At 44.5% G+C, this 144179-nt stretch overlaps 1 long non-coding RNA gene across 1 annotated transcript; it reads right to left on the minus strand.

Moving 5' to 3' along the window:
- Positions 1–45304: 45304 nt before the first annotated feature.
- On the minus strand, positions 45305–106585 carry LOC134739995 (uncharacterized). Its single transcript, XR_010127171.1, has 5 exons — positions 106292–106585; positions 59940–60093; positions 58805–58978; positions 56027–56159; positions 45305–48451 (listed from the first exon to the last, which is right to left on the minus strand). It is a non-coding gene; the product is annotated as an uncharacterized LOC134739995 (long non-coding RNA).
- Between the last annotated feature and the right edge of the window lie 37594 nt (positions 106586–144179).

A 144179-nucleotide genomic window follows, 5' to 3' on the forward strand; every position in this document is an offset into this window, starting at 1 on the left:
AGCAGAAGCTGCGGGGAGGGTGAGCACAGGCCTGGAGGAGGGAACACTCTGGGCATGGCCTTGAGGGAACCAACCTGGCTACAGCAAGATCTCCCTGCAGAGGCACAGGAGATGGGCTGGAAAGGTAACCTGGAGTCAGAACATGAAGAGCTCTGAGTGCCAGACCGGGTCATGGAGGGACATGGAATAATCTCGAATGACAAGGAGGCCTTCGTGGAAGTGGTGTCATCCACTGGTCAGCCTGGGGCACGTGGCAGGTGGGTTAGACAAGGAAGAGGCCTAGGCCAGGAAGGCAGGAAACCATGGCAACCGTGGACAGCAATGAGGGCTCAACGTGTGTGGGAGAAGAGGACTAAAAAAAAGAAATAACTAAAAGAGAGTCCATGGTACTTACTAAGGGAAAGGAAAGAGAGAACAGAGGATGGAATGCCTGGTAACTCACATTATTTAACAGAAATGATCACTGTAGGTGCTCTGCAGTACAGAGCACTCAAAACATAACACTAGGTGCCTAACACAAAGTTAGCACTCATGACTACTGGCTCCTGCTACCTATTAGTATTAGTATTAGTATTAATAGTAATTAGTATTAATTTGCATTATAATAATTCAAATACTATACTATTTTGTCCTTCCAGTGTCTCTGTACAATTGTCCAGGATACTGTCTTACATATATTATATAGTTGGGTAAAGGAAATTCACCAAGAAATTAAGGAATTATCAAAATGTGATTTATTTTTCAGTGGCCAAGCAACAACCATGGGTCTTCAGATTCTTTCCTCAACAACGTCACTTAAAAAATTAGATGATAATAATAAGCAGTGCCCAGCCCAGGCCCCCCACATCAGTCACAAAGCGAAGAGAGTTCTCCCACACGGAAATCACATCACTCAAGGGCCCTTTGTTCACAACCCTCTCTCCCTCTTCTAGGGGGTGAAAGGAGGAGTTAAAATATTTATCATTTTTCAAGCACGCTGGACCCTGAGGAGCTGAAAGCTACTGTTGAAGATCCTTTACCATGATATTGGCCCCATTTTTCTGGTCAATCTAGCCTCCAGCAGCTTGGATAATGTATTGCTTGAAGAGAGGTTTTGCTGTAGCAAAGACCCTTCTATGAAATCCAGTCTCATCAATGACCCAGAAACTGTAAATAGGGAATAAATTTTCATTAGAAGATGAACTCGACAAACTGGGTTCTTGGTCCAAAATAGACCAAATGAAATTTAGTGATACAATCAGTATAAAGTTTTAACCCATGAGGAAGGGAGATATGATGCCATTAAGTAAATGGATAAGAATAAAAAGTAGAAAAACATGAAAGAATAAAATCTAACAGGAAGACACCCACAAAGGCAGAGTGAATCACAAGGTAAACATGAAGGAGCAGGAAGAGCTGAATGCTTTGCAGTGTGGTGGGACTGTGCCTGCTAGAGTGAATCACAAGGTAAACATGAAGGAGCAGGAAGAGCCGAATGCTTTGCAGTGTGGTGGGACTGTGCCTGGTATGTGTTGTGTCTTTTGAGAACAGTCAGCAGGAGGATAGAATGAGAAACTATGGGCAACACAACAAAGACCCAGCAAGGAACCATCCCATGAGACTCGAGAGTTGGCCCCAACTCGGCACTGCATCATTTTTGGAGCTAAACAGTTAACTTGGAAATGTGAATGGAGAAGTGATACAAAGAGTTGGAGAGGAGGGCCTATGAAACAACTGCAGGGCCCAGAATTATTTAGTCCAGAGTGGGAAAGTCTAGGAGAGAGGTTGAGTTGATTTAACTGTAGGCTTCAAGACAATGGTAGGCTGTCTTGACCTCCAAGAATGGTGCCAACTGTCCTCTCCAAGTCACTTGAGGATAAAAGAGCAAGGAATGGACATGCCAACCCCAGATTTATCTCCTTGTAATCCTTGGCTTTAAAACCTATGATGGTGGATGATGGGAGGTTGCCTGGTGGGTACAATGTGCGTTGCTCCAGTGATGGAGGCACTGAAGGCCCTGACTTTACCACAATGCAACATACCTGTTATGGTTTGGATGTGTGTCCCCTCCAAATCTCATGTTGAAATGTGACCTCCAATGTTGCATTGAAGAAGAGTGGGCTTAGCAGGAGGTGGGCCTAGTGGGAGGTGTTTGGTTCTCGGGGGCAGATTCCTCATGAATGGCTTGGTGTCCTCCCCATGGTAATGAGTGGTAATGGATGATTAATGAGTTCACAGGAGTGCTGGTTGTTTAAGAGAGGCTGGGACCTCCCTCCCCTCTCTCTTGCTCCCTGACTCACCATGTGATACATCTACACCCCCTTCACCTTCTGCCATGAGTAAAAGCATCCTGAGGCTTCCCTGGAAGTCAAGCAGATGCTGGTGCCCTGCTTCCTGTACAGCCTGCAGAATTGTGAGCCAAATAAACCTCTTTTCTGTATAAATTACCCAGACTCAGGTATTTCTTTATAGCAGCACAAGAGCAGACTAACACAATATCAATGTAGCAAAGTTGCAGTTGTACCCCATAAATATATACTAATTTTAAAAAAGAAAAAACAAAATAAAATAAAACCTATGAAGAGCAGCTTCTTTGCTCCTGTTTCCTTAGCCTTCCTGCCTCTGTCTCTCACACCCAGGAGTAGCCCATTTCTAGATGGTAATTTGGCTAGCCACATTCTTCTGACACCTGACATCCAAAACATCCCAGAGTACAGAGAATGGAAGTGACCTTCAGTGGCCCTTTAGCTCATCCTCTGGGTACCTCTGGGTACCTCAAGTGTATAAGCAGGTTTCTAAACTTACTTGATATTCCCAGGTAGGCATCACAGCCCATCTAAAGTATAATCTGGTCCAAAAACATCATTGTGAAAGACACCCTACAATGGCCTCTTGTAACAACCTCTTAAAGAAAAATTTAAAACTAAAAGGTGTATAAAGAAACATTTTAAAAAAAGAAAAAAGAAGATGTTCTGGAAAAAGATACAGAATTCCTCACCAGAGTCCACAGAAACAGCTAGAGAAGCAAGGCTACCTCTTGGGCCCTTGGTGGCCAGAAGTGGGACTCATACCCCCTCCTCCTCTAGTCTGCACTGTCTTTACCTTCTCTCCTACTGGAGGATATAGCCAGAAGACATGAGGGGCCTGTGTGGTTCCAGCTTACCAACCCCAGAGGAAAGGGCTCTGTCACTCTCACAGGCAAGAGTGGTTTGGGATCTAGGTTAAATCAGCAGCTGTGAAATCCTGCCTGCTGATGTGGTGGAATCACTGGCTCCCTAAGTAGGAGGCAGCACTGGGTACTCATCAGAATCTGGTCTCTAGAGATGGAGGACTTGGAACTCAGCATGTCACCTAATCTCTCTGTGGCTAAGTTTACTGATCTGTAAAATGATGGTGATCATACTACCTACCTACCTCATGCAGTTGCTGAGAGGATTAAATAAGTTAATGGGTATAAAGTGATCTGAATAGTGCCTGGCACACCTGTAACTATTAGTTGTTTACTAGTTCTTAAAAGACTCTTTCTTTTTGGTTGTCATGAAGTAGGCTGTTCCCAAGTCCAAATTCACACTCTGAAACTGTCATCATGGTAGAATAAATACTATATTATTTATTACATAGTATTAACAGGCCATCAGACTCTTATCAAATATCCTACTGGATTATATGGATATTTTATCCATTAGGCAGAAAGCACAAATTCTGAAACTTACATGTTATAAACTGCATAAAAATACAAACTTATTTAGACCAAGACCTTTATAAAATTATTTAATAAAATAATTTATGCATATCAAATAATTTCTGGCAGATGCATGAAAAAAGAAAGATTTATTAAATAATCTTTTTACGTCATTGCTACCCATGGTCTCTACTTGAATTTTGTTATTTTTTTCTTCCAGCTATTTCTCTATATTCTAGTGGAATTTTAACCTAATTATAACCATTCTATGTGTCATCATTTTCCAAAACTTTCTCCCACAGAACACCAATGTTCAAAGATGGTAATAGATGTTGGTTGGATAAAGGACTCCAGAGTGAAATAAGTTCAAGAAGCAATAGATTAAGCCACAGCACTTCTCAGAACCTTCAGTGCTGATAAGCATCATGAAGTCTTGAGAGGGGTGTGTGATATCAAGTATTTCCAAATATATTTGACATGGGAATAGTGTTCCAAAAAACATGCTTGGAAAAATGCTACTCTACAATTTTGTATTCTTATCACAAACGTTTCTATATTTTTTCATAAACTTCCTTCACTTCTATATTAGTCCGGTCTCATGCTGCTAATAAAGACATATTCGAGACTGGGTACTTTATAAAGGAAAGAGGTTTAATTGACTCACAATTCAGCATGGCTGGGGAGGCCTCAGGAAACTTACAATCATGGTGGAAGGGGAGGCAAACACATCCTTCTTCATATGGCAGCAAGAAGGAGACGTGCCAAACAAAGAGGGAAAAGCCCCTTATAAAATCATTAGACCTTGTGAGAACTCACTCGTTATCTGGAGAACAGCAGCATGGGGGTAACCACTTGTATGATTTAATTACCTCCCACCGAGTCCCTCCCACTACAAGTGGGGATTATGGGAACTACAATCCAAGATGAGATTTGGATGGGGATACAGCCAAACTGTATCAACATCCTTTTAAATCACTGCATAATAATCTACTAAGAAGATATGCCATTAGTTATTTAACCATTCCGCTATACTTAGACATTTCAATTAATTTCAACTTTTGGCTAATATAAATAAAACTGCAGCTAACATCTTTTGGCATTGTAGGTTTAAAAAAAAATAGACATGTGTTTAGGTTTGATTTCTTAAGACAGACTCCCAGAAGGAGAATTACTGGGTCAAAGGGTACAAATGTTTTAAGTTCACGGGACATGATGCCAATTTGTTTTTTAGCAGGTCCATATCCATTTTCACTACCCGGCAGCATGTGACAGAGCCAACACGACACACCCAGAGCGAGGCAAGTGGCCAGAAGGCTAAGAGTGGGGCTGCTGATGGCTACTTTCAGCAGCCTGTGCAGCTGTCAGAGCAAGTGCCAACCGTGTCCTCTCTTTCACCTGCATCTCTCTCCCTCAGTTCTTAAAACACAGACTCATCAGGGGCTCCAGTTTGTGCAATTTCTGAGCTAATCCCACAGAGTAAAGCACACACCAGTGTCCCTTGTCACTAAATCTACAGGTCACAAAACGAGGTCCTGCTCCCAGTGGAGCACTGGTAAATGTTTAACACCCAGCAACTCAACGGGAAAAACACACTGATTTGTAGCATTTGCCACTTCCTGTGGTGTAAATATTCTCATCACAGCTGGTTTCTAGCTAACGACTTACCAGCATAATGTCACAGAACTTGGAACTGGACAGACATGTGCATAACAGGCTCTTGTAAGCTAGTGGGGCCAGCCTCAGACATCACTGCCTGTTTGTCACTGGCCCATTGAATTTTTCTCTCTTCTCCTCCATATCTGACTCCTTCCCCACAATATGGATTCTCCTCCACATCTGACCACACACAAGATCCAGAATAGCAGAGGCCTGCTCTGGGTGCTCCCACATCCCTGAGCCACAATACTGTCACACTCATACGACACTTGCGCTTCAGCTCGATTCACTAGAGAGGTCAATGGGATTGAAATGCCAAGTACCCTCACCCACAGACAACTTAACCCTGTGGCATCAACTCAGACTGCCCTGCTGTGCAGCTGTTCCCCCTCCTGCAGCCTCTCTGTTCTCACTACAGAGTCTTAGACTGTCTTTCCTCACACCCCTGCTTGCTGGCTCCTCACCTTCCACTCCACTTTGAGATTTACCAAGCTCCTGATCTTTCCTTTGCCTCCAGTTTCCCAGCCAGCATTTACCCCATGGATCTGATGACAAATTCCATTTTCACATGAGTGAACAAAATTGGGTGAGATTTTAAAATTACTCTTTTTCTCTCTGGCTATTCCAGAAACTCCCTTTGCCAATCCCCTGAACCCCCATGAACATGTATTCACCCACAGAGGATTGAACAGACCCTCCACTCTGTGAGTGAGTGGACCCTGGTACCCTGCCAGCCCCCCAACCCCAATACCAGATACTATTCACTGCATCCTCCACTGAGTATGGTCAGAGATTCTTCACTTCCAGACTTGAGATTATCAGATGCCCAAACTGAACTCTTGGTTGGAACATCTTGCTGTGTGTTCCATCCATCTGACTCGATCACCCATGCCGCCTATTCCAAAATCACAGCTGGGAATGACTCTGGCCCCTTGAGAAATCCCAGCTGTCACCCAAGCCATGTCCTGCGGGACAAGTGGAGCCTGCCATTCCTAGTGTCAGGAATCTCCATGAGAAAGCACCCTCCCCACTGCATACACACGATGTTTTCCTGAGTGCAGCTTATCTGTCCCTACTGCTTCCTTTCCCTCTCACAGTCAGTAGTGACAGCCTTATTGTTCTCTTGTGTCGGTCTCAGCTGGGAAGAGGAAGCTGGGATTGCAGAAGAGGACAGAAGTGAAAAATGCAAAAGGAAAAAGAAAAGGAGAAACTGCTATGGCCAAATGGAAAGGAACCATCGAAGGTACTGGGATGATGGAATGTGCTATGGTCTCCAACATTCCATTGGGAGTTGCGGACCCTAAAGAACATAAATGATGTCTTTTACCTAAAAACAGAGAAATCAACGGATCCCTTTTAAGATCCCTACAAGGATCTTAAGATTCCATTCCAGCTAAAAGCGTTGTTGCCCCATCCAAACACGTGTATGAAATAGTTAACAGCAATATTCTCGAGTTAAATCAGGGAGGATGCCTCACAGTGTTACAGGGAAGCATATGGATCCCCATATTTTTTACCCAAGGCATTCTATTCTAAGCTTGGGCTCAATCTGGAAGTTACTCTTCCCCCAAAATGAGTCTAGCTCAAACACCTTCACCCTATCAGAGTGTAGGACACTGTGGTGAATATGGGGCAGCTGTCAGGGAGTAGGCATCAAGAAACAGAAAGCCAGGATCATTCAAGTCCAAATCCCATGGAAAGTAAAACTGGCAGTCGGGATTTGGCTGATCAGATCAGAAGAAGCCCTTTCCTACGTATCCCAGGTAAAGATTCTTTACTTCAAGAAACCTAGAGGATTTACTTAAACACAGACAGATAACTTTCTGTGGTTAGTAAGGAGGACCTTGATGCAAGGAATGCCATATCTCAACAAGAACCACTGGAGGAACAAGTACATCTTGTTCATCCTGTGCACAAAGCACAGGAGAAAAAAATAGCATAATGTGGAAGAAGAAAAATACAGAGTAAATCATAATAAAAACGACCCCCTCCTCCTCCTCACCCCAGCACACATGGATTGGTTAATTCCTTAATGAGGATGGAGAGTAATTAATATCAGAACTCCACAGTATAATTACTGCATATAATTATGCTTGAGTTAACTGTAAAGCAGATCATATATAGTTTGCATTCTATAAGTTTTCAATTCATCTTTTTGGGGGGAAGCTGGGGGAGATTTTATAATATTCTTCAATAAAGAACACCTCTATGAATAGATATATCAGATGAATCCCTTTGGACATTTCATTCTAGACTGTGATGCCCAGAATTGCCTAATCTAGCAGCTGCACAACCTACAGAATTCTGCCTTTAAAGGCTTATTCCTGCCTGGTAGACCGGCCCAGGGAATGAGCAGCTCACAGGGACACATAAGCGACGACGGGCTAATCCGAACCTGCCTCAGAATTAAGGTCCCCTCATGGTGGCCCGGCTGCTGAGTTCTTGTGTGGCCTCTGCAGGCTGTGTCTGTGTATCCCTGGCCCTTCACCTCAAAACAGCACATGTCCTCAACCTGTGTGTTTCTCTGTTGTCCCAGGCTCTCCACCCATCCCCAAGGACCTGAATGCTCTTTCCACTCCCTTCCTGGTTCTCAGAGTATAATCTATTACATTCAATAGAGGAAGGAATACAGCCCTCCAACTGCTCTAAAATGCAAACCACATGTGGTTAATGAAACTAGGCCTCTGTATGATGCACTTTTCATTCTGTGCAAGCGAGTGAGAGAGACAGAAAGAGACGAAGAGATCTGGATGGTGGTCTATAGAAGAATCCTAGAGAATTTGGGTTGGAGAGAGTTAGCCAAATTGCAGGAGACATTTTCCCCGGCTCCCACTTTCTTCCCACTAACCGCCCCCGCCACACAGGTGCCTCTTACGTGGGCCCTTTCCACAGTCTTGGAATATCTGCTCACTCCACCAGGTGCTGCTCTCACTCCCAGCACCACCCTCCCCTCACCCCCACATTCCATTCCCTGGAGTGGCTGCAAGAATCTTTTCCAGGAGCATAAGCCTTTATCTCAGGTGAGAAGACTGCTTGAAAGCTAAACTAATTAATTAATGTTGAAGAAACCTCTAATTCTCCCTTATGAACTCAACTCAATGTCTAAGGGCCCTTCCTTTCTTTGCCCTCGGAAATGCCTCTCCCCTGTCCATCACTGGATTCTTCATCCATGAGCTTTCTTGCCGCAAACCCCTCCCTCCACTCCTGGGCTTCCTACAGCACTGGGTCTGAATGGCTGAGCCTTTAAGCTCAGATGTCTAGGCCTGCGTCTTCTGCTGCTGATCAGGAACCCAAGCAGTGAACTCCTGACACCTTCCCTCTAGCCTCCTCACCTCTAGAACAGGGTCTAAAGATTTGACCTCCTTCAAGAATCTCTCAGGCAAGCGGTGCCCCCTCCCACACCTCAAATCTGCAGGGAGTCAAGAGGGCTTAGAGGGCAGCCAGGTGCACTGCTCATCTGTGCAGCCACCACTCCCTCCCCTCCAGCAGCCCCTAGCACCTCCACGAAGACTTACTAGATCCGGAGAAAGGGACAGAACCATCCCCACATGCCCTGCATTCCCCCCGCCTCCTGTCCCCGCAGTCAGCCTTCAAAGGCCACCCTTAGCCAGAGTAAGTGACACTAAAAACAATGATCCCCCAGCTTCCACACGCCCCCCTCCCCCGCCTGCCCACTGATAATAATGGGCCAAGACACTTTTATTATCATTATTAATTAGCACTTTCAAGCAATGGAATTAAATCAATATGGTGGACTGAAACTAATTTTAACAAGCCATTGAGATCAATCATTGGGACTTTTATCTACATAAATGCCACTAAACTCAGCTCGTTAGTGTAACATTAGCTGGGAAGAAAAAGAAGGGAGACTGGCGGGGTTTTAATTAGGAAGACATAAACTGAGCCACAATTTTTCTTCTTTGATTTGCTTTTAATCTCGTCTGCAAAGCTCTTCTGGTGCTGCCCAGGCTGATTTTCAGTCCCAGGCCACTTGGGCAGAAAGAGGAGGGGATGAAGCTATGAGAGTTGAGGGGTGAGTGGCTGGGAACACTGAAGATGCCTCCTTCCCCAGGGGCACCCCAACATGAGTGGGGCTATCACCCTGCTGACCCTGAGCCCTCAGATCCTCACAGTCAGCTGACCACTGCTTCCTTTATATTCACCTTTGTTTAGCATTTATTCATTTATGCATTACATGAAATTTATTTATGTTTATTGATTCATTCAATGAACAACAGACGAGCACTTAATATGTGCCAGCCACCCGCTCACTGTTCTGAGAATTAAAGTTAAAATGAGCAAGACATGGTTCTACTCCCACAAAAAACCTGCAGTTTAGTCTTAATTGCTCCTAGATTGACAGGCTGGAGAGCAAGGACAATGATTCATCTATCTGTGTGCCCCTCCCCATCTGGCTCTGCAGAAGCCCAGAAATGTTTGGGGTGTGTGGTTAAGAAACCCCCTTCCCTCCCCACCCTTCATTTCTCTCTGTGCCCAGCACCCTGCTCCCTGCTGCCACACCTTCCCTGTTTTGCGGGTACCCAAGCCTACCTACCTCTGGTCTTACTCAGTCTCATAACATTTTTCCAGCCTGATTCCCTGACAAGCTGTGGCTTCTTATTCTTCAAGACTCCGTTCTAGGGCCACGATGTGGAGGGAGCTGGGTGGCTGGCTGCCCAGGCTTCCTCCCTGCTGCTCATTTCTGCCTGTGGGACAGCCATCCCCATGTGTCGCTGTGGTCTTCTGTCTGGTCCTGCTGGCCTCCTGGACCAAGCTGCAAGCACCTGGAAGGCAGGGACTGAATGTGAGCCACATTTCTGTCCTCAACATCTCCTAGGATGCCTGGTGCAGAGCTGTCACTCAATTCAGACCTGTAGACAAGCATGGCACCATCAATGTTTACCAAAGACTGGGATAAAACCCCAACTCAGCATCTGAGATCCACCCTGAGCACTGGAGGTTCTCCAAGTACTTCCTCCCTCTGCCTCTCAGTACAGATCGCCTCTTCTAGGTGTGCTGTGCACATTCCATCACCCACCTTCTGGCTCATCGCACTTGCTCTGCTTCCAGTGAGTCTCATCTTCTCGAATCCTACTCATGCTTCCAGGCCTATCTCAAGCCTTCCTCATCCACTAATGCAGACTTCTCTGATTCCGTGAGCCTTTCCTGTCCTCTTCTTGCTTGGCCACCCATAGGGGCCTTATCACAAACTACTTTCTGCTGCTAGCTATATGCTGCACCCTGACTTTTCCCTCTGAATTTGGAATCGAAATCTTCCCATGTGGTGCTGCCTATGGGAAGCAAGTCAACCCTCAGCGGAGCAAAGTGCCTGGGGGCAAATTCCAGCTCTACGCTTATTATATTCACTGCCTTGGGTAAGTTGCTTAACCTTGCTATATCTCCGTTTCCTCACTCATAACATGGGGACAAAACAGTACCTGCTAGGATTACTGTAGAAATTAGATGCAATAGTTCACATAAATCATTATGCCTGGCACTTAGTAGTTGGTCAGTGTCTTGGTCATTACTACTGTCATGGCTGTAATTGTTACTACTATTACCAATTCGTGTGCTCTGATTTCATCTCCATCAAGGAAGCTATTGATTCTAATTTGGCTTCCCTACAAGAAAAGACCCTGCTGATCTGTTAAAAGGAGGTTCAATCTACTTATTAGATGTTTCTCATTATAAATTCATAAATTGACATCCTAGATTGCATCTATCAGTCTCTTATAAGTTAGGTTTAGATTAAATTAACCCATAAGTCCAGTTCACACTTCTGTATACTAGCAATCAAATTTCTGAGGCTGAGGTCCTAGATCTTGGCAACCAAACCAAGGTACTGCCAACTTGGGGCTTTGTCTGTGCAGCCAGTGTGGCTTCAGGGGCCATATGTCCTTTAGTCTCATTGTTTCACCTCTGTAAGCAAGTTATTGAAAACCTCCAAGCTTCAGTTTCCTCATCTGTAAAACATAGAAAATAGGAAAACATCTGCATCCAATGGGTGCAGGTAACGGTTAGATGAACCAATGAATGGAAAGCACTTGACCATTGCCTTCACAGCTAGGTGCTCAATAAGCATGAACTCTAGGTGCAATTAATTATTCTGCTACCTCACCATAGATTTTTTATGCTTACAGTTTAAACAGTACTTTCTATTTACAAAGCCCTTTCATAGGTGTTATCTTACTTCTCACGACAACCACTCCCACCTAATAATAGAGAAGGAACTAGGAACAAACTAAGTCACTTTCTTGAACGGTGGCTGCCAGGGACTGGGGGCAGGGGATGGGGAGATGTTGGTCAAAAGGTACAGAATTTCAGTTAGACAGGGTGAATAAGTTCTGGAGATCTATTGTACAGCATTGTGACTATAGTTAATAATAATATAGTGTATACTTGAAAATCCCTAAGAGAGTAGATCTTAAATATTCACACCAAAAAACAAAAATAACCACATGAAGTGTTAGGTATGTAAATTAGCTTGCTTGCAGTAATCATTTTACTATGTACACATATATTAAAGCAACATGTTATACATTATAAATATATAAAATTTTTATTTGTCAATTATACCACAATAAAGCCAGAAAACATTAAATAAAGTCACTTTGTTAAGATCACAGTTTGTAAGTTACGAGACCAGGACTCACACCCAGCTCTTCCAGGTCTTCTTCCCCTGTCTAGTGTCCTGTCTTTATAAAGTATCTGCCTATTCAATAAATGAACAACAACAAAACCTCTCTGTTTTGTTTAATTACACTTTAAAACTAGTTTGAAATTTTGGCATTACTCTAAAGTCCCTTCCATGTCCTGGCATCTGTGGCCTTATTAGTCATACTAACAAGCTACCCTAGTTCTAGAGGCCCTGGACAAAAAAAAAAAAAAAAAACTAACTGATTCACTTGCACTGTGGTGACTGTGAAATGTGGGCTATGAATCTGAGAACAGACCAGATTTTCTACAACCTTTGGGCATTTTGCTGGGTGCCTCGCCATGGGGTCATCCATCACTACAGCATCTCCTGATGAACAGCGACACAGGTTGTGGGAGGACGGAGGAGCCCCAGGCCCCAAAGGGAGCATCTGGGATGCCTCCCTTTGTCTTTGTGGCTGCTTGTCTGTCTCGTGTAGTTAGACAAGTTCTCCAGCCACAGAAGCTTGGGGGAAAGCAAGTTTACTTCATATTTCATACTCACAGATCTGGTAGCCTATGTACTGTGAAGTAGCTTAAACTAGAGAATTTCCTTTCTGGAGAGTCCCTACAGCCCCCGAAAACACATGGTGGATCGTGCCGACCTTGATGGTAGAATCCTTGAGACAGGTAGGACTGCAGCCCCCTGGTGCTCCAGCAAGCTGTCCAGGCACATAGATCCATGGGAAGTCCCATCATTGCCTTGCAGTTCCAGCTTTCATCCCAGCACTGTATTTTTACTTAGAAACTAGACGTTTCAATTGCCCTTAAGACTCAAGACTTCTTCTTGAACCAAATTTCTCACCATCCCAATCCCTCATCATCTCCCGGCCCCAAACAAAAATGTCCTGACTTTTAGTGTCTAACAATGAAACCACCATTCTCAGGGTCTCTCAGACTCGAGACCCTGCCATTGTTTTTTTAAATTCCTTCACCATAATTCTCTAAACTCAAAAAAATAGCTGTAGATGTAGACTAGGTACTAGGTATAGACCTCAGTCACGCCTCTTCTCATCTCAGATTTGGAAATCTACAGCAGTTCCCAAATTTGTCTGCTCAATAATAGGGTCCTCCCTGATCAGTTCTACTAAATCAGGGGACGGCAAACTTCTGGAAAGGGAAAGATAGTAAATATTTTAGGCTTTGTGTCTGTACTACAAGTATTACAGTCTCTGTTGCAACTACTCGGTCAGGTGTTGCAGTATAATAGCAGCCATAGACATAAATGAATGTGTGTGGCTGTAGTATAATAAAGCTTTATTTACAAAAACAGGTGGCAGGCTGGATTTAGCCCAGGGGTTATTATATGCCAACTTCTGTTCTATATTATTCTCATATTAATCTTAAACACCATAGTCCCTATCATTTTGTAGTGTTTGCATAAGTGTAATTAGGTCAAGAAATAAGACACAAACTCCAGTCTATAGCAGACATTGTTGACACCTTGCCTCATAGTCCTTAGTCCACTGCTGAGTTTACCTGTAGCCTCAGGGTGCAGCTCCCAGGAGCACTGAGAGCTTCTGAGCTATACCCACACTCTCTGTTTCACTGCCTGAGGGCTTTCTCTAATACCTTGGAAAGTGCTCAGCTCCTGTGCAAGGCAGGCCAGAAATAACCAGGGATTCAACACCATCAAGAACATCCCTCACCAATAGGAAATGTGAACTGGTGTATACATGTTATACTTCCCCATCCCTTAGGAAGACAATTCTACTTTAAAATTTTTTTTTAGTTTATTTATTTATTTATTTATTTATTTTTGAGATGGATCGAGTCAGTGGCGCAATCTCGGCTCACTGCAAGCTCTGCCTCCCGGGTTCAAGCAATTCTCCTGCCTCAGCCTCCTGAGTAGCTGGGACTACAGGCACGTGCCACCATGCCCTGCTAATTTTTTTGTATTTTTAGTAGAGACAGTGTTTCATCATATTGGACAGGCTGGTCTCAAGCTCCTGACCTCGTGATCCACCCCCCTTGGCCTCCCAAAGTGCTGGGATTATAGGTATGAGCCACCGTGCCCGGCCCAAGGAAGACAATTCTGAGGCACATTCTAGATGGATCCACAGAGAGTCCCAGCAGGGTTGAGAATCAGTCCCAAAGCAGAAACCTGTTGGTTTGGGTATCCTCCTCAGCTTCTCTTCCACAGCTGGTACATTTTCTCACCCCCTCACATGCTTCCTAACAATGAAACCATCATTCTCAGGGTCTCTAGGAGATTTGTCTCTGGGTCTGAATTCAGGGTAACTAAAATAAGACCTCTTCTGACTCTTAATCCAGGACTTCTTTTTTCCCTGTTAACTTCCTTCAAAGAGTCTACAAGGGCACTTTTACTTCTGATAATACAGCAGGCTGAGCATTCTGAAAATATCTTCTGATCCTAACATTCAGGTACTGCATAAATCATGCAAACACTTTTAAATACATTTCTGTGTTTTCAAGGAAGTAAGGAAAGTCGACAAGGGCCACATACTTACATACACAAGCAAAGAGTGAGTGGAAACAGGAGTGGTAAGTGATACCCTGGAAGCAAATGTCAAAAACCTAGAGTTTTGGAGATTCATGTGTGTGATGGTTAGTACAACTTGATTGGATTGAAGGCTGCAAAGTATTGTTCCTGGGTAGGTCTGTGAGGATGTTACCAAAGGAGATTAACATTTGAGTCAGTAGACTGGGAAAGGCAGACCCACTCTCAATCTGGGTGGGCACAATCTACTCAGCTGCCACCACGGCCAGAATAAAAGCAGGCAGAAGAACGTGGAAAGACTAGACTGGCTAACTCTTCTGGCCTCTGTCTTTCTTTTGTGCTGGATGCTTCCTGACCTCAAACATCAGACTTCAAGCTCTTCAGCTTTTGAACTCTTGGATCTACACCAGTGGTTTGCCAGGGGCTTTCAGGCCTTTGGCCACAGACTGAAGGCTGCACTGTCAGCTTCCCTACTTTCGAGGTTTTGGGACTTGGACTGACTTCCTTGCTCCTCAGCCTGCAGACAACCTATTGGGGACTTAACCTTGTGATCATGTAAGTCAATACTCCTTAATAAACTCCCTTTCATATACACATCTATCCTATTAGTCCTGTCCCTCTAGAGAACCCTAATACAATGTGGTTTTGATGTGAATGGGAAATGGGAGGCCAGGCTTTGGCCTCATGCAAGGTCAAGGAGCTAAACTTACTAAGGCCTCCACATAAATATATATCCTCATTGAAAGGGCTAACTGAAAAAAAGAAGCCTTCTAACAAAGGAAAACTGTCTCTGTGGTAGCTCTAGATGGAAATATATATAGTCTTCGCTTATAATGTGTAACCTAGATCTGTTCTCACTGGGACATCAGAAGTTTGAATTTGTACTGCTCATATGGAAAAAAATGCCAGTCAGAGAAACTGAAGTCTACCTGGTTTAATAGTGCTGCCAATTTCAAACAGAAGCAGATTTTTTGAGGGGGAAAATAAAAACCACAAATTCCTCAAATCAGATCCCACAAATTATGTTCAATCAAACAAAAGCCCAAGTAAAAATTTAAGAAATGCAAAAAGTAACAAGCTAACAGAAGCCGGCATCAGTAGAAATGGCAAACATCAAAGTTATGCCCACCAACAGATTTGAATACTGGGTTATCAGAGAGTGAATATAACTAATTACAAAATTATTTAAAGAAAAGAGATAAAATTGGGAAAATGAACAAAGTGCCAGGGAGTATCAAAACATGGCAAGACAAATTTTTTAATTAAAATGAAAGATACAATCATTGAAATTAAAAACTCCAAGAAAGGTTTTAACATCATTTTAGACACCCTTGAGAAATAAATTTATGAAATGGAAGAGAGCTGACAAGTTATATAGAACTCAGCATAGAAAGGTAGTGGGTAGAAAATAGGAAGGAAGGTGAAGTCAAGAAACATGAAGGATAGAATTAGAATTTATATAACACATATGTAACTGAAGTTACAGAAATAGTCAATGGGATAGAAGCAATATTCAAAGGAATAATTCAAAGAAAAATAATAAGAAATTTCCAAAATTTGTGAAAGATATACATTCATATAAAAAACAAAATTATATGAAGTAGTATAAATAAAATATAATGCACTACTATAAACTTTGTAGTTAAACTGCAGAAGAGCAAAGAAAATAAAAATATTTTTAAACACACAAAAGACTGATTGCCAAAAATAAAAATGCAAAAAAGAAATCAATAACTAGACTAACAACAGACTTCTTACTTGTGACAATGGAAGTCAGAATATAATGGAATAATATCTTCAATGTGCCAGGAAAAAGTAACTGTCAACTATGGACAGTCTATCCAGAAAACCCACATTTCAAGTTCTTATCAGATTAAAAAATAAAATAGTTTACCGCAAAGATATCCTCCCTAAGGAATTTAGCAGAAGGTTAGCAAAGCAGGAAGAAACTATGATCAATGAAAATGTAACATGTATATAAATCTAACAAATATTGACAAAGTAAAACAAAAGTAATAATATCTATTTTGTGTATTTAAAAACAAAATAACTGGACAATGCTGAAGAGGACAGGGGTAATACAAAACAAAGCATTCCAAGATCCTTGTACTTGAGAAAATTGTAGTTAAGATTCTAATAGATTTTAGACTGTTAAAGTGCACATAATAAAATGTAAATGTTTATCTTTAAATAAATATTAATGGAGTGAACAATTTCCAAGCCAGTAAAAGGAAACCAAAATGAACAACAAACAACCCCAAAGAAGGCAAGAAGGTTGGGGGAGAAATAAAACATAGAAAAAGTAAGGTTAATAGCCTGAAACAACAGGGGAAAATTAATCTATATATAATTTAAAATTATATGAAACTTAATATATACATAGTAAAATTAAACCCAAAGGCAAGAGAATAATGAATATATAATTCAGAATAATGATTTCTCTTGGGGAATAGGAAACACAGAATTGGAAACATATGGAAGAGGAACACAAAAGGAATTCAAAAGTATTGGCTATGTTCTAATTCTTAAGTGGAATAGGGAGCGCACAGGTGTTTGTTTTATTCTTCATTTGTTATAGTCACATATATATGTATGTTTGCATAAATGAAATATTTCATTAGAAGGTTTTACATTTTAAACAATATCTGTAGTAGTTCCATGTTGCCCTATGAAGCTTAAACTCATGGGCCTGGCATTTTAAGTCCTCTGCCAGCTGGGCACACCTTCTTGCTCACTTCTGCCCAGCATGGAACGTTCCCTCTCAAGGGAATTCTTTGTTGTCATTTCTTTGCTCTGCATCTCCACTACTAGACTCACTCACATTTCCAATATTTTATTCATTCTGTTCCCCTCATCTTTCCTTCAATCTACAAAGCAAACGCTATAGTTCCTAGAAGGAAAAAATAATAAAACATTATTCTCTCTTAGATGAAGACTACCTGAGTTTACCTCAGGGCACAGTTATGTCACAATGATGTGAAATAGTCCCAGGACTAGTGAACTCAGTCAGCTACTGGTGTTCACTGTAGGTGGTGTTCATCGTAGGGGAAGAGGGAGAGTCTTGTCCCTCAACTAGCCAATAAGCTCTTTGAGAACAAAGACAGTATCTAAGCTTCTCTTTATCTCTCACTACCTCTTACCTAGCACTGAAGTCATAAAATGCACTCAAACAACAGCCACTGAAGAAAGGATGGCATGAGAAGAATTCTAAATTCTCATGAACAAACCTTGAGAACCTGGATCTTGAGTCTATCAGTTGTATCCAGCCATGCATACCTTTCCTACTTAAGCCATTTTTCTTCTTAAGCCTGTTCAAATTGGTTCCTGCTACTTTTTAGCCATACAGTTCTCATCAAGAAATGTGTATCCAAGACTCAAGGCAGCTCAAATTCAAACCTCAACAAAAATGACAAATTATATCACACACCATGCACCTTCAAAGTTGTTCACAAACAATAAATCTGTGAATGGCAAAGAGGTACTGGGTTGAATTAGGTACTCAAGGCCCACAATTAGATCTCTGCATGGTCAAAACTGGGATCTAAGTCTCTTGGCACTCCAGGGTTCTTCTCACTCCCCAACATGCTCAGTGGTGTTGCTTTATAGAGGTTATAAGGTTATCTTCTCTGCTGGAACCTCATAAAGGGGTTCCTGATCAGATAGCAAGAGTTTACACAGAACATGGTGGGAAGAGGCTGTTGTCCTAAAACACCAAATTGGTGGGAACTGAAAAGAAGGTGAGTGTGAACTTGAGGTGGAGGAAGATCTAAAAATTCTTACCATGGCCCACTCCAAGGAGAAAGTGGGAATTATTCTCTGCTAACTCTAGATGTCCATGTGGTCCTAATGACCAGATTATCCATTTACCAATACCTTTTGCCAATAGATAGCTGGAAACCATGGCATTCGATGAAAATTTATTGAGTGTCTACTATGTGTCAGGCATTGTCCTAGGCACTAGGGTCATATCAGTAAACAAAACAGACAAAATCTGCCCTTATAGGGTTTACATTCTAGTAAAGAGATACTTGACAATGAAGTAAATAGGTCAAATGTGTGGTTTTTTTTGTTTGTTTGTCCATTTTTTATTTTCTTGTTTTTTTTGAGACAGTCTCATTCTGTCACCCATGCTGGAGTGCAGTGGCATGATCTTGGCTCACTGCAACCTCCGCCTCCTGGGTTCCAGTGATTCTCCTGCCTCAGACTCCCAGGTAGCTGGGATTACAGGTGTGCACCACTTCGCCTGGCTAATTTTTGTGTTTTTAGTAGAGACAAGGTTTCACCATGTTGGCCAGGCTGGTCTTGAACTCCTGACCTCAGGTGATTCACCCGCCTCAGCCTCCCAAAGTGCTGGGATTATAGGCGTGAACCACCGCACCCAGCCCAAATGTGTTTTATATCAAAAGTTGATACATGCTATGGAGAAGAATATGGAAGAAAGGACATTAGGAGTGTTAGGAGGTCAGGGTAGACAAAAAAGCCTTCCTTAATAAGGCAACACTTGAGCACAGGCTCAAATAAAAGAAACAATAAAGAACAAATGCAAAGCAAGTTTCCAGTAGCTCCTAGACAGCCCTCCAGGCCTGATTTGTTGAGCTTTTCCTTAAACCAAGAAGAATAAAAATGAAGAGCTGGCAAGGCTCTCTACCAAAGCAAAGTCACAGGACTGGCAGAACCTGGCATTAGCAGGCTAAAACGGGAGCTAACAAATCCTGCCTCTCAGGAAGTAAACATCTGGGATAAAGGCCTCCAGGACCAGAACTCCCCACTTTTATAGCAGAACTTTAAATTCCTTTGATTCTTTCTCTCTCATATAGATATCACACACTACATAACATACACACACGCACACCAGTTTTTAATGGAATAAATGACAACAAAACACTCCCTCGCTCCTTTCGGAAGCTTGGAGGCAAACTCTTAGGATGTCTATGATTTCACCAAGTTACTCATGCGATAAATCTATCAAAGCCAAAGAAATTGGTTGGAAAGTGAAAGGAAGAGCTATTTGAACATAAGCAGTGTAACACTCTGTTCTACTGAAATAAAAGGTTAAAAAAAAAGTCCCATCAAATTAGCTGTCCATTCTCAGAGATAAGTCTGTTTCTGGAAGTAAGCCAGATCCCTGTGATGCCCTTAGGATGTTCCAGACACTAATGTGACTGTGATATCTCACCTCTCATTCATCCTCTGAATCAACATGGGCCTCCTCTTGTATGTTCTATGGAAAAAGCAAGGGGTTTTGGGGTTCAATATGGGTTCTGGGTTCAAATTATCCCAGCTCTGTGTTTTACAGAAACTTGCTTTTTGGCTTAATTTTCTTATTTTTTCTTTCTTCACTCACAATCTCCCCCACCTAGCGCATATCCCCAAGAAAAGATCTATTTTTCTTGAATATATTATTCTATTAACCTCCTCATGAGACCTCCAAGGGACATTCTGGAGTAACAGTGGATGGGCCCACACTGTTTTATAAGAGCTTTCTGTTCCTCTGTCTACCCTTCCTTTACACAGCTTTTAAAACCCTGTCCTCCCACGAAATTCAGCTCTGCCTCAACTTGTATGGCATGTTCAGCAAAACAGAAGACTCAATAATTCTACTTCCATATCCTAGCTAATGAGGTCCACTCTCCAGACCATCTCAGGATCTAAGACAGCTGTGGAGCTCAAGCCATCACATCTGTATTCTAGGCCAGGAGAAGAAGAGGCAGCAAGACAAGAAGAGTGCCTCCAAGCTGACCCACCTCCCTTCAAGAAGCTTGCCCAGAAGCCCCACACAATATTTCCACTTACATCTCACTGGCTAACATTTAGTAACAAGATCACACATGGCTGCAAGAGAGACAACAAACGTGCCTTGTAAAACATGAGGACCTGTTATTACAGAGGAAGGCAAGAACAGATGTTTGGGTGGGCCACAAATGATCTCTAGCAAAAGAGTATAACAAAGAGAACAGGCATGGACATGGGAGGTCATCCAGATGTGGATCCCACACAGAACGAGGATCTCACCCCCTCCTACTCTCATGGCTTTTCACCTTTGCCCATGCCCACCACCAGCCTAGAGGCTCTTCTGCCCTTCTTTATACTTTTTTTTAAGATGCAACTAATATGACAACCCCAGGAAATCATCCTTCGGCATCACCCAGTGCCCTACGCCTCAAACCTCTGTGTTTTTGCCTATTATTGTGCTTTTCTCACTTCTTATAATTAGGTCTTTACTGATTTATCAGAATAAGATCCAGAATAAGAATACATCCTTGCACTTTATTAAGTGCTACTCATTTATTCCTATTATTTCTCTTTTTTTCTTTGTCTTTCTTACTGTCACTTTTCCATATTTTTCTTTCCCTCATTCCCTCGCCTGTTCATTGGACCTAACAGGAACATTCAAGGTAGGTCAGCACTGAGTTCCACTGATCATCTGTAAAGTCAAAGAGGATTCTGATCTTGAATATATTATATTAACGGTTCAAAGTTAAATGAGCCGTTTAGGTCTATTAGACCTAAAAAGTCAATACAGCTCCAAGCTATCTTAACATACTCTTAGGAAATAGTTAATGCTCTAGGAGAATCTGGTCCAAATTAAGGCATTTCAGTGTCCTTGACCCTAAGAAATGACAGAGCTATCCTTATAGAATACTATGACAAAGAGTGTGGCAAGGCACAAAAACATCTTTTGCAGGGTGTGTGTAGATTTATGCGAGTTGTGTGAGTTCTCGAGTTACATTAAGATAGCTTCTCCTAACCGGGTCTTCGAGATCACATCCCCATGGTTGGGGAAGACTGAGGAACTGGTAAGACCCTAGTCAGGAGGGAGCAGGTGGGATGCAGGCTTCCCTTCCATAAGTCCTTTGTATCCAAAGGTCCCTGCTTGTCTCTCAGCTTCATATCTTGGAGGTGGGCTACAGCAGGGATTGTGGCAGAGGTGGTAAGTGAATGGATGAGCTTTCTAGGAGATGGGAGCTAGCTTCAGGCATTCCACGAAAGGGGCCAAGAAGCATGAGGGAGAAATTCCCTAAGAGCAAGGTCTAAAGCCACGGAGTGCAAGCCATTTCTTACAAAGCAATTTATCAAATTTCTTATAAACTTTTAGATTGATCTCCTTTTTACAATCTTCTGTTTTTTAGTAAAGACATGTTTAAATGTTCCATATGTACCTTTGTGGGCTACACAGTATAAAGAGAGACATCGCAGGTCAACACTTGCCCCAGGGGTTACAAAGAAAAGAATTTCTTCTTCCTCCTTCTCATCCTTCCTGCTCGCAGTAGTAGCTGAAATTATAATTGCCAAAGAGACAAAAATAATTTACTTTTTCTATGAAAAGGTAATATTTAAAGTATAAAAAAAAATTTTAAATTTCCTGCCAAAAAAAAAAAAAACTAACCAAGGCAAAATGGGAAACATCTAAAATTTCGGGCTTGGACTCCTGTTCTGCCAAGTATTGAGTGACCCCAAACCAGCCACTTAACGTTCCCAAATCTCAGTTTCCTCAGCTATAAAAGAGAGATCTTAAAATCTACTTCACAATAATGTCATGAAGATTGAAGATTTTAGACTATAAATATAAATTGCATGTCTTGCATTAAGAGTAGATATCAATAAATGCTTTTCTGAATTTGGCAGACCCTAGAAGGCAAATATCAGAGATTTATGTTTATTTCCCTTTCCCTCTATCTAAAAGAGCAGTCTGTCTTCCACTCACCCCACAAGTTAGTTACTTCTCCTAAATGCTTCAAGAAATTGGCATGGTTCACAAAATTACTACCAATAAATTTGTATTGAATAACTAATACTATAGCACTTCCCCAAGGGTTAGGGAAAAATGGAGTCAGCTAAGTGAGGTTTACCATTCTCTGGAGCTTCCAGTTTATTTCAGGAGACAAGACTAAACCACAGAGATGGTTGTCAAACAATAGCCTTTGTTCCAAGTCACTGGATATATCTATGCCATTTATATATTCTGGAGCTGGATGGGGGAGGACTACAGGGAGGGTCTATGGATCCACTGAGTCCTGTAGGAGATGAATTTGTTCCAACACTTCATTTATCACCTGATCACCAGAAGTTCCCACTTTGATTAGTAGGTCACAGTAGCATTTGGGGTCCCTAACGTCAATTCAGAGCCAATTCAGTATCTAGTAAATCCCTGAAAAGTCTGAAGATTTCCTTTCCCCCAGTGCACAGTAACCCTAGTAAATAGCTAAAGGCACCTTTGGGGAAGACTCGAAGGAATATTTACAGAATATAGTTACAGCAGTGTTGCATGTTCTTACTCAAGGGAGCTAGCCTCCCCTTCAATCAAGGGCCTCGGGTCTATGATCTCGCTTATGCCTGGACATTAATTAGGAAGCTAAGACACTCCACTGTGTCCACTCAAATTAAGATCCTAGACATCAGACCTAGAGTATTTCTGTCATGCAAAAGAAGTAATATTGTAATAGGTTGCATATTTATTTCATTCCCAAGAATACAGCAATCAATTAGGCACTGCCAAAGATCCCAGCAGGTCATTCCGCTTACCTCTTCGCCCTTGCTGTCCATTACAGTAATTGTGTTGACCTTGCCTCTAGTGGTTAAGAACTACTCTTAGCCACTAACTTTCCAGGATCCCCATGGAAATCAGGAAGCACAACTAGTAGCTGCATCTCCCTGTGTGTACAAAGGAAGTCACCATAATGCTTTTCAAAGATGTTGATGCTCCCTAATATGGTTTGACTCTATGTCCCCACCCAAATCTCATCCTGAATGTACTCCCATAATTCCCACATGTTGTGGGAAGGACCCAGTGAAAGATAATTTGAATCATGGGGATGGTTTCCCCCATACTGTTCTCATTGTAGTGAACAAGTTTCACGACATCTGATGGGTTTATCAGGGGATTCCACTTTTGCTTCTTTCTCATTTTCTCTTGCTGCCACCATGAAAGAAGTGCTTTTCACCTTCTGCCATGAATCTGAGGCCTCCCCAGCCATGTGGAACTGTAAGTCCAATTAAACCTCTTTTTCTTCCCAGTCTTGGGTATATCTTTATCAACAGCAGGAAATGGACTAATATACTCCCATCACTAATACATACTATTTCCCAATTTTTCCTCTTAAAAAAGATACTATGTTCTAGGGCTTTTTTGTGTATATAAAGGGGATGGGGAAGAAGGGTATACAATTTGCATATGATAATTCCATCCCAATAGTCCTATCTTGTCAAGTCTTGGAGTTAATCTTGAACATTGTGCCTCAACCTCACTGAATTCATGAATTCAGGCCATTGTGGAGTCCAAGTTTCAATCAAGCAATCAGGCAAACTAATTTTCAGAACCACTTCTAGCATTAGATCCACCATCCCTGGTAAGTACACATACAAAATCAGCTTGGCTTGATCCAGTTTTATATTCTGTCCTTTTTGTTCTAACAGCCTTAGAATCCAATCCCACACGTTTCCCCCATATTTGTGCTGAAAAAAATTAGCAACATCTTGCATTTATTTTGAATTATAAGCTTTTTTTTTATTCAGGTCAGACAGAGACAACCAAGGATGGGGACTTAGAAGCTTGAGAAAAATAGGCATCCCTTCGCAAGGCAGCTGGTCTAGGTGGGGTTGTTACTGGGAAATAACAGAAAGGGAAAACTAATATCATCAGTTAGAGGGGTTGCTTCCTCTAGCAACGGAGGCTTTAGGCTTTGGAGTTCAAGATGCTCAGTTTCAAACAAGTCAAGATGAAGATGTGGTATGTCTGTGACTTTAAATTGTCATTCTGCAACCCACACACTTAATTCCAGGTTTAATTTTCTTTTTTAATTTTTTACTTTTAATTTCTATGGGTACATAGTAGGTGTATATATTTATGGGGTACATGAGATTTTTTGAAACAGATATGCAATGCATAATAATCACATTATGAAAATGGGGTATCCATCCCCTCAAGCATTTATCCCTTATGTTACAAACAATCTAATTATACTCTTTTAGTTATTTTTTAAATGTACAATTAAATTATTATTGACTATGGTCACCCTGTTGTGCTATCATATACTAGATCTTATTCATTCTTTGTAACTTTTTTGGTACCCGTTAAGCATCCCCACCTCTTCCCCATCCCCACCCCCACCACCCTTCCCAGCATTTGGTAACAATTCTTCTGCTCTCTAGTTCCATGAGTTCAATTGTTTCTGATTTTTAGATCCCACAAATAAGTGAGAACACATATTTTTCTTTCTATGCCTGACTTATTTCACTTAGCATAATGACCTCCAGTTCCATCCATGTTGTTGCAAATGACAGGATCTTATTCTTTTTTATGGCCAAATAGTCCTCCATTGTGTATAAGTACCATATTTTCTTTATCCATTTGTCTGTTGATAGACAGTTAGGTTGCTTCCAGACCTTGGTTATTGTGAACAATGCTGCAAAAAACATGAGGGTGGCAGATATCTCTTCAATATACTGATTTCCTTTCTCTTGGGTACTACCCAGCAGTGGGATTGCTGGATCATATGGTAGCTTATTTTTAGTTTTTTGAGGAACCTCCAAACTGTTCTCCATAGTGGTTGTACTAATTTATATTCCCACCAACAGTGTGCAAGGGTTCCCTTTTCTCCACATTCTTACTAGTATTTGCTATTGCCTGTCTTTTGAATATAAGCCATTTTAACTGGAATGAGACATCTCAATCTCATTGTAGTTTGGTTTGCATTTCTCTGATGATCAGTGATGTTGAGCACCTGTTCATATGCCTGTCTGCCATTTGTATGTCTTCTTTTGAGAAATGTTTATGCATATCTTTTGCCCATTTTTTAATTGGATTATTAGATTTTTCCTATAGAGTTGCTTGAGCTCCTTATGTATTCTTGTTATTAATCTCTTGTTGGATGGGTAGTTTGCAAATATTTTCTCCAACAACTAATTTTGTTGATTGTTTTCTTTGCTGTGAAGAAGCTTTTTAACTTGTTATGATCCCATTTGTTCATATTTGCTTTGATTGCTAGTGCTTATGGGGTATTACTCAAGAAAATTTTGCCCAGACCACAAGAAATTTGTGTCCTGGAGAGTTTCCTTAAAGTTTTTTTTTGTAGTGGTTTCATAGTTTGAGGTCTTAGATTTAAGTCTTTAATCCATTTTAGTTTGATTTTTTTATATGGTGAGAGGTAGGGGTCTGCTTTCATTCTTCTACACATGGATATTCAATTTTCCCAGAACCAGTCTCTTTGTTAAAGAGACTGTCTTTTCCCCAGTGTATGTTCTTAGCACCTTTGTTGAAAATGAATTTACTATAGGTGTGTGAATTTCTTTCTGCATTCTCTATTCTATACCATTGGCCTATGTGTCTGTTTTTATGACAGTACTATGCTGTTTTGGTTATTATAGCTCTGTAGTATAATTTGAAATCAGGTAGTGTGATTCCTCCAGTTTTGTTCTTTTTGCTTAGAATGGCTTTGGCTATTCTGGGTCTTTTGTGGTTCCATGTCAATTTTGGGATTGTTTTTTCTATTTCTGTGAAGAATGTCATTAGTATTTTGATAGGAATTGCATTGAATCTGTATATTACTTTGGGTAGTATGGATATTATAATGATATTGATTCTTCCAGTCAATGAACATGGAATATATTTCCATTTTTTGGTGTCCTCTTCAATTTCCTTCATCAGTGTTTTCAAGTTTTCATTATAGAGATCCTTCACTTTTTTGGTTAATTCCTAAGCATTTTATTTTTTATGTGGCTATTGTTAATAGGATTATATTTTTTATTTCTTTTTCAGGCTGTTCACTGTTGGCAATATAGAAATGCTACCAACTTTTGTGTGTTGTTTTTGTATCCTGCAGTTTACTGAATTTGTTTATCAGTTACAATAGTTTTTGGTAGAATCTTTAGGTTTTTCCAAATATAGGATCATATCATCTTATATTAGGAGGTTGAATTTTATCATGCTTTTTCAGCATCAATTTAAGTGATCATATGGTTTTTGTCCTTCATTCTGTTGATATGATGTATCACATTGATTGATTTGTGTATGTTAAACCATCCTTGCATCCCAGGGATAAATCCCACTTGGTCATGATGAATGATCTTTTATATGTATCATTGAATTTGGTTTGCTATTAATAGTATTTTGTCAAGAATTTTTGCACCAATATTCATCAAGGATATTGACTTTTAGTTCTCTTTTTTTTAATGTGCCCTTGTCTCTTTTTGGTTTCAAGGTAATGCAGGCCTCATAGAATAAGTTTGGAATATTCCCACTTCCTCTATTTTTCAGAATGATTTGAGTAGAATTGGTATTAGTTCTTCTTTAAATGTTTGGTAGAATGCAGCAGTGCATCTACCATCAAGTCCTGGGCTTTTCTCTCCAGGGAGACTTTTATCATGGCTTTCATCTTTTTACTTGTTATTGGTCTGTTCATGTTTTGGATTTCTTCATGGTCAATCTTGGTAGGTTGTATGTGTCCAGGAATTTGTCCATTTCTTCTAGATTTTCCAATTCATTGGCATATAGTTGTTCATGGCAGCCACTAATGAGCCTTTGAATTTCTGCAGTATCAGGTGTCATGTCTCCTTTTTCATCTCTGATTTTATTTATCTGGATCTTTTCTCTTTTTTTCTTAGTCTGCCTAAAGGTGTGTCAATCTTTTTAACTTTTCAAAAAACCAACTTTGTATTTCATTAATCTTTTGCATTGTTTTCTTCTTTTCAATTTATTTATTCTCTAATCTCTATTATTTCTTTTCTTCCACTAATTTTGACTTTGGCTTGCTCTTGCTTTTCTAGTCTTTAAGGTGCGTTATTAGGTTATTTATTTGAAGTTTTTTATCTTTTTTTGATATAGGCACTTACAGCTATAAGCTTTTCTCTTAGTACTGCTTTTACTGTATCACATAGGTTTTGGCATGTTGCATTTTCTATTATTATTTGTTTCAAGAAATTTTTCAATTTCCTTCTTAATTTCTTCATTGACCCACTGGTCATGCAGGAGTATATTGTTTAATTTCCATGTGTTTGTATAGTTTCCAAAATTCTTCTTATTATTGATTTCTAGTTTTATTCCATTGTGGTCAGAGAAGATGCTGGATATTATTGCAAATTTTTAAAATGTTTTAAGACTTGTTTTGTGACCTAACATATGGTCTATCCTTGAGCATGATCTCTATGTGCTGAGAAAAAGAATGTGTATTCTGCAGCTGTTGAATGAAATGTTCTGTATGATGTCTATTAGGTTTACTTTGTATATAATGCAAATTAAATCTTATTATTTCTTTGTTGATTTTCTGTCTAGAAGATCTGTCCAATGCTGAAAGTGGAGTGTGAAAGTCTCCGGCTATTATTGTATTAGAGTCTGTCTCTCTCTTTAGCTCTAATAACATTTTATTTATATATCTAAGTGCTCCAGTGTTGGGTGCATATATATTTTAAATTATTATATCCTCTTACTCAATTGACCCCTTTATCATTATATAGTTACCTTCTTTGTCTCTTCTTATAGTTTCCATCTTGAAACCTATTTTGTCTGATATAAGTATAGCAACTCATGCTCTTTTTGGTTGCCATTGGCATGGAATATTTTTTCCATCCCTTTATTTTCAGTCTGTGTGTCTTTATAGGTGAAGTATGTTTCTTGCAGGCAACAGATCAATGGGTCTTGGGTTTTTTGTTGGCGGTGGTTGGTTTTTTTGTTTTGTTTTTTGGTTTTGTTTTTTTTTTTTTGTCAATTCAGCCACTCTATATATTTTGACTGGAGTATTTCGACTATTTACATTCAATGTTATTATTGATAAGTAAGGACTTAGTCCTGCCATCTTGTTATTTGTTTTCTGGTTATTTTGTGGTCTTCTCTTCCTTCTTTCTGTCATTCCTGGCTTCCTTTCAGTGAAGGTAATTTTCTCTGATGATATGATTTAGTTTCTTGCTTTTTTATTTTTATTTTTTTATCTGTTGTATGTTTTTTTGTTTGAGGGTAACTTGAGGCTTGTAAATACTATCTTATAGCCCATTATTTTGGGTTGATAACAATTTAACACTGTTTGCATAAACAAACAAACTAACTAATAAAGATGCTATGCCTTAATTTTGTCTTACCCCTCACTTTTTTAACTTGTTATTGTTTCTATTTATGTATTATTGTACTTGTCTATGTCTTGAAAAGTCATTGTAGTTAATATCTTTAATTGGTTCATCACTTAGCCTTTCTACTTAAGATGAGAACAGTTTACACATCACAGTTACAATGTTATAATATTGTGTTTTTCTATGTACTTACTATTACCAGTGAGTTTTATACCTTCAGATGATTTCTTACTGTTCATTAATGTCCTTTTCTTTCTGATTGAAGTACTCCCCTTAGCATTTCTTGTAGCACAGTTCTGGTGTTGCTGAAATCTCTCAGCTTTTGTTTGTCTGGGAAAGCATTTCTCCTTCATATTTGAAGGATATTTCATTGAATATACTGTTCTAGGGTGAAATGTTTTTGCCTTCAGCACTTTAAATATGTCATACCGCTCTCTCCTGGCCTGTAAGGTTTCCACTGAAAACTCTGCTGCCAGACATATTGGATCTTCATTGTATGTTATTTGTTTCTTTTCTCTTGCTGATTTTAGGATATTTTCTTTATCCTTGACCTTTAGGAGTTTGATTATTAAATGCTTTGAGGTAGTCTCCTTTGGGTTAAATCTGCTTGGTGTTCTATAACCTTCTTGTACCTGGATATTGATAACTTCCTCTAGGTTTGGGAAGTTCTCTGTTATTATCTCTTTGAATAAATTTTCTACCCCCATGTCTTTCTCTACCTCTTCTTTAAGGCCAATAACTCTTAGATTTGTCCTTTTAAGAATATTTTCTATATCCTGTAGGCATGCTTCATTGTTTTTTATGATTTGTTCTTTTGTCTCCTCTGACTATGTATTTTCAAATAACCTGTCTTCAAGCTCACTAATTCTTCCTTATGCTTGATCAATTCTGATATTTAAAAAACTCTGATGCATTCTTTGGTGTTCCAATTCCATTTTTCAGCTAGAGAATTTCTGCTTGATTCCTTTCAATTATTTTAATCTCTTTGTTAAGTGTATCTGATAGAATTCTGAATTCCTTCTCTGTGTTATCTCAAATTTCTTTGAGTTTCCTCAAAGCAGCTGTTTTACTTTTTTTCTGTCTGAAAAGTCTGTTATCTCTGCTTTCCTAGGATTGATCCCTGGGGCCTTATTTAGTTCATTTTGTGAGCTCATGTTTTCCTGGATGATCTTGATACCTGTAGCTGTTCATCTTTGTCTGGGCATTGAAGATTTAGGTATTTATTGTAGTTTTTGCAGCCTGGGTTTATTTGTACCCATCCTTCTTGGGAAAGTTTAGATACTTGGAAGGACTTGGGTGTTGTCACCTGAGCTGTGTCTGCTTTAGGGGACACCCTAAGCCCAGTAATACTGTGATTCTTTCAGCCTCATAGAGATACTGCCATGATGGTCTTAGACTAGATCTGGAAGAGTTCTAGTTTGAACCAGTTTTGCTTTCTGCTACAGTAGGGCAGGACTGAGTTCAATGCCTCATAATTGCTGCACTCTCCCTCTCCTGAGCACACAGAAATGCTCTCTCTACACCACACCACTGCTGCCTGGGGATGAGGGAGGGGTGGCATCTGTGATTCAAGCCTGTTTTTCCTACCTGTTTAGTGCCTCTTTCAGTGAATGAAGTTAAAACCATGTACTGTGAATGCTTACCTGATTTTTCGTTTTTATGAAGATGCTTTTTTTGTGTAGATAGCTGTTAAATTGGTGTCCTTCTGGGACAGACAATTGGTTGAGACTTCTGTTCTACCATCTTGCTCTGCCTCCTCCTTCCAGATTTAATCTTTATCAAGATTGTTCCTGTGTATTGAAAGAGATTCTTCTAGGGTCTCTGTAGAAGTAGTCTGAATATTGAGATGAAAGTTTAAAGACTTGATCTCATTGTCATCTGTTTCAAGTTCTCCAGTGTATTTTGAAGCAGCCATTGCATACCAGGATTCTTATAGACATTACTATTATTGCCACATTCATCAACTACAGTAGCTATTTGGTTCCCAAAGCATTGGTACAATAAGTAGTTACCACAAGCAATCATAGGTGACAATTTTTCATGTTACCACTGCATGTTATGAATTAGCAGTAGCTCATTTGCCATTGGCAAGGAGTTCAGCATTGTGTTCAAGGGTCCAAAGAAAACTAAACTAAGTCCATACAGTTTTGAGGGTCTTTTTCCTGTGACTACTTCCATTCACAAGTATTGTACCAGTCAATGTCCAATCATGAAAATAGACCATGGTAGGTATATCAGCAGAAAAAAGTATAGACCATTGGTTATACAAGTATTGAAGGGCTGATGAAGAAAAAAAACAGTGAACTATCATAGAGATAATAACTAGAGAAAAACAGCTACTACAGCAAGAGCTGAAGGAAAAAGAGAAGAGGTTAAAGTTATCAGAACTAAAAGCTTAAAGTATAAATCTGAAGATGCAGGGCTTATACTACGGAGGACAGGGCATACTTGAATGCTGCTAGTTCCTTAGGAGTTCATAAGAGGAAGCCCAGAGAGCTGAGACTTATGCCTCAGAAGAGGGGTCATTGCCTAGCTGCTGGTGGTACCTCTGATGGGTCATAATGAGCTGGTTTAGGAGTGCTGAAAGAAGCTGAAGGATAGAACTAATTGCTGCATCCAGGATGAAATATTCTCAATGAGCATTATGGATAAGTACAGAAGCAAATAAGAAAGCAGAAGTACCTTCTTTCCTCCTGTCTTTCATCTCCTTCTAGAGTCCCCAACTGCAGAACCCACCAGGAGGCCAGACAATAAAGGAGAAACATTGTTTGCAGACTCCCAGCACTGGCAGCACACAGCAGAAGCTACAAGGATGTACTTGAAAATAAAAGGCAACAGCCTAATAACCAGTACAAATATGTCTTACAAAAACTGAAACAAGAAAGGTAGAAAATGTATGTTCTGATCATTAAATTTTTCATGAAAGAGGACTCAAAAATCTTTCTCCAGGCCAGGCACGGTGGATCACACCTGTAATCCCAGCACTTTGGGAGGCTGAGGAGGACAGATTGCTTGAGCCCAGGAGTTTCAGACCACCCTGAAAATACAGTGAAACCCTGTCTCTATAATAAGTACAAAAAATTAGGCAGGTGTGGTGGTGTGCCTGTGGTCCCAGCTACCTGGGAGACTAAAATGGGAGGATGATCTGAGCCCGGGAAGTTGAGGCTACAGTGAGCTGTGGTTGTGCCACTGCACTCCAGCCTGGGTGACAATGCAAGAGCCTTTAAAAAAAAAAAAAAAAAAAAACAGTGCCTTACGCCTGTAATCCCAGCACTTTGGAAGCCTGAGGAGGGCAGATCAAGAGGTCAGGAGTTCAAGACCAGCCTGACCAATATGGTGAAACCCCATCTTTACTAAAAATACAAAAATTAGCCTGGCATGGTGGTGCGCGCCTGTAGCCCCAGCTACTCTGGAGGTTGAGGCAGAAGAATTGCTCAAACCTGGGAGGCAGAGGTTGCAGTGAGCCAAGATTGCACCACTGCACTCCAGCCTGGGCGACAGAGCAAGACTCCGTTTCAAGAAAAAAAAATCTTTCACCAGCGCAGCCTATCAAAGACAAATGGCTTCACCAAGAGGTTCTACCAATTATTCAAGAGGGAGAAAATAATTTCAATCATACACAACCTCTACCTAACACACAACATGAGGTTAGCATTACCTTTATATCAAACTCAACAAGGATAGATATTCTACTCTCACTCATAAACATAGATGCAAAAATCCTAAACAAAATACTAGCAAAATGAATCCAGCAATATGTAAAAAAGGATAATAAATCTTACCAAATTGGATTTATTGCAAGAATGTAAAGTTGATTAAATGTTAGTAAATAAATTGTTGTAATCTTACATACTAAGATATTAAAGAAAACAACATTTGAACATTTCAATACATGAGAAAAAAATGCTTGATATAATTTAATATCCATTCATATATTTAAAAAAAATACTTTTAGTGCTAAGAAATAGAAGTAATTTACCTAGCATGATAAATTTTATCTATTTAAAAAATTACAGAAAATATAATATTCAATAAACTTTGAAAGCTTTCCTTCTGAGACATGAAACAAATCTATCACCATTTCTTCTCACCCCTTTACTAGAGATGCCAGTTCATGCAGTAAGACAAAACACAGAAATAAAAGGGATATTGAATGAAAAAGGAGAAATAATACTGTCATTATACACCAATAATATAATTGTGCACATTAAAAAGCTAGAAGAATCTACAAGTGAATTATTTGAATTTATAAAAACATTTCAAGATAGATAGATAGACAGATATACTAAGTACCACTCTATGATAAAACAGAGTAATTTGTATTGAACTAACACTCTCACAGATAATATGTATAATATGTATATTTTTTAAACAACTATTTGGAAGTACTGAAGGTCAACAAAAAGCAGTCAGAAACTGGTGAAGAGTCAAATATGAAAGACAGAAACTGTCCTGGATATGTTTTTGCCCAAGAATATGCTATGGTCCACATGGCATGAGTCAGCTAGAACTCAAACAGAAAGGTTCTGGCTTACTAGCTTAAGGAGCCAAAAAGATGGGCAGTCAAAAATAACCAGAGCAGCTGCGTAATAAGAGGTGAAATCCTGGAGAAGAGTAAGTAATGAAGAGGGCCCCCGAATCAATGTATAATTTCACCCAAAACTCTGACCAACTCCTGAACTGCACATATGTCAGGGAGATCCTAAGGAGAACAATGGGAAACAACAACCATAAAACTAGGCTGAAAGAACAAGCAAAGATTTAAACTATTGCTTATTTCAGGAAGATGGTTTAAAGCTGAGCCCAGCCAAGCTAACATACTTGCTGAAATAAAAATTAACATTCTTCAGAAAAAGATAACAAAATCCAGAATCTCTACATCTTATCAGCAATGTCTGGTGTACGTAAAATATTATTATATATGGGAGATAATTTAAAAAATGCAACCTAGAGTCAAGAAAAAAAAACTTAATATTGTCTATAGAAACCAACCACCAGATGACCCAGATGTTGGCATTAGCAGACAAGAACTTAAAGAAACCATTATAAATATGTTCAAGGACTCTAAGAAATGAATGTCATAATGAACAAATAGATAGGAATCTCAACAGAGAAATGAAAACTATAGAAAAGGTCCAAATGAGAATTTTAGAATTGAAAATTGCAATATCTGAAATGAAAAGATGATTAGATAGACTTAACAGCACATTGGAGACAATGAAAGATGAGGCCAACAAGCTTGTTGATAACTCATTAGAAAGTATCCAATCTGGACAAAAAGAAGGAAAAGTCTTCTAAGGAAGGAACAGAATCTCAATCACCTGCAGGACAATATTAAGATATCTAACTTATGTATAATTAGAGTTCCAGAAGGCAAGGAGAGAAAGAATGGGGAAACATAAATATTCAAAGACATATGGTAAAATTTTTCCAAATTTATGTGAAAAACATAAGGATCTAAGGAGTTCAGCAAACCCTAGGAAGGTTAGCTACAATGAAAACCACATGTTGACAAGTTATAATAAAATTGTTGAAAACTAATGATAAATGGATAATATTGAAAGCAGTCAGAGGAAAATGATATATTACATACAGAGAACCAACAATAGAAATTGTGGCTGAGTGTCATGTAAAAAAAAAAAAAAAACAGTGAAAGCCAGAAGACAGTGGAAAGATATATTTAAAGCGCTGAAAGGAAAAGAAAAACTATCATCCCAGAATTCTATATCAAATGAAAATATATTTCAAAAATGATGGTTTAGATCAAAGAAAACTTCCACATATGTGCACATTTAATATATGATAGAGGTGTCATTGCAGATTAATGAGAAAGCGATATACTTGTCAATAAATGATCTGAAGTAACTACATATACATTTGGTGGAAAAAAAGAAATTGGATCCCTAACTCACACCATACACAAAAACCAATTCAGGATGGATTAAAGACCTAAGTATAAAAAGCAAAGCAATACAGAGTTTCACACAGGATATAAAACCATCAGTCCCAAACTACTCACTGAGGTTTCCCCAGGACACCGCGTTGAACTCACAGCAGTGCCATGGGTTATTTTAAATTTTTGAAGAAAACACAGGGATCCTTGACCCCTGTCAGACACTGAATAAATGATTAGCTCTAGACAGTTTCAATACTAAATCAAGCAACGGTCCCCTCAATGGCATTAAGTCTTTGCAAAGTTGGCTTTCAGCAGTTGCTATAATAACAAACAAACATCCCATAAAAATCAATATGAAATAGGAAATCAGAATGGTAGTATCCAGTCATATTCTAAAACTTGAGAAGTTGTACATCCCCTTAGTAAGTAAATGCAATCATTCAAGGATGAAAAAAATCATTGTTTTTCTTTCAATTAATTTGTATTATTTTTTCAAATGACTACCAAGTTGTTAGAAGATAAATGCTTATTAAGTTGCTTGGAACTAACTAACTAATAAGTGGAAATTTTGGGTATTTCTTTTGGCCTAGGCATTCCATGAAAAAATAACTGACACATAAGGGTATCATGAACTGAGAAAGTTGAGAAGCTCTGATATCAGAGAATATATATGTGACCTCAGGGTGGGAAAGAATTTCTTAAACAGGAGACAGAAAGTACTAATCATAAAAGAACTAAAACATAAATTCAAATTCCTTAAAATTAAGAACTTCTATTCACTAAATGACATCATAAAGATATTAAAAAGGAAAGTCACAGAGTGGGAAAAAATATAAATCATGAATAAAACTGACAAAAGACTCTCTCCAGAATACATAACAATTCCTAAAAATCAGCAAGGGAAAGAAAACTTCACAGAAAATGGGCAAAAGGCTTAGACACATCATAAAATAGGAAATCCATATGACAAATAAACATGAAAAGTGCTCCTTTTCATCAGAAATCAGTAAAATACAAATTCAAACCACAATACAAAACATAAAACTATAAAATTTCTAGAAGAAAACATAAGAAAAAGTCTTCATGATTTGGGGTAAGTGAATAATTTTTAGGTAAGGCACAAAAAACTCAAAGCATAAAAAAATGATAAATTGGTCTTTATCAAAATTTAAAACTTTTTTCTTTTTTTTTTTTTTTGGTAGAGACGGGGCCTCACCATGTTGCCCAGGTTGGTCTCAAACTCCTGGCCTCAAGAAATTCTCCTGCCTCAGTTTTCCAAAATGCTGGGATTACAGACATGAGCCATCATGTCAGGGAAAAACTTCTCTTCAAAAGACACTCTTAAGAAAATAAAAATAAAAATACAAGCCACGGACTGGAAGAAACTATTTGCAAAATACATATCTGATAAAGAATTTGTATCCAGAATATATAAAGAACTTTTATCAATTCTAAGTAAACAATTCAATTTAAAAATGGGTAAAAGATATAAACAGATACTTTACCAAAGAAGAGATACAAATGGCCAATAAGCAAATGAAAAGATGCTCGACATCATTAGCCACCATTTTGCATTATTTAAATGTAAATTAAAATATGAGCTACCACTGCACAAAGGCACACACACACAAGAATAACTAAAAATTTAAAAGACTGACTATACCAAGCTTTGGAAAGAATGTGAAGCAACCAGAACCCTCACAGACTGCTGATATGTAAAATTTTAAATGATAAAAAAAAAACACTTTGGAAAACCACTGGTGATTTCCTATGAAGTTAAAATTACACCCGCCCTATGACCCAGCAATGCCACACCTACACATTTATTAAAGACTAATGAAAACATATATCAACAAAAAGACTCATTGTATGTTTAGAAGCTTTGTTCATCATTACCCAAAACTGGAAACATTCCAAAAGCCCAACAACAAGAGAATGGATAAACTGATTTGTGTATGCAATGGAATACTACTCTGCAATGAAAAGGAACAAACTGCCAATCCATGCAGCAATATGGATGCATCTCAAAAGCAGTCCACTAAGTGAAAGAAACCAGACACAAAAGAGTGTGTTCTAGTTGGTTCCACTGGAAAAGGCAAAGCTATAGTGACCGAAAGCAGATCAGTGACAGGAGCAGGGGACTGACTGCAAAGAGGCATGAAGGAATTTCTTGGGCTGATATAAATGCATCTGATTATGGTGGTGACTGTATGACAGCATACAGTTGTCAAAACTCATCCAACCGTGCACTTCAAAAGGGGGATTATTTTACTGTTTTTCAACTATACCTCAATAATTGTAAAGGTTTAAAATATTTAATTAAAGATTTAATTTTTAAATTTTTAATTAAGGAAAAAAACACAATGAGCTACCCTTAAATACCCACCAGATTAGCGATACATTTTTAAAGTCTGTTGATATCAAACACTGGCAAGGATAGAGTCCAGCAACCATTGCAGTTTGAGTTCCCAGGAAGCAAGCTCTGAGACAGAGTTTGGTGTAGGAAGTGTTTATTAGGGATCAGCTCCTATGAAAGGAGGGGAGGTGCAGGAAGAGGTGGAAGAGCCCAGATGGACCACTCCTGAGCCAGTGCTGCCCATCAGAATCACCCCACAGTGGTACACAGTGGCCAAGCCTTCCCACCTCCACCCCACACAGCCATGACAATGACAATTCGAATATGTATGTCTTAGAAGTTTTGTTCATCATTACCAAAAACTGGAAACATTCCAAAAGCCCATCAACAAGAGAATGGATAAACTGTGATTTGTGTATGCAATGGAATACTACTTCAATGAAAAGGAACAAACTGTCAGGCTGTCCCAGGCAGAGCAAGGCCCTGGGAAAGGCTGCTCTGCAGTAGAGGTAGGCTCTGCAGGAGCTGAGGTGGGCAGCAAGTCTTTCTGGAAAGGAAATCTGCACAGCACACCTTTGGGTGTACCACAGAAACATGCCTACTCTGTTGAAGGCATTGTAATGTAACACAAGCATTTTGGACCCCAGTTTGGTAAAGGTGAGGATGCATGTGACCTGTTACTCAGCATTCTGCTCCTAGGTATGCATCCTAGTGAAATGCAAGCCCATGTACACCGAGATAAATATTCATCACAGTACTGTCCATAAGGGCACCAAACCGGAAACAGCTCAAAAGTTCAACAGTGATAGAACACATTACATAAATTATAGTACATTTATATCGTGGAATAATCAATAAAGAATCACAGATCAATAAAAGTACATCTATCTATACATATAAAATGTATAAAACTTTATGGATCAGTAAAAAATGAACTAGCTATACCAGTAAGAAAAACATGGATAAATCACATTAACATAACATTGAGCAAAAAAAAAAAAGGCACAAAATTGTACATATAGGATGATGTCACCCATGTACAGATTTAAAATGGGCAAACCACATGGTTTGGAAATGAATATGTAAATTAGAAATCTATGAGGAAGAGCAATGGAATGATTTGCACAGAAATCAGAAGAGTGGTTACTTTGGAGGGAGTGGGTGTTCTGCTTCGGGTCATAGCTCCAGGTAAAACCACCCATTTTAGCCATCCCTGGGTGTTCACTTTCTGAATATGAATCAAGCCACCTATATAGGTTTGGAGTATTTTTATTTGCATTTATTTCCCAAAAAGAAGGAAATATGTCACATATGTAATTGTTAGAGGAACTGGGCATGTTTAGCCTGAAAAAAAGAGAAGCCTTAGGGGCCATATAACGGTTGTCAATTACCTAGAGAAAAGAAAGTAAATTTACCAAGTGCTTCTCCACAGGGCACAGCTCAGACCTTGAAGAGAGAATTTTTTGTTGTTGTTTTGGTTTTATGTTTGTAGAGATGGGGTCTCGCTATGTTGCCCAGGCTTGTCTCAAATTCCTGGCCTCAAGCTATCCTCCCACCTCAGCCTCCCAAAGTGCCGGGATTACAGGTGTGAGCCATCGCACTCACTCATTTTTTTAAAAAGTGTCTAATGATCCAAATACAGGAAATGGTACTCCAAGCTCAGCAGTCCATCCACTGGCCTGTTTCATCTGAGGCTGAAGTTAAGTTTAGTGGCTTCAACCTCTCTTCCAGTTCTGCGGCCTCAAGGTACAAAGAACTAGCTTGGAAGAGGATGGGGTGATGGGAGTCAGGAAGCCGTTCCACATATAAGAGCAAAGAATGAAGGAGGACATGTTTTTGCTTTTGGATTTTGGAGGTTTTTTTAGACAGAGTCTTGTTTTGTCACCCAGGCTGGAGTGCAGTGGCTTGATCTCGGCTCACTGCAACCTCTGCCTTCCAGGTTCAAGCGATTCTTCTGCCTCAGCCTCCCGAGTAGCTGAGACAGATGCATGTCACCATGCCTGGCTAACTTTTGTATTTTTTGTAGAAGTGGGGTTTCACCATGTTGCCCAGGCTGGTCTTGTACTCCTGACCTCAAGTGATCCACCCACCTCAGCCTCCCAAATTGCTGGGATTACAGGCATGTTTATTTTCTAAAATAAATGTCAGTTAATGGACCCTTACTGTGTGAGCTCCACCTACCTGGCCATTTCTACCTGGGAAACTCCTGTTGCTTTTAGGCAGGCAGTGTGCAGCTCCCAGTTGAACATGTTCTGCTACAGCCCTTCAGGCCAGGCCCTCAGGAGGCCCAGCATCTCCCTCAGAATAAGAACAGTCCTGGGGCTGCTGACTGTGGTTCCCAGCCACCCTGAAGTCCACCAGAGATAGTGCAGGGTCTTGTCTTCCAAGAACTGCCCAGGTGGATGCCCTCCCGGAAAGATGAAGAGCATTGACGCAAGGCAGGGGGTGCCAGTGCCACCGCTCCCGATGGTCATGAGGACAGGCCGTGGGTTCATGGGCGTTGTCTCTTTTTTGGTTGTTTCATGTGCCAGTGCTTTATTAGGGAATGCCGTCTCAGGAAAGCAGGAGTGGGGGAAAAGGAGTGGGCTGGGAAGAAGGGAGAGTCAGGAGAAGAGGGGCCCCTGGCTGAGTGGGGCACGGCTTTATGGAAACTGATTGCTTGGTGTCAAAGGATATCTTCAAAGAGGCCGAGAGAAGCCACTCCATCTTCAAAGAGTCCACGCAGGGGAGAAAAGGAGAACAATTTACCCACTGGTGGCCATCTCCTATTGGTCAAAGTATGTCCCCCACCCAGGGTGTTAACCCCAGTGTGCTTCAAGGATGCACGTGCCCGAGTGCTAAGTGGGAGCCGCAGTTTTCACTTCATGCCTAAACAGCAACAGAAAACTCTAGGGTAAGAGGCAAAGGACAAGAGGCATGGGCAAGAGCAAGGCATGTGTGCATCTGTTATACTCAGAGACCCTGTGAGGAACTAGAAGACGCCACCACAACAGGCTCCTCGGGCAGCCATGGCTCCAGCAGCAGCAGAAGCAGCAATGCAACCCAGCTCCAGGCTTCAAAGATCAGCACAGGCATTTTGCAGGGCCCCTCTGTCAGGACAAGTGTTCCCTCCCACTGTGATGCAGAGACAGCAGTAACTGCATGCAGCCCACAGCCCAAGCCAGGAACCTGGGAGTCCCCCTTGACTTTCTCCTTTCCGGGCTCCACATCCTTTAGCGTCTACATTATCTCATTTAAACAATCAAGCTCTATTTAAGCCTTCAACCCACATTGCTACAGTCACCATGACTCAGAAGATTAATCCACCCACGTTTACCATTAGCAATGAGAGCCTGTTCTGGCAGAAGGTGAGCTCACCTCAGTTTGGACAGGCTGCAGGGTGTGGGTACAAGTGATCAGGTTCTTATTCCAGACTAAGTGGAGGAGCCTGCTGTCTCCCACTGCCAGTCCCCTTTCATTTCCTTGTCTGCCATCTCCCCTGCTTATAAATGATAACCTTTCCCACTGACCCTCAGGTAATAAGTAGCATTAAATTTGCCTCTCCTGTGGATGAGACATGGAACTGGAAGTTTTGCAGACTTATTTAATTTATTCATCTCAACACCGTTTTACTGATAAGCAAAGCAAAGCTCGGAGTATTGAGGTAACCTACATAAGGTCACACAGCTATTTAGTAAAAAAGAGCAAGAAAGAACTCAAACCACTTCAGATAACCAACTGAGTTCTCCTCCAACCTTCCACTTTTATGCAAGCCCTTCCTCCATGGAGAAGCTGACTTGCTACTTCCTCAAGAAAAGGCCCACTTGACCGTCCAGGTCTAACTTCTTGCCTGTTAAGACCCATTACCCTCCCCAAGTTCCTCAATAAAACCAAGAGGTTTTCTCCATTATACCCCAAAACAAATACTTCTTATATGTTGAAAAATGTAATTCACTCCGTCCCTCCCTACTCGTTTTTCTGCTTAATTTTTGTGACGCCCTCACTGGTAACAGAGTATGAGGCTCAATCCGTTCTTATTTATGTATTTGCCAAGGAAGCACTGGATGGAGCTTGGTGGCTGAAGGTTTTGCTGGTGAAATCCATAAAAACTCAGCAAGTCTGATGACTTGGGAAAAGACTATTTTCGAGAGGGCATGATGTTCCGGACTTTTCAGCTCCAAGGAACAGGGTCAGCGTGCAAGCAAAGGACACAGGTCAGCTGCACGCACTCGGGGTGTAGCCCACCAGGCACTCTCAGGCTGGGGACATAATCCCACCAGGGCCCACTGAGCATGCCCCATCCCCAGGCCCCCTCCAGAAGCACAAGTTCATATTCACCGAGATTGCCGCCGCACCAGTCAAGCCCTGAATCACGCGTGTGACTCACTTGTCAGCCGATTTCTCTGCAGAAAGCTCTTAGCAGTTAATTTCTGGCTAATTTATTATCCTTCAGCTTAGCCCTACAGCGCCATTAGCTAGGCGCCTGCCACGACTGAGTGAAATATTGTCTAATTTATTATCTTATTACTCCTCTGGAACAGGATCAATTAATTACCCATTAAAGTATTTCAACTGCGGAGATTTATTAGGGGCCCTCTGCATTTTAACAGATGATTAGTTATACATGTTTGTTTGGTTGAAGAGCAGAGACTAGCAAATGAATAGAAGCAATGGAGAGAAAGAGAGAGGGAGCGAGGGAGAGAGGGAGACGGTGCGGCAGGGGGCGGCTAATGGATCTCCTCTAACTCCGTGAAAATGGAGCAGTCAATGACAAGAATTATCGACTCATTCACTTGCGGTTTTGAGATAACCATATGTACAGGGGAAGGGGAGGAGGGGGAGAAAAACCCTCACTCAACTGCTTTTTCCATTCAATAAATTCGCTTCAGAATATATTGGATTGGGGTTTGACGGCTATTTCGTGTTTTGCAGAGTGCTGACACTGGTATGATTCAGTAATTATTGTTTCTTTTAAGTTATTGCTGTAATTTTGCTCTCTAAGATCCCAATCAATTTCTGCCTCTCAAGGGCACGCTTGAAAAGCGATATTTGAAAACAGCCCTCTGATAGATTGTGCTGCTAGACAGTGGCTGAGACAAATAGCCTAATCTGGCACAAATTAGCTTGGCTTCCAGAGATAGTTTTATACAGCAATGTAAATTATATTGTCAGGCCGAGTCACTTTCCTGCTTAGAGAGCAGCTAACAAGAAACCATGGAGACATTATTGGTGCTGCCGTGCACTCCCAGGGCCGCTGCAAAGCCATTTGTAAGGAGAGGGGGAGAGGAGAAGAGAGAGAGAGAGACTTTGAGTAACAAAAGCCAGGTAGTCAAGCAGAAGTGAGTTAGAACAAGGAGGCGTGGATCAGATTCTCCAATTCTTTTGGTTGGACTGAACTAAGCCCTGGGAAGGGGAGGCTGCTGAGTGTGCGACGGACTAGTCCATGCCATAGGGGACCGCGTGCTCCGCTTGGAGGGCTGGAAGCAGGAGAGGCAGTGCTCTGAAAGCAGCCGTGGAGAGATGATCTGAACCCAAAACTCCTCTCTGCCTGGAAAATTGGTTTGCACTGGACAGAGCCGGGGGAGGGATGAGGAGATGTGCTAAGCTCAGCAGAAGTTAACAGCGCGATGAGCAGAGCTGGAGGAAAACCGGCTGAACAGAATGTGCTGGCTGGGCTGCACTGCCCATCCTTGGAAGGGCCTGGCAGGATGCTCTGACCAACCCGGAGCAGGCTCCTTGTGCGTGGGCGAGGCCCCAAAACCCAGGCGGGCACTCGGCAGCGCCTGCATCCTCCACTGCTGGCTCCTCCTTCCCTTGGCTCTGGAGAGATCTCCCCTTCTCTGTGCTTCTCTACAACCGCTCTCTCCTCAAACTCTGCCTCAGCCCCTGCTCCTGGGCCGATCCCTTGAGGAACACTGCCTTGGGGCTATGTGACAGCCGCCTAATCAGATTCCAAGTTCTCAGAGGCCTGCCCTGAGCACCATTGCGCTGGCAGGCCCAGCCCCCAGGGCAGAAAACATTGCTAACCTACCCAGGGGCCACAGAACCTGCTCTGGGTATCTGCCTAGGCTGGCCTGATGACACAAACCCAAGGAAGAGTCAGTGTTAGGTGGCAACAAGGTACCAGAGGTGAGCAAATAGATGTCCCATCCACCCATCCCAAGGCCTCACCTGATGGGCTACGGGGAAGTTGCTTTCTTACTGCCCTGAGCCCTTGGACCTACGTGATTGCTGGGTTTGGTTTTTTGGAGATGGTCACACAGTCCTTCATCCTCTCAGTTCCAAGCCTGCCCTGAAGCTGTAATTGATAGTCAAAGACCCATCTTTGTCAATGACTGAATATACACTTCTAACTGAATGTGTCACATGCGTTTTAAGTAAGGACATTCAACAGAAAGATTTCTTAAGGGAAAACAGCTTCTCCTCAAACTCCTTGTCTGATAATGGTCCAACAACATTTGCTCCTTTCAAGAAAGATTTTGTTTCGAGTTTCATTTAGTCTCACCTGCCCCATCCAGTTATCATCTGATGTTTCCGGAATACTCTCAGCCACAGCTTTCACATTCCTGCTGAGTAGTCACTTATTTCTCAATGACTCTAGGAGGGCAGTTGGTAATACTACCTCTGCTTGGCTTATTTGGGAAATGGGAGTCGCATGTGTAGATGACAAAAATACAGCATAAGCAAGAATGATGTCAACTCCTCATCCAATCTGATAAAAATATCCTTGTCAGGCAGAAGGGCACTTTTATTTATTTAACCCTGCCATGTGACAGATAACACGCCAGATGCTTTACGTAACTCGTGCTTTCTAAATGAACAAGGTAACGCTGTAAAAAGAAACCCCAAAATGTATGACAGCTCTAGCACAATAGAAATGCATTTGTCACTCATGTTCATTCTAAAACGGCATCTGTAGGAGTGGGGTAGCTCTGCTCCAGGTAGTAACTAAGGGCCCCAGCAGCCTTGAACCTTGTGGCTCTTCCATCTCCAACACATGGCTTCCAAGCTTGCTGTGCTCTTGCTGTGTGCCAGGTCTGAAGGGGAAAGAACATGGAAGTTTGTCCAGGAAAGTGCTTTGTGGGGAGGGGGCTGCCCTGTAAGTGGACTGCATCAGCTTCTGCTCACGTTGGATTGATGAGAATTAATCATAGACACACTCCCAGATGCAATTCCTTGGCACTAGCTGGCACTATAGAAGAGAAGCAAGACTCTTTGGTGGACAGCTGGTCCTCTGTGCCATACAATCTAAGCATTATTATCCCTGTGAGATAGAGGAGAAAACTGAAGTATACTATCCAAGGTCACATACCTAGTGAGTGCAGAGCTAGAATTTAAACCAAAGCCTATGCGTATTCCACTCCATCAAATTAAATCCTACAGGAAAACAAAATTGAATCAAGAACATAAACTTCAAAGTAAATTTCTTCAGTCATTCTGCCCAAGACTGAAGTTGGAGAATTGGTTTCAGAACACCTACTTCTATGTGATTTTAAAGTATTGCATGTGGACCCCTAAGCCAAACTGACCTTGGAACCCAGGAAACAGAGCTAGATTTATCTCTTTTAAGAGCAATGGCAGAGATTACTAGCTGGTTTTGCAGTTGATGAAACTGAGGCTTAGAGAGTCTGAGTCAATTGTGTAAAGTCACACAGCTGAGCGAGCAGTAGGCAGGACTGGAACCTCGTCTTCTCACTCTGAGTCAAGGGCATAAACCTCAGCCTTCCAAACCTCCCATCTCATTGAGACCTTTCCCACTATTGCTAGAAAAGAAATTAGAGAACATCACTCTCTCCATGTAGAAAGTCTGCTTAGAGCACCTATTACCTGAAGCTAGAAAGATGGGTGTTTTTGAGGCTCCCACTAACTCTTTCCCTAAATGGCCCCCAAAATGACAAGATTGAAGACTCCACCAGTGCAGAAGTCAGAAGAGTCTTCATGGGGGAGAAGGACAAAGTTCCTTGAAGGCAAGGATTATGTGCTATTTTATTTATATCCTCAAAGCCTAGTACAGTGTCTGAAAATCTCATGGCTGTGCAATAAATATCTGTTGGATGGATACACATCTGAGTGAATAGATGAAGGCATTCTTCAGTTTCCACTGACAACTAGTAATCAAGATGACTTTCAGAGAGGGACAGGGAAAAATAAATCTCTTCTACGTATCTGTTGGCTTTTCTATAACTCATTGCATTATTTTTGTTTGTTTTCTCTAGTGATTATCATATACATTCTTAACTTTTCACAATCGACTAGAATTACTATTTTGCCTTTTCATGCAAAATATAAAAAGACCATGACTGTATAGGTCTGTTTCCCATCTCTGCCATCCTTTCTGCTGTTGCTGTCACTTGTGTAACATCTACTGTTATAAACCCCACAAGTTAATGCAATATTTTGTGCTTTAAATGTGTCACATGCATTTTAAAGAAATAGAAAAATAAAAAAGGAGTATTTTATATTTACCTTTCTTTTTTTCTTTTTTTCTTTTTTTTTTTTTTTTTTTTTTTTTTGAGACAGTATCTCCCTCTGTCACCCAGGCTGGAGTGCAGTGGCACAATCACAGCTCACTGCAGCCTCGACCTCCCTAGCCTCAAGTAATCCTCCCACTTCAGTCTCAGAGTAGCTGGGACTACAGGTGTGCATCATCACACCCAGCTAAATTTTTTTGTATTTTTTGTAGAGATGGAGTTTCACCATGTTGCCCAGGCTGGTCTCAAACTCCTGGGCTCAAGTGATCCACCCACCTTGGCCTCCCAAAATGCTGGGATTACAGGTGTGAGCCACCATGCCCAGCTGTATTTAGCAATTTTGATGCTCTTCATCCTTCCTGAAGATCCACTTTTCCATCTGATATCACTTCCTTTGAGCCTGAAGAACTTTCTTTAGCATTTGTTGTAGTGTGGGTCTGATGAACTCAGCTAGTTTTCTTTTATCTAAAAATGTCTCTTTTTTACTTTTATTCTTAAATAATATTTTCACTTAGATATAAATTCTGGGTGAATGAGTCTTTTTCTTCTTTTATAATTTCGAAGGTGGTCCTTTATTATTTTCTGTCCTCCACTGACTCATTGTCCTCCTGTATATATTGTGTCCTTTCTCTTGAGATTTTTTTTTCATCTTTTAGATTTTCAGCAGTTTGACTATGATGTGCCAAAGACTGATTTTCTTCATATTTATCCTGCTTGAGGCTTGCTAAGATTCTTGAATGTGTAAATTTATGTCTTTCATCACCTTTGGGAAATCAGTGAAGACTAATTTCTACTTGGTCAATATATTTCATATTTTTTTATATTTTATATTTTCATATTTTTCAGTATACTTTTGCTGATTATTTCTTCAAATTTTTTTTCCTACTCCATTCTCTCTCCTGTTTTGGAATTCTGTTAAACATATGTTAGATATTTCTATTTTGTCTCAAGGTATCTGAGGTTCTATTCATTTGTTATTTGTTTGGGATTTTTTTGTTGTTGTTGTTCTATTCTTAGGATTGGATACTTTTTATTGCTCTATCTTCAAGTTTACTGAATCTTTCTCCTTCATCTCCATTCTGCTTTTAAATCCATTAAGTGAATCTTCACTTCAGATATTCTATTTATCATCTCTATTTGTTTTTTTTAATAGTGTCTCTACTGAGATTTTTTAAAATTTATTTCAATCATATTTTCTCTGATATTAATGAGTACGTATAATAACTACTTTGAAATCTTATCTGTGTATTCCAACATTCAGACCAAGTAGGGATCAGTCTTCAGTGACAGTGTTTTCTGTTGAAAATAGCTCACATTTTCCTGGATCTTTCTGTGTTGAATATTTTTGGATTATATTCTGGACATTGTGAATGTTGTGTTGTAGTTACTCTGAATTCTGTTATATTTCACAGAAGAGTGTTGAGTTGTTGTTGTTGTTGTTGTTGTTGTTGCTGTTGTTGCTATAGTGAGTAATTAACTTCATTAGACTCGGATTGCAAACTGTCTCTTGGGTGTCAACCCAAATCTTAGTTCAATTCTTCTATCTTTAGCTGAGCTTCTTGGATTCTACTCCATACATGGTTGATTCAGGGTCACCAGAGATTTGAGTGAAGTTTATATTTAGCAGCTGTGGTTGCCCGAATCTCTCATCTGGTTCTTCTGGCCAGAAAGACTGCAGATTTTCTATAGAAGTTTTCAACTTCCCTATGTGGTGCTGACTGCAGCTAAAGGCCTCAGTAAGGGGAAAACTTATCCCATACTCTTCTTTCTTCCAAATATCAATATCCCTGGAGAATCTGCTCACCTTTGTTCACTCTCCAGTGCCTTTGGGTAGCTGATATTTTAAACTTTTTTCCTGGAGTTTAAAGTTGTTGCCTGTTTGTAGAGGGTTGGTCTGATAAGAGTCTGCTTAGCCATACAGAAATTGAATTATCTCAATATATTTTGAGATGGTGCCAAAAAAGCCAGCTATTTCAACAAGACCTCTTCTCATAATTCCTTGTCCTACTGCATTTCACAAAACTTTCACAGGTGAAAGAGCTGTATGTGGTAGGGGTGCAAAAGGACAGAATCCAACTATAAATTCAGACATTACTTGACCTTTAACATGGATCATTGCAACATCTTTAACACATTAAGAAGCACTTATTGAGTGTCCACTATATGCCAACCAGCGGTCCTAATGGATATTACATGTCAAAGCTCTTCCAACTCTGGTTAATATGAATATATGGATTGTCCTGTACCACCTAAGGCACAATTAATAGTGATAGCTACTATTTTGAATGCCAAATGTGTGCCATGTGCTGACTCTAATCATCACAACAATTCAGCATTTTTGTCATCTCTATTTCACATAAGCAGTGTTATGAAGTGGAAAATAACCAGGTGTTGGAATCAGACAGACCTGGATTTAGCTCTAGCTTTGACATTAGCTAAATGACCACATCCTAAGGCAAATCACTAATGTTTCTGAGCCTCAGTTACCTTACCTATAAACTTCAGCATTCAAAGTTGCTATAATGCTAAGAAATAACAGGACTACAAGACCTAATAGAGAACCTCACTCAAAATGGCTACTGTTATTTTCATGGCTGGAAATAAGATTAGAATGTTTAAATAACTTGCTCATGATCAGGAAGCTGTGTTGCCACCTAATAAGTGTCAAAACTGGGTTTCAACTCATGTCCATGCACTTTCTTTATAGTTGGCTACATTATCTTTATAATTATAACCAATTATTGAGCACCTATTCATGTTATGTTCAACAAATATATTAGGTGCTTTACATACCTGTAGCTGACCAAGAAAATTAAAAATGCAAGACCCTCAGATCAGGCAAATTTTCCCCTCTTAGAATCACCAGAATGATAGGTCTTTAAGATAATTCTTACCATCCCAGAGTTAAGGTCTCCCCTTGGGGGAAGCAATGTTATTGATGGAGGTGCTATCTACCCCAAAATACCCCACCTAGAGAAGGATATGCTATCTACCCCAAAATGCCCCACCCAGAGAAGGATATGCTATCTACCCCCAAATACCCCACCCAGAGAAGGATACACTGGCTGTTCTGGAGAAGCTCTGTAGATGGCCACCTGGTACCCACTTTAGTCAGGAACACATTCCAATGCTCAGATGAGGTTAGAGAGAGAATGAAGTTTCGACAGAAGAATATTTAAGCCTTCCCAAGCCAGTGACAGAGACAGCAGCCTTCTGTTTCTTCCTGTGCATAGGGGAAAGTCAAACTGGGTATTATTCACACATTTTACACCTTGCATTTCAATCAAGTCCCAAGTTATAATAAAAGCTCCTTTGTCAATCCCATCATCAGTGGTTTCAAGATTCTTGAGACGCAGATATAGACCTCCCACACCCACATAGTTATTTAAAGTGATCTTTGAACTCACTTAAGAACAATTACCTAGTCTCTTGGCCAGATTCCATCTCTTTCCTGTATAGTATAATGTATTTTATTATTTCTGTTTATTACTCCATAATTGTTGACTTACATGTTGGTGTAACATCTCAGTAATATTGTCAGATCTACTGGTATATCTATTTGTACATATATTTGTTCAACAAGTAATTATCAAATGCCTGCCTGTATCAGACACAGAAGCTAGAGATATGCATAGTTGTATTTCATGTTCCCTGTCAGGCCTGACACAGTAGACAGGACTCTGGCTCTGAAATCAAGAGATCTGGACTCATGCTCTGGCTTCTTTATTGATTAAGTCAAGGACTTTAGTTAAATCTCTTAACTTCACCGAGCCTCAGTTTTTACACCTGTAAAGTGGAAATAATTCACCTGATATTTCCGACAGAGTCTCATGAGGATCAATAAAGTTATATAAGTAAAAGCATCACAATTATAAAATAGTATATATAAATGTGAGCTATTATTACAATTAAGTATTATGTATCATTTGTGTTTATTACTAATTGTTTCTTTCACTGTACATTTGTAATAATTTTATGAACAGAAGCTGCTATTGTTATAATTGTAATACGTAAGCCATACGTCATTATACAAAGACTTTGCTTAACGTAACAGTGGGTAAATAAATAAAGGAATTATTTGAAGGTAGCATGTTTTTTCCAAATATTTTTACATATCTTATTCATCAAATAAGGAAAGTAACCCAGCCTTCTTGGAGCTTACGATACAGTCACAAATACAGATCCTCATCATTGAATTATTGGCTAGATCGGTGTTAGTAAAGATGAATGACAAGGGGCGATAGGAGCACAGACCAAGGAGACGGCCCCAGCAGGAAGGAGGAAGGCCTCATTGAGAAAATCATCCCTAAACTGAGCTTTTAAATTAAATAGTATTTAACGAGCAAGAGAGGGAGACAAGAAGAGTGCTCCAAAAGAGAGAGTAGTATGTTTGACAGACCAGAATCAAGTGCTAACATTACTGACTATAGGAAATGCAATCAACCCAGAGTGTTAGGACTGGAGAGAACCAAGGTCAGGGAGGCATGAGATAACTCTGGAGAGACTGGCAGAGGCCAGATCATGTGAGGTCCTCTAGAGCACATGAAGAATTTGGGGTTAAGGAAAAGCCACTGAAGGACATGAAGCAGGAGGAATATGATCGCATTTCCATTTTTATAATGGAACTTCGACAATGAAATGGAAAATAGATCTAAAGGGTCAAGACTAAGTGTAGGAAGGTCAGTTAAGAAACTTTGCAATGATCCAAAAAAGAGGAATGATGTCTTGGACTAAGCTGGTAACAACAAGGTAGAGAGAAGTGTGTGAATCTACAAATATTTAAGACCAGGTGCAGTGGCGAACATCTGTAATCCCAGGACTTTGAGAGGCCGAGGCTGGAGGATCACTTCAGCCCAGAAGTTTGAGGCTGCAGTAAGCCATGATCACACCACTGCACTCCAACCTGGGTGACAGAGTGAGACCCTGTCTCAAAAAATAAATAAATAAAATAGAATAAAAAAATTTCAGAGGTATGAGTGACTAGGGTTGGAGAAAGATTGGATATGCAGCAGTGAGGGAAAGAGAGAACTCAAGAATGATTCCAAGTTTCTGGTTTGAGCGACGGGGTATATGATAAGGATACTTACTGAGAGTATGATCGAACCATAGAAGCAGCAGGTTTGAGGGGGAAAATAATGAGGTGAGTCTTGGAGATGTTAAGTGTGAGGTGCCTGTGGCAGAGGGAGCTAACTGTCCTCCCAATAATCATTCTGAGGAGCTGTGGGTTATATGTACTGTAGACACTCAGCTCACCTGAGTCTCTCTCTCCAACTTTCTATTAGGCAGCGCCACATGGTTGCTTTGCAATACCAAAGACAATACACAATATAATGGCTCAAATAAGACTGAAGTGTATTTCTCTTGCACGGCATAGTCCTGAGTTTCTGGCCACTCCAGGCAGAGCAGGTGAGAAGGTCCAAAGAACCTTGGCCTTACAAGCTAGTTGGGCAAACTTCATCCCTGTCATTTTCCTTGGGTCATTTTAATAGATATACTTAATTTCTTATTATTCTATCACTGGGTTGATAACACCTAGGGCCTTCTATTTTTCATTTTCACAATAGAACATCCCAGGTTTTAACTGACTACTCAGTCACCCAGGTAATACCACATTGCCTAACTTAGCTTGCAACTAGGTATGGCCGCATAGGTCAAGTATACAAGGGCCAGGAATGACTACTGGGTCACTTTCTTTGTTTTTGTTTTTGTGTTTGTTTTTTGTTTTTTCTTTTTTGAGATGGAGTCTTGCTCTGTCACCCAGGCTGGAGTGCAAAGGCGCGATCTCGGCTCACTGCAACCTCCGCCTCCCAGGCTCAAGTGATTCTCCCACCTCAGCCTCCTGAGTGGCTGGGACTACAGGCACCTGCCATCATGCCTGGCTAATTTTTGTATTTGTTTAGTTGAGACGGGGTTTCACCATGTTGGCCAGGCTGGTCTCGAACTCCTGACCTCAGGTGATCCACCTGCCTCAGCCTCCCAAAGTGCTGGGATTACAGGTGTGAGCCACTGCGCCCAGCCTACTGGGTCACTTTCTTAAGAGGAAGCAGATTGCCTTCAGCTTCCTCTCCCACTTTGAATATGCTGGAAACAGTGCATTCAAGACACCTTTCTCTATGTGGAAAAAGATAATACTTTAAATGGTGAAGTCACAAGATAGAAAAAAAACTAAATTTCTGGGCAACTTCATGGACCCACTTGGCCTCCCGGAAAGCCCAGGAATTCTGGACTATGGTGTGAAAGAAAAATAAACTAGTCTTAATTTGAACCATTGTACTTTGTATTCTCTTTGGTACGGCAAAGGAATCAAGAAGAGCTTCCTAGTAGAAAGTTGGAGGAGAGGCTCATGAGAGTTGGAGAGTCTGAAGCCTTCAAAAGGCCATTGAAGTTGTGGCATGTAGACAGATTGTCTAGACAAGAGGAAAAATAGAGAAAGGAGAGACTTGGTCAAAACCTTAAGGACTCCAACAAGGTGTCAGGGACCAAACCCCAAGCTAACGAAGTAAACTGACAAGGGAACCAAAAGGCGAGCAGACCCCAGGAGAAGGTGATGTTCCAGAAGAGAGTGATCACATGCTACCGAGGGGGCCCACAAGATGAGCACCTGTAAGATTTAGTGTCTTGCAGCTCTTTGGTGACCCTGGGGAACAATTTCAGAGGCATTGGTAAAGGACAGAAGCCACATCCAAGTGCAAAGTACCTGCAGGGATGACTATGACACGGTCATTCAGAAAGTGTGGCTGGAAACAGACAGAAAGAGGTAGTAAATCTAGAGATTATGGCAGAAACATCGTTTTTAAGATGGGAGCAGTTTGGCCATGTTTAAGTGCTAATGAGAAAGGAGAGCATGCATGCAATCTGTAGTTCCAGATCACAAGGTGGTGAGAAAGAATGGGATGATCTAGTGATCCAAAGTGGAGGAACTGGCCACAGAGAGGGTAAAAAAGATCACTTCTATCTTAACAGAGGGGAAGGAGTTTATCCGACTACATATCCACTCCTCTAATCTGAGTGCAGATTAACAACTTCTTTTTTTAACTTTTATTTTAGGTTTAGGAGTACACATGCAGATTGATTATATAGGTAAATTACGTGTCACAGCAGTTTGGTGTACAATTATTTCATCACCTAGGTAATAAGAATAGTACCCAATAGGGCTTTTTCAAACCATACCCTCCTTCCGCCTTCCACCCTACAGCAGCCCCCAGTGTCTGTCATTCTCTTATTTGTGTCCATGTGTGTACTCAATGTTTAGCCCCCACTTATGAGTGAGAACATGCAGGATTTGGTTTTCTGCTCTTGCATTAGTTCTCTTAGGATAATGGTCTCCAGCCCCATCAATGTTGCTGCAAAGGACATGATCTCATTATTTATTATGGCTGCATAGTATTTCATAGTGTATATATACCACATTTTCTTTATCCAGGCTACCATGGACAGACATTTAGGTTGATTCCATGTCTTTGCTATTATGAATAGTGCTGCGATAAACATACACATGCATGTGTCTTTATGGTAGAACTATTTATATTCCTTTGAGTATATATCCAGTAATGGGATTGCTGAGTTGAATGGTAATTCTGTTTTAAGTTATTTGAGAAATTGCCATACTGCTTTTCACAATGGCTGAAGTAATGTACATTCCTAACAGCAGTGTATAAGCAACAACCTTTCTTTTAATCATCAGTTTAGACAAACTAGTTACCACATCAGTCAAGTGGGACTAATAAGAGTTTTTGAACAAATATTTATAATAGTAAACTCTCTCTTATAGAATTTTGAAAACACCCTAATCAGTGGATGCTGAATGCTGAAACTGTCCACATTTTATTATCTATAGTAATGTGTATATGCAAAATGAATGCCATTACCAATTCGACATTTAGATTAAGAGCCTCTTGAAGGCAAGAATTTGATAGTTTTTATTTGACTCCCGAGTACTTCATAGGTGCTCAATAAATATTTCAGGATTCAGTTAAAAACTAGAGACTTTACAAAGCTTTTTTTTTTTTTTTTTTTTTTTTTTTTTTTTTTTTTTTTTTGAGATGTAGTTTCACTGTTGTCACCCAGGCTGGAGTGCAATGGCACGATCTCAGCTCAATGCAACCTCTGCCTCCCAGGTTCAAGTGATTCTCCTGCCTCAGCCTCCCGAGTAGCTGAGACTACAGGCACGTGCCACCATGACCAGCTAATTTTTATATTTTTGGTAGAGACAGGGTTTCACCATGTTGGCCAGGCTGGTCTCGAACTCCTGATCACAAGTGATCTACCCACCTCAGCCTCCCAAAGTGCTGGGATTACAGGTATGAGCCACCGAGACCAGCCAATTATTTTTCTTTACCAAAGAATTCATCACTGGGTACCTTCAAATAGTCAGCAACTCTGGTGCATTTAAAATTTAATATAAACTGACATTCAAATTTGGGATATAAATTTGGCATTTTGAATTGTTAGCATTTGAATTATATGAATTATTACCATAGAATCTAGCCACTCTGATGTTTTAGGGGCATATATATTAAGTAAAATCAAGAACCCAGAGCCTTTCTAGTCAGTGATAAGAGGTAAGGATTGAAAAAGATAGCAGTCAAAGAAATATTTCTGAAATTTCCAAAGCTAGGGATGGAGGGAAGATGCAAAGAACCCCAACCTGACCAGCCAGTTGGATAAGCCTTATCCCTATGCCTCGAGTCATTTTAACAGATTCTCTTAATTTCTTATCATTCTATCGTGGGTTGACAAAGTCCAGGGCCCAGCTATTTGTCTTGCCCCTGGAGTGAGTTTCTTTTTGAGGCCAAGAAGTGATTATGGGAAGGAAATATGCAGCTATGCATGCTCTGGTGCCAGTTTTTACTTAAGCTCTAAAAATCACCCTGCCATGCCTTTGGTTTCTGAATTATTACTCTATTCACACTCTTTGCCCCCTGTCAGGAGATGGAACTAAGACACACTGACAGTTCCTGGAGAGCCGTGTTTCTCTCTTCTGGGTCACTGCAAGTCACCCTCAAGAACACAGCTCGGACGATGTGGTTGATGGGAACCCCAGCCTTCTGTCTTTATCCGCCTTCAGGAACAGAATAAGCAAGTGGCTGGGAGCATTAAAACATCACTTCTAGAGAATCACCATCCAGTCCAGTCCCATCATTTTGTAAACAAGGACACTGTGCCCCAAGATGGGGAAGCAATTTGCCCAAGGTCATGCAGCCATGTCAGCAGCAGGCTAAGGCTGGGATCCGAACTCCTGACTCCTGGGACAAGGTTTCCCCTGGAGATCTCCAAATTAACACATTAACCCCTTTTCAAGTATTTGGTTCCAGCCATTTCTACCTTTCCTACATGTCTCTAAGAGGAGAAGAATGTACACATTCCTATCCACAGGCTCTATGTTTTTCTAAGATAAGTATTCATTTGGGACAGAATCTGTCCCTGAGTGACAGGTACTTTCCATTTTTCCATCTTACTGTTTTCTACAAAAGCCCCCAGGAAGTCACAGAGACTGGAGAACTCGCCTTAGTGCTCTGCCTTCCTTATTAGCATCTTCACAGCACCCCTACTCTCTCTCCTAAAAACATCATTCCCAAATATCTAACCTGCCTGGCTCCTTTCCCATTTTGCAATTTCATCCTCTCAAAACAAGGCATCTAGGCCTGTGAGGTCTGCACAGTCCAAAGGCACACGTTGGCCAGGGAGTCAAGACAGTCCTTGAAAGTGGCCTCTGAACTTGGAAGCAGGAGTCACACCTTTAGGGCCCTTTTGTGTCTTTCAGGCTCTTTCAAACATGCATTCACAGATAAATATGCATGTACATACATAAACAAGCATGCATGTATGCAAACTCACAGTTGAAAATGTGTATATACACAAAAGCATGCACACACGTATGCAACACACATGCACACACACACACACACACGGGACAGCCAAAAAGCCAAACCAAAACAAAACAAAAAAAGGCCCATGCAGGAGAGGAGAAAATGTCCCCTTTCTATCTGCAGGCTGCCTCCAGCGAAAGCATTCCTAAATACGATAGGTTAAATATATTGCTGCCATTACACTCTACAAGAAACACATTCCATAAAAACGAAGGTGCTGTAAATTATACAAATATGATGCTAACAAGCCAGGAAACGCGCTGCTAATGAGGTCAGCTACAGAACTCCCGCAGCGCTGCAAATCATATGCCAATCCTGCATATGAGGTACAAGAAAACGGTATTGGGTCAGCATTTTCTGAGTGTGTTTGTAACCTGCTGTTTGGTGTATGGTTACACAGGTAGATAAAAAGCCTCCACTTCTCCCCCCAGTGGCACCCCCACAACTTTGTTTATGTGTCAAATATCCAAGTCACCAGACGAGAACACTCTGCATTAATGTACCTGACTATTATGCCTATTGTTCTTCTGCTCAGAGTAGAGAATTAGTCACTCAGATGTGTAAATATTGGTTACAGTTTTGAAGCGTGCAAGCTTTGTGTTCCTATCAGCTCCATTCCTGGAGGAATTATGCATGCTGTTGGCACCGGGTTTTGTACACACTGTATTTGCTAAAGCTCTAAAAATCAAATAAACATGTTCTCGGCTCCTGAATTATTAGTCCATTCACCATCTTTCCCCGTTAGGGGGGGAAACAATAAACACACCAAAATATGGCGTTTAGGAACTGCAACAAGATTTCTGCTTGGCATTTACAAGTTGGAGAACAATCGAAACACCCTTCCTCTGCCTTTGTCATGCAGCCTTCAGCACAGAGAGCCGAGACGGCTTTGAAGTCCCTCCTGACCTCTTAGCAAATGAGATCTTTACCTAGGGTCAATGTGCAGGCTCTATTTCCGGACAGGTGTCAGACATGGGGTTCGGTGCTGCTCCCAGGGATGAGCCAGGGAGGGACTCAGGCATCTAGGCATTACCAGCTGGGCCGTATAGCAAGAATGCATCTCTACAAAAAGAATTTAAAAACAGTATTAGCCAGGAGTGGTGGTACACACCCACAGTCCCCGCTATTCAAGAGGCTAAGGCAGGATTGTTTGAGCCAAGGAGTTCAAGGCTGCAGTGAATTATGATCGTGCCACTGCAATCCAGCCTGGGTGACAGAGCAAGACTCTGTCTCTTAAAAAAAAATAATAATAATAAAAAGGAAAAATAAAAGAATCTAGGCATCAAAGAAACCCACTCCACCCAAATTCAGAGGCTACAGCCACATCTACCAATAGCAGCCTGACTCCCCACCCACTCTTAGAGTTCTCTAACTCTGTACTCCCTGCCCGAGATTGGGATTAGCAAAGTCACATGATACAGTTTAAAAGGCATTGTTCAAAATGGTTAGATTCACCCCATAAACCAAAGAACCCCCAGACTGGCAACTATTTGGAAGAAAAGAGGGCTGCCGGTTTCACAGGCCAATCCCATTGTTTCTTGGCACATTTTTTTCCAATACTAAGATCCAGGGCAGTTAAGGTTTAAAGCCACTGAGAGTGAGTGAATAGAAATATTGAGAAGTTTATAGTGAGATGCTCAAAAGGATACAAGCGAACATTTAGCAGATAAATACGATCACAAAAATATCTCCTACCTCCCCCAACGCTAAGCAAGGTATTTATAGTAGAGCTTAAGTTTAGAGCCAACATCAGGGGTGGGGGGTATTTTTCTGAACCGCCTGGCCTAGCCCTAGTCTCAGACACCTGTTTATACTCCATCTCAAAGGTTTTATTGAGTCTGTGTTCTCCCCAGTCTAAGGGCCCTGCCGTGGATCTATTTGTATACACACATCACAGGTTTTGGAAATAACTTCAGCACATAAATGCCATTATTTCCAACACAGTTGGTGTAAACCATATTTACTACCCAAACACTCAGCTAAAAATTGAGCTGCAAGGAAACAGTCGCGGCCGCAGCAACAACAACAACAACAAAGAAATCAGTGACAGCTACAAACCACAACCACAAATCAAACACATTTGTACAGTGGCCTTGAGGTGGGAAGCACAAAACAAAAGCGTAGCAAGATGGCAGGCAGTGGCGGCGGCGCTCCACACACTGGAAGGAAAATTCGATTCATAATTCCTTACTCTAAATTAAATACAGACGGTGTGTGGGGAGCACACAGGGATGTAAAAAGGAGTGGGATAGGTGTAGAGGGAGGGGGACACAGTAAGAGAAGCACTCGTTTTTTCTCACTACCATAAAATCTCAACAGTCTACGTGGTTACTACAGGGAAATCTCAGGGTCCATACAGAAAGTGCTGGGACTGTCACTGACATTCAACAGCCAACTAATATCCAGCATCATCCAAACAAGAGGGGACATCCAACAGGCAGCATCTCTGCAAGTCAAGGCTCTCCCTATGCCCTGGAAGTAGGAATTGTCTTGCTTGTTACTCCAATGAAGAGAAGGCCACAACATCAAAGCCACACCCACACCCCAAGTGGGAATTTTCATTCATTCCTTTTTTTTTTTTTTTTTGACAAGCACTCACTAAGCACCTGTTTGGTAAACAGTAAAAACGATGTGTTTGGCACTGTAAAGGACAGAAATATAGGTAAGACCTTATAGTCTAATAGAGAAATAAGAAACATTCATAAGCTCAGCACAGTGACTCACACCTGTAGCCCCAGCACTTTGGAAGGCCAAGATGGGAGGATGGTTTGAGCCCAAGAGTTCAAGACCAGCCTGGGCAACACAGCAAGACCCATCTCTACAAAAATACAAAATAATCAGCTGGGTGTAGTGGCATGCACCTGTAGTCCCGGCTACTTGGGAGGCTGAGGTGGGAAGATCACTTGAGCCCAGGAGGTCGAGGCTACAGTGAGCAGGGATCACGCCACTGTACTCCAGCCTGATCAACAGAGTGAGACCCCATCTCAAAAAATACATTAATTAAATTAAATTAAAATAAAGGAAAATTATTTTAAGCAAAAAAGAAAATGACAGTTAAGTAGAAAAAAATGATAATAGCTTTTTTTAAACTGTCAAAAAAGCAGTATATGATTGACAACCCAGGAAGAGAATGATGTGAGCTGTAACTCCTGACTGAGTCCCAGGTAAAGAGAGAGTACTATAGGCTGGGGGCTATCCAGGAAGGTTTCAGGAGGAAGTGGACCTTGAAAGTAGACTGAACTGAGCTGGACAGAATAGAGTCAGGAGGAGCAGACTCAATGCAGGAAAATTATAGGTGTGAACAGCTAGGAGATGGGAGCAAACATAGGCTGTTTGGGAAGTCTAAAGCGACCGTTTTGAAGGATGTGCAGATTTGTAAAGGGGAAGGGAGGCAGATAAAGTTGGAAAGGTTGTTTGTTTCTGCTGAACATTAACCAGGCTAATAACGTTGGAGATTTGATCATAGTTGAAAATTACCTGTAATAAACACTAGGCAGGCTTCAGTAGAAGATAACCCTTATTCCTATGTTCCTCATGTGTTTTCACAGAGGGAGAGGGAGTCACTGCAGAAGCAGGCACAGGACTGTGTGCAGGAGGATGGAGGCATCTGTCTCCAGCCTGTGTGAGTCCGTCGTGAAGACTTGAGCTCTGGGGTCTTTCATGCCACCTCCCTCCTGGAAAGCACTAAGCCAGCGTAGTATACTTACCAACCGCCTCTGCCTCTGCCTGAACAGGCAAAATGCGTGTTCAGGGAAGGCAGGTGAGGGCCGGTGGAAGAGGGAGACAGAGAGATATTGTTCTTCCAGGCCAGGCAGAAGGTACTTGAACTCGGTAGGAAGGTCGGCTGTTTATAACGGGAATGAGTTGAAAATCGCCATCACCTAGAACAGACAAAGTGTGAAATATGCATTTTTCTCTTTCGTTTTACACCATTTTTATGAGACCTCTGTGTAGATGCAGCAAGCAAGGCCTTGGCTCAGGCCCTGCAGGGTTGGCAGATTTATTACTGAAGAAGAAAAAAAAATGCAAACAGTTCAGCTGTCCGGCCAGGTAGAAGGGATTATCTCCACTTGAAAGAAATAGACAAAAAAAGACTTGCTGGGGTGGTGAGAAGGACCCTTGCCCTGCCCAAAGCTGTGCACCCTCCACTGCAGCTAAAATCTGCCACTAATTCTTCAAATGGTTCTTATTTCCACCTCCAACCTGGCTACGAGAACCAAACTGCCTCTCCTGCAAGTCCCCTCACTGGCTCTCTTTGAACCAAACCCTCTTGGTGACTGTCCCAGCATGGTGGAGTTGCCAGCCTGATGCGGATGTTGATTCTTCTACCACCACCAAGGGGGTGGGCCCAGACCCGGAAAGTGCTCCCCAGCTGGGGCACCTGGTGGGACCTGGGTCTAGAGCAGCAAATCACCACAAATTCCAGCTCCTGGAGAGGCCTCCAGTCAGGAACTTGGAGCACCTCCTCTACCTCCTCTGGCCTTTTCCGGGGCCTTACCCTACCCAGGGCTCAGCCCAGAATCAGTTCAGCCTTGGGTCAAATACCCCATCTTATTTTCAGAAATAGTAAGACTGTCAGAGTACCAAAAATGGCTGTTACAATTTACAAAATGCCCTTTCACTCACATTATCACATTCAACCAACTTTTCATTTTAACAAACTTCATTCTTACCATGTGCCAGGTACCATGCTAGGTACCAGGCATAGAAAGCGGTCATGACGACTCAGCTCCAGCCCTCAGGACTCTCACAGACCAGTGGGCTGACGTCTTAGTCCTCAGGCTGCTATAACAAAATACCTTAGACTGGGTGCCTTATAAATAACAGAAATTTACTGCTCACAGTTTGGAGCCTGGGAAGTCCAAGATCAAGGTGTCGGCAGATTCAGTGTCTCCCGAGGTTTTCCACTGCTTCATAGATGGTGCCTTCTTTCTATCTTCATGCAGCGGAAGGGGCAGAAGGGCTCCTTCAAGCCTCTTCTGTAAGGACATTGATCCTAGGAATGAGAGCTCTGTCACCTTCCAAAAAGTCCTCACCTCCTAATACTATTGTACCAGGATTAGGTGTCAACATACAAATTTGGGGATGGGAGGGGGGACACAAACATTCAGACCCTAGCAGCTGGCTTATCCCAGCCCCTACTCAGGTAGGTGTGATTTTCGTGCCTACTGCTTCCTGCTTCCTGTCCTCCCTTCCCCTCTCCAGCCCCTGCTTCTTGTCCTCCCTTCCCCTCTCCAGCCATCTTTGGAAGACACTTTTCCATCAGTTCTCTTCTCCCAGGAGCTCTATTGCTGCTCACCTTTATCAAAGGCCACACTCATCCAGAGGAGAAGAGGTAGATAAGAGAAAAGACACTTCCTACATCCCAGGACCTGAGACTGGTACCTTGTCCCTGGCTTCTTACTACTAGCCTTGCCTGGTCATGGAGAACTGGTTGGCTCTCCCCACTTCTGACTATACCTCCCAGTCCCCCAACCCTTGTCTGACCCCTAGAAACTGAGATCTTGAAGTCCCAGCTGGGGTTCCTTTTCGAGACCATTGCAGACAAGGGAGGCTCAAGCCCTCACCCTCCCTCTTATCCATCAGCCTCACCCCCAGCACCGGCCTCTCCTGCACCACTGTCCTGCCAGACTCCACCTCCTTGTCCCACACCCCTACCCTCTCTCCAGCCCCCAAATAAGCGAGGGATGAGTGTTTGCAAAGTGCTGTGAGGAGGAAAGAAGCCAAGTACTTCCCATCCACAAGAAGAAAGCAATTTTAATTGAAAAACGGAATCACAGATTACATGCAAATCTTTGTTGGCAAATTTCAATTACCGCCAAATTAAATGCATAGCTAAGCTAAGCATCTTCGGGACACTCCATTTAATGTTTTCCCGGGATGTGTCCACAGCAATCAGAGGGAGCATGATAGGTGTCCTCCTAAAGAATGAGCCCCCAGGGAAGAACTCCAGGATGCTCAAGCTCTAGCTGCATGGCGCCCGCATTTGGACCTTCAACAAGGTTATCTCAGCTGGGAAGTGACCCAGGAGGGAAGAAAAGAGAAGAGCTCTTCCTGGCTTTACCCCTCCAGCCTCCTGTCCTTCAAACAAAAGCAGGCACCAGCAAGGGAAAAAAGAGAAAGTATTCTAATAGCAATAATACTAAAAATTACCCTCCAAAAAATTGCTTTGTCTTTGCCTATTGTTTTACAAATGAGAAAACAGAGGCTAGAGCATGCCTTGAGCAAGCTCAGGCAGCTCACCGCAGGGCCAGGACAGGAGCACAGGTTATCCATGCCCAGAAAAGGATTTCGTTCCTAGATCACCCAGTTAACCCTAAAGAACAGGGCGCACACTCTGCTGGGGCCTGGGGATGATGATGCTGTTTTTATTCGGCTCTTTTTCATTTCACTCTCATACTCTACTTTGTATTGGCAACTGTGTCAGGCACTTTGCTCCCTGCCACATGTCCCTCAATACAGTTCAACACACATACACTGGGTGCTTCGACACACCAGGCACTGTGCTAGGTACTGGGACTAGAAGACCAGAAACCCAACCACTCGTGCATCCCTCACAGCTGTAGGTCATATCCTGCAAGCACTGTGTCTTGCTGTGAGAGTGAACACTACAATCACCACACCTGAGACTTTGGTTTTAAACTAGTCTCTCCAAGCAGATTGTAAATGCCTTAAGGAAAGAACTGTGATCGTTGATCTAAGCAACTCTACCCTCTAGGTCCAGCACCCTTTAGAACCTCCCATACTGTGCACTCACAGAAAGTAATACATATTGGAAAGAAATCTGTAAGATCATGGTAGTTGTTGCTCAAAAAACATGGGGACAGACATGTGAAGTATTGCCCTGCATTAAGAGGTGCTCCTTGATGCCTTCCATCCAAACAGGAAGTTACTTATCACTACGAGATTGCTTTGATGCTGACCAATACTCATGCCTCTAGAACACACCAAGGAGCATTCGCTTAGGCAACAGTCATGCCCATCACAGCACCTGTCTTGGCCTAGGGTACCCCTGCTCTGGCCTGGTGACAGACCCCAGAACCTTTTGGACACCTGGGTGTAGACAGCATGAGAAGGAGGTGATCTGTAGGCCTAGCCCCAGAGTGGGAAGCCACATGGTTCAGGGAGCTGGAGCAGCTGCCCTCTCCAGGGCCCCTATCCTCAGTCTGATGAGATAAGCCAGGAAGAGTCTGACAGGCCAGGCTGCTGGAGAGAAAGAGAGTACCCCTCAACAGGGCCTGGGGCTACCCAGCTAAAGCCGCCTCTCACTCTGACTCCGCCTCTGCAGAGCATGTGGGTTCTCATGGCCTTATCTGCCAGATGGCTCCTGGAGGGGATGATTTATTAGGTGCAGAAAGCTCGCTGATAAATTTTACTGCAAGTCCCCGGCAGAAGACTGGGGGTAGCAACAGCCCGGCACAGGCAGCTCTAATGGAAAGTGCCGTCACCAAAGAGCAAAGCATTATTTATGACTGTCTGTAATGCCGTTCGGGGGAAATTCATCATCGCCTCCCTGCTCCTTGCACGCAGGGACAGCAGCACTGAGGGGGTGGCGGGGGGAGCACAGGACAGGTGGGGAACAGTCAGAGCTTCTCTGGGAATCTGCCAGTGGAGAGCAAGGCCATATTTTCCCTGGGTGACCCAACTCCCCTTGTCAAGCATCAACCTACAATTCCCTTTACCTCCCCTCTTTTCTCCTCTACACTATTCTTAACCCCCGCCCCACTTCCACCACCAAAACACAGAGAAGAGAGAAAAAGAATAATGCTTGGCTGTTCTGCATATGGAGTGCATATTCTTGCATGTCAGCATGGGTGAGGGCAGTCCTGCCCAGAAGCAGAGATCTAGACCAAATGACCACCCAGTTCTCTTTAAGCTCCAAGCAAGAAAGGGGATGTTCTCCCATTTTGTAGTGGCTAAAGAAGGCAAAACAGTGACCCAGCTATGCTCACCCACAGTCAGAGGCAAGGAGCTCACGATGCTGGAGTCCCAACTGGACCATGAAGCGTGTTCCCTGCACCTTCAGCTGGATGGAGACATTTGGGGGGATGCCCTGTCCTAGCCCACCTCACTCTCACCATGTCAACAGGTGAGGTCTTAATCCCTGTACTCCCTTGTAGCACATATAGAGTAGTCATGGATTGCTATCTGCCTTACACTGGAATTATTTATGTCTAAGTCTGTCTTTATTATCAAATTAAGTGCTCCTTGAGGGCAGGGGCTGTATCTTACTACCCATTTTTATATTCATCTCAGCAGTAAGCAAAGCTCCTGCATGCACATGGAAGCCTTGATAAATGCGTGATAATAAAATTACACTGACAGGCTTAGGACATACTGGGGCTGTGGCCTCATGTGTTTGCAGTCATCTGTCACCATGCTGGTATTCACAGCAATTTAAAGGAGCTCATCCCCACCCGCCCGTCAATCAGCATGGTATAATGGAAAGATCACTGGATTAAGAGTCAGGAGGAATGGGTTCTAGTGTTCAGTAACCCCAGACATTTTTTTAATAGATAACATGGGCCAAGTCAGATTTTGCCACTAGTGCATGATTAAACGTGGGCAGCTCAGCTTACTCCTGTATGGGTTGGCGTTCTGCAGAGTAAAGGATGATAAAATCTGCTCATTCTAACTCATAGGACTTCTATGGAAATATGAGTATGATGAGAAGCAGATCTGAGTTCTAGAAAGGGAGGGAACAGCTTGTATCAGATGGTTCTCTATGCCAAGAAATGTGCTAAAGGGTTCTGTGTGTGCCATCTCATTTAAATACCTTCACAATAATTCTGTGGGGGTAGATTTTATTATTATGCTTACAATATAAATTTGAAAACGAGGTGTCAACTGCTTCACTAACTGGGTGGGTATCCTTGAGTTGAGTCATTTTCCCTCTTGGGGCTTCTTATCTCATCTGTGCAATAAAGTTGTTGGACTAGATGCTTGATGAGGTCCCTTCAGGTTCAAATCCCTGTGAATCATCTAGTGATACTGTTGCCCAAGCAGCCCAGGGTGTTCTAGCCCATGGGAAGTGTGGGGTGTGATGGGTCACCAGCATTTCCAAAAGCAATGAGCTATGTATGAAGGGGTCTACTTAACTTTTTGCTTGAAGATTTCACCCCAAAAAGAAATATCAAAGAATGTAGTACTACAATCTACTACAACTGTCTCCCAAGAAGAAAAGAATGTAACAACCTCAGGCCAGAAAGGAGGCAGGCCAGAGGTCGGGGGACAGTAGGCATCTCAGGAGCCCAGTCTGGGTTGCCCACCCTCTGACCATTCTGACCCGGTGAGGACATTGACAACAGTGCTACTGATGAGGCCCCATCGGTCTCTTTGCCAGCTCCCTGGCTAACGTTTTTTTCAAGAATCATGACATATTAGATCAAGTAAATAACTTTATGGCCTCTAGTCCAAAAGATTTGCATGGAAACGGAGGACTTCTAACTCACAGGACTTCTGTAGAAACACGAATATGGTGAGAAGAAGATCTGAGTTCTAGAAAGGGGGAAAACAGCTTGTATCAGATAGTTCTCCAAGAAATATGCTAAAGGGCTCTGTGTGTGCCATCACACACACAAATCATTTTGTCTTGGGTAAAATGACTTGCTCAAGATAACAGAGTTACTGAGTGGCAGAGCTACCAAGAAACCAAACCTCCTGACTACTCATTAGAGTTCCTTCCTTTCTTTCTTTCTTTCTTTCTTTTCTTTCTTTCTTTTTCTTTCTTTCTTTCTCTCTTTCTTTCATTCTTTTTTCAGACAGAGTCATGCTCAGTCATCCACGTTGGAGTGCAGTGGCACAATCTCAGTTCGCTGCAACCTCCGCCTTCTGTGTTCCAGCGATTCTCGTGCCTCAGCCTCCAAGGCACACCACCACACCTGGCTAATTTTTGTATTTTTGATAGAGATGGGGGTTTCGCCATGTTGCCAAGGCTGGTCTCGAACTCCTGGCCTCAAGCAATCTGCCAACCTCGGCCTCCCAAAGTGCTGAGATTACAGGCATGAGCCACCGCATCTGGCCTAGCACTCTTTCATACACTGGACAACCATCCAGTCTAGTGGTCACCAGATGGGTCCTTTTCCATGTACACTTCCCAGAATCCACTCTACAGGAGGAGTGGCCAAGTTGTTCCATGGAAACATGTTCCGTGGAACATGTATTGCTCATACACATGGAAAGCCACATGTGTAAGAACCACATTGGTTGTTTTGGGGGCTTTTTTAACAACAGGGTAAGGAAGAGCCTTTAACTTTTCCAAAATATAAATTTGAGGACTGAAATTAATCCTAACACAGTTTAACATACTTTATACATAAAAAAGTAGACAAATAATAGGCCTAGTGCTAAACTTGATGAAATTCTATCAAGTTAATGAGAACACCAGAATTTAACAGACCACTACTACTACATCTAGTAAGTGTCCTTCTCAGTTATGTCTTGAAGTTTGCAACACTAATTATGGAGCTTGATTTTGGTCCCAGCAATGTCACTAAACAGCATATTTCTTGGAAACAGAATTTAGAATGTAGTAAATAAGAATAAACATTTTGGAGTCAGACAGTTTTAAAGAATCACATCCATATCCTGTGTCTTTCAAGGAAAGTTACTTAACTTTTCTGAACCCAAACTTCCTCTTCTGGAAATAATGATCATTTCTTCATAGGATTATTTTAAGAACTGCTTTAGACAATGTATATCTACTTCTAGTGAAGTGCCCAGTGCAGAATAGATGTACAATATATGATACTTATTATGATGACTCTAACTTTCCGAAAGTCAAGTGAACTCAAATATTGACCACATAACCAGTTCTATGGTTTGAATGTTTTTGTCCCCTCTCAAACTTATGTTGAAACTTAGTCCCCAGTGCAGTACTATTGGAAGGTGGGGCTTAATGAGAAATGTTTAGGTCATAAGGACTCCACCCTCATGAATGGATTCATGCCACTATAAAAAGGGCTTGCAGGAGTGAGTTCACTTTCTTTTTCCCTTCTGCCATGTGAGGGCACAATGTTCAGCCCCACATGCCCTTCTACTGTCTGCCATATGAGGATGCAGCAAGAGAGGCCTCACCAGACACAAGATGCTGGTGTCATGATCTTGGACTTCCCAGCCTCTGGAACTGTGAGAAATAAATTATATTTTTTATAAATTACCCAGCCTCAGGTATTTGGTTATAGAAGCACAAAATGAACTGAGACAACGAGAAATTTATCTTCCTGGTCAACATAAACTACTTTTCTCTCTTCTTTAATTCTTAAAACCAAGCCCAAACAATATGGATGCAGGATAATTCAGACACATCCTAAAGATTGATCTCCATGAAGCATGACTTCTGTTCATCCAAATGGCCAATCCCTTTAGAAATTGCAAACTCATTTCCAATATCCAAATGAATCCAGTTTTTCAGTACCTGGAACACCATGGAATGTAAGGTAGCTCAGCCATGGGAAATGAATATGACATTATTGGCCAACCATCCAAAGACATAAACAAGGGCCAAAATATTTCTGTCATTTAAGTCTCTGGTTCCCAAACATAGGTTCATGGGCTGGTCTCAAGAATAGTGCAGAAGAATTACTTAGGATGTTTGGTAAATATGGTGTTTCCAAGCTCCAAGACCAGAAATTCTGATTTAGTCTAAAATGGGGCCCAGGAATCTGCATTTTTAACAAGTGAGCAATTCAGATGTACATCCAGGTTGAGAACTATTGATCTAAGCCAATGGTTATTTTTCTGTGTGTATTTTATATTTCTTCACATATCTCCTGCCCCTTTCAACCTCATATTTATACTATTAAATCACAGGGAGGACAGGAGAGTGAGAACATCTTTATATTAGTCTTAGAGCCCCCTCAGCAACTTCCATTTATATTTAGAGATTCTCAAGGTGCTAGATGATACCAAATTTCTCCCTTCTTTAAGTCTTTGTATTTCATGAGAAAACTACTTGGTATTTCAGATAGTAGTAAAGTTTTAAGACTTTAAACAGAAAATGGCAAAGAGACTTCATCTGGTATAATACAACTGGCTGAATAGCAGGGACTTCCTGGAATATCTCAGGGCACTCTGTCTGACGAGAGGCCCAGCTCAGGGGGAAAGCATGCTGGGTTCAGTTAGTGATGTCTGGCATGGGCAAGGACAAAGTCAGGAAAACATCACTTCCTTCCAGCTCCACTTCAAAGCACATTACCTTCAAAAGAGGAAGAGTATGAAAATTAATTTTTAAATGATATTTACATTTAAGGTTTCCAATCATCCTTCAGTTGAGCACTTCTTTTCCATTGTTATAATTTTTCTAGCTAAACTGAATGTGCATTTCAGAATCTGTATACTCTTGGTCCAGAGAAAGTAGGCAATAATGTACAATGAGACCAGAAACCTCTAAGAGGTGCTGGGCCCTTTGGACAAGTGAACACTGAGCAGCACTTCCCTCCTCTCACCCCAGAATGCTTTGCAGGAAGCTGGCTTTTGTAGTTTATCTGTGTATGTGTTAACAAGGATGGACTTCAATGTGAATAAAGGAAACTTTCCCCTCTTGCTGCCTTGCCTTGAACTATTTCTTCTATCTTAAATGCCTTCCCTATCCTCTAATGTGTTTTTATTGCAGCTATACCAATCATCTAAGGTCCAAATCAAGACCTAGCTATCTCCTAACAAAAGATTTGATGAAATCTCTTTTCCAGTTGGAAGTATTCTCCCATCATATTTAGGGATTTTATAAAAGCACCCCTGACCGTCTGCCTTGTTATCTTAGTTAATTATATGTTTGTCTACCTCTCCTCCTAGACGGTGAGCCCCGTTGAGTAGAGATAGGGACACAGTCATATTCATTGTGATAGCCTCACAGTGCTCAGTGTGGTGAGTTACCCTTGTTAGCACTCAATTGAATTGAACTCAAAAGGCAGCTAGACTTTGTTTTGTTTCATAAAACTACAAAGGAAAATAAGGTATGGGTGAATTGTGCAAGGGAAAGTCTTCTTTGTGTTGTGTGTTCTTCCTGATGTGTCTGTGTGCAGGGAAGCCTGCATGAGGAAATGCCCTAACTATTCACCCTCCAAGACTTTCCCTCTGCTTCTTGGGATAATGCAAAAGGAACACCGGCATTGGACTGCCCCTAGCTGAGGGCATGTTCAAGGAGATTTGGTTCCTCAGAAGACTTTACCAATCTGTAGAGTGCACAGACCCTGCTGCAAAGGATAACTTGCAGGGATTAGCAAAGTAGCTAATGACACACTTTCCCAAGATAGTGCTAGCCTGGAGATGTGGTCAGCAGAGCAGCCAGGGGGCTGTTTAGGGACATGAGGATGGGGAGATTAAAACTTCAGACTAAGGAAAGACAATGGAGGTAGCATGAGGCATATTAAAGGGAAACAGAACTCCAAGGATTCTGGGGGAAATGAAGAACTGGGCAAGGGGAGGGCAGAACCCCATCTCAGGCCCAAGCAGCAGTTGGTTCACCACCATTCCATCTTCAGTTTGGGCAATGGAATGGAAGTGGAGTGATATGGTTTGGCTGTGTCCCCACCAAAGACTTGGAACCAACCCAAATGTCCATCAATGATAGACTGCATTAAGAAAATGTGGCACATATACACCATGGAATACTATGCAGCCATAAAAAAGGATGAAATCATGTCCTTTGTAGGGACATGGATGAAGCTGGAAACTATCATTCTCAGCAAACTATCTCAAGGAGAAAAAACCAAACACCTCATGTTCTCACTCATAGTTGGGAATTGAACAATGAGAACACTTGGACACAGGAAGGGGAACATCACACACCAGGGCCTGTTGTGGGGTGGGGGAAGGGGGGAGGGATAGCATTAGGAGATATACCTAATGTAATGACAAGTTAATGGGTGCAGCACACCAACATGGCGCATGTATACATATGTAACAAACTTGCACGTTGTGCACATGTACCCTAGAACTTAAAGTATAATAAAAAAAAAAATTAAAAAAAAGAAACCCACTTTATTACTGTAAGGTAATAAACTTCCAAAATGGAAGTTCCCTATATTAAATTCAATACTACAGTGCTCTTCTGGGGCTATAGGGTGTGAATTTGGGTTCGAATGCTTCTCCCTTAGTCTCCTCTCCCATTTTTTAACCAAATTAAATCAGTTGCCCTTAATTCTATGTTATTATTGCATTTGCACTGATCTTTCTTTAGTAAGATGTCTTTATTGTAATGAAAATAAAGCATTATTCTTACAACTTTTGGAATTGAAAAAATATATATATACTAATTATGAGTCACTAGCTTTTCCTCAATACAGTATAGGTAAGAAAATACATGATTTCTGACAAGACAGTTACTAAAAAGACAAACCTATCCAACCTGTGTTATTTTCCCTCTTAGTTCTCAAAGTCATCCCGAACAGAGAGTTTAGGTTTTACCAGAATAGAAAAATGAAATGAAGAAATTGAATGAACGTCTGTTGCATACCTATGTCCCATCCATTATGCTGGGCACATTTATATAGGTTATTCCATTTAGTCCTCACAAAATCCCAGAAAGGAGGATCAATTTCCCTTCTGTTCTAAAGGAGGAAATGAAGCTTCAGATGTTAAGAGACTGGCCCAAGAAGCAAATCTAACAAGTGGTAGAACCGAGATTTGAACTAGATCTTCTGATTCCCAGCCAGCATCTTTGCACTCTTTCATGATGCCACTCTCTTGTAGGAATTTTGGCCTCTTGGGACAAAGGCAAGACAAAAGGACAAGTCGGGGGCCAGTTAGTCAGGGTGATTTCCAAGAGCCATTCCCCTGTTCCACTGGCGGTGCCCTCTGCTCTACCCTGAGCCAAGCCCTCTGAGGGCTCCAGCCTCCGGGTGGCTGTAATTTACCCTGGAGCAATCTCCCTCTGCCTTATATTGACAGAGGGGAATATATAGAAGAGGGGGACAGAGGGCTTCCTCCTGGCCACACCCCAAAGGGGAATTTACTTACAGAGGCACAGAGAGGAGAGGTCTCCACTCAGTGTTGTTCTAATGGGGCCCCCTCCCTTCCTTACAAGGATGCTATGAGGACAAATGAAGTAATATACCTGAAGTGTTCTGAGAGCTTCGTAAGTGCTACATAAATATAACAATGGAGTTGCTGATGCTGATCACAATAATAACTACAGTGATGATGAGCCTATACCCACAGTCATTATTTAAGGGAATATTTCAAATGAGAAAACCCCGCCAAAATCAATCCACTGAAGTTTATTTAGAAGAGAGGTTGCTAATAAAAATGTTATGGGGAATGTGAGCTCTTGGGAAATAATGATGATTTTCTTCTATTAAAAGACTCATCAGATCCATTTCCAAAGTACAGCTCAGTTATTTGTGGGTCCTTTGCTACTCCGCACAAGAAGTTCTCGTTTAAAGAGAAAGAGGAAGCTGCTCTCACTGAAGCTCCAGAGTTTGGAAATACAACTGGCCTGTGTTTCTAGAGCCACTGCCAGCTATGCCCATTTACAGAGGAGCCTGCACCAGCAAAGCATCTGTCTTTGATTTCCTTCTTTCTTCTCTCATCTCCCATCCCCATCAGCAGCTGCTAAATAGCTTGAGTTTAGAGTCATTACTAATGGAACAATAATGGGCTGGTGCTGTCTTTTTCAGAGCTGGGTAAGGTTACACTCCAAAGATAAATCTACCCACGTATGAAAACCCAGCATGGAGTGAACATGGAGTTACCCATTGCAGCAGCTGTCCACTCCCACACAGTATGGGACTGATCCCTGCTTGCTTGCATTACCCTGTTTAGAGACATAAGGATAGGGAGATTAAAACTTCAGACTAAGGAAAGACAATGGAGGTAGCATGGGGCATATTAAAGGGAAACAGATCTCCAAGGTTCTGAGGGAAATGAAGAACTGGGCAAGGGGAGGGCAGAATCACATCTCAGGCCCAAGCAGCAGTTGGTTCACCACCATTCCATCTTCAGTTTGGGCAATGGAATGGAAGTGGATTGACATGGTTTGGCTGTGTCCCCACCCAAATCTCATCTTGAATTGTAGCTCCCATAATTCCCAGGTGTTGTGGGTGGGACCTCATGTGAAATAATTGAATCCTGGGGACAATCGCCCCATACTGTTCTCATGGTAGTGAATAAATCTCACAAGATCTGATTATTTTATAAGGGATTTCCCCTTTGGCTTGGCTCTCATTCTCTGTTGTCTGCTGCCATGTAAGACGTGCCTTTCACCTTCTGCCGTGATTGTGTGTCCTCCCCAGGACTGTGAGTCCATTAAATGAACCGTGAGTCCATTAAACCTCTTTTTCTTTATAAATTACTCAGCAGTGTGAAAACGGGCTAATACATGGAGAGAAGACTATTCTAATGCCATTTCAATCCTGGACTTCTGAATCCCCCTGACCATGAGGCATCACCAGGAGAGAAAAAGATAACCATCAGCAGCATTTTGGAACTCGGTGATGAGTCTTGCTTCTGATTCCTTGCAAATGTCTCCAAAAAACACCATGAAGAAGTGGGCTACAGGATAGGTGAGGGCTGAGATCGGCTGCAGAAGGAAACTCGCCACCATTATTTTCCTTCAAAGATGGAATTCACCATTGAAAAAAAGCTAGATAAGGAAGCCACATGGAGTGATGCTAGGCTATTTTATTGTAGTGCCCACACTCTGGGGTTTACACAGTTGTGGGCTAAGGTGACACAGCTTGGCCCTGGAATAAACACAAGGCAGTTTCCTGCTCACAGGTGAGGCCAAACCATGACAGGTAGACCTGGATCTTCACCAAGGCTCTGTGTACCTTGAATGTGCCATCTCCTGGTATTTGCAGCAAGAAAGGGAGAATTTTGAGGACATCTCTCCTTAGTTATCACCCTGACTCAATTCAAAAATTAGTGAAAAATGGTTGCCGTTTTATTGATTTTCAGAAAGCAAAAAGACCTGCCCACTAACACCAATAAGCCACCTCCTGCCCTTCTAAATTCAGTGTTCCAAGGTGGATTCAGTGCAGAACTGGGTTTTTTCCCTTCAATTGAGCAAGCTAAGAAATATACATATACCATTATGTGTTTCCTGATGGTAATTTAAGACATTTTTTATATTAAAATACAGATGTATGATGATAGAGCATATAAAACATGGAAGAATTTTTAGCATTAAACACTAAACTTCGAACATTTAACACCTACACTGAGATGTTTCAGGCCAGGGAATCCCTGGGGACTAGTGTCCACCCCCTCTGCCCTCACTTGGGTGAAAAGGTTTCAGAAGCACTGCACTGGGTTGAGTTCCCTGCTGCCTGTCCACTCTCTAGCTAAGGGATTCAATTTCATTATCTGTAGATGAAGCTGTAAAATCTTTAAAGTGTGGACGTATTCTGTGGAGATTTGGTTCTGGAGCTTTTTCCCCAGAAGCCTTCAAGGACAGAAGAGGCACACTTCGTTTAGAATGATTGAACCATGTTCTGTATATTGCAGGAGGAAAAAAAAAAAACCTGATTTCCAAAAGGCTCTTAACCTTGTTAATTCACAATGTTTCCCTTGCCCTATGCAAGACTTTCTCTACCTAGAAGGGCGTAATGATCAGTAGGTCCATCCCCTTCCCTTTTCCCTGTTCTCTTCATCTAAATGATGCTTTTCACTTCCACTCTCATCCCATCTTAATAAGATATTAGGATTTCCTTCCCGAAGAAAATGAGGCCACTGTCTCTCCAGCTTCATTGTCACAGAAACCAAGCTCTTTACAAAGGCATCCACATGCAGGCACTACCACCCCCATCTTGCCAATGGGGACCCTGTCACCTTACTTTATGCTCCAGGTCCCCAAACTAGTGAATCCAGATGTCCAAGTCTGTCATGGAGTCAGAAAGACAGGGAGCCACTGGCCTGGAACTGGAACCTGATAACCAAAGAGAATCCTCCCATCCCCCATCCAGGCAGAATACAAGATGCCTGCATTGGGCAAATGCTGCTCACACTCGAAATATTTCGGAATGACTGTGGGAGGGGCCTTGTATTTCCTTAGCACTTGGGACTTTCCTAAATTCAGTGGCTAGTCTAAAATCATGTGCCTGGCTCTGCACAGTGGCACATGTTGATAATCCTAGCAGTTTGGCAGGCCGGGGCAGCAGGATCACTTGAGATCAGGTGTTGGAGACCAGTCTAGAAACATAGCAAGACCCCCATCTCTACAAAAAAATATGAAAAATTAGCTGGGTGTGGTGCCTTGTACCTGTAGTTCCAGCTACTTGGGAGGCTGAAGTGGAAAGATGGCTTGAGCCCAGGAGTTCAAGGTTGCAGTGATCATGCCACTGTGCTCCAGCCTGGGCAACAGAGCAAGACCCTGTCTCAACAAATATATTATATATTATATATATATAGTATATATATTATATATTAAATATAGTATATATATAATATATATTATATATTAAATATAGTATATATATTATATATTATATATTATATATAATATATATTATATATATAATATATAATATATATATTATATATACTATATATTATATAATATATATTATATAATATATAGTATATATAATATAATATTATATGTTATATATTTTATTATATAATATATAATTATATATATATGTAAACCACTTCATCTCTACTTATTCAAGCCTATACCAGAGTGACCATTTGTTTAGCTAAGGGGAGTTTGGGTTTGCAGAGCAGAACATGACCTAAGTGCCACCCCTGGCTGATGTTCAGCCCATCAGACTTTCACTGGGATTCTGATCTCATTCTGAGCTGGCCAAGTCATTCTCAAAAGAAATGGGGACTTCTCACTTATCTTTGACCCAACATCCTGGACTCAGAAACAATTTTGAATAAAAGAGAGGGAAGCTTTAAAAAGAAGCTTCAATAATGTTGGCATCCAGTGCAAATTGCCGCGTAGATGGCTTGTGCAAAGGGAATTCAATCTCATTTCCAACATTCTCAGATTAACACTGCTATGATTTATTCCTGAGCCCTAATATTATGTGCGAGGTGTTAAAGCATTTCGGTTGGGTGTCACATCCTGTCACCAGAAAGCTTAATTATTTTCAGGATAGTTCTCGAACCACAGACATGACTGTACTCAACCCTGCCCACAAAGTATGTATCCATACAATTCCATTGTCCTCAAGACAATGGAAAGAAAACACAAGATAAAGTTTTTTAAAGAGCTTTTATTCATTCATTTATTTAAAAATTCTCGCTGAGCTTATATTATCTGCAGACACTCGGCCTAAGATCTTTGGTCCCAGTGTGGGTCAGCAGAATGACCAGTAAAATATGCGTTTCTTATGTGAGACTTCAACTGCATTTTTTTTGTTGTTGTTTTCTTGTTGTTGTTTTTGAGACAGGGTCTCACTCTGTCACCCAGGCTGGAGTGCAGTGGCATGATCTCAGCTCACTGCAACCTCCACCTCCTGGGTCCAACCAATTCTCTCCCACCTCAGCCTCCCAAGTAGCTGGGACTACAGGCACACATGACCACGCCCGGCTAATTTTTGTATTTTTTGTAGAGACAGGGCTTTGCCATGTTGGCCAGGCTGGTCTTGAACTCCTGACCTCAAGTTAGCCACCCACCTCGGCTTCCCAAAATGCTGGGATTATAGGCATGAGCCACAGCACCTGGCCAAGACTTCAATTGAAGATGCACTGGGGCAACACACTGGAGTGACACCTTTGTTTCCTCCATCACTTTCACCATCTCCATCACCCCACCCCCATTAAATTAGACCTTACCCTTTACTCCCAGGGAAAGGACAAGAGAATAGGAATGCTGACAAAAGCAAACAAGAATTCTTCATTTTCCAGTTTCCAGGAGCAGCCCCTGCAATATAAGACTTCTCCGAAATACTTTTGACTTGACTGAATGCATCCCTCCAGGGTCTCACTCTGTCACCCAGGTTGAAATGCAGTGGTGTGATCATAGCTCACTGTAACCTCAAACTCCTGGGCTCAAGCGATCCTCCCGCCTCAGCCTCCCAAGTGTCTGGGATCACAGATGCGTGCCACCATACCTGGCTAATTTTCTACTTTTTTGTAGATTCAGGGTCTTGCTATGTTGCCCAGGCCAGTCTCAAACTCCTAGGCTTAAGCGAGCCTCTTGCCTCTCCACTGGTTTTAGAAGGCAACACCTTACTGAGATGGGACCTCACTGTATCTCCAGAAAGAGTTATTGTTTATAAACTACCCCAGGCTGAAAACCTAAGTGCAGAACCCCTACCTTCCCACTGGTACGCACTACCCTTGTCCTCCTAAATGTGGCAAGGAGACCACGTGGGAGCCTCTCCACTCACTTCCTTAAGCACAACCAGTGGAAGTCATTTTAAATGTTTAGCACCTAATCCTAGTCACACCTATAGTTAGGATAATGATTGCCTTTAGATGCAGTGGTTCCTCGGCAAGGCAGCTGTTCCCTTTCCATGGGCCCCCTTTCCCAATGAAAGAATTGTTCACCCTTCTGGCTGGAGGGTCTCAGATTCAAGCTTTTTAACCCTCTCCCCCAAACACTATTACCCATAAGAATAGTAAACACATCACCCACAAAGTGTCTAGGAGATACTTTAGGACCCAAGAAGCTCCTATTTCTAGGTAGTAAATCTATTGATTTTCAGCTAAGAGTCAGGTCACTCCCATATCTTCCATATACTCTGTCAGGGTATGAGGTATCCTAGACCTCAGTCTTCCCCTCTGCCAAATGGGTCGTGCAGCATAAATGGTATCCACGAGGAGACCCGGAGAGGCGAATCGCAGTCTCAGAGAAGTGACCAGATGCCAGAAGTGATGATGTGCTTTAGTGATCACTAGGAGACCCGGAGAGGCGAATCGCAGTCTCAGAGAAGTGACCAGATGCCAGAAGTGATGATGTGCTTTAGTGATCACTAAACAGAAGGCAGACCCAGAGAGGGGAAGGAACTCCCCCAAGTCACAGGCAAATCAGAACATAACCTAAGTGCCATCCCTGGCTGGTGTTCAGCCCATTCAGACTTTCATTGGGATTCTGATCTCACTCTGAGCTGGCCAAGTCATTCTCGAAAGAAGTGGAGACTTCTCACTTCTCTTTGACCCAACATCCTGGACTCAGAAACAATTTTGAATAAAAGAGAGGGAAGCTCCTAGTTCTGCCCTGACGGAACTAGGAGCCCCGCCCCACCCCCTCCCGCAGTTACTGGATTCCCTGACGAGGCCCCTTTCCCCAGCACAAAAACTCTTCAATACACAAATGCCTTCTAGTCCCGTCAGGACCTGGGGATGACAGTCCAGGGAGCCAGCACCGTCTTGCCCCGTGCGGGGAGAGGGGTGGTGACATTTTCAGTCCGCGGCCGCCAGCCACCGGGGAGGCCCGGCTCCAGCACTCCCCTCCGTCCCCTGCCTGGGTAGAGGCTTCCACTCCGCGTGTGTAACTCAGAGCCACATGACACTGAAATGCTAAGTGAAGAGCAATTAACTTTTGCTTCTGAAAACCCACTTTAGCTTTCCGTAACTCTTCGGGGGCCATTTCAGCTCAGCCAAACCTCCCGCACATTCTCCCTCAGCAATAAATTACCTTCCTGGCTTTAATTAGCTGCTGGCGCGCAAGCGGGACTGGGTGCTGACGTGCTGCTTTCCCACAGGTCCCATTCTGTCACACAGACTCCAGGAGAAGGCGGCGGCGGGGGGCGCTGGGCCCCCTCTGCGAGACCAGGCCTGTAGCAGACGCCTCACCTGCCCGCAGTGTGAGGGCAGAAGCCTGAAAGTCCAAGCCTCATGGAGGTTAAAGTCTAATGTAGACCAAGTCCAAGTTCGATGGAGAGCCTTAGACTCCTCCTTTAGGCCTCTTGACCCCTTAGCGATGTGCCCTCAGACCCATGTTCCCTCTCTCCAGCCTTCTCTTCCTTCAGTCTGCCCCCAAAACACACATGCATGCAGACACACCTGCCCTGATACCCAAGCTCTTCATCTCCCTCATTCTTGCTAGGGGAGAAATTACTGACAGAGCTTAACATATAAACCCTCCCAGGAGACTTTGCTGTATAATTGTGCGCTAAGCTTGAGTCAAAATGAATAAATCTCTAAGTACGGGGTTTAGTCACATCTGTGGGCCGAAATGTATTGGCTGGGGAAGAAAGAAGTAAAACGGCACCTTCAGAATCCCAGACACCACTCTAAGCCCAAGATTAAGATTTGGGGTACGGCCAACCCTATCTCTAACTAGAAATGGGTCCCTCAGCAAGTCCCCTCCCTTCTTCGGTCCAGGTGCCCATGAGAAAGCTGTGATGGGTGAACCCAAGTGCCTCGGGGCCCTGCCGTACTGTAATTCCGGAAGTCGGGCATGTGCACACAAGTGTGTGTGAGTGTGAGTGTGAGCATGTGTGGGGGTGGGTGTATGAATGTGAGTGTGTGTCAGAGTGTGAGTGTGTGTGACTGTGTGAGGGTATGTGTGTGTCAGTGTGTGGGTGTGTGAATGTGTGTGTCAGAGTGTGAGTGTGTGTGTCAGAGTGAGAGTGTGTGTCCGAGGGTGTGTGACTGTGTGTGTGTAATCGTGTAAGTGTGTCTGAGTGTGTGTGAGACTGTACGTGTGTGAGTGTGTGGGTGGGCATGTGAATATGTGAGTATGTGTGCACATGTGAGTGTGTTAGGGTATGTGAGTGTGTTAGGGTATGTGAGTGTGTGCGTGTGTCAGAGTGTGTGTGTAGTGTGTGTGAGTGTGATAGTGTCAGTGTGTGTGAGTTTGTGTGTGAGTGTGAGTGTGTGTGAGTGTGTATAGGGAAGTGAGCAGGAAAGACGCATCCTAAAGCAGACCTTAGTGCATCCCTCCTGCTTTCTTCTAGAGTCTGCAGCATCTGGGCTGAGGGGGCAGCACCCCTGGGGGCCTGATTTCTAGGGGGCGGCCAAGCCAGAAGGAGCACCACCCGTGACAGCCAGCAGCCAAGGCACCCACACTCTTCATCCTGGAGGCTCTCCCTGACCAAGAAGGGCCTGGGAGAAGTGAGCCTCTTTCCTGGTCTGCTGCAGACATTTATGCTAATGGTGCTTCTCCTCCGGGCCCAGCTTGCACCTCCTCTGACAGTTCTGAACTCCCCAAGTCCAATTACAGGCCATCTCTTCCATCCTTCTTTTCTCAAGGAAAAAAAAAATTGAAAATAAAAAGTTCAAACACAGAAGGCCTACAGCCAGGCCCTGCACGCCAGGCCAGTGACAGGCAGGCTGGGCACAGCCTCCCTCTGATTAAGAGGGTGAGCACCAAGCAGGCCTAGGAGCCCCAGCAAGTCCTCGCTGCAACTTCTCTCCATACCTCCCAATGAACAGGCAGCTTGTCAGGAACGAGGAGACGCCGGGCAGGCAGCGGGGCAAGACTGCAGGCAGGTACCCAGGCTGTCACCACCGCCAGACAGGGCCTGTGTCACCCCACCCTGCCTGCCAGCGCCTGCCCCTGCAGCCTACGTCTTCCCCAGTCTTTTACACACCCCACATGGTGACAAGTGAGCATTTCCATCAGCCAAAGAGAGTGCAAGGACTGGGTGGCTTGTGCGACTTCCCTTCATCCTGCCCTGCAGTGGTCTGGTGCTAGAGGTGACCTGGAGTCCACCTTCCTCATCCCGTCTTCCCAAAGTCAGTGATGCCCTCAAGAGATTTGTGGTAGGGGGACCCGCAGAGTCGCAGGGGCCTCCTAAATGGCCTGTGAGACAAACTCAGCTTTGGCTGGTACTTTGGGAATCATGGAAAATGAGCAACTGAGGCCTGCTCAGGTGCAGAAATTGACCAGGCTCCTTCAGTCAAATCACCCTGGTGCTCCTTGGACCAATTAACCACACACCTGCTCCTCCCTGGCCTCCATCAAAAGGGCACCAGCAGAGATTCTAGGAGGGCCTCACGATTCCACTCCTGCCCCAGCATAATCCCATGCATTGAGATGTCTCACTCCAGGCCCCACAGGTAAGGCCCTTGGTGTCCTCCTGTAGGCTTGGCCTCCCTCAATCACAGGGACCAGCCTCGCTCAGCCATGCCTCCCACAAAAGCCCAAGCCTTGCATGACTGAATTGATCTCCATAACCACTCCCTACTCGGTGATCTGAGTAAGAAAGCCTCTCCTTGCCAGTTTTCCTGGGAAATGCCCCACCTGTCACTGACTCCCGGTCTGTCTCAATAGGTGAGTAGTACTGGCTTTGAGACCTCCCACAGGTGGAGAACCCGCACACACCACACACAATTCCATGCCCTTTCCAGACCAGATGATGCCTTCTACACAGACAGCCATGTGAATTTTGCCTCTTGGAGTGGGATAATATTGTAGCCCCAACTCTTGCCTGACAACCAGGATTAAATCAATACCTATGTGCAACTACTGTGTACTCGGTACCTTTGGAAAATGCCTCTGCCCCTTATCTTCTCTTGAGATTGGTCTAGAAGGAAACCTACTCTCCTTGGCATAGATCTGTGGCTTTGGCCATATCCAAAGAAGACTGGGTAGAAGCCTATGTGTCCATCCCAGAGAGAAGTAAATCATCTGGGATGCCTCAAACTCAATGTGAGGTGGGAGGCGAGAAGATGGACCACATTGACAAAGGCTGAAGGGTGAAGAATGATAGGTGAGGCAGGTTCCATAACTCCTAAAGGGAAGGGACTGCCTTGGTGGTCTTCCTATTCCTCAAATAAATATTTGCTGAATGAAGGAGACACAGGAATCAGGTTATATGGTGGCTCTCCTCAGGTCTTCAGCACCAGAAAGACTTATTATATGTCCTCTTTAGGGATCAATTCAACCCTCATCACCCCTAATGATTGCCCCCTAAGGAAAGAAGGCCACAAAGAAGAAAGATGCTGGGGAAATGAGATCAAGAATAAAGGATGGTGAGAGAACGCACTTGGGCCAAGTCAAGAAACATGTTACTCCTCTCCACCTTACACCAGGAACTCTGGCCTGCTCAGCAATAGCCAAGCAGCTCTAGGAAGCCATCATGTGTTTCAGAAATTGCAAAATTGGTACTAGAAAGAAGGAGAGAGGGAGGAAGAGACGGAGAGAGAGAAAAATGATCTTGCTCCCAACTACTCGCTAAGCTACAGAAGAACTCACACATATATAACCTTTCATTTGCAATGTGGTAGCATCACCCCTTGGAAAGACGAATATAAAGTTATGGAGATGTAGATAAACAGAAACTAAATGCCAGCTCCCATCCATGACAAGGAAGAACATATATCAAATTCATTAATTATGATCCAGTTTGTGCTTGCACCGTGAAAGATAATCATTTACCATCAAAGAGATGCCCTTCCCTTATTAAAGCCGCTGAGACTCTCAGGAAGTGCTCAAGGGTTTGAAATTCTGTATTTGAATTTCACACATGCTCTTTACTGCTGGGACCAAAACTCAATCAACACTTGATAGTGCTGACACCAACATTCAAGCCACAGGGGTCTTCACTCCTTTACAACAGACCTACATATTGGGTCTGGCTAATACATTTGCTAATTTGTTCTCCTCTGGATTCGTGTGTGTGTGTGTGTGTGTATGCACGCATGTAACATATGCATAAGCCTATATCTTTTTACAAATGGAGTTGAGGCAGGAGTAAAAGAACCGAGGCCAAGTTAGAGAAGGGAACAACTAACCTCATCTCTCACATGCCCAAGGCCTGAGAGGAACCCAGCCGCTCCGTAGTGAAATCCATGTCTTCACTTTCATCTCAAAGCCAAACCAACGTGAACAGGTTGCTTAGAGACCAGCCTCCTCTTTCAACTCTGGGCCCAAGTCTTTGGTCCATGCCCAGACAGGGCTTGAGTTAGAAGCTGGAGCTCAGAGGTTATTGCTCTTTCCTTCACAAGTTCTTTGGCAGTACCTTAATTCTGATTTGCCTTTTCCAAGCCTGTTTCTTGCTCTAGGATTCAGGCCAATCCAGAGAAAGTCATTGGGTTTCCTGACTCACGACACTAAGTGCTCAATGAAAGCATATTAAATGGTATTGATGCCATAGATGGACTGCAATGGACTGGAACAGATGGAATATAGTTTAGAAAGACCCTACTGCCAGCCGAAGAGACTTTTCCTTTCCTCAAGCTTCCCACTGAAAGCGTAGAGATTTCCGCAGAGTCTATAGCATACTATAGCATACAGCACACATAGCCTAACATACACTATAGCATATAACATAGTCTATAGCATATAGCACATGTAACATAGCACATACTATAGCATACAAATAGTCTGTAGCATATAGCATACATAGCCTAACATATATTAGGTTGGTGCAAAAGCAATTGCAGTTTTTGCCATTGAAAGTAATGGCAGAATATAATATAGCATATGCTATATTACACATACTGTATTGCTATAGACAATGCTATATGATATAGTATATGCTATGCTATGTATGCCAAATGCTATGGGCCATGCTATATGCCATAGTAATGGCAAAAACCGCAATTACTTTTACATCGACCTAATACTATAGAATATAACATAGTCTATAGCATGTAGCACATGCAGCATAGCATATAATATAGCATATAGCACGGTCTATAGCTGATAAGGTTTGGCTGTGTCCCCACCCAAATCTCATCTTGAATTGTAATTCCCATAATCCCCACATGTCGTGGGAGGGACCCAGTGGGAGGTAACTGAATCGTGGGGGCAGTTTCCCCCATGCTGTTCTCATGATAGTGAGTAAGTTCTCTGAGAACTGATGGTTTTATAAGTGTCTGGCATTTCCCCTGCTGGCACTCATTCTCTCCCCTGCCACCCTGTGAAGAGGTGCCTTCTACCATGATTGTAAGTTCCCTGAGATCTCCCCAGCCATGCAGAGCTGTGAGTCAATTAAACCTCTTTCCTTTATAAATTACCTAGTCCCAGGCAGTTCTTTATAGCAGCATGAGAATGGACTATAGCATATAGCACATGTAGCATAGCACATACTATAGCACACAACACAGTAACATAGTCTATCGCATACACAGCCTAACATATACTATAGCATATAACATAGTCTATAGCATATAACACATGTAGCATAGCCTATACTGTAGCATATATCATGTTCTATAGCATATAGCACATGTAGCATAGCACATACTCTAGTATGTAACATAGTCTATAACATACAGCATTTATAGCATAGCTCATACTACAGCACATAGCATGGTCTATAGCATATAGCATACATAGCCTAACATATACTATAGCATACAACGTAGCCTGTAGTATATAGTGTATATAGCATAGCATATACTATAGCATATAAAGCATGGTATATACTGTGGCATATAGCATGGTCTATAGCATATAGCACACATAGCATAGCATATACTATAGCATATAGCATGGTCAATAGCATACAGAATTGTGATATAGCATAGCTCATACTATAGCATATAGCATAATGTATAACATATAGCATATAGCATACAGAGCATACTATATACTATAGCATATAACATAGTCTACAGCATATAGTGATATGGTTTGGCTGTGTCCCCACCCAAATCTCACCTTGAATTGTAATAATCTCCACATGTCAAGAGTGGGGCCAGGTAGAGATAATTGAATCATGGGGGTGGTTTCCCCCATATTATTCTCATGGTAGTGAATATGTCTTACAAGATCTGATGGTTTTATAAATGGGAGTTCCCTTGCACAAGCTCTCTTGCCTGCCTCCATGTAAGATGTGACTTTGCTCCTCATTTGCCTTCTGCCATGATTGTGAGACCTCCCCAGCCATGTGGAACTGTGAGTCCATTAAACCTCTTTCCATTATAAATTACCCAGTTTCAGGTATGTCTTTATTAGCAGCATTAGAACAGATTATTACACAGAGCATATATAGCATAGCACATACTATAGCATATAAAGCATAGCATATACAATGGCTTATAGTGTGGTCTATAGCATATAGGATACATAGCATAAGATATACTATAGCATATAGCATATTCTACAGCATATATCATATATAACATATCATAAGATATACTATAGCATATAGCATGGTCTATAGCAATATAGCATACATAACATAGCATAAGATATACTATAGCATATAGCATGCTCTATAGCATTTGGCATTCACAGCATACCATGTACTATAGCATATAGCATGCTCTATAGAAAACTACAGTCTATAGCCTTCTTGACCGTAGGCTGAGTGAGGTAAATCTGCCTTGAAATGAAATTTTTATGCATTATCAAAGATAATAATAATAATGCTGAATCCCCTCACAGCCTAACGAGGTGCTGTTGTTATCTTCATTCTGCCATAAGAAACTCTGGCCAGAGAGGCGAGGTAACTTGCTCAAGATCATACAGCTAAGAAGGGACAGAGAAGGAATTCAGAGCTGGCCCTCTGTGAATAAACTAGGTGCGGGCAGGCAGAAGGCCTGGTCCTCTGTGTGGAATATTATTTGTGTGGCACATCTTCCCAACCCCAGAGGACCCATAAGAGGCATGAATGCAACACACCCTCTAGAATTACCAACAGAGGGAATTCCTCCCTGCGATTTCTCTTGCTTTGGTATCAAGCACTGAGCTGTCCTTTTAGCTCTCTCATGAACAGGCGAGGGCAGGTCTGACTGTGTTGAACAGAAGGGAAGGCTGAAGCACAGAGAGGTGCAATACAGTGAGAAGTCCAAGGTCAGGCCCAGATTATAACTTGAGTCATCTGGCCCCATCCCCAGTCACTCCCAGCCCCAAGGCACAGCACTGCCTCCTCCCCTCCCACCTGTGTCTGTGTCCCGCCAGCCTGAGGCACTGGCAGCCTGAGGCATCAGGGATCAAGTCTTTCGGATAGAGTTCTTGACACCAGATGCTTTTGGAGTGGCCAGGCAGGGCAGGGAGGATGACTCTTGTAGGGGAAGGAAGGACACCATTTCCAAAAATAGAGTAAGAAAAGGCTGGAGGAGTAAGCAGTGTGCCCCAGAGACAAGAAGCACCAGGTCCAGCAGGAGAGAGGGAGCTCAAAATACCACATCCAGAGAGCCCAAGGTTCCACTCAGGATCAACAAGCACCCACTCCACCCCGAGTGCCAATTACTCACATTTTCCCACACAGCACCCAGATTTCCTCCTCCCGGTGTCATGACCTGGCCCCAAAGGCAATTTTTAAAAGGGGATTTCTATGCCTAGGCTGTGTTGTTGTTTCTTCCTTCTCTCAACTCCCATCGAAGCTTCTTTCTGAAACTCTCTAAAGAAGAAAAAGTGAGATGTATAATTTACATATCCTAATGTGTATGAGTTCTAAAATATGACACTTTCCCTCCGCAGGGCCTCCTTCTAGCAAGCTGGTCCCTGGTCAAAACCCTTGCTTGCCTCCCACCCTGAACATCTAACTGCACCTGCTACGTTCCAGACACCAGACTCAGCACTGACAGCAATACAAAGAAGTAGAAAACAAAGTTACTGCCCTAAAGAGAATTGAAGTCTAGGAAATTAAGAGTTCCTTTTCTGCCACTACAAACTCAGATAGGCCAGTGATGACCTGTGCCTCAGTTGTCCCTCTGAGTCCTTTGGCAAACTGTGCTGTCCTCTCTCATAAAGACCAGGTAGCAGGAGCTAGCTACTCTTTCAGGGAATGATGATACGGATATTAAGTACCTACTCAGTGCCACGCACTGGGCAAGAAGTTTGACAAACATTCCTTAGGTCCCCAAGTCTACTCTTCAAGAGAGGTGCTGTCATCTCCACTAAGAAGTCCTGCCTCTGGGAAGTCGAGCAAACTCTCCACAATCCCCCAGCCAGTGAGGGCTGAGAGGGGATTTAAATCACATGCCCCAGAATGTGGTGGAATCACCCCTGAATAGAGTGGGTAGTTGAATCACACTAATAATTGGATAAACTGTCAAGACCAACTTCCACGGCATTTACTGAACACATGCAAAAAAACGCAATGTTTAGATTGATGGCATAAATGAGGACAACCTGGAAAGCAAATATAGCAATATCCATCACACTTCTAAAGGCACAAATCCTACATACCAGAAATTTCATTTATGTGAATTTATCCCACTGTACAAAGATGCTCACTGAAGCACCGTTTGTAATAGAAAAAAAAAGCTGGAATCAATCTAAGTGTCTATCAGTAGGTAATAGGTTAAACTGGTTCATCCATAAAATGAAATATTAATACTGTGCATTCATTAAAAAGAATGAGATATGCCTGCTGATACTACATGAATGCATGTTTAAAAATGTTCTTTAATGAAAAAGCAAGTTTCAGTATTATATGTATAGTATGATCCTGCTTACAGTTAAAAGCATTTTAGGTTGGCTCACTCCTATAATCCTAGCACTTTGGGAGGCTGAGGCAAGTGGATCACCTGAGGTCAGGAGTTCGAGACCAGCCTGGCCAATGTGGTGAAATCACGTCTCTACTAAAAATGCAAAAATTAGCTGGGTATAGTGGCGGACACTTTTAATCCCAACTACTCAGGAGGCTGAGGTAGAAGAATTGCTTGAACCCAGGAGACAGAGGTTGCAGTGAGCCAAGATCGCACCACTGCACTCCAGCCTGAGCAACAGAGTGAGACTCCATCTCAGAAAAAAAAAAAAAAAGCATTTTGTATATAACATACATACATACATATACAATATATCACACTTAAAATGCCTAAAACAAGGGTCCCCAACCCCCAGGCCATGGACCAGTACCAGTCCATGGCCTGTTAGGAACCAGGCTGCACAGCAGGACGTGAGCGGCAGGCAAGTGAGAGAAGCTTCCTCTACGTTTGTAGCTGCTCTCCATCGTTCAAATTACTGCCTTAGCTCCGCCTCCTGTCGGATCAACAGTGGCCTTAGATTCTCATAGGAGTGCAAACCCTATTGTGAACAGTGCATTCAAGGAAATCTAGGTTGCACACTCCTTATGAGTATCGAATGCCTGATAATCCGTCACCGTCTCCCATAACCCCCAGATGTGACCGTCTGGTTGCAGGAAAACAAGGTCAAGGCTCCCACTGATTTTACATTACGCTGAGTTGTATAATTATTTTATTATATATTATAATGTAATAATAATGAAAATAAAGTGCACAATAAATGTAATACACTTGAATCATCCCAAAACCTTCCTCCCACTCTGGTCCATGGAAAAACTGTCTTCCACAAAACCAGTCTCTGGTGCCAAAAAGGTTGGGGACCACTGGCCTAGAAGACACATGGAACTATTAACAATAGCTACTGCTAAAGAGTGGGTGCGGACACTTTCAGAATTATTTGGATTGTTTTTACAGACCCTATACTACTTTTAAAGCTTTAATGATACTTATAGCAAGCCTGTTAGAAATAACTGCTTCAACATAGGCCGTCGTCCCTAAAAGCTTCAACATAGACGTCCTCAATGAACCAACAGCCCTAGACTTTGAGTTCCTCTGCAGGGGCCTTCATGGTAACACAAGACTGCTAGAGCCACTGACACGTCACTCTTGCCTGGTCTTTTCCTCAGGAGCTGGAGACCTGAAGGAGAATAGAGAGATCATGGTGGGCTCCGACACCAGCAGATGTAGATCCAATCTGTCTTCAGGACACTGTGTGGGTCAGGCATTCTCTGAAGCCCAAGCTTCTTCATCTCTAAAATGGGGACCGTGCTAGAACCCACCAGGTAGGACTTCTGGGAGGGTACATTACAATGAGGAATGTTAAAGGACTTTTTAAAGACCAGGTTGGAAATGGACAATAGCAACTTAAGTCATCTTTGATTGGCACCTCTCATTGGAGAGGCTGAGTCATCAGAGGAAGCTGTTCACATCCTAACCCTGACACCACTGTCTCCCTGTCTGCATTAACACGGCAACGTGAGGGAAACTGCCAAGTGTTCACAAACTCCCCAGAGAACATCGCCCACCCCACAGGGGCTGGAGATCTGAGATTGTGAGGCCACGGAAATGACCTCAGTGCAAACTGCCCTCCAAAAATGAGTCTTGTGCATCAGTTTCCAAATCCCCAAGTAATATCAGTTCATTGGCCCATTGGTTAAAATCACCAGTGGCATATCTGATGGCTGCCCAGAGACCCAAGGTGCTGAAATAGCAGCGAGTCAACCCAGGAATCCTTCAACAATGAGCCTCACATGATCCCTAAACTCAGCCCTTCACTCATCCCCTCCCCTTTCCCCTCTTCTCCCTCAATTTCCTACCACTGCCTCCCCACATCCACCATGAGTTAACCCTCCCTACATCAACAGAAATTCACTCCCTTAAAAACACCCCTGGGCTGGAGAAAATATCATTAACTTAATAGGCTGCTACCATTATATTAAATAATGATGATCATAATCAGAATATAGACTTTGGAAAAAGAAAACTGAGTTGGAATTCTAACTCCACCACTTATTAGGGAAGTAATCATAGATAACTAAACCTTGGTTGCCTCAGTAAATTGGGGTTGAATATAAAACAACTCACACAGTTATGAGAAGATAAGTGGAGGAAGCTGCTGCTATACAAAGGTTAGTTGGAAATGTACGTGAGGATTATTAAACTGCCTGATACTAAGGGTTTCCACTGTTAGGTAAGGTGACCCTTTCAACAAGCCCATGAGGTGTCAAATGAGGAGACAAGAGCCTCCAGGAGACTAAGCCATTTCCCCAAAGTCATTCAACTGGTTCGGGGGACTTGAAGTGAGGTTTTCTGATGCTGAGCCCAGTGTTCTCCCCAACATGTGGGCAGGGCTGGAGGGGCAGGCAAGGTTGAGTGAGAGTGCATGGATCTTTCAGACTCACCACCAGCCCAGTTAGTACCTCCCAGGAGAAGGCAAGAGGGTGTAAGTCCCAGCAGTATCTGAGGCTGGAGGGCAAGGCTGAGTCACAGAAGCATGACAAGATGAGGAACAGCAAAGGGGCTTCCAACAGCTTACTCAGGGGACAATCCAACGCCAGCCCCACCAACAGGCCTTGGACGCCAGCAAGGCTGAGGGCACTGAAAATTCCCACAGCCTTCTGAGCTCTCAAGCAATGACTCCGTCAATCTATGAATACTTGTTGAGCACCTGCTCTGGAAAAGGCACAGGATGGAGCCTCAGAGGAGCCAGAAAAATGAGCCTGCTGAGCTCTCACTGTCTTCCACGTGCTGCCGTGTCTCCTCCTAGGAATGTGTTTTCTCTGCAAGGAATGTGTAATCCCTCTTGTTGGGGAGAGAACATGCAAATGCATAAAAATGTAATTAAACCCACAGTAGGAGGGGCTAAGATCCCAGCAGAGTGCCAGGAATATGAGTTTTAGGTGCCCAGAGACAGGAGGAAGGAGAGAATTCCAAATGGCTGGCAGAGCCGGGGAAGGGCATAGCCCTTCATTCCATGGGGTTTTGAGCACAAAAACAAAAAAAAACTCTCCCTGTCTGCCAGCTATGACAGAGTGGAGTTAAAGCAGGATTTCACATTGGGGGCTGTGCCTCAATTAGGGGCATCATTATCAGAATATTTAATTACATAACAGAAAACATCAGATTGCACCACATGTAGCAAAGGTAAGTCAACACAAAAACACAAGAAAAATGCGTGCATCCACAGATTTACGTGTGTGTGTGTGTATGCTGGGCCACAGTGGAAAATACGTTTCTTGCTGTGGATTGTGGTCCAAGTTTGAAATACACTGAACTAGAATGGAGAGGGAAATGACCCTGGAGAAAGGTACTTTATTTAAGAAGGAAAGGAGTGAGCAAAGGTGAGGGCTAAAGAGGAGAGAAAGCATGGCAATGATTCCTGGTCTCTAGCTCTCCTCCTGCTGGAGTCCTGCCCACATCCCTGGCCATAGTGTGTTCCCTCCATGCTGGCCTCCCCTATGCTCTCTGCACTCCCAGTCTGAATCCTTCCCTTCCTGCAAACTGGCAGTGATTATCCCATGGCCTTGGCTCCTCGGGCCTCCCACATCTCCTAGCACCCCACACCAGGCATCTCATGCTTTAAGTGTTTCATGTGCAAGGCCAGAGAACCCTGGGCCTGGAGTAGCTGTGTGACTTTGGGAAAATCACTGAGCCTCTCTGAGCCTCTTAATCTGGCAGTGATGAATGATAACTGAATGCATCTTGTCTCTTTTATAATACTATAAACGTCTCTCGAGGGAGAACCGTATCTTCCACTAATTTTGTAAACCACTGCCCATTCGTGTTGTGAGTAGTGCTAGACACATGTAGATACTTGATATTATTACTTAACTTGGAAACTGTGTTAAGTAAAAGGAAAAAGAAATTAATTAACAAACACCAACACCATCACCTTCTATACTGGCATGATAGCAACAGCTGACACACACACAGCACAGAAGAGGCAGTTTATAAGCATGCAAGTTATATAGTTACACTATACTCCCAACACACACTTAGAAATAAACCATGGTCTAGTTGTCACCATCTTGAAATTCTTAATAATTTCTGAGCAAGAGACTCATATTTTCACTTTGCACTAAGCTTTGCAAATGCTGCAGTCTGTCTTAACCATATCTACAAAGACACACTAACAAATACATTTTGGGAATGCATTGACTCCTTTAAAATTCTCCCTTCCAGGAGTTAGAACAGGTGGTGTTGACCTGTAAAGCGTGCATATAAAATTTCTCATCTGGCCAAGGGCAAGATTCCCATGTCAAGCAGCTGATCTCCCCTACAAGGGAGCTGCCAGACACTGGTTTGCAATGACAGGGCTTTGGTCCAACCGTGAAATTCATTTGTGTGCAGTGAGTACTGAGCCCTGTCTAGTGGTTCTCACAGTGCCTCCTAGACCCACAGGAAAGCCAGCCTTTGAGATAAAAGCTTAACCATCCTGCCCACTAAAAAGAATCTAGGCGGAAAGACGAAGGTCGTCCAAATCACCCCTGTTTCTCCCTACAAATAGTCAAAGCAACACTAGATGAGCAAAAGCTAAAACACAAAGCTTGGGAGTGTTAAAAAAAAAAAAAAAGGCTAAGCCTTGGTCCAGTCCTTTGCCCTCCAGAAAAGCCATGCTCAGATGGCTAAATAATACTGTTTGGCAAAGATAAGGACTCTAAGAGCTCAAATAAAAGGCAAATCGCTGCAGGAAAGGCTTGGACAGGAGGTGGAACTTCAGCTGTGCATGGAGGCAGCAGCATCAGCAATGGCTCCAAGGTGACCCTTGAACCTTGTCTGCAGGGAACACCCAGGAGAGTGGCTGCTGGAGCAGATGGAGCAAACAGAGGTGCTATGTGGGGAGTAGCAAGAAATATAAGGATTCCTCTGGGGGTGCTTCTCATGATGGCCAAGGTGGCTGGACTTGATCTTATGGGTAATGAGAAAACAGAGAGACCCCAAGCCTGGTTCCATCTAGGGATAGAAAGCCCAAAGAAACCTACTGCAAGGCTGAACTCCCAGCAGAAAGGCCACCTGCTCCAGGAAGCAGCTCCTGCTCACCGTGTGCAGGGAGCCTGGTCCAGATTCACCACCTGAAGCCACACCAAGGGCCACACACATCCCACAGAAGGAGGGAGGCTGGGGACAGAAAGGCAAGGTCTGCCTGTGAGAGATCCTTGCTCCACCCACTCTGGGCCTCTGCCCCTTCTGCCTGGCTTTCCAGATTCCAGCTGTCCTGCCTGGGAGGCTCCTCCAGCTGTGGCCAAATTAGTCACATCTGCCCTGGCCCCTCATTGGTTTCTCACCACATGTGTATGGTACATTGCAATTTGCAAAGTGCTTGTCACAAAGATTGTCTCATTTAATCCTCAAGAGCCCTGGGAGGATGGCTGGAGAAATGAGAATCAGGAATCCAGGACTGCAGGCATCTGATTCTAAACCCATGAGCCTTTCTCAAGTATAGTGATTTCCCCTTTATTTGGGCTTGTAGAGCACTTATCTCCACCACAGTGTTATTTAGCTATCTAGGCATGGCTTTCGTGGAGGGCAAAAGACTAGACCAAGACTCAGCCTTTTTTTTTTAAACACAAAAATCACAAAGAGAATCCTGGTTACTTACCTTCTGTGTGCCTATGTCCTTATCTGTAAAGACCTGGGTCACTGTGATTAGAGTACTATGCATACTCTATCAGATTATTTCTTCATGTGGATCCCCACTACCTGTGATCTTGACAGTGATATGAGTCTTTGTCTACCCAGCACCTACCACATGACCCAGCATGGTTGGCCTACACATAGGCTGAGTGATGGGCTTACACCTGACATCCTTGCTCAACGGTGCAGATGGCCTCAACTGCTGTCAGATGAATTTAAAAAGCAGAAAGGGAGGGAGGGAGGGAGGAAGGAAGGAAGGAAGGATGGAAGGAAGGGAAGGCAGGAAGGGAAAGAAGGAAAAGAGGGAAAGAAGGAAGTGAGGGAAGGTAGGAGGGAGGAAGGAAGGAAGGAAGGATGGGAGAAAATGTAAGAGAGAGGCAAAAAGAGAGAAAGGAAGAGAGGGAGAGATGGAGGGAGGGAGAGAGGGAGGAGGGAAGCAAGGAAGGAAGAAAGAAAAGAGGAAGGGAAGGCATGAGGGAGGAAGAAAAGAAGGAAGGGAAGGAAGGAAGAAATGAACAAAGGAAGGAATGAATGAAGGAAGGAAAGAAAAGAAGAAGAGAAGAAGGGAGAGATGGAAGGAGGAAGGAAGGAAGGAAGGAAGGAAAAGTGGAAGACAGAGAGAGAGGGAGAGAGGGAGCAGACTCCATTTTCTCCTTCGTTCCCTCTTTGCCCCATCCCAGGAGAACACAGTCCTTCTGACTTTCATGTACACTATGATGGTTATAAAACAGTTTTACATGCTTCAAGGGACTGTGGTGCAGAGGACACAGGAACGGGTGGTGCGATCAAGTACTGTCTTAGCAAAGCGCTGTGTGCAAATGAAACACTCAAACAGCATCATTAGCATATGACAGCGCCATTTCTGGGCCATGGTCCACAAAACCTTAACAACAAGAACTGCAAGGGTGAGGACTGTGTGCAGAGAGGGTGACTCCCCAGAGGGAGGGCCAAGGGACCTCTTCTGACTTACAGAGCTCTGAAGCCCTAAGACCCCCTCCACACACACACACACACACACACACACACGACACTAACATTCTCCCTTCCCACCACCCCCAGGTCCCCCAACTGCAAAACTGAAAAGTAGTGACAAATTTCCTGCATAGGTTTCTTTTAATTAAGCTCACACACAAAAAGAACCGCTCTGGGTTTTGTCTGTTGTACTTTTGTTCCCTGGTCTGTTTGTACTTATTCAGAAATTACATAATTTTTTAAAAAATATATTAAGTAAATATGCACATCAGCCTGTCAAGTTACCTGGGCTCACCTTCACTTGGGAACCACACTGACAGCCCCTTTATTTCTCTTACTTGTTTTTAAGCACAAAATATGTCACACCTGGAAGTAATTAGCATAATTTTTACTAATTTATAGCTAATTACACAATTACTTTTCTATGAAAGGTTCTGGAAAGACACTTGAAGTAAGTTTCACGAAATCTAGTGGCAAGAAATTGCTTGAAAACATTTTGTTAGCTTCAAACATTTAGGAGGAGGGAGGGGGAACACCCAATAAAGTAATTCTTTCCTATTTCAGAGTGTTCAAATATGACAGGGATATAATTTCTCCAGTAATTTACAAAACAGAATGTCTAGATGTCTCTGCTAAGTCAACCTAATCAGAGACTGCTCTAGGGAAAGGCTCCAAAAAGAAGCATTGTCAAGAGCACCCAACACAGAACCTAAAAGGCACTATTTTTTTATTTTTTTTACTGCAATTGGTTTCCCAGCAGAAATAAAATTTGGCGATGACTCTCCCTCCAGGAGTAAACCAACCTCTTGACAGAACGTGACCCCTGGCAGGTGTCTTGCTCAGCTCCTGAGAACAGGTGAGCAGGTAAGCTCAGAAGATCTGTCATGGATTCAAACCTTTGGAGCCAATAGACTCTCAAAGTGAAGTTCCAGGATGTCAAGCCTGAGTGAATACTTTTTAGAGAGTGCAAACAGAAACAAAAAATATTCTCCAATTCAACTCATTCAACTCATATTTTTTTATTTCAATTGAAAATAATGTTTATTTTTTCAGATTATTATAGAAATACGTTTTCACTGTAGAAAATTTGGAAAACTGACTATTGGAAAGAAAGAGGAAAATTGGTACAAATCATATTACCAAAAGACTAATGTTGAAGTCCTGTCATATTTTAATCCAGTCCTTTTGTCTATGTGTGTAGATATTCCATATTTTGTTTAATCAACTCCTTACATTTGTATATTCAACTCATTTACTTTTTAAACTTTAATAAATAACAATATGATGAATATTTCTTATACATAAGTATGTGTGCTCAGCTGTGCTAGTTACCCTTTAAAATTAATATTATTTCTGTAATTTTTTGTTTTACTTATTCATTCTGTTTGTATCATCTATCAATTTCATAGCATTTCTCTATAAAATTATAAATTATTTAGATATTATCTAGATATGTTAGTATTTAACAAACATCATATCTGAGATATAGTATATCTTTCCATGACTTGGAAATTAATTTAGATTTGTAAGGCATTTTCATTTGCTGAGTGAGCTAACAGTTATTAAAGGCTTAACATGTGCCAGGCACTGCGCTCCATGCATTAAACGTGATTAGTTAATTTATCATCGGTATTAAAGAGTGGTTAAGAGCGTAGACCTGGAGGTGGACAGCATGCGTTCCAGTCATAGCTCTGCTACTCATTGGTTTTGGGACCTTGTGAAAATTACTTTATTGTTCTGTAGCTCAAGGATCCATCCTGGCTAACATGATGAAACCCCGTCTCTACTAAAAATACAAAAAATTAGCCGGGCGTGGTGGCGGGTGCCTGTAGTCCCAGCTACTCAGGAGGCTGAGGCGGGAGAATGGCATGAACCCGGAAGGCGGAGCTTGCAGTGAGCCGAGATCGCGCCACTGCACTCCAGCCTGGGCGACAGAGCCAGACTCCGTCCCCCAAAAAAAAAAAAAAAAAAAAAAGGATCCCCTCTGTAAATCCATATAGAGTGCTTGAAAAGACTAGCTTAAAAAATTCACAAACCTCCCATAAACATACAAGATCAGCACTCTTATTTCCATTTTATACATAAGAAAAACAAACCTTAAAGATAAGTTGCTAAAGGTTCCATGAGAATAAATAGGAGTAGGCTTTCACCTCAGTGTGATTATAGAGCCCACCTGCTGAACCTCTGCGCTATCCCATCTCTCCATGTCTATGGGAGATCATTAAACTAGGTTCTTTTCTGCCTGTTTTTTTTTTCTTTTCTTTCTTTCTTTTTTTTTTTTTTTCAGCATCATTTAGCTAGTTAGTGACAGAGCCAGGACCCAAACCCACTTCTTATTATTGAGTATTTTTACTAATGCACTGTAATATTGCCTTCTATCATCCCAACAGACCTTCTGTTATGGCTTGTATTGGATTTTTCCTGTTCTTGTTGCTGAAGCTGTCTTTCATTAGTTATCTTGCTTTTCCTCACTCATCTCTTTAGATTCATCATTGCCTGAACACTTATTTCATTATTTTCTGCTCTCATTCACAAAAAAATATAAGGTGGCTTATAGAAATATCTACAGGACAAGATAAAATAAAATGAAACAAATCAGAGCAAACAAAAAGATAGAAATCTAGTTAAATAATCAGGATAATTCAACAATTATTGGCACTGAAACCAGAGACATATTTCTCCTATGGCCTTTTGTGGCCAAAGGTAGTAAGTGTCCTTAGAGAACAAGTTCAGGGGATCTTATGTTAGCTGGTCACTTCAGAAAAAGCAGATCTACAGTTATGCTGATAACATGCATCTAGGTATGAAGGTCTTTGAAGCAGCACTGCCCCCTTTAGAGACACTTCCTTGATAATATGCAAGACAGTCATATACAACTAAGTTTTCCTGCTCAGTATGCCAGTGGAGCCTTCTATAGGAAGGCCTGATAAGTAGACCGTGTCCTTCAGGCCACATTGCATATAAATTGCTTTTCTCGATGTAACACAGTCACTTCCAACTGGCAGTGATTAGGTGCAGGTCCAGCACTTCATCGGGTGCTTTCTGGCTCACCATAGTAAGGACTCTTCTGCATGCCATGCTGAAGGATGCCCATTTTTCTAGTTTTTTGGCAGGAAGATGGGGTGGCAGTGGCATTGTGATGCTTCCTCTGAGCACATGTTCTTGCCTACCTTGTAGAAAAAATGCCCGGAAGAAGCTGAGCTGCACGCAGCTCCCGCCTAAGCAGTCAGGGCCATAGACAGGAGCTGTTTTCTCCCCAGGACGGGGCTCCAAGTCATCCCCAAGCCGCCGCAGTGCCCCCTCAAGTGGGTCCTGAAGGAACCAGAGCTGCTGTCTTTCTCATTATGGATGCCATCTCAACTCACATTTTTTAAGCCCCTACTCAGTGCCTGGTACTTAATGAGAATATTTACAAAGGAAACCATTGCTGCTTTCCCTCGTGTGCTAGTCAATTTTGCATTGCTATAAATACCTCAGACTGGGTAATTTATAAAGAAAAGAGGTTTATTTAGCTCATGGTTCTGCAGACTGTATAAGAAGCATAGTGCAGGCCAGGCGTGGTGGCTCACACCTGTAATCCCAGCACTTTGGGAGGCTAAGGTGGGTGGATCCTTTGAGGTCAGGAGTCTGAGACCAGCCTGGCCAACATCTCTCCTAAAAATTAAAACATTAGCCAGGCATGGTAGCAGATGCCTATAATCCCAGCTAATTGGGAGGCTGAGGCATGAGAATCGCTTGAACCTGGGAGGTAGCAGTTGCAGTGAGCCATGATTGTGCCATTGCACTCCAGCCTGGATGACAGAGTGAGACTCCATCTCGAAAAAAAAAAAGAAGAAGAAGAAGCATGGTGCCAGCACCTGCTCCTGGTGAGGGCCTCAGGGAGCTTCCAATAATGGAGGAAGGGAAAGGGACAGCCACAGTGTCACATGGGGAGAGACAGAGCGTATTAGTCCATTTTTATACTGTTATAAAGATATTACCCGAGACTGGGTAATTTATAAAGGAAAGAGATTTAATTGGCTCACAGTTCTGCGTGGCTGCAGAGGCCTCAGGGAACTTACAATCCTGGTAGAAGGGGAAGCAGGCATATCTTACATGGTGGCAGGTGAGAGAGAGCATGTAAAGCAAGAACAGTCCCTTATAAAACCATCGAGTCAAAAGAGAACTCACTCACTACCACGAGAACAGCATGGGGAAAACTGTCCTGATGGTCTGATCACCTCCCAATTGTAATTGGGGATTACAATTCAAGATGAGATTTGGGTAGGGACACAGAGCCAAACCGTATCAGGGAGCAAGAAAGACGCCAGGCTCTTTTAAACAACCAGCTCCTTTGTGAATTCGTTACCAAGGGAAGGGCACCAAGCCATTCACAAAATATCTGCCTCCATGACCCAAACACCTCCCACTAGGGCCCACCTCCAACACTGGGGCTTACGTTTCAGCATGAGATTTGGAGAGACAAATATCCAAACCATATCACCTAGTCATGCTGAGAAGGCAAAAAGGATGCCAAACAACCAGTGAGTCTTTATTGAACCCTGATTTAGAAAGAGGGGAACGCAGGGCAAAAGGGCCAGACACAGCCCGTGCCTTGAAGAAACTGACAAACTGGAGAACCAAGCCACACCCAGGAAGCACGTGGTCTAGCACAGCCTCAGTCCTCATCCAAGCGGTGTCCACAGGCAGCCTGGGCTCCATCTGCTGATGACATGGAAAGACGGCACTTGGGAAGAAATAGCCCAGGAAGAGGTGATGGAGCCCCAGCTCCGTATGATGGGCTGGGGGTGGGAACATTCAGTCAGGACCACACAAGGAAGCTGGGGAGGCAGGAAAGGTGACGATGGGTAAAGCATCCCAAATTCCCTGGCAGGAAAAGGATGTTAGGGAGCCAGTAGCACCCTGAAAGCCATTAGACCCCCGGAAAAGCCCCCTAGAATCCTGAGTTCTAGCCCATATCTGTCCCAAGGCTGGATATTTGGTAATAATCATAGAAGAAAAGGAATCCACGCCATGAGACCTGTAGGAGAAGTTGTCTGAGGTCCGCAGCATTGGTGGAGAGGGGAGAAAGCACGTGGTACTTGCCTGCGTTCACAACAGGGGTGGTAGCACGCCAACAGGGCGAAAGCTGGTTCTTGGGGGATTTTTAGAAACCTTAGCTATTGCAATGATTTGTGAGCCTTGAAAGGACTATGGAACATAGCAGATACATGGGATAGATGTGTTAGTAAGATTTCATGTGGGGTGCGATCAGGGAATTGTCTAAATAGTCATCTGCAGAGCCAGCCACAGTGGCTCCCGCCTATAATCCCAGTGCTTTGGGAGGGCAAGGCAGAAGGATCGCTTGAAGTCAGGAGTTTGAGACAAGCCTGGGCAACACGGTGAGACCTTATCTCTACAATTTAAAAAAAAAATTAAGTGGTGCACGCATGTGGTCTCAGCTACTTGTGGGGGTAAGGCAGGAGGATTGCTTGAGCCCAGGAGTTAAAGGCTGCACTGAGCTATGATTGCAACACTGCACTGCAGCCTGGGCAACAGAGTGAGACCCTGTCTCTAAGAAGAAAAAAAAAATTCAACTATAGCAGTTGGAAGGAGGACAGCCAACAATGAAAAGACAAACACAGGTTTCTAGGAAACTTCTCCACCGAGAAGGCGGAGATTCACCTGCCAAGTAATCCTGCTGTCATCTCCCCATCTTCTTAAGGTTCACATTCCTTCCTCTCAGTACCTACCCTTGCCTATCCTGTTGCAGGTGTCCTTGTAGTAAAATGTATCAGTTTGCAAGTCGGCCTTGCCTCCTGGACTGTGAGTTGCCTGAGGACCGAGGCCGCAGGATACTCCTTTGCTCTCCTGCCTCCTGGCACCCATCACACGGAGCAGGCCCCCAGTAAACGTGAGCAAAACGGAGCTGAATTGTTCTGCAACTGCGTGTCTTGCTTTGAAGACCCCTGTGTAAGTCGGTGGCAGTGAGGTATTTGGAAGATTTCCAGTTCCTGCCAGGCCCACCTCAAGGCTACTGAGACATTTTGGCAAAGGCACGTCCTCTGCCGCCCACAGGAGAGTAATGTTAATAGCTTGCACTTGGCATATTTCTTTTCACTTTTTCAAATTACTTTCACAGCTGCCGTCATTTGACCCTTGCAAAAACCCTATGAAGCAAGTAGAGGAAGTCATTAACGGCCACTCTTTTTGCAGGTTTCCTCATTCCGTCAACAGGTAGCCTTGAGCGAGCACCTGTGGCCTCGGCATTGAGCTGTTCCAACACTGGAACACAGAGGGGAACAGGATGTGAAAGGCCCTTCCCTCACCTTGAGTACAATCTCTGGAGACAAAACACACAAACAGCAAGATAGTTATGATCCTAATAAATGTTAGGGGCGGGGAAAGGCAGGGTAGTCATGGCTCACGCCTGTAATCCTAACACTTTGGGAGGCTGAGTGCTATTTCCTAGCACTCCTTGAGCCTGGGAGTTTGAGGCTACAATAAGCTATGATTGCACCACTAAACTCCAGCCTGGATGACAGAGACCACGTCTCAAAAAGAAAAGAAAAAAAGTGCAGAATAATGAGAGAGCAGTATCATAGACTCTGTGGTCCAGAAACCTCTCCAAAGGCATGAAGTGGATGTGCAGAATGCACATACATGGGTCATGTGAAGAGCTATAGATAGCAACCAGGGTACCCAAGGCCAGGCTCACACCTCCAGTCCCAGCACTTTGGGAGCAGAGGCAGGAGGATCTCTTGAGGTCAGGAGTTCAAGACCAGCCTGGGCAAAAAAATGAGACCCCCATCTCTACAAAATTTAAAAAAAAAAAAAATCAGCCAGGCCTATTGCTGCATGTCTGTAGTCCTAGCTTTGCAAGAGGCTGAGGCGGGAGGATCACTTGAGCCCAGAAGTTTGAGGCCACAGTGAGTGGGTTATGATCATGCCGCTGCACTGCAGCCTGAGCGACATAGCGAGACCCTGTTTCTAAAATAAATAAAAGAGAAACCAAGAACCAAGGGGGCTAAATGACTCACCTGGTATCCCACTCCAAGCCTCTCATTTTCTAAGTAGAGACCTGGATTACAAGGGAGGGTATGTGAAATGTACACACATGCACACACATACACACAGAGACATACACAGACACACATGCACACAGACACACACAGATACACACACGCACACACACACACAGACATACACAGACACACATGCACACAGACACAGAGATACACACAGATACACACACAGACACACACGCACACAGAGACAGACACACAAACACACACAGAGACACACACAGAGACACACACAGACACACACGCATAGAGACACACACACAGAGACACAGAGACACACACAGAGACATACACACACCCCCCACATCTGTCAACTCTAAGGGAAGCACCCGACAGAGAGGCAGGCAGAACTCATCATAGCCAAGGCGCCTTAAGGACAACTGGAGAAGGCTGAGCCAACCCCGGTACCTGCTCTCCTGCAGCCCTGCCAGGTGCCTGGGACAGAGCCAGGAAACCGCCTCTCTGAGGAGCACCAGGCCTCTTCCCAGGCTGACGTGACCAACTCGTCTATCCCTGTGAGCAATGTTTATTATTCAACAGGGCATGATGAGATGGTTCTGAGATTTCAGAGTCGGCTGGCGGTTTCATTACAAGCAATCAGGGAAGCTTTGGACAATTAGTGGGAAGGTTTTGACAGAGAGAACGTGCACTAGCCTGGTAGCTCTCACCAGCGCCCAAGTCAAAGCATTTTTCTTTCCTTTTTTTTTTTCCTGTCACAGAAATCTGCATATTCATTCTTCTAAACATCCACATCGCTGGTGACTTGGTGGTCAGCCATTCTCTCCTTCCACTCAACAGATGGTTAATTGATGCTCTAAGTCTCTCTGCGTTAGACATTCTCCTTGATCCTCTACTGGAACACTTCTCCCAACAGCCCACTTGCTGCCCCCCATGCCACACAGGCCATCAGTGCATAGCCAGCCGTCACCCACACTGTGAACTTGACAGTGGCTATGAAAGAAATTTGAGAGGTGGTCCTGGGGAGTCTCTGCGTCTCCTAGCCCATACAGTGAGTAAGGGGCTGAATTTTTGGTTTATGGCAGACCTACTACATGCGTTAGAGCATTATGGGGACTAAACACATTCTATATTCTCCACTACAGACCTATAAGCAAACTATGATATTATAAATCCTCATTTTACAAGTAAAGACATGGAGACTGACAGTGTCTGCATCTAGGAAGTTCCTGCAACCACAAAGTTGCAGAGCTGAGATTCCAAACCCTCATCCATCTGACACGATATCTGGCATCTCCGTGTAACAGGGTGGTGCCTCTGCTCTTCTCAACCTCCAGGCCTCAGGATGGCAGCTGTGGAAATAAATGCTTCCAGAAGGAATGAATCTTGGCCGCTTGAGCAAATGCACAAGGGCAAGGTGAAGGTCTCCTAGAGGTGCAGCAGGGGTCTGGGACCTGGAGGCAGGCAGGAGTGTCTCATCTTGCACAGGAAAGGCTATTTATGTCCAGGGCTTCTGTGCTGGACAGCTGGTGACCATGGCTGAGGCTAAAGCTGTACGCAAGCCGCTGCCAGCCATGATTCACTAAGGAAGCACTCCCTTCTTGATTCCAGAGCAGGGACCCTGAGCCCAAGGCATCACAGCTGGTGGAATGACTCACCCCAGAAAACCACCTGGTTTGTGGACCCCTCCTGATTATGCTGAGAAAGGCCCTATTCACTCCGGGAAGGAGACTCGGTGCCCTCCACGACCTTTGCTTCACCAGGATGTGTTTTCCCATAGGTAAGAAAGTTGGTTTCGAGAACTGCCTGGTTTTTCCGTATGCTGTTGTATGTACAGAAGAAGGTACAATGGATTTTAAATCATGAAACCAGGCTCCCAGTTCCAACCTTGCACCTAACTGACATCAGCACCTTAGGCAAGTCACTTCTCTCTGGCTCTCATTTCTCCAAGTGGCAAATGGGGGAAGTGGGGCGAAGAGAGTTGCAAGCTTCCAGCTCTGGAATTCTATCACTGCAAGCTGCTCCCGAACGGTGTTTCCCTCCAATACAAACACCGCAGTAGGTTATCAGAGGGCTGGGAGGTGACAGAGAGAGAAACACGGGAGACAAAGAAACAAGGGCACAGCCGGATGGACAGAGACAGATCGAAATAGGGGAGGCTACCTCGCCAGGGAAAGGGAGAACAGCCTGGTGGCGTGGAGAGAAAATTGGAGCCCCTGATGTAAGCAGACTCTTGCCAGAATTGCTGGAAACAAATAGTGACAGATTGCTAACATGTTACAGTGAAAATTACCAACATGATGGGACTTTTGCACCATAACTGGCACCTCTTGTTATCCCATTAACAAAACTGATGAGATCAAATTGCTAATAGGAGAAAACGTTCATGTTGGATTATATCACTCCTGTCCTGCATAAAGAACACGACCAAAGCACAGACCAGAGGCACACAGAAACCTCCCAAAAGCCAATTTATTTTAGGCACAATTAGGGAAAGCCCTGGAGTGCCCCAGCCTCTTCCATGACATCCAGAAACAACCGCACCCACCACCGGCACCATGCAAGGTGTCTGTTCACATTGCTGAGCTAGGCAGGATCGCCTGTCAGTCATTACATAAAATAGGAGCCAGTGACCTTTGCGAAGTACACAAGGTACGCTGGCAGGGACAGTGGCAGGGAGGGAGGGACAAGTGGACAGTGGTGTGTCTGAATTGTAGAGTGTTAGATTCCAGGTCATTCCCATCTGCTCCTAGAACAAACAAACACATCAGAACTCACCACTATTTACATTTTTACCACCCCCATCTGGCCACTTACCACTATAGCCAGGCCAGAGAGAGCCCCGACTCACAATTCCATCAGCCCCAGAGTTCAAGCTGTCATCTAAGCCCGGGGAGGTGTAAGGAACAGGCCACATCTGGTTCTTGGAAGTATATGCCCAGGCATTTAAAGCGGATCTTTCCTCTTTGGGCCATGGGTGGATTTCCTGCTCAAGCAACCTTCATCCAGAGAGGGCAAGATTAGGAATGTATTTGATGCTCACTTCTCTCTCAGAAAAACCCTCCAGTTGCCCAAACCTCTCAATGCTTTACAGCATTTTTTTCCTCCCCCTGGGAAAATCACTGACTACCTCAAGCCCCTGCCACCACCCCCAGAGAATGCAACCGGCTGTGGGCTGTACGCCCCGGTAGTCATTCAGAGATGTAATTGGCCAAAGATTATTCTGAGTAATTGAATGGCAAGGGCTTTTATATACCAAACAGGGACTTGTCTTTGTCAAAAAAAGTCTTTACAAAGTACCCAAGTACTGGGTGTCAGACAGGACAAGTTTTTTAATCATGTTAAAATGATTTATTTAAACGTCAAGCCATGTCACCTCACTTCCTTTCATTTTTCAAACTGTTTGTGTTTTTTCTGGATGATAAATTTATCTTCAGACAGCCTCAATATGACTAATTAACTTTGAAATATAAGAACCAGATGTGTGAGTTGGAGAGTTTTCTGAACTCATGCCAGACGGGCTGATGGGTTTTTTCTTCTCCTCCTCCTTCCCTGCCTTTCACCCGCTCCCCATCCCCCACTCCCCCGACCCGCATTCCCTCTCCCTGCTGGCTGCCCTGAAATTACCAAGCAGAGACACATTCAGGAAACAGAATCACAGGACTCCAGCTAGCCATGAGCACCCACCGTTTCTGCTCTGGTTTTAGCCTTTCAGGGCCCCATTCTCTCCCTTGGAAAGTAACCCCAGAGTGTAGGCAGCGCTGTCTTAAGAGAAGGGACAGGGAACAGGTCCCTTGCCCTTCCTCCACATGAAAGTCAGTCACCCCAAACCACAGCACACAGCAAGTTCTCTTTGAGAAAGTCCTCCCCTGGTACGTGCTCCCCAGATCCGCCAGCTCCCTGCTGCCTTTCGATGAGCTCCACGCACAATGCCCAACTTGTGGGGACAGGAGAGGCAGGACTGAGCCCATGGCTGAGCCGTGCAGCTCCTAGGTGGAGCGCTTTTCAGCAGAGGCCAGTTTGGGGGCTAGAAGCTGCAGATGTGCGCCTGCGTCTGCATCTGCACACATGTGCATACGTGTGTGTGCCTGTGTCTGTGTGTGTCTGTGTGCTTCTGTGTGTATATACATGTCTATATGTGCATGTGTGTCTGTATCTGTGTGTTTGTGTGTCTTTGTGCCTGTGTGTGTGCATCTGTGTATCTGTGTATATGTGTGCATGTGTCTGTCTGTGTGTGCATCTGTGTGTATGTGTCTGTGTGTGCACAATCTCTGTGTGTCTGTGCGTGCATACGTGTCTGTGTGTGTTTATGTCTGTGTGTCTGTGTGCATGTGTGTGTCTGTGTGTTTGTGTCTGTGTGTGCATGTGTGCGTGTCTGTGTGTGTATGTCTGTATGTGTCTGTCTATGCGTGTGTGTCTGTGTGTTCATGTTTGTGTGTCTGTGTGTGCATGGGTGTGTGTGTGTTTATGTCTGTGTGTCTGTGTATGTGTGTGTCTGTGTGTTCGTGTCTGTGTGTCTGTGTGTGCATGTGTGTGTCTTTGTGTGTGTTTATGTCCGTTTGTGTATATGTGTTTGTTTCAGTTGTGTGTGTTGATGTCTATGTGCATAGGTGTGTGTGTTTGTGTGTCTTTGTATGTGTCTGTGTGTGTCTGTGTGTGTGTGTTTGTGTGTGTGTGTGTGTGCGCTTCGTTCTCAGGGACAGGATGGCAGCTGAAAATAATCCAGTGATGGCAAAAATGAGGATTCATTTTTCCAGGACTCACAGAGCAAAGCAAAAGGGACCGAGTGAAAGGCCTGAGCTCAGCGCCTCAGTTTCCCCACAGGCTACTACAGCCTGTCCCACCAGATCTGTCTGCCAGAAGTAGGCTGGGATCATGTGAGATCACCAGTCTGGAAGTTCTTGGAGCCCTTTGAAAGGCATGATCTCCATCCTGAGGATTATTAGGATAATTGCTGCCGTGATTAGACCGTCGTGACCATTCTCCTTAGCATGCCTCTTAATGGCTGGGATGCCCCACCTGGGATCATCTCACGCACTTTCAAAGTCAGTAGACTTGCTCCCCACTCCAGGCCTCAAACAGGAGCATAAACAGCAGACTCAACTCCTCTCCTTTTGGGAAGAATGCCAACAGAGCGCCCTCCTCGGCCCAGGGAGAAGAAAATCCCCCGCTTCACGCCTAAGACTCCAGGCTGCTGGCGGAAAATGACTCAGCCACCCACGAACCCCAAGCACTTGTGTTCTTGGGGGACAGGAGAAGGGGTCTGTGTGGAAGTCCCTTCCCTTCACTGCACAGCCCTCAGTGTCTTTCCACCGCCCCTGCCCTCTGCAGTCCCTCCTGCCTCTATGGAGAGCCTGGCTCCCGGCTCTGTGGACAGGGGGAGGAGGGGCCGGCAGGCAAGGCTCTTGGAACAGCAGGAGGTGGGCCAGGTTCCCTGGGGCCTCCTGCCCCACCTGCCTGGTAGCAGCCCTGCTTCCTTCCCACAAAATACTTCCCTTGCTTTCAGCAGGGTGTCACCTAATCCCCGGGAAGGAAGGAGTGCCACCCTTCCAAGAGGTATTTGCATTTGAGCAGGAGTTTCTGGAAACCTAGGAGGAAAGGGGACTGGAATAAAGGAGGAACGGGGCAGGGATGGAGACAGCGAGCTCCTCAATTCTCAAATCAAATCCTGCCTCATCCTGATTCCTGCCTCATCCTGATGCTGAGACCCCACATCGCACAGGCAAACGGATGGACCAGCATGGGTGGCCGTGGGCACTGAGGTCAGCAGTGGCTCCCAATGCCGTCCTGAGAAAGAGGCAGGGAGGACTGAACTACAGGGGAGGGGCCCTGAGCATTCACATCGGGGCACGCCACTGTCGTCCAGTGTCTGCATCCTCCACACTGGACACGAACAGTGTTATGCCCCCAGAACCTCTTGGGGAGTGGGAGAGTGAGGTTGTAGGAATATTGAGCCCCACAGCTTTACTTGGCGTCTTCCAGCATCCCCAGGTAGCCACACAGATAGATGAGCAGACACCACTGCAGTAAGCTAGTGCAAGCTTCCCCAGCCATCACTGTATCTCCAGTTCTGCAGTACGGTCCCCGCCTCCCAAGAGGGCATCTTCTCAGTACTAAATACCCGTGCCACCGGGACACTTGCAGTCTGCCACCTGCAGAAATCTATATCCGGGGCCCTGGTTGGGGGTCTTTCTCCTGCACTCCCCACCCCAGGGGAGAAATTCAGATAATTTTCTGACCATTAGTAACATTTCCTGCTATGTCAAACTAAGATAATTATGGAGCTTACCAAATCGTAGGCTCCTTAACTCACGGATGGCTGGGGAATGGGGAAGCCTGGAAAATTCAGGAAGCCCACAGGCCGGGAAATCGAGCCACAGGTGTGCTGGGACTGTCTTAGGACTGTGGCCTCCTATGGCCAGCACCTGAGAGCATTTCTCCCTCCCTCCCCACCTCCCGGCTGCTTTTTCTCTCCAAGGGAACAAGGAGTTTGCATCTGTGGGCTGAAAGGTGACCCCTCCTTCTGGCCGAGGGAGCCCAGGAGTACCCATCCACCCCCATAGATCCACCCAGTGTTTTTCGAAACTGAAAGATCTGGATTTGCTCTCCCTGCCTGTACAGCCAAGCAAGCCCCCCTTGCCTTCTGCCACTAAATGAGCATAACAAGGAGAGAAACTAGACGCTGCAATCGACAGAAGCCATCGTTTGGGAGCTGTCAGACTTGATGTCTGGGAGACCCGGGATCCAAAGGCCTGTCCCCCTGTACAGCTTGAGATATTTAATAAAGTAAAGCCTCGAGGATCAAGGGGCTGCAATCCTTCCCACTCCTTCCCACAGCTCGTGCTGGAGTTCTTTAAAGCCTGCCTTACGTCTGTCTTTCTCTCCAGAAAGCCTTTCATGCCGCCTCGCCAGACTGACATTTTGACAAGTTGCCACGAGTGACATCTGATTTGTACAAATTTCAAGACTAATAAATCTACCTGTCAAAGCGGAAACTTTAAAAGGAGCTAAGCCCAGCGGGTATAGTTTAACAGAACTCAAGTTGATGAAACTGTAGGATGGAGAAATTATATCTGTCACAATCCACCCACATTAGTTCTGCAGAAATGTTGGCAACTGAAACAAACGTCTTTCACGGGCGTTACCGAAAAAAAAAATTAAAAATTAAAAAAAAATTTTAATCAAAAAAGGAGATTGTTAATACCCCGAGTAACAAGTAACAGTTCTATTTTGTAAACTAACAAATTTTATTTATTTAATTTTTAATTTTGTTGCAGATGTTAGACGTGTTTCTCCTCCTACCTCTTAAGCTGTGTTGCTGGAATCTGGACTTTCCATTCAAGCTGGGGCCCATCAATCACTCGGCGGCTCCTGCTTGGAGAAGCAGAGGCGGTGCAGGCTGCAGGGTGAGGCAGGACTCATAGCCCACAGCCCTGCATCCTGGGGGGGGCCCAGCAGGGCCCCACTCCCCCCGTCCGTCCGCAGGCCCACGGCGCTGAATCATGTCCCCTTCACCCTCTGGCCTTGACCTGGACCCCAAAGTCTGGCTCCCACTCTGCGCAGGGCTGTGGGATTTTTAAGATTGTGGATATTTATGGGGAAGGGCAGCGGGGGATGACTAAGATGAGAGGAACTCATAGGCCTGGCTAACTTGATTTTATTTTTATCTTCCCTTCCCCTCTCTGACAAGTCCACTTTTTTCCTGAATCATCATATCATAAATGTTGGAGAAGCCAGAATTCACAGATCAGAGGAAGCAACTCGGGGGGGGGCAGGGCTTCTGGGGGTTCCCCTATACCTATGAAATCAAAGGACAGGAGAGTCCAAGACAAAACCCCTTGTGTTTTGCATCCTTCCCGCACACCACCTCACCCTGCAGTCAGAGACGAGGGTCCGCTGCTCTCGCCTCCTGGAAGTGGCCTCAGTTACCCTTTGGGGTGAGCCGTTTTCTCTTTAATGGCAGCCTCAACAAGCCATAACCTCCAAATAATCACTGTTATTACTACTGCCTTCCTCCTGGGAGTTCAAAATGGGATCTCATTTGCCCTCTCACTCACACGGTTAAGAAGCAAGCAGGCAGGGACAGAAAAGAGCGTTTTTCTCAAGTTCACCTAGAGGCAGTGGCCTTGGGGTCACCCTGCAAGCTGACGATGGACCCCAGCACTTCAGGGTGGAGAGGAGGCCCTCGCTCACAGACCACAGGCTCTTTCCCCCCATGCTCCCCATGGGGGCGGGCTTCCTCCCTTGAATCCTGGAGCTTCTGCTTAATTTTTATTTGGCAAGGACAATATCAGACGCTAACACTTTGTTTTCTATCTCTTGGCCTGCTCGATATGTGAACGTGGTGATAATCAGGATAATGCCCTTAAGTGTGAGCTCTTTTCTGTTTCCTGATAACAATGAGGCTGGATCAGAGCTAAAGGGGGTCTTTCACGACCAATGGGGAAGAGCCCAGAGACCCAGAGAAGCTGTCTTTTAGGTCAGGACGCACAGTGCCAATCTTTCCGCAATGAACTGGGGTTACTAGTTCTGCCCAATTCAGTATTTCTCCCTGTCAATTAGCTATTTATTAAGCAGCTTTCATGTCTAAGACACCCTGCTCAGCACTGTGTGAATTACAGAGAAGTACAAAACACGATCCTTATCTTAAAAGAGCATGCAGTCCATATGGGGTGTTGAAATGGTGATGCAAACAAGATAACACAGAACAAAACATCCTGACCAGGAACAAAGTGAGTGCAAGTACAAGAAGAAAGCATGGTGAGTGAAGGGGGTGTGAAACCCAGCCCTGCCACCAACTGTGGGGTCTCAGAAAGAACATTCTCCCTAGAAACTGAGATGGTTGGCCAGATGATCAGAAGGCCCCTGCATTTCCTGTGGATTTTTTAGAAGAAGAGGAGCTGGGAGATTGTGAACCTAAAAACCCTTTATAAACTGTAAACAGTTCTGAGATTGCTAGTGCTGGTATTGTCGCTGTGGGCTGGGCCGATCAGGCCTGTCTTCACTGGGGGATCAGGTTATGATTCAGCACCGAACAGAGCAGATGGAGCAAATGAACACACAGATAAAGAAGCAAGCTGGGCCTTCGAAGTGGGATAGAATTCAGGTGCACTTTGCTCACGTTCTGCCTTTGGCACCCACAGCTTCAGCTCCATCTCCCAACCTCTCACCACCCCATGGTAAGCTCCAGGGCCTGCCTCATGCCGGCAGACAGCAAGCTGGGAAGGTGAGAGTGCCTGGAGGCAACTGAAAGGAAAATACCAATATTGCTTTTCCAGGCCAGGGTGAAACAAAAACCACAAATAAGGACAGCACATCTTGAGAGTGAGAGACCCTAGATCAGCCGGATAGAAACCCTGTGGTGGGACTAAAAGTCACCGAGCCATGCAACCGGGGAATAGCCAGGTTCACCAAGCTTACAACCCACAGGATTCGGAGAGGCATACAGGTCTCTTGACCTGTACAGATCGATCCCAGGGGAGGGAATAGCTCTACTAAAATTTGTTAGGTAGACCATGTATTGGACACACCAAGGACACCCCATGTTCCTGCAACACAAGGATGCGTCCATTATCTAACATAAATTATCAGGAGAGCCCCCAACTTATTTGATTCCTGTATTTGGATCAAGTCAGAGAAAACCCTTAGAGATGGTTATTAAGAAACCAAAGCAGGCCCATGCCTATAATTCCAGCACTTTGGGAGGCTGAGACAGGAGGATTACTTGAGGCCAGGAGTTTGATACCAGCCGGAGCAACAAGGTGAAACCCCGTCTTTATGCAAAAATTTAAAAATTAGCTGGGTATGGTGGCATGTGCCTGAAATCACAGCTACTCAGGAGGCTGAGGCAGGAGGATGGCTTAAGCCCAGGATTGGAGGCTACAGTGAGCTAAGACTGCACCACTGCACTCTATCCTGGATGACAGAGTGAGGCACTGTCTCTGGGGGAAAAAAAATGAACTTAAAGAAAAAGAAACCAGCCGGGTGCAGAGGCAGCCTGTAATCCCAACACTTTGGGAGGCCAAGGTGGGCGGATCACAAAGTCAGGAGATTGAGACCATCCTGACTAACACTGTGAAACCCCGTCTCTAATAAAAACACAAAATATTAGCCAGGCATGGTGGCACACGCCTGTAGTTCCAGCTACTTGGGAGGCTGAGGCAGGAGAATCATTTGAACCTGGGAGGCAGAAGTTGTAGCGAGCTGAAATCACACCACTGTACTCCAGCCTGGGCGACAGAGCAAGACTCTGTCTCAAAAAAAAAAAAAAAGAAAGAAAGAAAGAAGAAGAAAAGAAAAAGAAACCAAAGCAGAGTGAGGTTTGGTGCCTTATGTACAATCACACAGCCAGCCAGCAGATTTAGAAACTGCTGGGTTGAGTTTTCCTCTGAGACAGTTGCTTTTTTTTTTTCTTCCCCTTGACAAGATGGTCCCTCCAGGGAAAGGTTCAGTTATGCCAAATGTGACTAATAAAAAAAAATTGTTTAAAGGTTTTTCTGTAAAATCAACATTTCACTTTATATTTTATTGGATTAGGGTTTGCTAACCTCCAAAGTTTCTTGGCCAGCAAATTGGAGACCATTTCCCTTATATAATGAGCTTCTCCTGATTGGATGAGGTGACTCAAGTCTTAGGGAAGGCAGGAGCTAGCTGCATGACCTAGGTAGGGCCCCAGGGCAGGCCCAAAGGACTGAGGCCCAGCCTAGGAGCTGCAGGCTCATAGCACTGCCTTCTGCAATAAATGGAGGCAGGACACTTTGCTCCCGGACACAGTCACTCCCTGGTGCAATGCTATAGCCCATTGCCTCCTATCTGGGGTCCATTACCCACCCGGCAGGAGGAACTTCAGTTTGAAAGGAGAATGGAGGCCCATCTCTTTCTACTGCCTCCAGGCAGCATTTTGGGTTTTGCAACCAAAGAGAAAAGAAAAAAATCTTGAACTGTTTTTCAAATGTTCTGGGTCTTGGCAAACCCCAAAATGCCTTTTGCCAAATGCTTTTTTCCCTCAATTTTTAAACCTCGGGTGTATTTCCAGAACAATCCAATCCATCTGCTTCTGATTCATTTACACTTAACTCATTAGGAGGCTGTTGCGTAAGGAGCAGTTTGACGTCCCCAAGATCTCGGGTGAGGGATTCTTCTTCCCCTTTTGAATCAGAGAGAGGAGACTTGCCAGTTGGGCATGAGTCACAAACCCCCCAAAAAATGGAAGCCTGGCTTGAAACGCCAATCCCCAGGGATGAGAACCAGCTTTTCTGCATCCCTACCCATCATCCATCCTTCTCTGCACTACCCATCAGATCATTCTCACTATTACTGCCATTACTGTCATTAAGGATATAATCAACAGTCACAGATTATTGTGAGTGGTTTAACATTGTAGTTCACTGTGTGCCATTCTGTATTCATCCACTCCAGAGTCATCTGTTGTGGCATTAGACAAAAGCTCCCAGACAACTGTGAACTACCAGCAGGGCCTAGGGTGGAGTATCAAATATGGGACTTACATCTAAACACCCATCTCATCTTGTTTTACTTTCTGCAAAGATTGTGAATGCTACCAGGAAAGTCCAAGGGAGGCATGTGGGGAGAGAGAAGTTTATCAGGGTAGAAAGCAAAGCTCGAGAAAGTGAGGACGGCCCAAACAGAAGCACAAAGAGAGAAAGCCTGCTGATTTCAGGGGCCATGAGTGACTGCTCAACCTAAGCCATAGGCTTGTGTTGCATCCGTGGGAATCTATGTATTGCAGAGGCTTGCATTGTCACCTCCTTCTTTAGTGGAAAAGGGGTTCTTTTCTCCATCTTCCAGTTCTTCCTTAGCATCCTTCTCCAAACCACCTTTATTAAAAAAGAATGCAAAATGTGTTGACTAACCAGCCATAAAAAGGAATGAATTAATGGCATTCGCAGCAACCTGGATAGGATTGGAGACTATTATTCTAAGTGAAGTAACTCAGGAATGGGAAACCAAACATCGTATGTTCTCATTCATAAGTGGGAGCTAAGCTGTGAGGATGCAAAGGAATAAGAATGACACAATGGACTTTGGGGACTCAAGGGGAAAAAGGTGAGAAGCAGGTAAGGGATAAAAGACTACAAATAGGGTGCAGTGTGTACTGATCGGGTGATGGGTGCACCAAGATCTCACAAATCCCCACTAAAGAACTTATTCATGTAACCAAATACCACCCGTTCCCCAATAACCTATGGAAATAAAAATTTTTAATAGAAATATTGAGTAACAACTATATGTTCAGCCCTGCCCTATGCTGGGAACCATAGGGGACAGAAAAGGCAGATGAGGTGGTCTTCCCTTGAGGCCTTTGCACCCTATCTGGGGAAATGTGTCGTTTTCCATGACTGTATGTTTTTAGTAGGGCAGCCCTTGGCCAAATGGGTGAAGCACAGAGAAAGTATCAGAGATGTCCAGCAGGGAGAGAGGTCTCATGAGCTGAACTGGTCAGAAACAACTTCATGAAGGAGGTTGGTTTTAGAGAAGCCAGGCTGGAAGATGATCCCTTGGCTATGCAGAGAGGAAGAGGAAGGCATATCCCTGGAAGAGGAGACAGGATGAAGTCTCTGCAGCAGGAAAGAGCATCGCAAGTTTGTGGGGTGATAAGACCAACTATGTGGAGGAACTAAGGCAAATCCATGGGAAAGTGGGTTGTAAGTGATTCCGCGAAGTCTGCATTTAATCGCAAAGAGCCAGCATGAGTCACTGGAGGGTTTTGAGCAGGGAAGCACGATGGAGAAGGCATCGTTTTAGGAGAGATAATCGAGTGCGAATGCACAGCGTGGACTGAGGCGAAGACAGACTGAAGGCGGGGAACCAGCTGGGAGTCTGTGGCAATCGCTTAGGCACATCACGTCAGGGATCTCAAACAAGGCAGTGACAGCAAGGAAGAAAATGAGGGAATGAATCAACTGAACTGGATGACTCAGTGGCTGAGGACCCTGAAGAAGGCAGAAGAGTTAAGATGACACAAAAACTCAGGAGCCTCTGGAGAGAGGGCAGAATGTTTTCAGCTCCAAAGGACATTGACGTAGCAGTGGCATACATGCCAGGCAGAACTGAGTGCCTGGCATGAGTTACCTCACAATCCTTGCCACAGAAAGGCAAAGCAGGGGCTGGGTGCAGTGGCTCATGCCTGTAATCCCAGCACTTTGGGAGGCCGAGGCAGGCTGATCACCTGAGGTCAGGAGTTTGAGACCAGCCTGGCCAATATGGCGAAACCTCATTTCTACTAAAAATACAAAAATTAGCTGGATGTGGTGGTAGGCGCCTATAATCCCAGCTACTCAGGAGACTGAGGCAGAAGAATCGCTTGAACCCGGGAGGCGGAGGTTGCAGTGAGCCGAGATTGTGCCACTGTACTCCAGCCTCAGCCTGGGCAACAAGAGCAAGACTCTGTCTCAGAAAAAAAAAAAAAAAAGGCAAAGCAGCCATTATTATTAGCCTTGCTTTACTGTTGAGGAACTGGGACATCGATGCGTTTATTAACTTGCCCCCAAATTCACCCACAGAACGTGTGGGACTCCAGCATTTAACCTCACCAGTTGCTGCCCTGGCTCCCACCACCTCCCTGAGCCAAGGCTCCATTCCTCTCTCCCTCATCTCCTCACCTCAAATGTCTTAATCCATCCTGAAATGCCTCTGCCTGCTGCATTACGTGCCTAAATCCAGATCATGCCTCGATTCTTTCCAGAATCCTCTGTCGCCATGCTAGCGTCCACAGACCTGCTCCCTTGAACGCCTCCTCTGAGATTCACTGTCCACGCACTGTGCTTTTCCTGGCTTGGTCGGTTCCTGTGTTCACGTACTTCCTGGCTTTGGAGCTTGGCACTAGAGCTGAGTCTGAATCCCAGCCTTACCCTGAAGTAGTTACGTAGCCTTGGGCAAGTTACTCAACCTCTTCAAGTCTGTTTCCTCAACTGTCAGCTGGAGATAAAAGGGTTATTGTCAAAAGTAGATGAGAAAATGCCTGGCACATCGAAGACACTCCGTGAATGGTATCAATCAATATGATTACGGTTGTTTTATTAATAGTCTTGTGATGGACAATGTTATGTTCAAAGCTTTGGCTATGGTAGATGTGGTAGAAATATTCTTCTGCTTGATTTTTTTATTGTTTCAACAGCTGTCTATAGCATTTTGGTATTCAGGGCTTAGAATCTGAGAATTATTACATTTATGTCACTGCATGGAGAACAAATGTGTCGGGTGAGGGAGTCTTGTCATGGTAGGCTTTAGACAGTGATGTCCAGAGCAGGGCAGGGAGCTGTAGAAGCTGTGCAGACATCCACAGCAGAGAGCCAGGCATGCTCAACCTCCCTCGGGAGAGGTGCCACCCACTCATCCCAATCTGGGTATATAGGACGCAGCCCATGCAGAGAGCTAGGCTAGTCCTGGCAACATCGCGCCCTCCCCAAACACTGCCGCTCACCTCACTAGCCCCTGAGAGGAAGATATGGAGAGGGAAAAAGAAACAGAGTTCATGATTGAAAATCGGGTCACCTTTTCCATCAGTGCCCTGTCTCCTCTCTGGGTCCCACTAAGCTCTCCCTCCCTGCCTTCCTTTTAGTCACCTGTGAGGCCAGTGTCTTGGGCACCCCTGAACAGCTCAGAGCACCTCCCCAGCAAGACAGCCCAGGCTGTCTCTCTGCTGCTCCTGCAACCCCTTCAAACCCAGCTCCCACCAGCTATGCATAGAAGATGACAACCCACAGTGAGATACGAATGCCTCACAGCGTGATAGGCACTTAGAGCAAGAAAGACACAGCCTTAACCCCCTCCCATACCCAAAAACCAATTACCAATGCGGAAAAGAAGTGAAGAAGATAAATTTTGCAGGGGAGAGGGGGCTGGTGTTTCAGCAACAGGTATCTAAAGAAAACACCCTACTCACCCTACTTTTGATTCTTTTTTATGGTTTTCAGATGCACATATTTCAACAAAATGCAACAAGGGGGCTCTGCAGGAGACAAATACGGAGACAGAAACAAAAAACTAGGGGGAAGGGCAAAGGGGGAGCCTCTGGGGTGAAGAGCCCAAGCAGGCCATAAGGAGCTGCAAGGAACGTGTTCAGGGACAGGAGCCGAGGATGGGGAGAAGGTACCTACCTCCACATGACATCGAAATGCTTCCTGCAGTTCTTCTGGGATGGAGTGGCCATTCACTGTCCCCGCACAGCCAGAACCCTGGCAGGACTGGCTACTAGAAGAGAGGAGACGAAAACCTGAGAATAAAGAAGGGATTCAGGACACACTTCCTGCAGCTCTATAGGGAGATGCGACCAACGGAAGACAGAAACCCTTGAAGAGGTGACCTGGGGCCTTGTCCTTCCCCAAGCAGGACAATGAGTGAGTGAAACCTTCCTTTCCCCTGCAGCACCCCCGCCAGGGTGTTGGGGCTGCTCTCAGAGGAGAGAATCACTTGCAGATGGCTTTGCCTGCATTCAAGGGTAGCTAGCAGTGGGGACAGGTGGGCAGTTTTTCAGGCTCCATGAACGTTCATTAATCCTCTGCCCTGGCAGTTGACTTTCTTTTTCTTTTTAACGGGGATTCAAGTCCAAAAATCGGTACTCTCGCACACACACACACATTTGAAGGGAGGGTGGCAGGGGGAGTCAAACCCCAAAGCGCATCTCAGGCTTTAAACGGCACAGGCTGTGCTTGGGAAAATGTCACTGCTTGGCGGAGGCACGGGCAGCCTGGCAGGCTGGGAGAGGCAGAGAGCGGGAACCGAATTTAGGAGTGACTGGAAGGTCGACAAGAAAGAAAAGCCAACGTGCAGCGAATATACATAGAAACAAGGACTGCTTCCCAGCCGGGGCTCTTTCAGGGCACCCATGGGTGCCCCTGAGCTTGAAAAAGGGTCCCACGTGTGTCCCCCCGGATGCCATCCACACCAGGCTCATTCCTACTCCTGAGCCTATTTCTACCGATTCTGGTACTTGGAAAGTTGCTCTGCCACCCCCACTGACACCACCATTACAGACACACACACATGCACACATGCACGCACGCACAGACACACACACAGACACACACACGTCCTATCCAATCTTCAAGGATAGGTCCAGCCTCCATCTGCATTCAGACACTTTTCTGTCAAACAATATTGATCTCCCATCCTCCAGCCGTTTATGAATCTTCCCCACACCCCAGAATTTTTGAAAATTTGAGCCAAGTGTGACTTAGCCTTTGATCCTAATCTGCCCCCATATTGTTTCCTAGAGGTTCACGTACATCTTGTGTCTCCCAGTAAAAACAGCGTGTCACCTAAGCTCAGGCATGTCGCCACCTGCTCCTCCTGCGTGGGTCGCTATGTCCAGCACATGTCAGGGCAAACACAGAAGGGCATGGGTGGTGGGCCGGCTCGATTCAGGACCTTGCGTTCCTGACTGGGCATCAAGGATTTGCGTGACTGAGGACACCCCCGGCCCTGCCAAATACCCACGTACCCCTCCTCCTTTCCTCTCTGGAGCAAAGCTTCTTTTCCATGTATTTTTTTTTTCTACCCAAAGCTGTTCTGCCGAGAGGCCCCTCTTTTCCAGGCTAGTCACTCTTCGCCTGATGCCTAATCAGATCCAGTGGCCCAGAGTTGACATTTTATATCAAAAGATGTCCAAAGCTTTATACTCAAAAAACCACAGCACATGGGGGATTAGACCAGGAGAATTTAACTCACTTAAGTGCGAGAAAGCCTGGTTAGGGAGATTACAGCTATTTACCCAAGAAGCAAATATCTCTGAACTCTGACTAGGCCATGAGGAAGGGAGGGCTGGCCTGGTAATTTTATTATCTTGCAGGAAGAAAAAGGAGAGGAGAAAAGGGAGAATAAAAGATGAGAGGTGATAATCTCTGAAGCTGGGATCACTCTTGTGTTGCAGCACATGCCAGAAATAAAAGATAACTGCTCTTGCAATCTTGCTGAGAGATGGCCCGCTCAAACAGGAGGGCTGCCTGCCTGCTGCTCCGCAGACATGAGAGTCAAGGGGCGGCCTACAGGGGAACACAGAGAGATAAATGTTCCAGGCAAAGAAAAATAGTGGGGGCAGGGGGAGGTTCCAGGAAGAGAGATGGGCAACTCAGAAAGGCTGCTTGTCTCCTCTCTTCCAGAATATATATATATTCTAAGTCTCCAACAATCCTAAATGCAGAGAAAATTCTCAACTATCAAGTAAATGGACCTCAAGAGTGGGCAATATGTCAGGTCAGAAGAAAGATCACCACATCACCCAGAAAGGCAGGTGGAGGAAGAGAGGAATGTGCAGTTTGAAAAAGCACATTTTGGCCAGGGAAAGTGGCTCATACCTGTAATCCCAGTAGGTTGGGTGACAGGCAGATCACCTGAGGTCAAGAGTTTGAGAGCAGCCTAGTCAACGTGGAAAAATCTTTTCTCTACTAAAAATACAAAAATTAGTGGGGCATGGTGGTTCATGCCTGTAATCCCAGCTACTCAGGAGGCTGACGCAGGAGAATCTCTTGAACCCGGGAGGCAGAGGTTGCAGTCAGCCGAGATCATGCCACTGCACTCCAGCCTAGGAGCCAGAGGGAGACTCCATCTCAAAAAAAAGGAGAGGAGAGGAGAGGAGAGGGGAGGGGAGGGGAGGGGAGGGGAGGGGAGGGGAGGGGAGAAGCACATTTATGATTTACTTTGAAAATAAGAAAGTTACTTGCTTTTGGAATATAAGTTGCAGCAAGTAACACTCAACAGAATCTCCTTAGCTGATGGGGTATGATTTTTTTAAAAACAAGAATGAGTAGAAAACACTGATTCTAGTTTGTCTTCCCCATTTCACAGACCGGAAAATTGAAGCCCAGGGAAGGCAAGTGACTTAGGCAAGATCACACAACTGGCTCCCAGGCAAACCAGGAAAAGAAACAAAATCACAGATACTTGTGCTACCAAAGAATTATTCTTGTTACCCCAAGTTTTGATATCCCAGAATGCCAAAGAGTTTTCCCCAAGAGCATCATTCCTGGACTCAGCCTGCAGTTTGGCCACTTGGATCCTGTCATCAGCACGACCCGGGGCCGCGGTCCTTCTTGGGAGGTGTCATGACATCACAGGGAAAAGCATAGGCTTCTGACATCATGATATAATTCCTGGTTCCTCAGTTTACTAGCTGGATGACTTGAAAAACTGCTCGACCTCTCTCTGGCCTCTATGTTCTCATCTATAAAATGGAACCCACCTGACATGACGACTTCACAGAACTGTTGTGAGGAACTAATGAGATTATGTAACTAACATGCTTGGTATTTAGAAAGTGTTCCATTGTTTTGGCCAGGTGCGGTGGCTCATGCCTGTAACAACACTTTGGGAGGCCGAGGTGGGTGGATCACTTGAAGTCAGGAGTTTGAGACCAGCCTGGCCAACATGGTGAAAACCCGTCTTTACTAAAAATACAAAAAGTAGCCAGGCATGGTGGTGCACACTTGTAGTCCCAGCTATTTGGCATACTGAGGCAGGAGAATCACTTGAACTCAGGAGGTGGAGACTACAGTGAGCCAAGATTGCACCACTGCACTCCAGCCTGAGCAACAGAGTGATAATCTGTCTTTAAAAAAGAAAAGAAAATGTTCCATTATTTTTCATTTCTCTTCTCCAGCATCATTTCTGAATACATCAAATGATAAAACATCAAAGAGACCTCCTGAGGTCACTGGATGTTCATCTCATGGGTAAGAAAACTGAGGGTGAGTGTGGGGAGTCCCAGCCTAACCTTCTGTCCCCAGAACATGCTGTATGGTGTGGCATTGACTGCTAAGGGCTGACACCCGGCTCTGAACCTGCATCCCCGGGACCCTCCCCCACCTAACCACACACTTCAAGTTTAGAGGAAAATGCATAACCTGTGCCATTGCCTTTTAAAGATTGAATATTGGTGGTGCTTTTATAGCCATCCTTACAAGAAACTGTTCTGGGGTCTTAGCAATCTTAGCAATTCTGTTCCTGGTGTCCTGAGGGAAGGGGCTTGAGCAACTGAACAAGAACTGTAGGCTAAAGGTAAGAAACGTTTTCTTCATGAGTCATGGGTGGAAAAGAACAGAAATCTGAATTAGCTTCCTACAGCTGCTGTAACAAAATACCACAAATGTGGTGGCTTAAAACCACAAAAATGTATTATCTTACTCTTGTGGAGGTCACAAATCTAAAATGGTTCCTAAATTCAGGGCTAAAATCAGGGGGTGGGCAGGGCTGTGTTTCTTTCTGGGGACTCAGAAGAAATCTGTTTCCTTGCCTTTTCCAACTTATAGGGGCTGCCCACATTCTTTGGCTCATGGCCCCTTCTGCCATCTTCAAAGCTCACAATGACCAGTCAAGTCTTTCTCACATGATATCACTGACTCTGGGTCTCTGGTCTCCCTTTCTTACTTATAAGGATCCCTATGATGACTTTGGACTCACACAAAAAATCAGGGTAATCTTCCCCTGTCAAGAGCAGCAAATTGGCAACCTTAATTCCATCTGCATCCTTAATCCCCACCCCCACCATGTAACATTCCATATTCTCAGGTTCCAGAGATGAAGACATGGATATCTTTGGAGAACTATTATTCTGCCTACCCGATATTCAAACCTCCTCCCCATCCTTTTCCCCTTCGGGCTAACAGAGACATTGCTGCTTGATCAGAACACTCATTTCCTCCTCACATCCGGTCTCAGATTCCTTTCAAACACCACAGTTCCTCAGCCACCATGAATCCACTGGCCTTGGCATAGAAGCAGCATCCACTTGCTAGCCCTGAATTCAACATACAAAGCAAACCCTTGAACGCGGGTAGGGTGGTCTAGGAAATGCTGATCTTTGCAGGCCACTCAGGGTTTTGGTGTAGCCCCAGCCAAAGACAGAGATGTGTAGAATCTTACGTCTCATCTCTGACATCAAAGGGATTCCACTGGCTACAAGGACCCATCCCAGCTCTCCATCTGGAACCACAGTTGATAGCAGGACATTTTCCTGGTCAGTTTTTCTTGGGAGTTTTTTTGTCTGAGCACTAAGTTATTCCATGTGGACAATTTTCCCACTTGTTTTGAGGTCACTGGACCATATTTCCTTCTGTCACTTTCTGCTTCTGCACAGAGCACCTGCAGTGACCCTACTCCTTGCAAGGAAAGAGATGCTTTTTCCACTGAGGAGCTCCTCCTGCTGGTCTCTGCAGAGGGAATGCAGAGTCCCTGAGGGTCAGTGAAAAGCTGTGTCTGTTTCCCTCGCCCTTAGAGGGTTAAAACCAAATGCTTCTGACAACTGCTGGATAGTCCAAAACTCTACCATGCCTGGCCATGAGAACATAATGGGTGCATTTGCCCAGACGTTGCAAGCCCCTGGCTCAGAAACAAACCCAACAGAAAAATAAAGGGTAAATAAATCTGGGTGGGGATAAAAGAAAAAACAAGGCTGTGTGCATTGAGTGAAGTCCTTGCTCTTCTCCTAACTGGACATAGAGTTGGGACAAGTCTCTTCAAGCCTCTGTGGGCCTTTCTTTCATGTAGCCTAAAAAAGAATGTTAGGACAGATTAATTCTGAGATTTCTGAAAACCCTCATAGCAAATAGCTTTGGCTCTCACAGCCTGGAATGGTTTCAAAAGAGAATAACAAGAATGGTGGAGGGCTCAGAATGGTCGGTTCAGAAAAGAGATTGAAAACACTGGGAATGTTCATCCAGGAGAAGAGAGGACGGGGGATGGTGATGGTCCTCTGGGTTTCAGTCAGCCCATTTGCATGTGATCCCGTTAGTGTAACATTCTTTTTTTTTTTTTTTTTTTTTTGAGACAGGGCTTTGCTCTGTTACCCAGGCTGGAGTGCAATGGCACAATCTCGGCTCTCTGCAACCTCTGCCTCCTGGACTCAAGTGATCTTCCTGCCTCAGTCTCCCGAGTAGCTGGGACCACAGGCACACACCTTCATGCCCGGTTAATTTTTGGTATTTTTGGTAGAGACAGGGTTTCACCATGTTGCCCAGGCTGGTCTCGAACTCCTGACCTCAGGCAATCCACCCGCCTCAGCCTCCCAAAGTGCTGGGATTACAGGCGTGAGCCACCGCACCCAGCCAACAATGACTTAACTTTCACCAGCTCACTCAGCGTGGCAGCCTCTTTGCAAGTGTCCCCCGGTATTTCTAGAGTGGCTGGGGGGTGCCTCATGTGTGCTCAACACACACAGCAGTTTTCTGGTCCCCACAGTTCTATTCTCATTGGCCTGATCCAGGCCTCTGCCAGGACACAAGGCGCTGCTACCTCTTGCTGGGGATCGCTGTCCTTGCCACCACAGAGATGCTCAAGGGAGGCCAGAGAACCGCAGGCTCTGCAGTACAGTGGAGGAGTGAGCCTCTCTCCCTATTTTGTGTTAGTCTCAAGATAAGTCCCAGAGCTGGTTCCCCAGTGACTACCACATGTTAGTGTCAACCGCTCTTTCCATTTTGTGCATAGCTTTTTTGCTCTCCGTAGATCTCTTAACGAAGTCCAATGGGAGCTGAGTAGTGAGACAGATTCTGCTGTGAGCTGTACACTGGGCCATGCTCAGAACCTCTCCTTTCCTGTTACAATTAAAGCTCAGTGACCAAGTTAGGTATTAATGCCTGGTTCCTTCTTCCTTCAAGACGAGCTCCTTCCCAGGAGGCTCTGTGATCTCTGGTGCACATAGGCTTCTAACAGGCCCATGAAGCAGTTCACCAGGCCTGCCCAGACCTGCCTGAGCCTGATCTGGGCCCCAGCTGGGACTCCCTGCATATTTAGTGTGTGGCAGCCTGCCGTGTCAGAGAGGCACTGCGCTTAAGCTGCCCAGCGAAAAGAAGACAAGTAAGCAGAAGCTACACAATGAGAGGGATTGTTTTCCTTAAATGTTGAGTAAAATCTAATAGATCTGTCTATTAGAGATTTCTCAGATGGTTGTGAGTGCCCTGTAATGTGACCCATTTAGACAGACGCCTGCAAAAGCCCTAACAGGGATGTCGTAGAGAAGATGTCCTGAGTATCAGACATCCAGCCCTAGAAATCTGAACATCCTTCATGTTTCACTGCTGAGATGCTTGTTGAGAAAGTACCTCCTGAATTGTCCTAGAAATAGGCCCCAGGCTTCACCGCCAGTTTCATTGCCCATGGAGAATAAACACCCCAAATTCCTCTTCTGAATCTTGTACCCAAGGCTGAGGCCCTCCCGGTTTGCAAATGGAAGAGTGCTGTATAATAGCCAGGACCTTCTGCAATGTGGAAGGGTACTTCCACATGACTGGGTCCAAAGAAGACCCACTGGGCATCATCATACTTTTGGGAATCAAGTTTATGCAGGAGAAAAGATGATTTGGGGAGTACAGTAGCTACGCTCAAATATACTAGGGGCTGCCTGAAGCAGAAATTTCATATTTTCAGCTTAGTGAAGTAAAAAATGCAAAATAGGTTGGAGTCTAAACATTTAAGATTAAGCTATAGTCTCCCTGCATGCAAACTGTGGAATCCCAGACAAGTCACATGAACTCTCCAAGACTTTTCCTCACCTGTAAAATGGGCCTAATAACACACACATTGTGAAGTTGTTGTGATGAGATAATTATGTGAGAACATTGTGACCTGCAATTGGTATTCTCTAAGCTGAGCTTCTCAAGTGTGTCTTACCCAGCGCTCCACACCCAGTGCCTGGCATGTCACCTGCTATATATAATGCCAGCGTTCAGTAAATGGCCCTTGAATGAAATTGATGTTTCCTCAAAAGACAGAAGGCAGTCAATAGTTAAAGGTTCTAAGGAAGCTAAATCTCTCTTTAACTCAAGGAAGCTCTATCTAAGAGCCAGAGCTATCCACCAGGCTGATTCAGAGGCAGAGAGCTCTGTTTCATGGAGGTATTCAATCCCAGAGCCTTGACCAGCTGTCAGAGATGCTCTAGAATGCACTCTCCCTGTAGAAAGATCCCCATAGAATGTGAGAAGCAGACAATAGCTAAGCCACGTTAAGGTGTAGCTACAGCACTGAAAATCTGTCTCACTCACCAGGCAGGAATCTGCCTCACACACTGGCATTTCAGCAGATACGGTGCAAGCTCAGACCTCACCACAATCACAAATTACTGTATGCCGTGAGCCTTAGGGACAGTCACAAATTACGGCAAATATGAAAGCTACTCACACCAAGTTCTATTTAAAACCATGTTATCTGCCTAGACCTCCCGATCCAACATGCTGCAGCATTATGGCTCCTCACTTGTACGTTTGCAGCAGGTAAGAATCGGCATCACTTATTCATTCAACAAGCATCGATTGAGTATCTAATCTATGGCAGGCACTGCACTAGGGGTGGGGAAGTGAGGGCAGTGGCTGAGTCAGGGACCAGGGATGAAAGCAGGAATAGGGTACAACCTTTCACACAACAGATTTGCTCTGCCTTAGAGACACACATATCTATCAGGGACACAGACATTCCATAGCAACCAAACAAATCAGGGTATAATTACAAACAGTAATAAGTAGCATGAAGGAAAAGTAAGAGGGATATTGAGGGACTATATAGAGGGCCAGTGTCAAGAAAAGGATTCTCTGGGGAAGCAACATCTGACCTGAGAGCTGGACGCTGAGTCCACTTTAGCCAGCTAAAGACTTGGGTGAAGTAGTTTGGAACAGCAGGAACAGCATTTGCAAAGGCCTGAGGCAGGAAAGTGATTGAAGTTAGTCAAAAGACTGAGAGAAGGTGCATGTGGTTGGAAACTCTGAGCAAGTGAGGCAGAGGAGGAACTTGTTAGATATCTTTTCTATCTTATCCTGAATGCAAGAGATAACCAGCAAAGGATTTCCAGCAAAGAATGATGAGAACAGATTTGTGGCTTGAAAAGATCACCCAGAAGAAGAGAGTGGAAAGAATGCAAGAGTGGAAGCATTTTAAAAACAATCACGGTCTCAGAATTTAGAAATAACTTAGGTTCACCATCAGACTATTTGGAGCTAGTAAAATTGAGTGTTTATATTACATTCTTGAAATTTCAGTAATAAAATGGATCCCAAAGTTGAAAAAAAAAAAACAATCATGGTCTGCCAGGTGCGGTGGCTCATGCCTGTAATCCCAGCACTTTGGGAGGCCAAGGCAGGTGGTCAGGAATTCAAGACTAGCCTGGCCAAAATGGTGAAACCCCGTCTCTACTAAAAATATAAAAATTAGCCGATTAGCCGGGCGTGATGGCTGGTGCCTATAATCTCAGCTACCTGGGAGGCTGAGTCAGGATAATTGCTTGAGCCCAGGAGGCGGAGGCTGCAGTGAGCCAAGATCACACCACTGCACTCCAGCCTGGGAGACAGAGTGAGACTCTATCTCAAAAAATAAACAAACCAGATAATAGTAATAATAACAATCCTGGTTGTCTGGAGGGGAGGGTGGTGACTTGCATGAAAGTAAGGTGGCAGCAGAGAGGTACTAACAAATACCAATTTCATTTGAGCTACCACTTACAGGAAAAGGTAAGAGAGCCAGGGGAAAAAACAATTCTGTGTGCTCAGGGAAAATTATAAGAGTAAATTTCAAGCAATCCTAAAGTCTTACAGAGTCTGAAGACATATAATTAAAGCAAAAAGACAGATCTTAAGCACAGAACATTCGCATAGCCTCAGGCTACTACTTAAAGAAGAAAGAATGGAAGGAAATATACCAATATGTTAACGGCAGTTATCTCGCATTAAGGGTGCTTTTTATTTCTATATTTGTGTGTTGCTGTTTTCCAAGTTTTAAGGGTGCTTTTTATTTCTATATTTGTGTGTTGCTGTTTTCCAAGTTTTCTACAATCATTTGTGTGTTTCTTATGTAATTAGGAAAAAGCAACCATGTTACTAATTTAAAAAATAATAATGTCATCTTTTCACTTTCTGGGCATGTCTACAGGAAAGACTTAAAACTATCCCCTGGATTTTCACCTTCCTAGTGTGATCATGACCCTTCCTGGGGAAGAGGTAGAGGGGCATTCGGAAACGGTGATGGCTGATTCTCAATCTCAGCCCCCACTGATTCTCAGGACAAAAACACATCCCTGTCATTGCTTTCTTCAATTTCCCTAATACAGTTCCTTTCTGTAGCTGACCTGCCTAGCACTGCTCCTGAGTGACAGCTGATTACATCAGAGACACATAACTGACTCAGATTAAGACAACTGAATTTTCTCTTAGGAATTTGGGGTGGAGGCAATGAGACTAAGGTGGAGAATGATGAGCAGAGTTAAACAAGAATAGGATGGCGCAGCATTGGGACACAGGTGATGTGTAGCCAGCCAAAGCCAGGAAGAAGCAAAAGCTAAGAATCTCCCTGAGGAAAGCCCTAGGCAGAGAACAGAACAGAAACCCAGCGGCAGTAAGAGGCCACACAGCTCCAGAAAAGCAGAGAACGCAGCTCTGGTGCAGGCTGCCCACTCCCATTCCCCAGACGGTCTTTCTTTTCTTAGATGTCTGTGAAATGGACTGTTACGTCCTTTCAATAAATCTTGTTTACTTGAATTTGGGGAGTTTCTCTTCCTTAGAACCAAAGGAGCTTTGACTAGGAAATTTCCCTTCTATTCAACTAACAGCCCAACTTCTTGTTATCTGCAAGCACACATGCGTACAGAAGCCCACGGGCTAAAAACTTCCCTTTCCACAGTGCTCCTTCGATCCAAAGCCCCCCACCTTAAACCAGCCAGGTCAAGCCATGCTTCAGCTCCAAGATGGGTGCAGCATCTCTGTACTCTCCACCTACAAGTCTGGTAAAGCAAGATCGGGCTATAGCCCCTGCCTTAAAGCCCATCCTGCATCTCCACCAAGAAACATGCAGCGCCCGGTGACCTCATGCACTCTCCAAAGGCAGAAGTCTGCCCCTTGGGGAGAAGTCCCTGCAGGAGAGCCAAGGGCCTTGCAGCCACTGCTTCAAACCAGAGGAGAAAGGGAGTTTGACAGCTCCAAGGTAAAGCCTTTTTTTATTAAGACAACACAGCAAACTTTTTTTAACCACAGCTGACATGACTCTAATAAATCACCATCATGTCTTGTGGGATAGAAAAAGCCAAAACACTGTCACATTTGATTTTGCTGGCTACTAGAGTCTCAAGAACAAACCATGTGTTTTTAATCAACAACACTTTGTTTTGCATTTTTCAGACCCCAATACTCTTTAAATAGTTGCTTTTACCAGAGGGCTATTTTAAACCCAGGGCCAGCTTCTTTGCAGAGGACATTAAGAAACAGAACACCATGTTACCGTCTCCCTAGGCTCAACCCAGGCACTTTCTCTTCTGTGATTATTATATACTATGAGGTCGTATCTGTCTGTTTCAGAGGGGGCTTTCCTCTTCCCTCCTTGGGAATTTAATTAGCTGTCTTCCCAGAAAGTTGGAGTTTTTTGGTTTCTCTAACAGGCAACCCGACTGGGTTATGGGAAAACGGCAAATTCCCAGCCAAAGGAAACAGAGAGAGTCACATCTGGGACTAGGATTCCTAAGGAGGGAAAGAGGCGGTGGCAGAGGAGGGGGACTGTCGGAGGAAAAGGAGCAATAAAACAAGATTTCCAAAATGGCACATGTCGATTTCTGCATACAAACAGGCCCCAGACTTCTTGGAGGTGGATGTGCTCAGACAAGCCAACGGAAGCCTGTGTGGTGCTCTCCTCTGGTTTTCTGGAAATGGGTAGCATCTCAAGGCAAGAATAAGCTGTGTGCAGGAAGCTTGCCGGAAAAGGGGTTCCTTGCCTGACCACCCGATATACCAGGACCTCGACAGTGATGGGCAGCTGGGTTCATGGTACCCAGATATCTGTTTCTAACAACCTGACTTTACAAAGACAATAAAAAGGAACTGAGACAACCAGGCACGATGGCTCACACCTGTAATCCCGCACTTTGGGAGGCTGAGGTGAGCGGATCACCTGAGGTCAGGAGTTCGAGACCAGCCTGGCCAACATGGAGAAACCCCATCTCTACTAAAAATACAAAAATTAGCTAGGCATGGTAGCACACGCCTGTAATCCCAGCTACTCAGGAGGCTGAGGCAGGAGAATCACTTGAATCCGGGAGGCAGAGGTTGCAGTGAGCCAAGATTGTGCCACTGCACTGCAGCCTGGATGACAGAGCAAGACTCTGTCTTAAAAAAAAAAAAAAAATACTGAGACTGATGATCCCAACCTAAAGAAAAACTCTATACTGTTTGCTGAACAGTTAACTTAGGCCCAGTTTTACGGTCCAACCAAAGAGACAGGCGTGGCTACCATGTGGTTCTCATGTCAACTATCAGCCCTCAACCTTACAACAAAATTCTTTTCCTTGAGCGAAATCCTCCAAGGTGGGTCAGATCAGGGCTTTCTTCTTCCATGGTGGTCCTAAGTGTTCATCCTCTGCTGATCAGATCATGTCACATGCTGCATGTCACATGGGGTGGCCCCTAGCTGGTATAACTATCCACACTGCATGTCAGATTCATCCTTTCCAAGGTCTTAGCAGAGAGTCTAGCTGCAGAGGACCCTCAGTTGCTCAAAGCTCATTTTTTAATGAGGAGTCTTCATCAGCTAGATACTCTGGTGATTCCATTCTCTATGTACCATGCCATTAATTCATGAAATGTGCTGTAAGCTTGATCTTACTCCCTGGAAAACCAACTCTGCCAGTGTCTACTGCAAAAGTGCCTGCTCCCAAACATCTTCTGCACCTGCGCTGAGAGAGGGGCAGTAGTTTATATACATCCCTGTCATTGGCTCTAGGGAGACTCTTCCAAGCTGAGTGCTGTCTGGAAGGCTGTCTCCCATTGCCCAGAAACCCTTTGTTCCATGGTCAGTTCTGTCTCCCTCAAACAAATGCATCCTCCGTTCCGTGTGCCTGTATTACCTGTCACTTTGCAGCCTCACTGGGTTTTGCTGCGTTATCCTAGCCACCTGTGGTAGTTTCATTTGGTAATCCCTAAGCCCAGGTTAGGGATTACTTTTCCACTTGAGTATTATGAGTAGGTATTTAAACTCACGGCGTGGGTCCTCAATGTTCCATGGCAAATGTTTTCATTCATTTGATTATCTTCAAGAATGAACTAGAAAGCTTGGAAACATAGAAATATTTCCAATATTTTCAAACTAGATAACTTGGAAATATTGGAAAACATCTTCTGGCTGCTATTTATATTGGTATTCTAGACTGGATTCAGAAGGAGACGTGTGTGTGTGTGTGTGTGTGTGTGTGTGTGTAGAGGATTGCAGATTCCAGGACTGGTACCTGGCAGGAACATTCTTAAGGAAGCCTCAGTAGTTTCCACCCAAGTTTCTTCATGTATTCATCTCCACTTGCTTCCCAGGGCCTCCCATCCATAGCCTTGGCCAGGCACACTGAGGCATAAGGATCGGGGAACGATAGAGACTTGCTCCTCAAAGTGTGGTCCATGATCGCGGCATTGGCATGCTTGGCTTGGTAGTAATGCAGAAGTCCCACTGCCCCACACTTCTGACTCAGAATCTACATTTTTTTTTTTGAGACAGGGTTTCACTCCTGTCACCCAGGCTGGAGTGCAGTGGTGTGCTCTCGGCTCACTACAACCTCCACCTCCCAGGCTCAAGCGATCCTCCTGCCTCAGCCTCCCAAGTAACTGGGACTACCGGTACACACCACCATGCCCAGCTAATTTTTTTTTTTTTTTTTTTTAAGACAGAGTCTCGCTGTTGTCTGCCTGGGCTGGAGTGCAATGGTGCAATCTCAGCTCACTGCAACCTCCACCTCCCGGATTCCAGCAATTCTCTTGCTTCAGCCTCCTGAGTAGCTGGGATTACAGGCACCTGCCACCACACCCAACTAATTTTTGTATTTTTAGTTGAGACGGGATTTCACCATGTTGGCCAGGCTGGTCTCAAACTCCTGACCTCAGGTGATCCACCCGCCTCGGCCCTCCCAAAGGACTGGAATTACAGGAGTGAGCCACTGTGCCTGGCCTCAATCTACATTTTAATAAGATCACCAGCTGATATGTATGAACATTAAGTTTGAGACACTCTGGTATTTCTTAACCTTGGTTACACGTTAGAATCACCTGAGAACTTTGATAACACTATTGATGTTAAGGTTTAACTTCAGATCACAACAACCAGAATTTCTAGAGGTGGGGCCTGGGCCTTGGAAATTTACCTAGTAATTTCAATGTACACCCAGGGTCAACACTGCTGATCTTAGAAAAATAATCATTTCTTGAGCATCTACTATGTGCCCAACACTGATCAGGAGTTTTACAGAGGCCTGGAAGGGTTCCCTCCATGTCAGGGATGGCATGCCCCAGGTCCCACAGGCCCCATGCCAGAGCAGGCATTGGAACCCAGAGCCTGAGCTCCAGACACCACCCATTCAGCTTTCAACCATAGCAATATCCTCACATCTGAGGACTTACTGACAAGCAGAGAAGCTCCAGGGAGCCCAGGCTAGAGGTATGCAATGTTCCCCTTATGAACAAGCAAAACAGTCTGAAGTGGGAATGAAACTGTGCACAAGAGCACAAATTTGAGAGTTGCTGCCACTTGCTCAGCTGGGGACCCACCCTCCCTGGAAAGGCCGAGTGCAGCAGCCCAGAGGCCAAGAGACACACCACTGGACGGAGCGCCCAGCGCCCCTGCATTGTCCCATCCGGAAAAGCCAGGCCAGCCAGGTGAAGGACTGCAGCCGGGTTTAATGGAACATTGATGAACAGACGTACTTATTAGTAAACAATAATTACAGGAGAGCAGGTGCCCCAAGGGGAGCAGGTAACACGGGGGCCCCTTTTGCTAATGCCCTCTGTGCGCCAACCCTGTTTGAAATTAAAACATCCCTGCTGTCAACACGAGCGTTTAAAGAGACCTGGATTTCTGTAATAGAAGAAGTGATTCTAATGCCTGCTGTTAATTGAAGGCTTCATCATTTACAGGGTGCTTTCACAGAAACTAATGCATTTAATCCTCAGAACAAGCCTGCGAGGCAAGGATTTTTCCTTTCATTTTCTAGACAAGGAAACTGATGAAGGGGCAGGCCCAAGGTCACGCAGCTAGTCACTGAGTCATGGAGCCGGAATTTGAACTCAGGCCTTCAGAGGCAAGGCTGGTGCCCTCTGCATTGCCCCACCGCCGCCCCCTAAACCGTGCTAATAGCATTCGGTCAAAACCCCAATCCCCCCAGAAAATGTGCCCTGCACTTTGGAATTCACTTTGCTGCTAGTCATCGGAGCCTGTATCCCTCCCAACCCACATCCTGTGTTCTGGCTGAACTCTTGGGAGACATTCTTATTGTTCCCAGTGCTTCCCTTTTCGGAGTCTTAAGGCAGCTATGAGCAACAGTTTGGCAGCCCAGAAGAAGACCAAGGCAGGCAAAATCTGAAAAGTTTACACATAAGCATACACTCACAGAGACAGACACACACACACGCACACGCACTGCATTTCAATAGCAGCACATGTTCAGGGTAATGTTTTAAGTCTCCTCAAATTCTAGGTGGAAGTCATGAGCGAAAGAGATCATGAACGCTTCAAATATGGCTACGGAGTTATAAGCGTCATCATCAACTCACTGAAGATTAAGGAATCTGGGAACAAATTAGCCTGTTGTAGACAGTGACTTAAGGAGAAGTCTCAGGGAGGAGCCAGAGAAGCCAACAACTTTAAATCCTGTAAAGTTTTTTAATCAAGTTACACTATTATTTGAAATTGGCAGAACACCAATGGATTTAGTCCAAAGACATAATTTATGATTTTTTTTTTTTTTTTTGGTTTTCTTTTTTAAGGGCATTAGGGTTTTAGTTCCTTTTTTCCTTCTTCTTGAGGCTTTTTTTTTTTTTTTTTTTGGCAATATGTCGCTTTCTTTTCTCAAATCTGTTTTCATCTAACATGTATAAAATGAAGCCAGTTCGAGGGAGCCCTCTATCACCCTTCTCCTCACATCCCTAGAAGAGCTCGCTTCTGGCCGGGCACAGTGGCTCATGCCTATAATTCCAGAACTTTGGGAGGCTGAGCAGGGAGGATCACCTGAGCCCAGGAGTTCCATACCAGCCTGGACAACATGGCAAAACCTCATCTCTCCAAAACATTAAAAACTTAGCCAGAAGTGGTGGCATGTGCCAATAGTCTCAGCTACTCAGGAGGCTGAAGTGGGTAGATGGCTAGAGCCCGGGAGTTTGAGGCTACAGTGAGCTATGATTGCACCACTGCACTCCAGCCTGGGCAACAGAGGGAGACCCTGTCTCAAAAAAGAAAGGAAGGGGAGGGGAGGAGAGGGGAAGGGAGAAGAGTGGAGGGGAGGAAGGAAGGAAGGAAGGAAGGAATGGGGCTCAGCCCTGTAGCCACAAGCAACATAACATAATTTTGTGCAAATGGCTATCTACTCCCACTGGTTCTCCCTAACCATTCAGTTATTCCCTTGCAGAGAACGAGAGTTGGGGTGAATGCCAAATCACCCTGAGATTATGAACTTTTCTCTCCAAGTGGCCCCCCTCCATTCCAAGTTCCCCTGAAAGTCTTCCTCTCAGGAGTTTTGTCCCCATGGGCCTCTCAGCTCTAGGAGGCTTCAGGCCCCTCCTGGCCCGTCCCCACACCCCAGAGGCCTCTCCGAAGGCCGCTGTCCCTGCACTCCCTCGCTTCCTTCCCAGGGAACCCCCGCGAGGCTTCGGTGCCCTGGGAGCACACACATACACGCAACTCCCCTCCCACAGGCCCTGAGAAACCCTGCAGATCAAAGAGCCCAGCAGCAGGGCCAGGTGTCCGTCCTCCTCCACAGGCCACAATTAATCAGACCGCCTGACTCACAAGGAGATCAAACTCGGCACCCCGCCAGCTGTTGGTGAACGCTGGCCTTCAAGTTGCCCTCATTAAATTTCCTTTCCCTCTTGCTCTCCCTGCTGACTCCTGTCCTGTGACCATCTCGCTCTTGGATCTTCTTCTTGCACTCTTCTCTCTCTCCCCCCAGCCTTGCAATTTCTGTTTTCCCCCATTTCCTTTCTTCACCGTGTCTTTCTCTTGTTCTACTCACACCCTCTCCCCCACCTACCACCTCTCTCTCTCTTCAATTCATTTAAAATTCCAAAAACCCCAAGCCGCATGTCTGGAGAGTCCCTCCTGGACATCCTACTCGGCCTATAAAAGTTCCAACAAGGAAGCAGCATGGGATGTCAGTGCCAGGCTGCAGGGGTGGCCAGCCACTGAGGTATTGAGGAGGGGACTTCAAGGCCAAGGAGGAGTCCACCAATGCCGAGCTGAATTCTCACCTGACCTTCTTGGCAGTGGGCTCAGGCCTCCGCAGCAGCACTTCCCACCACACACACACACCATTTCCAGGCTGCTAGTCACTTCTTGTTTTCAAAAGACCTCTAAGCCCTCTTAGAGGGAACTTCTCAATGTAGCCTCTCATTACTGGATCAGCTATCCAGTCCTCACCCCACCTGTCCAGTTTGCAAACCTCACCAGAAGAACCAGTTTCAACTAGAACAAGAAATGCAGTCACCTAGAAGCTGGAAAAACAGGCAAAGATCCTTTCTATTCCTTCCATCAATGCCCAGAAAGAGGAAGGATGAGAGCATTGGATCCTGACTTGCACTCAGCTGATGTGTTGCGAATATTTACTCCAGTTGTCTAAGGATTATTTTTATACACTTTTTCTTGCAACAAACACTGGCAAAAAAAAAAATTTAAATAAAAAAGCAAATACAGGCTGTACAGGCTGCAGGGTACTGTCCTCTCTTTCTCAGCCTCACTATATATACATCTACGGATTTTTTAACTTGTTTTTCATTTCAGCGGTTCTTAAAGCGCACAGGCGTGAGAAAACACAGATGGGTTGGAGCAGACTACGCTGTAACTGTGCACAGAAGACATCACACCATGTTCAAGATTTTCAGAAGTCTTGGAAGACCTCGGGATGCAGAGAGGTTTTTTGGTTTCAGTTTGGGGTGCTTTTTTTTCCCCTTTCCTCCTTATATAGTTGGAATTCGCTGCTTGTTTCCTCTCTCTGTTCTATTTCTATTTCCCTCGTAGCACCTGCTGCGGCTGGAAACACAGGGTCCCTTGGCCTCGGTGCTGTGGCTGCCCCGGGCTTGACCCCACCTCTACCTGTGCCTGTTTCCCCAGCTGCAGGGAGGCAAGCCCGGCGGGAGGGGAAGCCATCCATCAACCTGCAGCAGCCGAGGCCCAAGTGAGGGCGGGAAGGGTCAGAGCTGGTGCGCACTTGAGCAGGTTAGAGAGGAGGAGGAGGTTATAGATTGTTGAGATATCAGCACTGGACTTGATGGATGGTGCGGAAGGAGGAACAAGACGCTGTCCTCCCAGCCTCCTCTGGCACCAGGACAGAGCCCACGCTCCAGGTCTCCACCGACTTCTTCCCACCCCCCACCCCACACACACACACCAGCCCCCTCCTCCTCAGCTTGCTTTTTCTTGCCTGCTCACAGCCCATCCGTCAAGCCCTGCCCTGAAGCTGACCTTTTGCAGACAGCAGCCAGCCTAAGAGAACCATCTCTTGCTGAAAGCTCTCTGCAAGGGGTTTTATGAACATGGGCAGGCCTGACATGGGCACCACAGCCACTCTCCTGCCCCTCTGCCTGCCTCCTTGCCCGTGAGTGCTGTCAGCCCTGAGCAAGAAGAAAAAGGCGAGGGTGTGCCTGGATTTCTTTAGCAGTGCTCCTATTTCTCTCTCCGGGCCCCAAACACACTTCCAGCCCAGGTAGGCTCTGCCAGGTCTAACAGTCCCCTGGGAGCTGTGGGTTCTTATCTCACTCTGAAACTCACCCATCTATACAGCCTCACCTTCACCTCTGCATCACCTGCCCTCTTAAAGGCAGTGATGGGGATTTCAGGAAAGGCACTGTGGCCTCCTCTGGAGAAAAGCTAAAGTTGAAAAAGCGCAAAGAATGCTCATTGGCAGCATGAGCTGAGGCAAGGAGAAGTGCTCTGAGCTTGGGCAGTGGGTAGACACATGGCTGGGCAGTTTCTGGCTGGCTGGGGGATCTGTTCATCTCGCTGGGGCTCCAATTTTGGAGACCACACAGGTTGCCAGTCACGCCACTGCAACAGCACAATAGAACAGAGAGTGGGGACATGTTGGGGCAAACAGTGATGGAAGATGTTTAATAGAATTACCATTAGGCCTCCAGTTAATGAATCACAACTGCAAGAAATCATGATAATCCAGCAGGCATTAGTGACAGATTAGCTTCAAAGCTGCCATAAAAGTGCCATAATGCTTACCTAACGGCATGATTAATTCTCCCAGTACATAATGGCTTTATGGGGGAACCAGGCACCAACAGAGGCTTGATGGAAAGCCATGCTGAGATCCCAGAGCACCGGGGGTGTTCCCACCCTGCCCGTCCCATGTGGCTTCCGCTCCGCCCGGAGGCGACTTCAGCCACTGCATTGTGGCAGACAAGGTCGAGGCTCAGGCTCACCCCAGAGCCATCTCCCCAGGAGCCCCTGCTGTCTCTCCAATGCTGTGCCCCTTACCAACTGACAGTTATCCTAAGAGGACACCCCAGTCCCCAAGATGGGCCCCTCCTATGACTAGCACTGGTGCCTGGAGAGCCGACCCCAAGTCCCCTGATCAAAGGATCCAACATGGAAAGATCTGGAAAGACTGCTGCACTGGGAACTCACCACGACTCCGCCCCTCACTAGCTGCGTGACCTGGCAAGTCACTTGAACTCTCTGGGCTCAGGCAGCCAGGCTCTGAGTGTGCACGCTTCACCACCAGACTGCCTCCCTATCTCAGCACCTATTTATTAGTCACTAACATTTGTTCCAAGCATGATTCGAATCTCCTTGTATATTTTATTTCATCCACTGCCCATAACATTCCCATGAGATAGTTAACCCTGTTATCCTCACTTTACAGATACGGAAACCAAGGCTCGGCAAGGCAAGGTAGCTAGCCCACAGTCCAGCTAGGGATAGATATGGGACCAGGCAGTATTCCCTAGTTCCTGGCTTCTCTATCAGCCTCCTTTAGCCCTAATACCACCAGTTTAACCTCAGGGGAAAAGCAGCTGCTTGTGAGACACCGAACATCATCTTTTACGAAAAAGACAGGATCAGCACTACTCAATCCCCTGCCCCTTCCCCTTGGCAGTAGAGGAACCATGAGCTGGAAGGCAGGAGATACAGACTCTCCCGCTCCTGTTTACCTTGACTCTGTGGTTCCCACAGTATTACCTGGGCACTTCACCATTCTGGATTTCTGTTTCAGCTTCTCTTTTAGAAAAAGGGAATAATAATAATAATAACAATAATAATAGCACCATGCCTGCCTGGCAACAGGGAGCTGAGCCTCTGGGCCCCTGGAGGCTCAGATCTACCAGTGCCCAACAACCACCAGAGCCAGGGCTGCTTTGCTGAATCATCCCCAGACTCTACTTCAGAGGCTGCCACTGTGGTCCTCCCATCATCCCATAAATATGGAGGCAATTAGCATGGAGCCCAGGTCCAAAGGGAATTCTCAGAGCCCTCTTCATCTTCATAATGTTGAAGAAAACCCTCTAGGAGGCCCGCATCACTGCTGCGGCAGGCTGGCTGCTTCTGGTCTGATTAGGGATCCAAGAGACTCACACAGCTCCCCTCCTATAGCCTTCCCCTAGCCCACAGTGCTCAGGGGCACCCAACAGACTGCCACTGAGAAGTCTACAAAAAAAGACACTCCATCCTCTCCTACCAAAGCATCAACAGGCTCCAAACTTTCCCAAGCTCTAGACTCCTTTTACCTTATTTTATTTTATTCTACTTTATTGTAATTTACTTAGCATAGGGTCTCTCTGTCGCCCAGGATGGAGTGCGTTGGCACAATCATAGCTCACTGCAGTCTCCAGCTCCTGGGCTCAAGCGATCCTCCTGTCTCAGCCTTCCAAGTAGCTGGGACTACAAGCACATGCCACCATGCCTGTTAATTTTTTTCATTTTTGTAGGGCTGGGGTCTTGTTATGTTGCCCAGGCTGGTCTCAAAATCCTGGCCTCAAGTGCCCCTCCTGCCTGAGTCTCCCAAAGCTCTGGGATTACAGGTGCGAGCCATCACACCTGTTCCCTTTAAATTCCAGAATCAAAGGGCAAACCATCACTCAATCAGCAAGTACTTACTTCCACAGGGCACTATAAGGAAGACCAAGAAGATCGACTTTATCCCTTTGCAGCCCTGGGTCCCAGAGTGGACATCTGCTAGCACTGCTGATGGCAGTCTCACTGCCAGTTCTGGGTGGGTTTTCTAAAGGCGACTATCTTTATGATGGCCCATGAACCTCTCAAAGCCCCATTCTCTTGTTTGAGCTGATTGCCAGATGTGTGTCGAGCTGACTGCCTGATATGTGTCAAACTGACCCTATCACCTTGGTTACAAAGCCATAAAATCCCAGGGTTGCAAGAGACCTCAAAGAGGTTTTTTCTGCCCACTCCCAAAATCTAACCCCATCCCCTATGAACTCCTCTTGAGTCAAATATATAGTTCTTATTTCAACATGCCGTGCCCAGTGAAAGCTCAATAAATATTTATTGATGGTGGTGCCCGTGATGAATTAATAGCCAAAGCTATAAAATTAAAGTTTCACACAAGGAGAAACCTCAGTGAGAAAGAAACTGCTAAATAAAGTTTACAATTTTTCAAAATGACAAGTGTTCACACACACACACACACACACGGTGTGGGAGACAGAAGACCACCATTCTCTACCTTGCCTATTCAAGGAATCGGAAAACAGGAAAGTCCTTCTCATAGAATATTCCTGCCTCAGTGGAGGGTGTGCTCAGCTTCTCAGAGGCCAATCAGCCTAGCCTGTCAGGATGTGCCTGGCCCTGGACCAAGCGTCTCACATTGTCTCCTTGCTGGAACCAAGAGCCAATGGAACAAAAACACAAAAACAAAATGGTGCTGTTTAGGGCTTTATCCAGTGTCCCAAATGGATGAAAGTAAACACAAGGATATATCCAATTCTAAGGATGCTAAAACTTCAAGAAGGACAGACAGCTTAAAAGAGAATCCTTAACAAGATAATACACAGCTAGAAAAAAAGGCTAGGGTGTATAGCTATAAAGATTGCAGGTCTTTATAGCTGATTGCAGGTCTAAGAGCCTCCATGGTTCTTTTTAGAACCAACTGACAGAGCTAGCTTTTTTCTTCCCCCAGCTCCCTGGATTTCCTTGAACTGCAGCACGGAAGCACCAAAGCTCACTTGCCGCCTTTCATTCTCCATCCCATGTGACTTAGCAGGAGCTCATGGGAACTGCTCAGTCAGGATCTTCTCATACCGAACCACAGAGCTGTCTGAACATCAGGCAGAAGAGGGCCCTGCAACTCCTGATACCAAACCAGAGAGGACTGTTTACAAGCTGATCAGGTTCGTGGGCTAAAGAAAACCTCAGGCAATTTGGAAGGGGGAAAACAGGGAAGGCCTTGAAGAAATGGATTAGACCAGCCTTGACAACATAGCAAGACCCTATCTCTACAAAAAAATTTAAAAATTAGCCAGGCATGGTGACACGTGCTTGCAGTCCCGGCTACTCAGGAAGTTGAGGCAAGAGGATCATTTGAGCCTAGGAGTTTGAGGCTGCAATAAGCTGTGATTGCACTACTGTACTTTAGCCTGGGTGAAAAAAAAAAAAAAAGAAAAAGAAAAAAGAAAGAAGGAAAGATAAGGAAATAGATTCGAGTTTGTGCTAATCTTACAAAGTTAAGTGAGATCGTACCCCCAAATTCTCTCCCACCAGAGGGAGCTGGTTGGAGCCTGGTTTTGCATTAGCCTAAAGTGTTCTGATGCAGCACACCGTGGGGCTGGTGAGGGTTGGGTGGAGCTGGAGCAGACATAGGAAGGGAAAGCCCTTGAAAACCAAAGACAGTGTCGTAGGAGGACAATTCCACCATGTCCTTTCCCAGGTCCAGCCCTTTGGGTAATGTTGCAAAAGATCCCCCAAAAGAGCTTCTGCCTGGAGCAGGTCAGGAGCTGCAGTGTGGGGGCCCTGGGGCTGTGCTGCCTCTTCCAGGCTTCTCCTGGACACTAGGCCATTCTCCCTTTTCCAGCTCTTGTTCCTTGTCCAGTCCTCAAGAACCTCCTATTTGAAAACTATGCTGGTGGTTGACCAGGTAACCAGAAATTTAGAAGACAGAGAGAGAGGCTGGGCACAATGGCTCACACCTGTAATCCCAGCACTTTGAGAGGCCGAGGTGGGAGGATCACTTGAGCCCAGGAGTTCGAGACCAGCCTGGGCAACAGAGTGAGACCTCATCTCTACTAAAACTAAAGAGAATAAATAAATTAATTAACTGGGCATGGTGGCACGTGCCGGTAGCCCCAGCTACTCAGGAGGCTGAAGCAGGAGGATTGTTTGAGCCCAGCAGTCTGAGGCTGCAGTGAGCTACGTTGCTGGGCGACAGAGTGAGACCTCTAGAAAAAAAAAAAAAGAAAAAAAAAGACAGAGAAGTTGGGGGAGGGGGAAATCTATGAAGCTGTGGACAACGACCATCTCATGGCATCACCCTACCCTTGGCTCGGTAGAGTTCTTCTTGCAGGAAGACCACAGCACGTCCATGGACAGAAAGAGAACACCCACAGTCCACTTGGCAACACTCACTGGGCTCTTCCCAGCCCAGGCCTGTCTTCCCTGGCTGCTGAAGGTGGCCTCATGATTCCGCTCTAATTTTTGGTGTGTGTTCCCGCCCAAATGGGGTGTCTGATCTTGTCATGGCCAGTGTTTGCTGCAGAAGAGGACCTGGTACACTTTTATAGGAACCCAGTGGTTCCCTGGGGCCAGACTCTAATGCTGTCCAGATGCAGAAAAACAGAAGGGCCATTCAAAAACAACCGAAATATCAACACACTTTGAAAGCGGTCTGTTAGCACTTGCCATAAGCACAATAAACAAAACAATGAAACCATCAGAAAGCACCGTGAGACAGTCCGGCTTTAGGAACTTGGCTTTGATGGCTTAGAAAAGCAAAGAAAGGGGGCAGAACCAGTTCCCACTTGGGCTGAGGCTTGTTTATTCTGCTTATCTGAAGTCAGAGCTAACAATCCTCATCTCGATGAAAGGACCTAGAAGTTTCTCCCTCACAACTGGCCTCTCTGCAGAATGGGGCAGCCTTCTGCAAGTGGTCAGTTTCTGCATGTGGCCCATAAAACACCCATTTTATAACATGACTCCGGTCTGTTGAAAGCCCCTTGTTTCCTCTGTGTTCCATCAACAGATGGGTGAACTCAACAAACAAGAGCATCTGCTGGAGCCCTTACCTGGGTGGGCTGGTGGGAGGGAACCCTGAGGCAGGGTTCCAGTTGTCCCCTCCTCAGCAGTTAGCTACCCTAAACCCAGGTGAGTCTGAGCAGCAACCGAGGGGGCTGTTGGTTCTGCCCAAGGCCCCACTGCTGAGACCTTCGTCCTGCTTTGAAGGGAGAGACCACTGGGAGAGAAATGTCACCCGTCAGCCCAGCAGACACTGCACACCATCTTCCAATCTGAGTTGCGGAGCTGGGGCTGGGGCTGTCCCCCCGGGTGAAATGAGGCCGCCTGTTCACCACAGTCACTCAAGGTTATTTCCCACTGTCTCCATGGCGCAGGCTTTGCTTAATTCCCGAAGTGGGTGCTGGCCAACTCGTCTATCAAATTACCCTGCCAGTGATTTCAGTGAGCTTAGTTCATTTGGGTGCCGTCCTCTTGCCTTTTGACTCTTAGTCAAGCAAAATAGGGGATTAACCAAAGGGGCGTAGGAGGACTTGACGTGGCTGGCTCTTGCGGGAGGCTGGAGGGCACCGGAAGTCAATGTGCCCCGATGGCAGGGTGACAGCCTGGGAGGCCCAGGACATGGGCTCCGGTGCTCTGCTGTGCCCTACAACCGTAGGTCCCTGTCACGCATTCCCCTGCCTCCCACAACACACACACAGTGGCCCTTAGTCTCCTAAGCCCCATGGGTAGATGAGTCAGAAGACTCTACTTTCTTCTTCCTTCCTAATTGAAAAAGGGCGGGGGAAAAACAGATGCCAGAACAAAGGCACTAAACATACCTAGAGCAGGAACTCTCCCTTCTCTGCTCCAGGCCTGAAGACTGCAGTCTGCTTTACCATCATCCTCTTTCTTCTCTGTAGAACACGTGCGGTGTCTGCCAGTTCAGTCTGAATCCAGCTGTTTCCCTGGAACAGACTGTTACCGATTCAGCAATAATCAGTAAAAATTTAATGTGCCCAATCGCCGCCCTTTAACTCCTTCCCACATCTGAACTGGTGGGGATAATCTTGAGACCCAACCCCCAACTTCCCCAGATGGCTTTCACTCTATTGTAAATGCCACTCCCAGCACAAAGGGCCTATCCCCTCCACTCCTGTCTGGCCGGATGGGGACCAAAACAGCAAAGCCCAAGAGGCTTAGGGTTGGATGCCTTCCAGAGTGGCCACTTTTCCATTGATTGGCTTCCTGTGGCACAGAAATATCCATAGGATATGGATTTTTGGAGCGAGAAACCTGTGATTCAAACCCCATCTTTAGCCCACACTAGCAGCCAGCCTCTGGACGGCTAATTCGTCTATTTTAAGGACTAAAAGAGGTCATGTCTAGCCAGGACCAAAGCACAGCCCGGCACAGAGTACGTGCAATAAATATTAGCTGCTTTATTCTCAACTTTGCCGAAATTCAGCTGTCCATCAATCCACAGACAAGTATTTGTCAGACGCCCATTACGCGCCCAACACAATGGGAGTTCAAAGGATACAGATAAATAAATCAAGATCACTGCCTTGGAGGCACTCCCAGGATAATGGAGAAGATAAGCAGATCTTTAGAGACAGAAAATGCTTTGGCAACACAGAGTGACATTCTTATGGGGGCCATAGGGGCCTGTACCAGCTTAGAGTCATCCCCATGGTGCTAATCCTTCTTGACTAGGTGACCGGGGATCAGTTACCTAACCCCTCTCAGTCTTGGGTTCCTCATCCATAAAATGAGGAAAATAGCATCTATCTCATCAGGCTGTTGTAAGGATTACATTAAATTAAATTAAATAATTCAATTGAATAATTTAATTTGATTTAAGTTAATTTAACATGACCCTTATCAGCTGTGTAAACTCCTATCGGAAATGTGGATAATAACTGACCTGTTAGCTGGGTGTGGTGGGGCACAGCTGTAGTCCCAGCTACCTGGGAGGCTGAAGTGGGAGGATCCCTTGAGCCCAGGAGGTCGAGGCTGCAGTGAGCCATGACTGTACCTCTGCACTCCAGCCTGGGTGACAGAGTGAGACCCTGTCTCAAAAAATAATTATAAAATAATTGACCTCCTTTGTAGGGATGTTCTACAGATTAAGTTTGTTAATACATATAAAACTGTTATTACCCTCTAGGATGTAATAGAGGGAAGGATTTTGGTGTGTTTTATGCACGGATACATTCCAAATAGAACAGGGCCAGGTACATAGTAAATAATACTAGTTTACTGAATGAACTGTTGAATGCCATAGGGGAACAGAGCCATTCCAAGAAGGCTTCCTGGAGGAGGCAATGCAGAAAGGTGAGCAGGAGTTATCTAAGCTGAGAAGATGGGCGGGGCTACTGCAGAGGAAATAGGCAGGAACCAGGACAGAGCACAGGGGAACAGGAAGCCTCAAGCAATCTAGTATTTGCAGAATAAAAAGTACAAGTCAGGCAGGGGCAGGAGGTAGAGGTTCTCTCCCAAATGGTCCAGTGGTTGATCTTAATGGGGCCAAACACAAACACACCCAAGATACATACCCAGGAGAAACGTGAGCATTTGGGAAAAAACAACTTCCATCGGCCCCTCCTGAGGCCTCCAAGTCACTGGACCTGATTCAGGAGAGCAGAAATAGCATTTCCTGTGAGCCCTTCACCTCTGGGGAAGGGCCGGTTACAGGGGACCCTAACTCATCTGTCTGCGAGATTTCCAGCCCACTTGGAGAACGAGGCAACCATGCCTGTGAACTCTGACCCCATCAATCCCAGCAGGAGCTGGGGAAGAATTTACATCTTCAAAGGTCGTGCTAAATGTTAGCCAACAGCCTTCTCCCAGCCCCCAGCCCTCACCTCCTCACCCTCTGGGCCACCAGGGGTCACACCTGGCCAGGCCAGGTCAGGGCCCAGATTCCATCCAGCATCTCATCAGCAGAGCCATCCTGCTCCCTCCCTGCCACACCCCCTCCCCTCCACACCCACACTTGGACCCGGAGCTGGGAAGACAATGGCCACCACGTAAGGGGCCTTCAGACAGACAGGGGCTCGGGCCGCCCACCCTGGAAAGAGTCCTGGGTCTTGGATCAAACCAGGGAGTGAGACAGGTCCCTGCACCAGGGTCAGCTCCAGAGACTGCCCCATCAGACAAGTTTCGGCGACCTCTCCCTGACCCCCAGTAAGCTCCAGTTGTTCCTCTGATCTCCTGGAGACAGGGAGACCTGTTAACTTTTACCAGACACCTTTGACACGGGCACTAGGAAGAACCTGGGAGGATGGTTTGCTCACGTGTCAGGTCTCGGGCCAGCAGTCACCCTGACCAGCTCCAGCCAGCCCTGGAGCTCAGGCCACAATACCTGCCCCTTCTCATGGGCCACAGGAGGTGTGAGGACAGGGCTCTGGGCCCAGCAAGCCAAAAGGGGAGCCCAGGCCCCCAGGATCACCCCACACTGGCCACTGACTTGGGTCCCACCTCAGACTTCGATTTCCCCTGCGGATGGCTCTCAGGACATAATGGCCTCAGCTCACAGCCCTAAGCAGGGGCTGCCCTGGTGATTTTGCAGATGAGCATTTAAGAGCATCCCCCTAGAGGCGGGGGCTTGCTGTGGCAGACTGCAGCCCCGAGATCAGTGGCTCCGAGCTGCCACTGTGGACCTGGGTCCATGTGGAGACCATTTCCCAGCTGGTGCTGGTGAAGGGCCAGGGACGAAGCTGGTGGCACCGCCAGGCGTGCCTCGCTGCCCTGCATCTTCCATCCCACCTCCATCAAAGTCCCCACAGCTTCTCCCTGCAGGGGAGCAAGCACTGGCAGGAATAGTAGACCTAAAGGCTCAGGAGCTCTGCCAATCATGAGCTGTGTAGCTTGGGAAAATCACTCAGCCTTTCTGTGTCTCAGTTTCCCCACTTGCAAAACAGAGTGGACAGAAGGTCTCCAAGATCCCTACAGTTCTACCTTGTCGGACCCCAAGATTCTTTCACCCCCCAATCCCTTTAAAACTCTTCTGTTCCTACCAAAGAACTTTATAGCCATGGGAGATTACCCAGCTTAAGCCCTTTATTTTAAAAATGAGATAGCTGGAATCATGAGCTGGGTGGCCAGGAGTGAGATGCCTCAGGGCAGAGCCAGGCCTGGAATCCAGGCCTCCTAGGACTTTGTTCTTTATGCCTGGCCTGCTCTAGGCTCACAATCCCCCCAGAAGCCACCTCCTCAGAAGGTGCACATCAAATTATTTGCCTGGCATCCAAGACCTACCCACCCACTGGCCTGCCACTGGCCTGCACTCTAACTGCCCCCAGGGCAACCTCCCTCTCTAATCTGACTCACTTGCTGTCCCCAGCAAGTCCCAGGCTCAGTCTGGTCCGGGGCCTCTGCTCAGGAAGGCCCTGCACAGATCACCCCATGCCCTCCCCTTTCCTCAAAGCTTCCTCCCTAGCTGCCTCCCTGTCCTTCTCCCTGATCTCCCGCAGGCCCTGTCTCTGAGTCCTGCTTGCTCGCTTTAGCTCTTCAGCCCAATCTTAAATGCACCCCACCTCCCACCTTCTCTACACAGCCCACGGGCAGTGGGTGGCATTGGTTAGGAGCTGCACACAGTGCCTGGCAGCCTGGGGTTGAATCCTGGCCCCACCACTCACTAGCCACACAGCCTTGGGCGAGCTACTGATGCCCTGGTGCCTCCGTTTCTTCTTATGAAAAGGGCGTAACGGGAGTTCTTAGCTCAGCCTATCACTGTTAGGATGATCTCTGTAAATACATGCAATCACCTAAAACAGTGCCTGGCATGTAATGTGCATGTGTGTGCATGTGTGCATGTGTTATGTTTCATGCATATCTATTTCCCATCTGGACTATAAGTTTCTCTGAGTTCCAATATAAAAATGTATTTCAGGCCAGGCTTGGTGGCTCACACCTGTAACCTCAGCACTTTGGGAGGCCAAGGCAGGAAGATTGCTTGAGCCCAGGAGTTCAAGACCAGACCAGCCTGAGCAACATAGTGAAACCTCATCTCAAAAAAAAAAAAAAAAAAAAAAAAGATGTTTTAATTAGCCAGGCATGCTAGCATGCACCTGTAGTTCCAGCTACTTGGGAGGCTAAGGTGGGAGGATCACTTGAGCTCAGAAATTTGAAGCAAAATGAGCTCTGATCGCAGCACTGCACTCCAGCCTGGGGGACAGAACAGGCCCCTGTCTCTAAAATATATACATAGATATAAAATAATAATGTACTTCTTGCTACCTTCTAGAACTGTGGTGATGCAAGTGAAGGAGGCATTCAAAACTGGATGGACAGTTCTATAAGAACCCTAGTGCTAGGGGTGGCTCAACACTGGAATGAACTAGCTTGGGATTGGAATGCCACCCATCAGCACAGTTGTAGGACTTCGGAACAGCACAGTCTCCCATCAGGGGATTCCCCAAGCCATGAAGATTCCCCTTAAAATTCTAAATGCCCCTTGCCATCTCCTACCCAAAAAAGAGCCCCTTACATAAATTCTGTTGCTCCACCTGCTCTGCTTGGTGCCCAGCCCCGCCCCTTCCCACTCCCCACACCCCATAGACAAAAGGCTGTGGTTGATTGATGATGACAGTGACCCACCACTGACCCCTCCAATCCGGTCCCACTGCTGCCCATGAGGTGTTCAGTCCACAGTCTCCAGGGTTGTTTGAAATGCAGACCCCCACCCTAAGGGGCTGTTGGTTTTCTTCCACGTGTGAAGTGGGATCTTTGAGGTGTGCCCTACTGGGGTGTCTCCAAAGGTCTGGGTCCTGGGATCACTGCCTACAGCAGCCTACTCACCAGCCTGCCTTTATGTGGTTCAGGGCATGAGGCTAGACAGATGTGGGTTCCAATCCCGACTTTTGGGCACACTTACCAACTCTGTGCTTCTCCTATCTCTGAACCTCAGATTCCTTATTGTGAAGAAGAGACATAAGGTATAGCCCAGAGAATTATTGAAAGGTTTAAATTAGATAATTTAACCTTCTTGTGGCTTTGGCCACAAGAAGGACACATTGTAATCAATAAATGATTTTAGCCATAGTGAACATGAGGAGGCTGAGGTGGAGGAGGAGGAGGA

This window comes from Pongo pygmaeus, chromosome 7, assembly GCF_028885625.2.
Source record: "Pongo pygmaeus isolate AG05252 chromosome 7, NHGRI_mPonPyg2-v2.0_pri, whole genome shotgun sequence".
NCBI classification, from domain to species: Eukaryota; Metazoa; Chordata; class Mammalia; order Primates; family Hominidae; genus Pongo; species Pongo pygmaeus.